General features: G+C 45.2%; 6 protein-coding genes across 12 annotated transcripts in view; 4 read left to right on the forward strand and 2 right to left on the reverse strand.

Annotated features, from left to right (window-relative positions):
* Window positions 1-3,243: 3,243 nt before the first annotated feature.
* Window positions 3,244-83,719, reverse strand: LOC125449062 (uncharacterized). Its single transcript, XM_059641834.1, is given in 27 exon segments — window positions 3,244-4,791; window positions 9,323-9,457; window positions 20,438-20,506; window positions 21,154-21,547; window positions 22,040-22,204; window positions 25,744-25,865; window positions 27,211-27,268; window positions 35,500-36,575; window positions 36,682-36,834; window positions 37,348-37,568; window positions 37,787-37,975; window positions 39,334-39,456; window positions 42,021-42,157; window positions 43,659-43,747; window positions 44,648-44,727; window positions 47,615-47,677; window positions 51,701-51,768; window positions 51,922-52,144; window positions 52,293-52,368; window positions 61,961-62,356; window positions 64,820-64,871; window positions 66,968-67,011; window positions 73,120-73,259; window positions 77,393-77,411; window positions 80,244-80,299; window positions 82,206-83,157; window positions 83,247-83,719. Coding segments are annotated over 26 exon segments (6,516 nt in total). The 5' UTR covers window positions 83,074-83,157; window positions 83,247-83,719; the 3' UTR covers window positions 3,244-3,291.
* Window positions 11,551-27,806, forward strand: LOC125449068 (gastrula zinc finger protein XlCGF7.1-like). Its single transcript, XM_059641792.1, has 3 exons — window positions 11,551-11,744; window positions 21,938-22,101; window positions 26,750-27,806. Exon 3 carries the CDS (start codon window positions 26,849-26,851, stop codon window positions 27,464-27,466), a length of 618 nt encoding a protein of 205 aa, XP_059497775.1. The 5' UTR covers window positions 11,551-11,744; window positions 21,938-22,101; window positions 26,750-26,848; the 3' UTR covers window positions 27,467-27,806.
* LOC125448873 (zinc finger protein OZF-like) lies at window positions 51,487-71,556 on the forward strand. The gene is made up of 3 exons (XM_059641800.1): window positions 51,487-52,409; window positions 56,955-58,136; window positions 62,659-71,556. The coding sequence occupies exons 2-3, from the start codon at window positions 57,262-57,264 to the stop codon at window positions 63,482-63,484; spliced, it is 1,701 nt and encodes a 566-aa protein (XP_059497783.1). The 5' UTR covers window positions 51,487-52,409; window positions 56,955-57,261; the 3' UTR covers window positions 63,485-71,556.
* A 20,809-nt stretch (window positions 83,720-104,528) lies between the features above and the next one.
* On the forward strand, window positions 104,529-110,677 carry LOC132206777 (gastrula zinc finger protein XlCGF8.2DB-like). 2 transcript variants are annotated; one of them, XM_059641760.1, is made up of 3 exons: window positions 104,529-104,617; window positions 105,679-105,790; window positions 109,515-110,677. In XM_059641760.1, exon 3 carries the CDS (start codon window positions 109,636-109,638, stop codon window positions 110,587-110,589), a length of 954 nt encoding a protein of 317 aa, XP_059497743.1. In that variant the 5' UTR covers window positions 104,529-104,617; window positions 105,679-105,790; window positions 109,515-109,635; the 3' UTR covers window positions 110,590-110,677. The 2 variants fall into 2 exon arrangements, with proteins under 2 accessions (XP_059497743.1, XP_059497744.1); XM_059641761.1 differs by having other exon boundaries at window positions 104,561-104,655.
* Window positions 110,678-119,666: 8,989 nt separating this feature from the next.
* On the reverse strand, window positions 119,667-125,108 carry LOC125449067 (zinc finger protein 239-like). Of its 4 annotated transcripts, none has more exons than XM_048524678.1 (3): window positions 125,046-125,105; window positions 124,026-124,139; window positions 119,667-122,394 (listed from the first exon to the last, which is right to left on the reverse strand). In XM_048524678.1, the coding sequence occupies exon 3, from the start codon at window positions 122,286-122,288 to the stop codon at window positions 121,251-121,253; it is 1,038 nt and encodes a 345-aa protein (XP_048380635.1). In that variant the 5' UTR covers window positions 122,289-122,394; window positions 124,026-124,139; window positions 125,046-125,105; the 3' UTR covers window positions 119,667-121,250. The 4 variants fall into 4 exon arrangements, with proteins under 4 accessions (XP_048380635.1, XP_048380636.1, XP_048380638.1 ...); XM_048524679.2 differs by lacking the exon at window positions 125,046-125,105 and adding an exon at window positions 124,253-124,751; XM_048524681.2 differs by lacking the exon at window positions 125,046-125,105 and adding an exon at window positions 124,657-124,720.
* An 11,071-nt stretch (window positions 125,109-136,179) lies between these two features.
* The window catches only part of LOC125449078 (gastrula zinc finger protein XlCGF8.2DB-like), a 26,941-nt gene continuing 19,234 nt past the window's right edge, over window positions 136,180-143,886 (forward strand). Inside the window, exons 1-3 of one of the 3 annotated variants that reach the window (XR_007246810.2) lie at window positions 136,180-136,230; window positions 137,247-137,343; window positions 139,329-143,103. Coding sequence is in view for 1 of the 3 variants with exons in the window: in XM_048524698.1 (XP_048380655.1) it covers window positions 138,435-139,097 (663 nt within the window). In the remaining 2 variants the exon portion in view is untranslated. Of the gene's footprint in view, window positions 136,231-137,246; window positions 137,344-138,344; window positions 139,295-139,328; window positions 143,104-143,886 lie in introns of those variants that run through there. The other 2 variants (XM_048524698.1, XR_007246809.2) reach the window with 2 other exon arrangements.

Here is a 143,886-nt window from a genome sequence, read left to right on the forward strand (position 1 = left end):
GTTAGGACTTTATTAATCAGAGTTCAGAAAGAAGAGGGGCGGCACGGTGGCTCAGTGGTTAGCACTGCAGCCTCACAGCACCAGAGACCCAGGTTCGATTCCAGCCTCAGGCAACTGTCTCTGTGGAGTTTGCACATTCTCCCAATGTTTGCGTGGGTTTCCTCTGGGTGCTCCGGTTTCCTCCCACAGTCCAAAGATGTGCAGGTTAGGTGGATCGGCCATGCTAAATTGCCCGTAGTGTTTAGGGGTGTGTGGGTTATAGGGTGATGGGTCTGGGTGGGATGTTTCAAGGGGCGGTGTGGACTTGTTGGGCCGAAGGGCCTGTTTCCACACTGTAAGTAATCTAATCTAATCTCACAGAAATCTCTAAAATTCCAACAGGACTAGACAGGGTAAAATGCAGGCAGAATGTTCTGGATGCCTGGAGATTCAGAACCAGGAATCACAATCTAAGGATGTGGGGTAAGCCATTTAGGACTGAGATAAACAGAAATTTCTTCAACCAGAGAGGGGATGAACATGTGAAATTCTCTGCCATCGAAATCGGTTGAGGCCAAAATATTGCATGTTTTCAAGAAGGAGTTGGAATTAGTTCTGAGGGCTAAAGGAATCAAAGGATACAGGGAGAAAGTCAGAACAGCGTACAGAGTTGGATGATCAGCCATGATCATACTGAATGGCAGAGGAGGCTCACAGGACCAGATGGCCTATTCCTGCTGCTATTTTCTAAGTTTCAATGCAATATGGTTCAGTTATGGATGTGATCACCAGCAAAATCCAAACTCTGTGATGATTCATGAACTCGCTGGTGTTTCAGCAGAGCAGATGAACATGTGAAAGCCTTCTCACACTCGAAGCAGGTAAATAGTCCCACCCTTGTGTGAACGAACTGGTGTATTAGCAGAGTGGATGACTAAGTGAATCCATTTCCACACACGGAGCAGACAAACGGCTTCTCCCCGGCGTGAGCCCGCGGGGGTGGCTGCAGGTGGGATAACTGAATTCATCCCTTTCCACATTCAGAGCAGGTGAACGGCCTCTCCCCAGGGTAAGCCCGCTGGTGTTTACTGAGACCAGACAACTGTCTGAACCCAGTTCCACAGTGAGAGCACCTGAATCATTTCTCTTCGATGTGAACATGTTAATTGGACATCAGTTCCTTTCAACTCTTGAAGCACTTCACACAGTCTGGACATTTGAAAGGTCTGTCATTAGTGTGAACTCGCTGGTGCCCCAACTGGTGGGATGACTGAGTGAATCCCTTCCCACACTTGTAGCAGGTGAACTGCTTCTCTCTCGAGTAAATGCATTGGTGTAGCAGCAGACTGGACGACTGAGTGAATCCCTTTCCACATTTGGAGCAGATGACTGGCCTCTCCCCAGTGTGACTGCCCCGATGAGCTTCCAGCTCAGATGGAGCTCAGTATCGCTTCCCACATTCCCCATATTTCCATAGCTTCATCCCTCTATTGCTACATTTATGTTGCAACAGGCCAGATGATCGGCAAAAAACCTTGCTCACTCTCATTCACATTTTCTCTCCACTGTGAATGGTGTTTCTCCTTCCATTTTCAAAATCTGAAGATACACTGGGGAGACTGTCTGAGCCTTATAAGATACTTGGTTCAGGTTTCCTTTTCTAATATGCTGTAAACAGCAAACCAACCTCAAACATTCCGTAAAAGAAATTTACAAAAAAGAATCATCACTGTCATTCCAGGATTGAAATTCAGCAGAGACAAACTTTTCTCTTGGTTTGAGTTTCCTGTGCATAAATCCTCCCCTTCTAGCCCCTGTCAAAGTAGTTTTCAAAATTTATCACCGTCTATCCAGGACAAATGTTCATAGCATCCCCTTCTCCCACTGCAGATTGACCATTCATGCTACCTCCAGCATACTGCTCACAAGAACCTGAAACACTGCTCCTTTATGGGTCAGGAGTCCCTCGATTCCAGGATATCTCCTCGCAGTCACTGGATATTTGGGGCAGGGCATCTCATGGGTAACTGGCATCCGGACAGCAGGATGTGCCTCATTTTCTTTGCGCGCCGCTGCTCTGCCTCATCAATATGACACTGAGTGTGAAAAGCTCATGCAGCTCGATGGACAAGTTGTCTCCATTGTCATGGCAAACGTTGCCCCTCAAAAAGATGTCGGATGCACATGCGCCCTGCAGGTCAGTGCCCCCAATAGAAATGCCGTCCACCTGCTGGAACCATGCCAATGCGAGGGGCCGTCTTCCCGTTTGGTGGCAACGGGAATAGGAGTTGCCTACTCCGGAACCGCACCGCTCACCCATTGCAGGTTTCCTCCTTCCGATCCGTGCATCTAGCAAACAGAAGACTCACCATCGACAGACTGGAGAAAGATGTCCACTCTGCACGTACTTTACAGAACTACGCCGCAGAAGTGCAGCGCGCACACTCCAGCTTTAGCGGCCAGGTAGATTGACAGCAGCTCCTGACCAATAGGAAGAAAGGGCAAATCTGGGGATGGCGACTCGTCCTCCAACCAATAGGAGCTAACGGGGGCGGGACTGGCGGACCACCTGTGAAGGGGGAGGAACTGACCCGAGAGGTCTATCATTGTCTGACAGTCTGCCTGATAACTCGAAAAACCAGAGACTTGCGAATGCTGGAAACTGCTGCAAGAAAAAAAAACCCCTCAGGCCTGGCAGCATCTGTGGAGCCAAAGCGGAGTTAAAGGTTTAAGGCTTCTGCTTTGTCTCCACAGATACTGCCAGACCCGTTCGGTTTTTAATCAGGAATTTCTGTTTTTGTTTGTCACCTGATCTGTGTCAAACTCAGAAGAAACTGCTCCTCTCTGTTTGAGGCTTTAAACAGAGGAAACCCCGTGGGCTGGAGCAAACATGTGTCACTGAATTAATTCAGGGCAGACAGCAGGGATTATATGAAGAAACCACACACTGTACTGAGAACTTTGGGAGCTGGGGCCAGTTGAGAATCAGCAGTTTAGATCTGGGAGGACAGGAGGTGATATGTGGGAAAGTCAAGAAAGATAGAGGTTTGGGGTCTTGGACAAGGAGGGGCTTTAAGACATGGTTTGGCCCAGTGACTTTGCATAAGGGAGGGAAGTAGCAGAGGCAGATGATCACGACTTCCGTGACAACATAGCTCCACAAGCTCCTTGCATGTGTTGAAAATGAAGACGGGTGAGGCAAGTTGGAGGGTGAGCATTTGAAAAGGGACCAACTTAACTCAACGATATTAAAAAGACTTAACATTCTATGAATTTAAAACAAAGTTACTTTATTTGACTGTAATCACAATATCAATCCCTATAATATACAGTGTAGTTAATAAACATCAGCAGAAAATGTATCCAAGTGAACATGACACAGGCCTGGACGTGATTAACAGCAGAATCTAATGACTCAGTTTACTTATGAATTTTCTGATGTTTCAGCAGGGCAGATGACCGAGTGAATCCCTTCCCACAATCTGAGCAGGTAAATGGCCTCTCCCCAGTGTGAACCCGCTGGTGTCTCAAGAGACTGCATAACTGAGTGAATGTCTTCCCACAGCTGAAGCAGATGAAAGGCTTTTCCCCAGTGTGAACTCGCCAGTGAGTCACCAGAGTAGATGACCGACTGAATCCCTTCCCGCACTGGAAGCAGGTGAATGGCCTCTCCTCACTGTGAGTACTCCGATGTTTCAGCAGGCTGGCTAACTCAGTGAATCTCTTCCCACACTCAGAACACATGAATGGTCTCTCCCCGGTGTGAATTCGCTGGTGTATCAGCAAGGTGGACGAGGAAGTGAATCCCTTCCCACACTGTGAACAGGTGAACGGCCTCTCCCCGGTGTGAATTCGCTGGTGTACAGTGAGGTCAGACGATCGCTTGAACCCAATCCCACAATGAGAGCACCTGAACGGTCTCTCGTCTGTATGAACACGTTGATGGGACATAAGTTCCCCGGAACTTTTGTAGCACTTTCCACAGTCTGGGCACTGAAAAGGTCTCTCATCAGTGTGAAGCCGCTGGTGTATCAACAGCTTGGATGACTGAGTGAATCCCTTCCCACACTCGGAGCAGGTGAACGGCCTCTCGCCTGTGTGAAGCTTCTGGTGTGTCAGCAGGGTAGATGACTGACTGAATCCCTTCCCACACTCGGAGCAGGTAAAAGGTCTTTCTCCGGTGTGAATGCGTTGGTGTCTCACTAAGTGGGATGACTGAGCGAATGCCTCCCCACACTGGGAACAGGCGAACGGTTTCTCGCCAGTGTGTACGTGCCGATGTTTCACAAGGGTCGAAGACTGTGCGAATCCTTTCCCACACTCCGAGCAGACGAACGGCCTCTCTCCGGTGTGAACTGGTTGGTGTGCGAGGAGGTCAGATGATGTTTTGAAGGCAGCCCCACAGTGAGAGCACCTGAACGGTCTCTTGTCAGTGTGAACACATCGGTGAAAAATCAGGTCCCAAGAACTTGTGAAGCATTTGGTGCAATCTGAGCATTTGAAAGGTCCCTCATCAGTGCGTCCCCAGTGTTGCGTCAGGAGGGTGGAAGAGGAAGTGAATCCCTTCCCACTGTCAGAGAAGGCGAATGGCCCCTCCCTGGCCTGACTGCACCACTGTGTTTCCAGTTTAGACAAGGATTCACCCTCATAGCCCATACATTTCCATAGCTTCTCCCCACCACAACTACATTTATGTCCTAACTGGTCAGCTGATTGGCCAAAGCCTTGTCCACACACAAACTGTGTGTACAGTGGCTCCTCACTGCGCATGGTGCCTCCTCCTTCCATGTCCAAACTCCGATGATGTCCGGGTTACGGTAAAGCGAGCGACCTCACCAGATCCTGATGGGACATCTGGTTTGGGTTTCCTGATTACAGCCTGTGAAATCGGTTTAAAACAGGTAACAGGGAGGGCAGGGCCACACAGGGAATCGCAAACTCGTGAAAGTGAAGGGAATGCATTTAGGGGGGCTGACACTAGGAAGAAGTGACCGTGAAAGCTGCCGGAATTGTCCCAAAAATCCAACAGGCTCACCTTCAAAAGACTGTAGCCTCCGTGACTGGGAAGACAGTAGATGGGAGAGGCAGGCAGTGGAAGAGTGTGATTTCAGTTTTACAACCCAACTACAAGATTGACTGAATCTCCTGATCCCTCAATTCCCACCTCTTGGAAAGCACCAGGGTTGCAGGTGTATGTGAATACTATCATCTCCAAGTTCCCTCCAAAGTCACACACAATCCTAGAAAATAAAGTGTGAAGCTGGATGAACACAGCAGGCCAAGCAGCATCTCAGGAGCACAAAAGCTGACGTTTTGGGCCTCGACCCTTCATCAGATGAAGGGTCGAGGCCCGAAACGTCAGCTTTTGTGCTCCTGAGATGCTGCTTGGCCTGCTGTGTTCATCCAGCTTCACACTTTATTATCTTGGATTCTCCAGCATCTGCAGTTCCCATTATCTCTCACACACAATCCTGACGTGTTTGCCATCCACTTCTTGATCAGTGAACATTTCTTCCACTTAAATATTGGGAAGACTGAATCCATTGACTTCAGTCCCTGCTACAAACTTCACTAATTGCAACCCTATTACTGTTAACGAGATGACGCTGAACCAGACTGTTCACAGCCCTGGAGAAATATTTCCCACCAGGAGGAGATCCAAATAACATATCCCCATCATCACCAAAACCGCCTATTTCCACCTCAGTAACAGAGTCACAGAGTCATACAGCACAGAAACAGATGCTTCTGTCCAACCAGTCCATGCCGAACTTAATCCCAAACTAATCCAGTCCCACCTGCCCACTCCTGGCCCATATCCCTCCAAGCCTCTCTTTTCATGAACTTATCCAAATGTCTTTTAAATGTTGTAACTGTACCCACATCCACCACTTCCTCAGGACGTTCATTCCACACACAAACCACCCTCTGTATAAAACATTTGCCCCGCATATCCTTTTTAAATCTCTCTCCTCTCACCTTAAAAATATGCCCCCTGGTTTTGAATTCCCCCATCCCAGGGAAAAGACACCTATCGTTAACCCTATCTGCATGCCTCATGATTTTATAAACCTCTATCAGGTCACCGCTCACCTTGCTACACGCCAGAGAAACAAGTCCCAGCCCATCCAGCCTTTCTTTATAACCCAAACCTTCCAAACCTGGCAACATCCTGGTAAATCTCTTCTGAACCCTCTCTAGTTTAATAATATCCTTCCTACAAGAGGGCAACCAGAACTGGACACAGTACACCAGAAGAGGCCTCACCAATGTCCCACCAGACTCCTCTCTCGTCTCAGCTCATCTGGTGCTGATACTGCTATCCATTCACTTGTTACCTTTAGATCTAACAATCCTAACACACTCCCAGTTGGCCTCCCACATTTAACCTCCTTTCAATCTTGAGGTCATCTGGAGGCCTGTGCATTTACCTGCCCCTCCTGTACACGCTGGTCTTCAAGATTCTGGATTAAGTAGCACCAACATTTTAAAATTCTGAACTGATGTTTCAAAATTCCTGTCTGCCTCTGTAATTCATACCAGCCTTACAACCCTCCCCATCTTTGTAACGTCCTTCAGTCTCATGACACCCTCCCACCCCCCTCCATATCCGTAACCTCCTCCAGCCTTTGAGATGTCTCAATTCCTCTTGTTCTGTCTTCCTGAACGTTCCCAATTTTAATCTCATTGTTACTGGTCTTCAGTTACCAAAGCCACGAGCTCTGGAATCATCCCTAAACCTTTACCTCATCTTCCTAATTTAAAATAATCTTTAAAATTTCCATCTGTGTTCCAGATTTTGGTCACCTGACCCATGATCACCATGGGGCCCTTTGTCAACTGTTGCTTTTTGAAACTTCTGTGAACAGCCTTGGCATATTCTATTATGCGAAAGGTTCTATATAAATTCAAGGTGCTGTTCTTTGTATGTACATCACTGTTCCTGCATTCTCACTTTTTATACAACAGCATTGTGGGAAAACCTTCACCCCCATACACACTGCAGTTGTTCAGGAAGCTCAAACATCACCTTCTACACTGGGATATTGAATATCTGCTGAAACCTATGGAGATCGAAATACAGTCAACATTTCAGGATGTTCAGAATGAATTAAAATGGTGCAGAATTTGATGTTCAATATAAGCCCTGAAATGGACTGTAGTACAGGAAAAATAATTCATTTCTGTGAAAGATTCCACGAGAAGACAAAGCCGGTAGGATTGCAGCACACAATCGGGGATGGCCAGCAGAACAGTCTCATTTAGTCACAGTCGGTGAACGTTACACTAAAATACCAACGCTGACTGAAACCATTATTTACTGTCACAGCAATGATAGAGTTCCTCAGGGAGGACAGGGGTGAAACACAGCAATGAATGGACATGGATTTAGATCCACAATAAATGAGGCCCAGAGCCATAGAACCTCTCAAAAAAATAACACAGGACAACTGGAAAGCTCAAGATTATAGATGAACAGTCAAAAATACTCACCTCTGAAGTTTTACAATGTCCTCGTGGAGCTTGCAGCCAGAAGGGTGGCAGAAACACTTATAATCCCAGCCGATGTTCCTACGGGGCAGGCCAGATCCCAAAATGTAACCTGACTTGACAGATCAAATTTATTTATTTTAACTCATCATCATTCGTAGTAACATCGACGCACAGGCTGTAGGTTTACTTTAACAATAAAATCAGCGTTGCTACACAAAGGGAGAAAATAAAAACAAAATATAGAATGCAATTTTAAAGATATTAAAAGATTTCACAAAACAAGGTCTCATCTGCTAGCCAACACCATGACTTTTACAGAGCCTCATATCCTGAGAAATTCTCCTTCCATGTCAAATATTTAGTTTTGACAAACTGCTTCCCCCCTGTCCTGTGAACTGTGCAGCCTTCTCACATGAATACTCAATAAATCTGGAGTTCCACAGAAGAGGTCACCAGACCTGGAACTCTGCTTTCTCTTCAAAGATGCTGCCAGACCTGCTGAGCTTTCCCAGTAACTTCTGTTTTTGCTTCTCACATGGATACTGTAAGAACTGAAAACTTAAGACTTACTCAGGACTCAGCCTGAATACTCCGCAGATCTCTAACCAAACACGTCCAGACTGCAAGTTTCTCCATCTAAATTTAAAACAATGTCACTGCTTTCCCTGAACTGTCTAATACTCATTTTGAGGAGAGAATTATATTTACTTATGAACAGTCAGGTTTTCACCAGAAACTGCACTTAGAACTTTTACTCTCTGGGTTTTCCAAGCTAAAGTCAAACCTAGATTATTCTAATGCAAAAGCAAGCTAATTACTGCACTGTTTACCCTCTCTGCCATTAATCCATAGTCACAGCAAAGATTCATTTACGCTCTAGAAAGTTGATAGTTACCTGTGTCTGTGACTTGGCTTTCTGAAACTTTTCTCAAAGTAACCAACACCTATATGCCACTAGTTCAAAATCCAAACGCTACAAATGATATTTATCCAAATCACAAGCTCTTCATCCAAAACTGGGATCATTGAAAAATCTCTCGGTTGAGGCCACACACAGAGAGTGGAATAAAAGAATGCAGAGTATCTGGGTGTGTGCAAACCAGTAATAACCACATATTACAATGAATATGGCACTCAGAGAATGTAGAGGTGATTCATAAAAATGGTTCAAGGAACGAGTAACTTCAGCAGCAAGATTAGGGTTTTGTTATTATGCATTCATGGAATGTGAACATCGCTGGCAAGATCAGTATTTAATCTTCATCCATAACATCCCTTAAATTCAGGCATCACACAATACCAGATCATGACGTAACAAGTTTATTTGAAAACACAAAATTAGTCCTAACACCTGAAGAAGAGCTGAGGCTCTGAAAGTTTGTGTTTTCAAATAAACTTGTAACTTGGTATCGTGCAATTTCTGACCTTGCCCATCCCAGTCCAACACCAGCAGCTCAATGGCCTTCACTTAAAAGTGTTGGAGAGCAGCCTTCTCGAATTGTTGCATCCATTGTGCTGTGGGGAAATGAGTTCCAGGATTGACTCAATGCAACAGTGAAGGAACAGCACTGGTACAGCTGCAATTCAGGACGGTGTATGCCTTGGAGAAATCTGCTGGTGCTCTAGTGCTATCTTTGTCATTCTCAGTGGTAGGGGTCATGGGTTTGGGGCCCAAATGAATTACTGCAGTGCACCTTGTGGGTGGTACACCTTGCTGCCAACGTGCATTGATGGTGAAGGGAATGGATATTGATGATGGTACCAATCAAGTGGACCGGTTGATCCTGAATGGTGTCAAGTCTGTTGAGTATTGTTGGGAGCTGTACCAATTCAGTCAAGCAGACAGTACTTTGTCATCCTCCTGATCCCAGTGTGGGGCCCTGGTTGACAGCAGCAGCTGAAGTCTTGCGAGTGGCAGCTTGGCCTGGCATATCCGATGGAGGTCAGCTGGGGTGGTGAGGGTGGTTAGTGAGCCCAGGCGAGTCTTAGCCCAGCACGAGAAAGCTTACGCAGTGCAGGGGAGAATGAACCCTTTTGTGGGAAGCTCAACTTGGGAGGGTCTGCAGGCCTGTGGTTTAAGAAAGGACTGTAATGTTTGACTTCTCAAACTTTATTTTTCCACTTCTGTACTAAGACTGCAGTGCTGAACTTCTGAAACTTTTTTTCTAGATCTGTAACCAAGATTTTGAACCTAAGATGGCGCAGTTTGTGGCCACACTGTACATTTTTCACGATAATCTTGTACCCTGCAGTTGAGTACAAGTTAAATCCAAGTCTAATTTGTGCCTTGTAGATGCAGGGCAGGCACTGGGGAAATCTGAGTTGGAGACATTGAGGCTGTTCTTACAGAAAAGGATTTGGGGAGATTTGGTAGGAGTGCTACTGATAAAGCTAGATAAAACTTGTCCTTACCAGCTGATCGAGAAAGGATTACGAGACAAGATCTTCTGGCAGGAGTGTCAACATTCAAACAAGAAATTTCTTGCTGTGAATGGTAATTACCTGAAACTAGACACTTACACTAAAAAACTGCTAATGCCCTAGTCCATCTGAACCAAGTGATTCTGTCGGATTTTGACGTGATGTTCGGTTTGCGCAGCTCCTCTGCAAATCTCTTTAAACCATCCTGTAAAAGAAATTTACAAAAGTAATCACTGTCAATCCTGGATAGAGATTCATATAAGCTAAACATCTTACTCTGTGTGAGTTCATTGTGTGGGAGGTACTCCCTATTTTAAACCCTGTTAAAAGGAGTTTCCACAATCTATTCCTTTCAATCCAGAATAAAATTCACAATATTCCATCTTTCTGGCCAAAGATGACCTCACACGCTGCCTGTGCCACACTACCCCTCGTGATTGTCAGTCCGTTGATTCAAGAATCACACTTTCTCGGCGTTATGGGTTTCTTTCCTGGGTTTTCATGTGACTGAAATGTGCCACACACCTTTGGACACCTAAGGCGGAAATGTCCTGTGAGGTAAAAGCAGAAATTGCTGGAGGAACTCAGCCGAGCAGGTAGCATCGTGAGTTCTGAAGAAGGGCCGCTGCACTCGAAACGTTAACTCTTGCTTTCTCTCCCCAGTTGCTGCCAGACCTGCGGAGTTCCTCCAGCAATTACTGTTTTTGTTTCGGATTTCCAGCATCCGTAATTTTAATGTCCCATGAAGTAGCAGAACCAGGGAGCAATATTTATTACATTGGGTGTGAGAGGGCCATACAGTATCATGGACCAAGTTTTGTCTCCCCTCTGAACAATGGACTAGACGCTCCTCCCAGTCGTTCCAAACATTGCCCCCTACAAATATGGCGGACGCACCGTCCCGTACCCCCACCTAAGATGGGGGCAAAACGCCGGGGCCTGACCTTGGGACGAAGCCTGGTGCCATTTTCCGTTTGTTGCAAACGGGGGACAGGAAGATTGTCGTTCAGCGTTTGAACTGACCCAAGACGTCTGCGGAACCTCCCCGCGCAGCCACAGCCCCATCTATCACTCCCTCCTGTCCGCCTGCTACTCATTGTTTGTAAACCAGACAAAGGGGAGACTAACCATCGGAGGCTTGGTGGGGGGGGGGTGAAAAACATGCCGACTGCACATGCGTTCTTCAGATCATTGCAGCCAGCCTCAACAGTGCCTCTTCGACAGCACTTTTGGGGGTGGGGGGAAGCGGCTGAGTGACGGCGGTTATAGGCCAATAGGAGAAGGGGGCGTGGCAGATGCCTCTGCACACCGGTCCAGACTCTCAGCCAATCAGAGTGAATGAAGGGCGGGCCTAGCGGCAAAGACAGTTTCCAGCGTCTGGACGCTGAAGGGCGATGATAAAAATGGGTAAAAGAGCACATATTGGGAGTGAAATGGAGGTAGTGCGGGCTGAAAGGTCTCGTGAATATCTGGCGCTTACCTCCAGACAGATACGACAGGCTACGGGCGACCTGTATACAGCAACCAGGCATGGGCCTCGGGCTATGATGGGCTCAGGTCTCCGCCGCCGCCACCACAATTAAGAGCAATGATCCGTGTACGCATGAGCAGCAACCATCTTTATGTAGGAAATGTCCAACAGCGTGCATGCGCAGTTTTCCTTTCAAAGTGGGTCACCAGGAGAACATTGGTCTACTGCAAGCTCAAGAGAAATCTATATATTTTCTGGGACTTACCCCCCCCGCTTTGTCTTTTTTTTCAGGCATTTGAAGAGGGAACGATTTGACAGTGTTATTTGTTTCACCACAGCCTAAATATCATCAAGCCCGTGTGGAAGGAAAAGATTTCAGGTATGTGTTGGGGCTTGAAGTGCTCCCAGATATTTACAATCCTGGTTCGACTAATCCTGTGGATTACGTGATAATAGGAACTGCAGATGCTGGAGAATCCAAGATAATGAAATGTGAGGCTGGATGAACACAGCAGGCCCAGCAGCATCTCAGGAGCACAAAAGCTGACGTTTCAGGCCTAGACCCTTCATCAGAGAGGGGGATGGGGTGAGGTTTCTGGAATAAATAGGGAGAGAGGGGGAGGCGGACCGAAGATGGAGAGAAAAGAAGATAGGTGGAGAGGAGAGTATAGGTAGGGAGGGGATAGGTCAGTCCAGGGAAGGCGGACAGGTCAAGGAGGTGGGATGAGGTTAGTAGGTAGGAGATGGATGTAAGGGATGGGTGAGAGGAAGAACAGGTTAGAGAGGCAGAGACAGGTTGGACTGGTAGCGAGTTTTGAGAAGATTTGTAGCTCCGGTTGAGGTTCTCGATGTGAGTTTGCTCGCTGAGCTGGAAGGTTAGTTTTCAGACGTTTCGTCACCATTCTAGGTAACATCATCAGTGAGCCTCCGACGAAGCGCTGGTGTTATGTCCCGCTTTCTATTTATCTGGTTAGGTTTCCTTGGGTTGGTAATGTCATTTCCTGTTCTTTTTCTCAGGGGATGGTAGATTGGCTCCAAGTCAATGTGTTTGTTGATGGAGTTCCGGTTGGAATGCCATGCTTCTAGGAATTCTCGTGCATGTCTCTTGTTTGGCTTGTCCTAGGATGGATGTGTTGTTTGGCTTGTCCTAGGATGGATGTGTTGTCCCAATCAAAGTGGTGTCCTTCCTCATCTGTATGTAAGGATACGAGTGATAGTGGGTCATGTCGTTTTGTGGCTAGTTGATGTTCATGTATCCTGGTGGCTAGCTTCCTGCTAGTTTGTCCAATGTAGTGTTTGTCACAGTTCTTGCAAGGTATTTTGTAGATGACGTTCGTTTTTTTTGTTGTCTGTATAGAGTTATTGTTCCTGCAACCCCGAAGGTTGCAGAACAGCAACTCATATTCCGCTTGGGAACCCTGCAACCCAATGGTATCAATGTGGACTTCACCAGCTTCAAAATCTCCCCTTCCCCCACTGCATCCCAAAACCAGCCCAGTTCGTCCCTTCCCCCCACTGCACCACACAACCAGCCCAGCTCTTCCCCCCCTACCCCCCCACCCACTGCATCCCAAAATCAGTCCAACCTGTCTCTGCCTCCCTAACCTGTTCTTCCTCTCACCCATCCCTTACATCCATCTCCTACCTATTAACCTCATCCCACCTCCTTGACCTGTCCGTCTTCCCTGGACTGACCTATCCCCTCCCTACCTCCCCACCTATACTCTCCTCTCCACCTATCTTCTTTTCTCTCCATCTTCGGTCCGCCTCCCCCTCTCTCCCTATTTATTCCAGAACCCTCACCCCATCCCCCTCTCTGATGAAGGGTCTAGGCCCGAAACGTCAGCTTTTGTGCTCCTGAGATGCTGCTGGGCCTGCTGTGTTCATCCAGCCTCACATTTCGTTACCTGTGGATTACATGTTCACTTCCAGGCAGCCTACCTGAGGAGGGACAAATGGTCTCCGGGAGCATGAAACAGATTTACCCGAATGACTCTTTGCCTCCTGGGGTTAAATTAATTAGCAAAGCTCAAACAAGTACAAAAGAGATAAATTGTGGCCCGAGCTTTCAGGAGTGAATGAGGAAACACTTGCTGGTCAGTTTTTAAATTTGACATTGATAGGTGTTTCTAAGTATATTAAGGATTGAGCAAAAGCTCACAGATCAGCCATGTTGGAAATAGTAAGCAGGTCGAGCAGCTTCTGTGGAAGCAGAAACTGGGTTAACTTTTCAGATCTGTGAACTAAAAAGATCGATATCACTCCAAGATGCCTCCTATATGTCTCATTCCTTGCTCTGTTCCCAAAGTCTTGCAAGTTTATATCCTATGTCAACCATTGATCATTTCCATTTCTATCATCATCATAGGCAGTGCCTTCTGCATATTACCAGTCACACTGTTAACAAAAATACTTTCCTATCTACCTCATTCCCAAAAACTTTAAGTCTGCGTTGTCTAATACTTGTGCTATCATTGTTTGGATGTAGCTTTTTCTTTGTCTACCTTATCTCAATTATGATCTTTTGGGCAATCAAAATTCCACTTCTCCAAATCATACTTGTAACTATGATTCATTTGTCTAAGATTGGTGGAGTAGCAGATAGTGAAGGGGACTGTTGGAGAATGCAGCAGAATATAGATAGATTGGAGAGTTGGGCGGAGAAATGGCAGATGGAGTTCAATCCAGGCAAATGCGAGGTGATGCATTTTGGAAGATCCAATTCAAGAGCAAACTGTACAGTAAATGGAAAAGCCCTGGGGAAAATTTGATGCACAGAGGTCTGGGTGTTCAGGTCCATTGTATGCTGAAGGTGGCAACGCAGGTCGATGGAGTGGTCAAGAAGGCATACGGCATGCTTTCATTCATCAGACTGGGTATTGAGTACAAGAGTTGGCAGGTCATGTTATAGTTGTATGGGACTTTGGTTCGACCACATTTGGAATCCTGCATTCGGTTCTGGTTCACACATTACCAAAAGGATATGGGTGCTTTGGAGACGGTGCAGAGGAGGCTCACTAGGATGTTGCCTGGTTTGGAGGGCACTAGCTTTGAAGAGAGGTTGAGTAGATTAGTGTCCTATACATTAGAAAGACAGAGGTTGAGGGAGGACCTGATTGAGGTCTACAAAATCATGAGAGGTATAGACAGGGTGGATAGCAGGAAGCTTTTTTCACCCAGAGTGGGGACTCAATTACTAGGGGTCACGATTTCACGGTGCAAAGGGAAAAGTTTAAGGGAGATATGTGTGGGAAGTTCTTTACGCAGATGGTGGTGGGTGCCTGGAAAGCGTTGCCAGCAGAGGTGGTAGGGCAGGATGATAACATCATTTAAGATGTATCTAGACAGATGCATGAGTGGGCAGGGAACAGAGGAATACAGATCCTTGGAAAATAGGTGACAAGTTTAGATATAGGATCTGGATCGGTGCAGGCTTGGAGGGCCAAAGGGCCTATTCCTGTGCTGTCATTTTCTTTGTTCTTTATTCTTGTTCTCATGAACCACTGGTAAATCACGTCTGTATCCTGTGAACAACCCTTTGTATCCTTGCTGAAAAAGCATAACCAGAACTGACTTGTAACCAGAGCTTTGTAAAGGTCAGAATTTTTTCCGTGAGTTTGTTCTTGTTGTCTCTGTTTTATGTTGCATAAATTTTCTAAGTGCTCTTTGAACATGTTCTGTCATTATTAAAGAATAGTGTCAATTAACCTCCAGGTCTCTCTGTCCCTGTGCACTCTTTAAGTCGTCTTTTTGATACACTTGTGGGACATGAACGTGGCTGGCCTTGCCAGCATTTTATTGCTTGTTCCTAGCTGCCTGTGAGGCGGTGACGAGCTGTTGTTTTGAACCATTACTGTCCCCATGCTGTAGGTTGACACACAATGTCCACGGGGAGGGAACCCCTCAAATCTTGACCCAGCAACATTGAAGGAATGATGATTACATTTCCGTGCCAGGATGTTGAATGGCTTAGAGGGGAACTCGCAGGCGATGGTGTTCCCATGTATCGGTTGCCCTCGTCCTTCCAGATGGAAGCGGTGATGGGTTTGGAAAATGTTATGTAAGGATCTTTGGTGAACGTCTGCATTACATCTCGTGGGTAGTAATATGAGTAAGTAGTGAGCGTTGGTGGTGGAGGAAGTGGATGTGGTGCCTTTCAGACAAATTGCTTTGTCCTGAATGGTGTCAAGCTTCTTTTGTTGGAGGTGCCTCCATCCAGGCAAGTGAGAATTATTCCATCACACTCGTGCCTTGTAGATGGTGGGTAGTCTTTGGGAGTCACTTATTCACCACAGTATTCCTAGTCTCTGACCTGCTGTCGTAGCCACTGTGTTTGTGTGAGTCCATCTGAGTTTCCATTCTATGGTAACCCCACGGCTGTTGATAGTTGGGAAAATTCAGTGATGGCAACACCATTGACTGTCGGGGACAGTGATTAGATTGCTTGCCTGTCTGGCTGACTGTTAATGGAGATGGTCATTGCCTGGCATTTGTGTGGCGTGAATGTTACTTGCTGCTTGTCAGCCCAAGCCTAGACATTGTCCAGATCTTGTCGCATTTGACTGTGGACTGCTTCAGTATCTGAGGTGTCGCGAATGGTGCTGAACATTGTGCAGTCATCAGTGAACATCCCCACTTCTGACCTTATGACGCAGCTGAAGATGGTTGGTCCCAGGACACTACCCCAAGGAGCTCCTGCAGAGATGTTCTGGAGCTAATGTGACTGACCCCCAACAATCACAACCTGGATGAGGGCGTAGAAGGATGGGTTAGTAAATTTGCAGATGACACTAAGGTCGGTGGAGTTGTGGATAGTGACAAAGGATGTTGTAGGTTACAGAGGGACATAGATAAGCTGCAGAGCTGCGCTGAAAGGTGGCAAATGGAGTTTAATGCAGACAAGTGTGAGGTGATGCACTTTGGTAGGAGTAACCGGAAGGCAAAGTACAGGGCTAATGGTAAGATTCTTGGTAGTGTAGATGAGCAGAGAGATCTCGATGTCCATGTACACAGATCCTTGAAAGTTGCCACCCAGGTTGACAGGGCTGTTAAGAAGGCATACAGTGTTTTAGCTTTTATTAATAGAGGGATTGAGTTCCAGACCAAGAGGTTATGCTGCAGCTGTACAAAACTCTGCGGCCACACTTGGAGCATTGTGTACAGTTCTGGTCACCACATTATTAAGGAGGATGTGGAAGCTTTGGAAAGGGTGCAGAGGAGATGTACTAGGATGTTGCCTGGTATGGAGGGAAGGTCTTACAAGGAAAGGCTGAGGGACTTGAGGCTGTTTTGTTAGAGAGAAGAAGGTTGAGAGGTGACTTAATTGAGACATATAAAATAATCAGAGGGTTAGATAGGGTGGATAGGGAGAGCCTTTTTCCTAGGATTGTGACGGCGAGCATGAGGGGGCATAGCTTTAAATTGAGGGGTGAAAGATATAGGACAGATGTCAGAGGTAGTTTTTTTACTCAGAGAGTAGTAAGGGAATGGAACACTTTGCCTGCAACGGTAGTAGATTTGCCAACTTTAGGTACATTTAAGTCATCATTGAACAAGCATATGGACGTACATGGAATAGTGTAGGTTAGATGGGCTTCACATTGGTATGGCAGGTCAGCACAACATTGAGGGCCGAAGGGCCTGTACTGTGCTGTAATGTTCTATGTAATCACAACCATATTCTGATATAAGGATGAGTTTATCAATTCTACAGTTGCAGCTGCATCTGTCCACGACAGTGTGGGTATGAGTGACCACCGCATAGTCGTTGTAGAGTCAAAGAGAATATCCTGCGCAGTGCCAAGTGGGACAGACTTTGAACAGATCTAGCAACTTGAGACAGGAGGTGCGGTGGTCCGTCAACAGCAGCAGACCTGTACTCCAGCACAATCTGTAACCTCATGGCCTGGCATATTCCCCCATTAAACCATTACCAACAAGCCAGGGGGGGTCACGTCTGGCTGAATAGGGGGCAGGAGGACAAAGGCAGGAGCAGCACCAGGCATAATTGAAGATGCGATGTCAAAAGGGTGAAGCGACCAAACGGGACTACTTGCACATCAAACTGCAGAAGTAATAAACACAGCCAAGTGATCCCACAACCGATGGATCAGGTGTAAGCACTACATTCCTGCCACATGCAGTCATGAATGGTGGTGGAATGCAGTGTACAGTCTTTCTCCCCCTTCCTTCTCTCAAAACACATTCCCTTGCTGTGTGTTCCGAAGATGAGAAATATTCAACTCAAAAAGCTAACTCTGTCTCCCTTCACAAAGTCTGCCACTTGAGCACTTCGTTTTTTTTGAATGGAAGCTTTCCTGGAATTTGAACAAATTACTCGCATTCATTTAAAGATATCAGTTAGGAACTGGTAGAGCCAATAGAGAGGGACTATTTCCATTGTTTAAAGAATCCAGATCAGAAGGACAGTCTTTAAAATCGAGAGGCAGAGGTGTGAATCAGGAGTGAATGAGGAAACACTTCTTCTTAAGACAGAATTGGTAAAAAATAAGAAATTCTTTTCCTCTGGTGGTTTCTGTGAGCTCTGTTAAACTTAAATTTAAACCTGTTAACGGACCACGTGCGAGGATCACAGATTAGTGTTGCTGGAGACACTCGGAAGGTTGGGCAGCTTCTGTGGAAAGGGTTACCTCCTTGTATCTACTGTTCCAACAGCATCCACACCCAGAAGATCATCATCTGCCATTTCCGCCACCTCCAGTGAGATGCCACCATCAGACGCATGCTCCCCTCTCCTCCCTTGTCTGCCTTGGTCGGGAACTGTTCCCTCAGGGACATCCTGGTCCACAGCCCTGTGGCACCTTCTGCTGTAACTGGCAAAGGTGTGACACCTGCCCATTTACCTCCTCCCTCCCCAGTGTCCAATGGCTCAAATACACCTCCCAGGTGAAGCAGACTTCACCTGCACTTCCCACAATCTAGTCTGCTGTGTTTACTGCTCACAACGTGGTCTCCTCTATGTTGGTGAAACAAAGCATAGACTGGGTGACTGCTTCGCAGAACGACTGTTCTGCTGGCAAAAAAGACCCTGAACTACCTGTTGCCACTTTAACACACCACCCTGTTCCCTGGCCAACATCTCTGTATCTGGCTTGTTGCAGTGTTCCAGCAAAGCTCATCATAAGCTGGAAGAACACCAGCACATTTTCCACTTGGGGACCCTGCAGTCCTCCGGACTGAATATAGAGTTCAATAATTGTGTGGCCTAAACTCTCCCACGTGCTAGCTCCCTACCCCACACACCAGGCCTTGTTATCACATAGCCTGCCCATTGTTAGTCACTAACAATCCCCATTAACAGCTATTCTCCCTCCCAGCCAGATCATTATCAATGTGTCTGTCTCTGTCTGTCTCCCGTTTTTGTTCACTGGGCTAAAGTGCCAGACCTCTGAACGAATGAACGTGGGAGAATGAGGAAAGGGAATGTAGGGTGGACAGTGCAAGAGATTAACTGATAAGAGGTTTCACATTGTGAGATGAAAGAGGATGATAAATGGGATGTGTAAATACTCAGATGTGCCAGGGTGAAATGTGAAGGGGAGAGGAGCAACTGTGAAGTTCAAGTATAGAAAATCATGCAGAAAAGAGACCCTCCCTAGACTGACCTGTCTCCAACCTACCTCCCCACCTACACTCACCTTTACTGGCTCCATCCCTGCCTCTTTGACCTGTTTGTCTCCTCACCACCTATCTTCTCCTCTATCCATGTTCTATCCACCTCCCCCTCTCTCCCTATTTATTTCAGCACCCTCCCCCATTTCTGAAGAAGGGTCTGGGCCCAAAACGTCAGCTTTCCTGCTCCTATGATGCTGCTTGGCCTGCTGTGTTCATCCAGCTCTACACCTTGTTATCCCAGAAAACCAAGGCACAGGGAAATGAGGAACATCATGGGGCGGAGGTCATATTACACAATTCAATGTTGATTCCTTAAGACTGTAAGGCAGCACGGTGGCTCAGTGGTTATCACTGCTGCCTCGGCGCCAAGGACCTGGATTTGATCCCACCCTCGGACGACTATCTGTATGGAGTTTGCACGTTCTCCCCGTGTCTGCATGGGTTTCCTCTGGGTGCTCCGGCTTCCTCCCACAGTCCAAAGATGTGCAGGCTAGGTGGATTGGCCATGCTAAATTGCCCGTAGTGTTCAGGGATATGGACTGAATGTGATACACCAGGATACACGAACATCAACTATCCACAAAAAGACATGATCCACTATCACTAGTATCCTCACATACAGATGAGGAAGGACACCACTTTGATTGGGACAACATATCCATCCTAGGACAAGCCAAACAGAGACACGCATGAGAATTCCTAGAAGCATGGCATTTCAACCGGAACTCCATCAACAAACACATTGATTTGGAGCCAATCTACCATCCCCTGAGAAAAAAAATAGGAAATGACATCACCAACCCAAGGAATCCTAAATGGATAAATAGAAAGCAGAACATAACACCAGCGCTTCACTGGAGGCTCACTGATGATGTACCTAGAATGGTGATGAAACGTCTGAAAATGAACCTTCCAGCTCAGCGAGGAAACTCACATCCAGAACCTCAACCTGAGCTACAAATCTTGTCAAAACTCGCTGTTCAGGGATGTGTAGATTAGGTGGGTTATGTGGAGATGGGTCTGGGTGGGATGCTCTGAGGGTCGGTGTGGACCTGTTGGGTCGAAGGGCCTGTTTCTGCGCCGTAGGGATTCTATGATCTATGATCTATGACCTTTGTACGTTTTCCCAGGGTCTGCGTGGGTTTCCTCCAGTTACTCAGGTTTCCTACCACAGTACAAAGATGAGCAGGTTAGGGTGGTGGATTGGCCATGCTAAATTGTTCCATAGAGTCCAGGGATGAGTAGGCTATGTGGGGTTATATGGTAGGGGGTTGAGTCTGGCTGGGAGACTCTGTTCGGAGGGTCGGTGTGGACTCGAATGGCCCATTTCCATGCTGTGGCGGGTCCTGTGATTGAAGAAAGTGCCTTTTTCGCTTGGGGTGGGAAAAGCGATTGCGGTTCTGTTTTGGTTCAGCCAAAAGGCCACTGACCTGTTACCTGTGCTGTCTGCTCAGTTGCTAGCTTGACTTCCTTCGTGTTTCCAGTGCCTTCAGATGGGATTGCAGACTGTGGAAGTTAGTTTTCAAAAACAAGACAGTAAGGCTACAAGAGACAGTAGTAGAGGTAGGCCATTCAGTCCATCAAGTTCTAAATTATTGTACGTGCAGGGACAGAGACTTAGCGGTGGGCCGGGTGGGAGGGGTGTTCATGCACGCTCATCTTTGAAAATGACAGAGCATGCGGGAAGAGCAGTTGGCAAAATAATATAGCAGGAGTGAATGCCATAGTGGTTTTATGACGGGACCATTAATTCAGAAACCCACGTAATGTTCCAGGGACCTGGATTTGAACCCCATAAATGGCAGATGAATAAAAGTGAAGAGTATACTGGTGACCATGGAATGGTTATTGATTGTCAGAAAAGCCCATCCTTTTAGGGAAGAAAACTGGCCTTCTTATCCAGCCTGATCCATGTGTGACTCCAAGCTCAGACCAATGTGGTTGACTCCTTATGCCCTCTGGGTAATTGAGGATGGACAAGAAACACAGGCCAAGCCAGTGACACCATCATCCAGAAAATCCAGATGTCCTGACCACGTGGCACTCAGGCATCACTTTTTATAGTTCAGTCGCTGGGGTAGCGTTCAGAAAGGGGTCTGTGAGGATCCAAGACACAGTCACTCCACCAGATTAGGGGAGTGGGGAGAAATTACCTGTTTAACTGGGGAGACAGAGATCTGCGGAAGATGGGAATCGCTGCAGAGGGAGCAGTGCGATAAAGGCACATGATTGTATAAGAGAATGAGTACAGCACAGCAAAGCTCCTTGAGGTACTCTCCTTGGAACATCCCACTCCTGGGCAGGACTCCGTTCGGGGTCAGGAAGCTGTGAGCTGGAGGTGAGGTGGTCAGTGCTGGTGTTGGTGTGGTGTGAGTGACTGGTCGGGATATCTCAGTCTCAGCTCTGCCTTTTCCTCTTGGACATTTCATGGTTGTCGGATCACAGTATTTGTTTGTAAACTCTTGTCTTCCTGTGTTTAGCTGGGTTTTCCACATTCTTGCCTGTACCCAGCTGAATACAAGCGGCTCTGACCTCCGTTCGAGTTGACTTCAGTGTATGAATGTGATTTGGAGCAGCTACGACTGTTTTTCTTTCCATTTTTGGAAAAGGAAGCTTGGTAACGGGGTCACACGGCTCAGCAATTTAGCGCCAATGTCTCTCAGTGCTGGGGACCTGAGTTTGATTCCTTTTGTGTGTGTCCGTCTGTCTTCTGGCTGTTCCAGTTTCCTCCCACATTCCAAAGATATGTAGGTTAGGTGGATTAGCCATGGGAATTGCAAGGTTAGAGGGATAGGTCTAGATGGGATGCTGTTCAGAAGGCCAGTGTGGGCTCGATGGGCCGAATAGTCTGCTTCCACACTGTAAGAATTCTGTGATTCTACTAAAGGCTCTGATGAAGAATCACTGGACTCAACATTGACTGCTTTATTCCCACAGACGCTGCCAGACCTGCTCTATATTGCCAGCTGTTTCTGTTTCCACACTGTGTTGGAGTTGTGTGAGCAGTTTTTCAGGTTATGAGAGACAAACTGTTCCTACCCAAATGGATGGTGAATCGCGAGGCACAGATTCCAAGTGTTTTGCCGAAGAATAAACATGAGGTGAAGAAAGCCTTTTTCACGAAGCAATGGTTTGGCTTCAAACACATTGTTTCCAGTTAAATAATCCTCAATTGAACCTGCCTCCACCACCCTTCCAAACAATCTGCAGGGTTACAGGAGACAGCGTAGACGATTGGCATTCAGATCAAATGCTCTGGGGGCTGGTGCAGGCATGATGGGCTAGATGGACTTTCTCTGCACCATAACATTGATTCAGTCAAGTAGCAAATGACAGATGAGGAACTGAGCAATTGTTTGGGCACAGAGAGTGGAAATTGTCCACCAGGCAGCCCAGCGGCTCAGATCAGCATTGGGGACAAGGTTCTGATTCGAGCCTTGGGTGACTGCGTGGAGTTTGCGTGCTCTGCCCGTGTCTGCGTGGGTTTCCTTTGGGTGCTCCGGTTTCCTCCCGCAGTCCAAAGATGTGCAAGTTTGGTGGCTTGGCATTGGTCTTCTTATGGGCTTTCTTTTTTTATAAAAGAAGGGACATATATGTTAACTGGGTCAGTCATGGTTTAACAATTCCATTTGGGCTTAGAAGGCTGGCATGATGGGGTGGTTCTGGGTTGGAATCTGTTTGGAGGGCTAGTGCAGACTGTATGGGCTGAATGGCCTGTTTCTGCTGTATAGGGATTATTTAGTATCCGTTTTCCTTTAAAAGAAAACCTCTGAAACAAAAACAAAGTGCTGGAAAATTCAGCTTCAGCGGATAGTAAGTTCTGATAAAGGGTCACTGGACTTAAAGTTAACTCTTTCCCTCTCATAGATGCTCCCATACCTGCTGAGTTTCTTCAGCACCTTCTGTTTCAGTTTTTACCAAGCAGCTGTTCCCCAGAGTTTTATTACAGTCTGACGGCAGGTCAGTGACCTGAGCCCTTAACTGCAGTTCTTGTTCAATGAGTATAGCAGAGCCTAATGAATGAATGTTTCCAGTGTTTTATCCTTCTTGTTTTGTTTCTTCTGCCCCTGATAAGTTTTATTGTTTTATTTTGTTTGTTACAACTGAATCTGGGCCTATGGGCAGATTCATTAGGAGGTGGTTTGAATCTGCTGCAAGTTTGCACATTCTCCCCCTGTCTGCGAGGGTTTCCTGCAGGCGCTCTGGTTTCCTCCCACAGTCCAGGGATGTGCAGGCTAGGTGGATTAGCCATGGGAACTGGATGGCTACAGGATGGGTCTGAGTGGGATGCTCTTTAGGAGTGTCAGTGTGGACTAGATGGGCCGCATGGCCTGCTTCCGCACTTAGGGATCCTACAATCTATGAACAGACACAGAAGTTTTCAGTCTATTGTACGTGGATGGATTATCAGCCTTCGCTCCTGGCATTTGTATTGGGCTAACAATACAAACAGTTCTATTGTCAATGCCCAGTTCCCCATTGAGAAGGTGAGAGAGGGCCACTATCTGAATCACCGCGCACTCTCTCTGCTGTAAGAGCATCCACAGTTCTATTGGATGAAGCACTGATGAAGGAATAGTGGTCTTTTCAAATCAGCAACAATAAGTTTTGTTTTTCAACTGTCCTAAATGTAATACAAGGTTCGGAGGCATTTCATGGGCACAGTGTTTTTAATTTGCAGATTTTGGGCATCTCTGGCCAGGCCAGCATTTCTTGTCTGTCCCTAATACCCCCGAGGGCAGTTGAGTCAAACGGATTTGCCACACATCTAATAAGTAGAAAATAAGAACAGTATAGCACAGTCCAGGCCCTTCGGCCCACGATGTTGTGCCGAACTTTTACCCCAAACCTAAAGTCTATCTAATCTCCACTGCTGCCTTACACTATCATCCATATGCCTATCTAATAGCCACTTAAGTGCCCCTAATGATGCCGACTCCACTACCCTCTCTGGCAATGCGTTCCACGCCCCCTACACCCTCTGAGTAAAGAACCTACCTCTGACGTCTCCCCTGTATCTACCTCCTTTCATTTCAGAACTATGTTCCCTCGTAAAAGCTACCTCCACCCTAGGAAAAGGTCTCTGGGTGTCTACTTTATCTACACCGCTGATCATTTTGTACACCTCAATCAAGTCACCTCTCGTCCTCCGTTGTTCTCAAGAGAGAAGCCAGAGGTCTCTCAACCTTTCCTCGTAAGACCTTCCCTCTATTCCAGGCAACATCCTGGTAAATCTCCTCTGCACCTTTTCCAACGCTCCCACATCTTTCCTGTCATGAGGTGACCAAAACGGGACACAATACTCCAGATATGGCCGAACCAGGCTGTTGTACAGCTGGAGCATAACTTCATGGCTCTTGAACTCAATCCTTCTATTAATGGAGGCTAGCACACCATACACCTTCTTAACAACTCCATCCACCTGGGTGGCAGCTTTCAGGGAACTGTGAACATGAATCCCTAGATCCCTCTGCTCCTCCACACTGCCATGAATCTTTCCGTTAATCCTGTATTCTGCTTTCAAGTTTGTCCTTCCAAAATGAATCACCTCTCACTTTTCAGCGTTAAACTCAATCTGCCACTTCTCAGCCCAGCTCTGCATCCTATCAATGTCCCTTTGTAACCTAGAACAGCCCTCTGCACTATCACAATGTGATCCACCTTTGTTTCATCTGCAAACTTGCTAATCCTCCCTTCCACTCCTTCATCCAAATTGTTTACAAAAATCGCAAATAGAAGAGGGCCCAGAACAGATCCTTGTGGTACACCACGCGTAACTGAGCACCATGTTGAATATTTTCTGTCCACGACCACCCTTTGTCTTCTAAGGATCAGCCAATTCTGAATCTAATCTTCCACATTTCCCCCTATCCCATGCCTCCTTCCCTTCTGCATGAGCCTACCATGGGGAACCTTATCAAACGCCTCACTTAAATCCATGTATAACACATCCACTGCTCCACCTTCATCCAGGTGTTTGGTCACCTCTTCAAAGAATTCAGTAAGGTTTGTGAGGCATGATCCACCCCTCACAAATCCATGCTGACTATCACAAATAAAACTGTGCCTTTCCAAGTGATCATAAATCTGTCAGAGCCCTTTCTGATAATTTGCCCACCACTGATGTAAGACTAACTGGTCTGTAGTTTCCAGGGTTATCCCTGTTCCCTTTTTTGAACAAGCGAATGACGTTTGCCTCTTTCCAATTTTCCAGTACTATACCCGTGGACAGTGAGGGCGAAAAGATCATTAACAAAGACCCTGCAGTTTCGTCCCTTGCTTCCCTTAGAATCCTTGGATAAATTCCATCAGGCCTGGTGGACTTACCTATCTTCAACTTCCTCACAGTTCCTAGCACATCTTTACTAACATCAACCTCCTCTAGCCCACCAGCCTGTTTCACAATGTCCTCCTATACAACTAGGTCCCTCTCAGTTGTGAGTACTGAAGAAAAGTATTAATTAAGGACCTCTCCTATCTCTTTAGGCTCCGTGCACAAATCCCTTTACAATCCTTTATTGGCCCTACTCTTTCTCTGGTCATTCTCTTGTTCTGCACATATGTGTAAAACGTCTTGGAGTTTTCTTTGATCCTCAGTAAAGCAGTTTCCTTCCTTTTAAATGATCAGGTTCAGGTGGATGTTCTCCCCCACCCCACCCTGACAATCATCCCTGGTTTCACGTTATTTTATCCTCCTAATTCCAGACTTTTTAAAAATTCCCTATTAAATTAAGTTTCCCCACCTGCCCTGGTGAGGTTGAAACCTAGGTCCCTGGAACAGTACCTGGATTTCTGGATTCTGGGCTTGGTGATTCATAGCATCAAGGCCACTGCCTTGCCATAAATTATGTAATTTCACATTGAGCTGGTGGATCAACACTTACAGTCAAAAGAGTTGAATTTTAAAGGAGAGTTGCAGAGTTTGTAGATGTGGCAGGGTCAAAGTTAGTGGGACAATTTAAAAATGTTGGGGAACTCTGTGTGCCAGGAGAGCCACATGTAGGCCTCCAGGAGCTGAGGGTTAAGGGTATTGAAGGTTTTGGAAATGTGGATGAGCATTTTTTAAGCTGAGGTGCTGTTTACCTGGGAATGTATGTAACTTGGAGAGCAATGTGGTTTTTGGTGAGCAAGTACACATCACTCAATGAGTAGAGTGGTGTTGCATTTAATCACAGAATTCCTACAGTATGGAAACAGGTCCACACTCACCCTCAGAGCATCCCACTCAGACCCGTCTCCCTAATCTACACATCCCTGAACACTAAAGGGCAACTTAGCATGGGAGGAAACCGGAGCACCCGGAGGAAACTCACGCAGACACGGGGAGGATGTGCAAACTCCATCCAGACAGTCGCCCGAGGCTGGAATCGAACCCTGATCCCAGGGGGCGGAGAGGCAGCAGTGCTAACCACAGAGCCACTGTGCAACGTGAGCACAGTGGTAGTCTGTGAATGCTCGGATCACACACGCAAAGTTTTGTCATGTTAAATTCTTCTTCACTCTATGCTTCTCCCACCTCTGTCTCCTTATGGAGTTTTGCACTAACTCTGTCTGGTTCCCTTCCCAGACGGAGATCAGTAAGCCTACTGGGATTTTGTGATGAGAGCTTTAATGGCCAGTTTGTTTTTTTTTCCTGCCCAAGTGTCAGCTCCAGGCAGCACTTCTCTTACACAACCTATCTCTGCTTTTCTGAGTTCTCTCTTCCCCCCTCCCCACGCCCCCACCTTGTGTTTTAAATCATTTTTACAGAAAGGGAGGATTTGCAGTCAGGAAGCTCCAAACCAAGCATCCCTTACAGATCGGGCAGATCTGCTTGATTTCTCATAGCCTACTGAAAGGATTTTGAACATGGAAGTAGGATGTACAGCTTGCATTCGGGAGAAATTCTGCGTTTGTTCTGCGTGTGGACAAGTCTTCCATCGTTCATCTGACTTGGCAAAGCACTGGTGCAGCCACACGGCGAGGAAACCGTGGAAGTGTGGGGAATGTGGGAAGGGATTCAATTACCCGTCCAAACTGGAAATTCACTTACGCTGTCACACCGGGGAGAGGCCGTTCACCTGCTCCGAGTGCGGAAAGGGTTTCGCTCATTATTCCAACCTGCTGTCGCACCAGCGGGTTCACACCGGCCAGAAGCCCTTCACCTGCCCCCAGTGCGGGAAGGGCTTCACTCGGTCATCTAACTTGCTGACCCACCAGCGAATTCACACCGGCGAGAGGCCGTTCGCCTGCTCGCAGTGCGGGAAGGGCTTCACCCGGTCATCCCACCTGCAGAGGCACCAGCGAGTCAACACCGGGGAGAGGCCGTTCACCTGCTCCGAGTGCGGGAAGGCGTTCACTCAGTCGTCCGACCTCCTGACCCACCAGCGGGTCCACACCGGGGAGAGGCCGTTCTCCTGCTCCGAGTGCGGGAAGGGCTTCACTCAGTCGTCCCACCTGCTGAGGCACCAGCGGGTTCACAAGTAACGACAGTCCAGGGATTTTGCAGAATCGCGCCCACGGACCGTGGTCACCAGGCTCTGCTCGTGCTGGTTGTGAATAAACGCAGCCCTCCCTTGTAGAGGTTAGCATTGTCAATTAAAATTCTAACAGTTGTGGATCTGCAGGATGAAGTTGAGGAAATGATCCCAACTAGCTGTACATCGACATTCTGAGTTGGTAGAGACTGCAGAGTGTGGGCTGGTGAAACATCAACCCGTGGCTAACTGGTTGGATTTTGATGCAGTTGACATGCCAGCTTTCTACCGTGTTTTCTGTTTCTGGTGATGTTTATAAACACCAGTTTGGTTATACGTTTGGGGGAAAATCAAATAAATAGGCTTTCTGTTAAATGTTTCGATTCTTTCATATCTCTCAGACAGGTTAGTTTCTTATGAGGACCCCCCTCTCTCTCTCTCGCTCCTAACCAGTCTCCTCCATGATCGACTCATGCTCTCAATTAGCAGGAGAACTCCAATTGAAAGACTGCTATTTCTGTGTTTCCCGACTATTAACTCCCAAGTCTCATTCACCAAAGAGTCACCATTCACTTTTAGCTGCGCTCTTTGCTTTTATATATTTCATAGAAGCTTTTGCTATCTTTTTTAATGCTAGTTTTCATTCATAATCCATCTCTGCTTTTTTTAAAAGTAACCCTTTGTTGATCTCTCGAAGTTTCCTAGCTTGGCACTTGCCTTTGCCATATTGTACACCTTAGTTGCTTCTTTCATATTTTGTTTGACTTTCTTGCTTAGCTATTGAATTTTTCCCTCCCTGTCTCAATCTTTCATCCTTTCTGAAATATAATTTTAGTTGTGAGCAGTTGAGTAACTCCCTAAATAGCTACCGCTGCTCCTTGACCATCCTGTAGGAGGGACATAAGTGCAAGAGGTGATTTAACCAGGATGTCACCCGGGCTGGAGAGTTTCAGTTGTGAAGAGGTATTGGACAGACTGAGTTTGTACTCCTTTTGGAGCAGCGGTGGGGGGCATTATCAAGATGCACAAAGTTGAGGGAAACATAAGGTAGAAAAGAAGAAATATTTGCCTTTAGAGGGATCAGTGACCATGGGTCATACCTGAAGGTGACCAGCAGAAGATGTGAGGAAGAGGTTTTTCTAGAAGGTGTTGGGAATCTCGAACTCACTGTATAAGTGTGTCGGAAACCTTCATAACGTTTTAAAAAGCATCTTGAAGTGAACTTGTGACACCAAGGAAAACCGTTGCTGTGGGCTAAGTGCCAGAAAATGAGATTAGAATAGTTAGCTGGGGCTTTTTGACTGGTGCTGGCAAGTTGGGATAAAAGGCCTTTTTCGATGCTGTAAAGCAGTATGAATCCTCCAACTCAGTTCACTGGAGAAAGTCTGTTAGGTGACACCTTGAGTGGATGAAGCAGAGGAAGAGCCCGTTGTAAGAAACTTTCAAATCATTCCCAACCCTGACAAGTTCCCATGATCAGTCTCCATTTCATTGTGGTCAATGGAAGGTGAGAGTGCGCAATTCTAGACCTTTGGAAAAGACTAGTGAGATCACATCTAAAGGAGTGAGTACAGTTCCAGCCACCCACTTCATTACAGGAGGCGAGGGTCCATAGGAGTTCTATATGGACGTTGTCAAAACTGCAGCAAGTTAACTTTCTATGAGGCAAATTTGCATAGACTGAGGGGGGGATGTAAATGAGGTGTGTAAAATTTATGAGGGACCTGGAGAGAGCAGATAGCTATTGATGTCTCTGCTCATTAAAATACATCCTTGCTAAGGAACAAAAATTGCTGGAAGAGCTCAGCAAATCTGGGAGCATCTGAGACAGAAATCAGAGTTAATGTTTCTGATCAAAAGATCCTCCCCCATTTCTGAAGACGGGTCCAGGCCTGAAACATCAGCCTTCTTACTCCTCTGATGCTGTTTGGCCTGCTATGTTCATCCAACTCCTCACCTTGTTATCTCAGATTCTACAGCATCTGCAGTTCCTACTATCTCCCTCAGAAGAGAATTGGTTTAGATTTATATTACAAACTAGCTAAGGAGCAGGAACACTTTTTTTAAAAAAGATTGACAAGGTATGAGATCCCAGTTCCTTACTAAGAGAATAAACCCAGAAGATTCCACGTTTTGAATCACTGATTGGAAATTTTACTATAGAATGTTTGAACAGTAACACAACTTACTGTGTGTGCAACTCAAGTGCTAATATCCTGAACGAACAAAATTATCTGCTTTTTTCATTTATGGGATGGGGGTGCCACCATTTATTGCCAGTTCCTAATTCCCCATCGGGGAGTTAACAGTTAAACCTGTTGTTGTGGGTCTAGAGTCATATTTAGGTCACACCAGGTTAGGATGGCTTATTTCCTCTCTCGAAGATATTTGAACCAAATTTGGTTTGGTTTCACTGGACCGTCAGAGACTGAGGGGGTGACCTGATAAAAGTTTACAAATTATGACAGGTATGGATAGGAGGGATAGTCTGAGTCATTTCCTCAGGATAGAACACCTGAGACATTGGTTTAAGGTAAAAAGGGGTAAGTTTTTGAAGGAGATGTGAGAGGCAAGTTTCTTTAGAGAAGGGGTAAGTTCCTGGAATGCTCTGCCAGAGGAAGTGGCAGAAGCATATACAACAGCAACTTTTTTGAGAGGCATCTTGACTGGTGCACGAATAGAGCTGCATAGCCTACAGAGGCAAAAGGTCTTCAGTTTACGGAGGTGTTGTATGTGCACAGCCTTAGTGGGGTGAAAAGACTTGTTCCTGTGTTGTACTGTTCTTTGTTCAGATGAGTTTTTACAACAATCGACGGGTTACACAATTGCCTTATTCCACTTGTTTAATTCTGTGAACTAAAATTGCATCATTTGCTAGCCAGAGATTCAACCATATGTTGCCAGCATTAGCCTGTGATTCTGAATTACTGATCCATCAACATTCCCATAATACCACCTTTACCTATGAGTAACAAACTGAGATAAAGCATCCCAGAGAACATATCAGAGGACAAATGGAATCTTATCAAATTCCCCCGTTGTCTGTGACACAATGAATGATCAAATGTCATTAAACCAGATAAGTTGACCTCGAGCCGCAAACTACAATGACAAACACTCCTGTGAATCCCCGCCAAGCCAGACCAACCACACCCCCAAGCACTGCGAGTTTTCATGAAGACACTCACCATCACCTTCGCAAGGGAGATTGGTTATGGGCAATAAATGCTGGTCTAGATGGTGATATCCACATCTCGCGGATGAATAAAGAAAAGCAAGTGACCAGACACTGTGGCAAAGGGGAGGTTTTGAGGGAGCCTCTGAAGGGAGAGGTGGAGATGGTGAGGGAGGACACCCAGAGCTTAGCATCCAGGCAGTGCTGGTGGAGTGAGGAATGTCAGGCGCCTGCATGAGTCTGAAAGTGGAGCAGAAACATCCCAGGTAGATGTTGAACTGGATGTTGCTACAGAAATAGGGAGCAGAAAGACTATGGAAGAATTTGAAAACTATATCTTTGCCAGACCCAGGACCCGTGTAGGCCTGTGAATACAGGTGTAATAATGAATAGTATTAGCTGTGAGTAGATGGTAGGCACCAGTGCCCTGGATTTGAAGTGAGTAATATTGATATATTTATTGTCACACGTACTGAAATAAGTGAAAAGTTTTGTTTACAAGCGGTACAGGCAGATCATAGTAAACAAAAGATCAAAAGGACTTGGACAGAGGCATATAGGTTACATTGCACAGGGTGCGCACTAGACGAGATCAACATTAGCAAGATCAGCGTTATTTGAGGCCAGTGTTACCTGTCAGGGAAGGCATGAGCGCGCTGCTGGCATTCTGCTCAAACTGAGCATAGAAAGCATCGAGCGTGTCAGGGAGGGATGTGCCTTTTAATACGAAGGGGAGCAAGGAGAGTGTTTGAATAGTCGGATCTAGAGGGAGAAAAAGAATGAATGACATTTCAATGACAAAGAGGCTGCTGGGAGATGTAAGCAGCATTGGTGACAGAGCAGTTATGGGTCGGAAAAGCGAGCTGAGTCAATCGACATTAAAGTGAGGTAACAGTTTGGATTTCTGAAGAAAGGTCTAGGCCCAAAATGTCAGCTGTCCTGCTCCTCTGATGCTGCTTGGCCTGCATCTATCTAATGAACTGCTTCCTGTGATAGAGAATTGCACAGGTTCACAACTCTCTTGGTGAAGAAGTTCTTCTTCATGGCAATTTAGGAAAAGGTGAGGTGCAATGAGACCTGGGTATCATGGTGGAACAGTCACTGAAGGTTGGCATGCAGTGTGGAAAGCTAATGGCATGCTGACCTTCATAGCAAGAGGATTTGAGTTTCATCATTGCCTGCCACTCTGAAAAGGGTCTAGGCCCGAAACGTTACCCTTCCTGCTCCTCTGATGCTGCTTGGCCTGCTGTGTTCATCCAGCTCCACACCTTGTTATCCCATTTATTCCACCTCCCTGCTTCCTGTCTGCCAACTGATATTTCTATCCAGTCAATACATTATTTATTTTACCATGAACTTTAACTTTGCTTACTAATTTCATGTGTGGGACCTTGTCAATCGCCTTTTGTCCAGATACACAACATCTACAGATTCACCCTTATCCATTCCACTGGTCACATCCTCAAAAAATTCTAGATTTGCCAAGCGTGATTTCCCTTTAGTGAATCTATACTGACTTGAACTGATCCTGTAACCTCTTTTCAAATCCTTAATAATTTTCTCTAGCATTCTCCCCACCACCTGTCTGGTTAACTCGCCTTTAATTCCCCATTTCCTCTCTCTCTCCTTTTCTTTAAACACAGGGTTATATTAGCTAACCTACAGTCCATCGGAATCCTTCCAGAGTCTATAGAATGCTGGAAAATTATCAGCAATGCACCCACTATTAGTAAGGTCACTTCCATAAGTACTCTAGAATGCAGACCGTCAGGCACTAGGGACTTTCCAGATTTTAATCCCATCAATTTCCCCAATACCATTTCCTGACTGATAAGGATTTCCTTCAGTTCCTCCTTCATGTTTGACCCTCTGTCCCCTGCCATTTCTGCAAGATTATTTGTGTCCTCCTTGGTAAAGACAGATCCAAAGTATTTGTTCAATTGCTCTGCCATCTCTCTGTTGTCCATTATTAATTCACCTGATTCTGACTATAATGGATCTATATTTGTCTTCACCAGTCTTTTTGTTTTCACATATCTATAGAAGCTTCTGCAGTCAATTTCTATGTTTTCTGTGAGTTTACTCTTGTATTCTATTTTCCCCTTCCAGATTAAACCCTTTGTTCTCCTCTGTTGAATTTTAAATTTCTTCCCCGTTCTCAGTTTTTCTGCTTTTTCCGGCCAATTTATCTACCTCCTCTTTGGCTTCAGCACCATCTGGGATTTCCCTCATTAGCCATGGTTGATCCACCTTCCCTGTTGTACTTTTACACCAGACAGACACATATAATTATTGAAGTTCAGCCATGTGTTCTTTAAATGTCTGCCATTGCCTATCCACTATCAATCTCTTAAGTATACTTAACCAGCTTATCTCAATCAAAACGTACCTCATAACATCAAAGTTAGCTTTCTTTAAGTTCGGGGCCCTAGTCTCAGATTTAACTGTGTCTATTCTATCTTAATGAAAAATTCTACCATATTATGGTCACTCTTCCCCAAAGGATCTCACACCACCAGGTTGCTCATTAATCCTCTTTCATTATACAACACCCAGTCTAGGATGGCCAGCTCTGTAGTTAGTTCCTCAACATGTTGGTTGAGGAAACTATCCCTCATATATTATAGGAAATCCTCCTCCATCGCATTGCTATCAGTTTGATTAGTCCAATCAACGTGCAAGTTGAAGTCACCCGTAATAACTGCTGTACCCTTACTGCATGTATCTCTAATTTCCTCTTTGATGCCATCCCCAACCTCTCAACTACTGCTTCGTGATCTGTGCAGGACTCCCACTAACTTTTTTTCCCCCCATTGGCGTTCTGCAGCTCCACCCATACAGATTCCACATGGCCTACGCCAACGTCCTCCCTTACTATTGTGGTAATCTCCTCCTGAACCAGCAATGCTAGCCCACGTCCCTTTCCTTTCTGTCTATCTTTACTGAAAATTAAATGCCTCTGGATGTTCAGTTCCCATCCTTGGTCACCTTGGAACCAGGTCTCCGTGATCCCAATTACATCACATCCATTAATAACTGTCTATGCAGTTAATTCATCCACTTTATTATAAATGCTCCTCTCATTGAGACACAGAGCCTTCAGGCTCATTTTTTTTTTACATTTGTTGCTCTTTTTGAATTATGCTGTAATATGGCCCTTTTTTGATTTTTGTTTTGGGTTTCCTGGCCTTCCACTTTTCCCTTCACTGCCTTTTGTTTCTGTACCCACTTTACTTCACTCCAAATTCCTGCATTGGTCCCTATCTTCCCTGCTGTATCAGTTTAAACCCTCCCCAAAAGCACTAGCAAACACTTCCTCCAGAATACTGGTTCTGGTGAATGCTTTCTGTCCAGCGAGTGCTCCGCTAGTTTACCAACCTTTAGCGTATCTAAAACCCTCCACACAGTGAGAACAATGAAACGGTCTCTTATGATTTGAACATTATGTGCAGTGAGGCTGGATACACAAATGAATTTAGTCCGACATTTGGAATGGCATCTCCTCGATGTGAACTGCAGTTTGTAGAGACTGAATTTCTTGCTGAGAACAGGGTCTGAGATTTGCAATATCATACAATTACGAAGCGGCTTTATTAAGAGAGAGCCAGAGGAAACTTTTAGACTAAAGGTCAAATTCAGGCAGTGAATTACAGAACAATACCTGGTGTAAACATCCAGTGTTAGATCAGGACAGCAGGGTGAAATTGTTTCCTTGTACGTTTAATTTAGTTTCCAGCATTCTTGCTTTTTATTTTCCTTTTTCCTTTGTCTTCCTTCCCTTGTTATTTTCCCCACTGCACCAAACATTTTGAGACGACTGTTTTAGAACTGACCACGCACACCTCACGATACATTTAGGCAGCTGTTGTCCAATCACAGGTCTGTTTAACCTAAATAGCATTCAACTGTTCATTAGCGGACATATATTCCTCGGTGATTACAAATACCATCTGCACATCCACTGCTTCACTGTTCTGAACAAGTGCAAAGTGATTCACAGCATGGCATCACCTCCAGATTCTAGCCTCTAGATCAACTCTCAAACAAGTAACGATCACAGTTCCAACAAACTATACTAACACACGAAAACATTGTTCTTACAAACTGTAGATACAGTCACCATAGCTCCAAAGGACCATAGGGCTACTCTCTTATTAGAGAGAGACATAACGGTTGGTGGTTAAGCTTAGAGTCACCTCAGGGGAAGACGATTCTTTTGTGGTGACCTCAACCAGGATGGGAATTGAAAGTGACCATATTCACAGACTGGGAGAACTGAATAAATCAGATTTCACACATAGAACAGATTTTACGCCTTCTCTTCACTTTGAATATATTGTCAGTGCATAGTGTGTGTTATCAGACAGGTTTTGCTCTTCGCTTCAATGACAGACATCACTTCTGCTGAGCAGATCAAGTCTTTATTCTGCTTTTACTTCACCAAATGTTGCTGCTGCTGTGTCATGAATTATTGAACTCAGCAACTTCCAAACTTCATGCATGTCAATGTTGATTGATGAAGCTTTTTAGTGTTCTGTCTGTAAAATAGTTTCATTTTTCCCTCAATAATTTTATTTCACAAAGAAAGTGCCAGTGTAAGAACGTAACAAACCAGCAAAGATTAAACACCATTCTCACACTGGAGGTAGTCATTAGTGGAATCTATCAGCGTATGAATCGCAGAAAGTGCAAAGGTCAAAATAGGAGAGAAGTAAAAGTTCATCATTTTATTGTAATTGAGTTTCTGCTAAGAGTTATTGAATAAAAAGGAAAGATCACACATATCACTTTGACGAAGAGACACTGCAGTCCCAAAAATCAGCATCGTACCCAGAAAAATGAAACGCCAGCCATTTTATGTATTCTGCTCTGTGTGAATCCTGTGGTGTGACTGGAGGCCGAATAACCGAGCAAATCCCTTCCCACACACGGGGCAAGTGAATGGTCTATCCCCTGTGTGAACCCGCTGGTGTCTCACCAGGTCAAAGGACTGACTGAACCTCTTCGCACAGACGGAGCAAACAAACGGCTTCTCGCCAGTGTGAATTCTCCGGTGTGCTGAGAGGGTGGAAGAACTGTTGAACCTTTTCTCACAGTAAGCGCAATGGAAGGGTTTCTCCCCCGTATGGATTCGCTGGTGTACTGAGAGAGTGGAAGAATGCTTGAACTGCTTTCCACAAGACGTGCAGCTGAACGGGCACTCCTTGGTATGATTTCGCTGGTGTGACAGGAGGTGAGAGGACTGGGTGAATGTCTTCCCACACACAGAGCAGGTGAAAGGCCTCTCCCCCGTGTGAATTCGTTGGTGCATCAGTAAGTACCGTGACTGAGCGAAACCCTTCCCACACACGGTGCAGGTGTATGGCCTCTCCCCAGTGTGAGTGCGTCGGTGTGCACTGAGTGTTGAGGAATGCTTGAACCTCTTTCCACAGGAAGTGCAGCCGAAGAGCTTCTCCTCAGACCCGTGAACCCGGTGATGTGACTGGAGGCTGCACAGCCGAGCGAATCCCTTCCCACATATGGAGCAGGTGAATGGACGCTCCCCGGTGTGAACTCTCTGGTGCCTCACCAAAATGAATGACTGGGTGAACCCCTTCCCACACACTGAGCAGGTGAACGGTCTCTCGCCTGTGTGGATGCGCTGGTGGGCAGTGAGGGTGGAAGAATACTTGAACCTCTTCTCACAGTGAGTGCAGCAGTAGGGCCTCTCCTCAGTGTGAATTCGCTGGTGTGACATCAGGGACACTGTCTGAGTAAATCCCTTTCCACACATGGAACAGATGTAGGGCTTCTCCCCAGTGTGACTACGACGATGGTTTTCCAGTCGGCATGAATAATTGAATCCTTTACCACAATCCTCACATTTCCACTGTTTTCTCATGGTGTCAATATCCTTGTGACTATCCAGCTTGTACAACCAGTTAAAGATTCTTCCGCACATACAATGTTAAAGATGCAACATGCTTCCTCGTTCCAGTCAGTTCAATGAAACACTTTCAGTCTGTGTAACTGGTGAAAGCTCTTCTAAGTCAAGTTTGTTTCAATGTTGCCACAGTTCTCTCGAAGATAGCGTAGTCAAATAATTCTCTAACTACAGGCAAAGTCTGATGACGTTCAGATCCTAAGAATTGAGTGACTTTGTCAAGCCTCGTCATGACGTTGGGTTTCAGCTTCCGATCTGTAAATTCTCTCCTTCTAATATCCTGGAAAAGGAGTTCACAAGAATCTTATCAATGATAACATCACAATAAGGCAGGCCAGACAATTCTGAACAATTTTCCTCTCTTGTTCCCCAGAGTTTTAAATCCACAAGCCAAACCCTCCCTCACTCCTCTGCTGAAATGTAAACCCTTTGTAGCTGGAGGATCCGTGGTAACAAGGTGTAGAGCTGGATGAACACAGTAGGCCAAACCTACCCCAGTTGACAGCCTCCCGCTCCCAGACCTGCAAAGGACCTCTCCTGTATTTTTTTCATTCTTCGTAGGATCCACAACCTGCCATTTCTGAAGGGCCTAGGCTCGAAACGTCAGCCTTCCTGCTCCTATGATGCTGCTTGGCCTGCTGTGTTCTTTCACTTGTTACCTTTGTAGCATGTCCCAGTTCCGATTTTTCTCCCTCCCAGTGCTCTGGCTGGTTTTAGTTCTCCATGCCTTGCGCACAGAACGTCATTCAATCGTTGTGTCTTGGCTCAGGAACTTTTTGGGTGTCCTGCCGACCCAGGATCGTGGGGCGTTACCCCGAGCCTCCACGGTGCAAGAAGTCTCGGGTGTATCCGCCGTCTGGAATCCCATACCGTTTGGGGGTCTACGGAGGGTTGTTATGAAACCTCCCCGCCCAACCCAGCTTCCGGCTCCATCCCTTTCCTCCCTCTTGGTGAGATCTCCCTTGCTCCTCGCGGCCGCTTTCCTCCGGGTCCAGCGCCCGCTGCAAGTCACAACTAGGGACCCGCGTGATTGACGGCGGCTCCCAACCAACAGGAGGGAGTGGGCGGGCCTGGAGGGCCAGTCGGTAGCTAGTCCTCCAGCCAATAGAAATGAAGATGGGTGGGACTAGGGTCTTGCCGCCCTGACTGATGTGTGGCCGAATGAAAGGAGAAAAGTAAAAGGGGAGGGTTACAGCCGATAGCGGGAGTGGAATTAAGCCACGTGCACAAACTGTTGGCCTCCAGGCCAGAATTAGAAACTCCTGGTCCTGCCTTTGCAGCAAACGGGAGAACAGCTGTGGGCTTCAGGCGACAAAGGGCCTGGGTTCCCGCCGCCATGTTTATTGGGGGCAATATTACATGGACGCAGACGTAGCCGCCATCTTTATTCGGAGCAAGATGCGGCAGGGCGCGTGCGCAATCTTTGGCAGTGGGTTCGTAGAGTAAGATCAAACCAAGAGAAATGTTGTAGAATTTTATCTCGGATGACTGAAAGATTTTTTCTTTGGTAAACCTTTTTTTCTAGGAAATGGGAAGGATTGGTCGACGAGAAACTCAAACGAAACACATCATGCGTTTAGCTCTGGGCAATGCACCCAAGGATGAAAATCACTGTGTTGGCCTCAGACAGAGCACAGAGAGATTTAACCAAATAACACTTCAAATGCACTGCTGAAGTTTGAGGTTAGACTGCAAAAAAAATAGTCATTACAGCACAGACTAGGCTAACTGGTACATCAAGTCTCATCATTGTCCTTCTCTGAATGACATGAGTGAACCAGTTGGGTTTTTATGGCAAGTCAACAGCTTTCATGGTCACTTTTCGCTAGTGCTGGCCCCACAAATTACCAGATTCATCCAATTCGATTTCACAACCAGCATTCGTGTTTCACGCATTTTCTCTCACTGCCTGTTTTTTTAGTTTTAAATCAGTTTCACAGGGTAGTAGAAAGGGAGGGTTTAAAGTTGTGAAGCTGATTCCAAACATCACTTTAGGATTTGATGGAATTGACCGACATAATATAACTTGAATGTCATCAGATTTGAACATGGCAGGAAAAAGCACGGTTGGTAAACTCTGGAAATGTGGAGACTGCGGGGAGGGATTCAATTAGCCGTTTCAGGTGGAAATTCATCGACGCAGTCACAGTGGGGAAAGACCGTTCGGGCGCACCGAGTGTGGGAGAGGTAGCCCATATGCTGAAACATCAGCTGATTCACTCTGGCGAAAGACATCTTTCAAATGTTTTAGATAACAAAGTGTGTAGCTGGATGAACACAGCAGGCCAAGCAGCATCTCAGGAGCACAAAAGCTGACGTTTCTGGCCTGGACCCTTCATCAGAGAGGGGGATGGGGAGAGGGTTCTGGAATAAATAGGGAGAGAGGGGGAGGCGGACCGAAGATGGAGAGCAGGGCTGAAGAGATTACAAGAGAGTTGCAGCGGGAGAGAGATTCCCTGAGGTTGGTCCGGAGGGAGGAGGGTAACTTCTTCAGGTTAGGCATCCCTGGAAGAGGCTTCGCAGTGAGGTTAAAATTGTATCAGTGATAATGGGAACTGCAGATTTTGGAGAATCCAAGATAACAAAGTGTGAAGCTGGATGAACACAGCAGGCCAAGCAGCATCTCAGGAGCGCAAAAGCTCATGTTTCGGGCCTAGACCTTTGGGAATTGCTGTAAAAGCTCTGAAAAACTAATGTCCCATCAGCGAGTACACTCTGGTGAGAGACCATTCAAATATTCTGACTGTGGGTCTGGGTTCAAGCGATCGTCTCAACTCACTGAGCACCAGCGAGTTCACAGTGGGGAGAAGCCGTTCACCTGCTGTGAGTCTGGGAGCGAATTCACTTAGTCGTCCAGCCTGCTGAAACACCAGCGAGTTTACACTGGGGAAATTCTCTTCACCTGTTCCGAGTGTGGCAAAGGATTCACTAATTCATCCAACTTTTAACACACCAGCGGGCTCACACTGATGAGAGACCATTTAAATGCCCAGACTGTGGGAGGTGCTGTAAAAGTTCCAGGGAATTGATGTCCCAGCAACGTATTGACACTGATGAGAGACCGTTCAGGTGCTCGAACTGTGGGACTGGGTTCAGGCGATCATCTCAAATCACTGAACACCAGCGAGTTCACACTGGACAAAAGGTGTGGTCACTCGCTCAGTGTGTGGGAAGGGATTTTGTCAGTCATCCAGGCTGCTGAGACACTTCCAAGTTCATGAGGAATTACAGCGATGGATTTTCGTCTTTGTGTTATCCAGGATTGAACCATGTTCATTTGAGTCTGTGATAATAAAATGTGAAGCTGGATGAACACAGCAGGCCAAGCAGCATCTCAGGAGCACAAAAGCTGACGTTTCGGGCCTAGACCCTTCATCAGAGAGGGGGATGGGGTGAGGGTTCTGGAATAAATGGGGAGAGAGGGGGAGGCGGACCGAAGATGGAGAGCAGGGCTGAAGAGATTACAAGAGAGTTGCAGCGGGAGAGAGATTCCCTGAGGTTGGTCCGGAGGGAGGAGGGTAACTTCTTCAGGTTAGGCATCCCTGGAAGAGGCTTCGCAGTGAGGTTAAAATTGTATCAGTGATAATGGGAGCTGCAGATTCTGGAGAATCCAAGATAACAAAGTGTGACGCTGGATGAACACAGCAGGCCAAGCAGCATCACAGGAGCACAAAAGCTGACGTTTCGGGCCTAGACCCTTCATCAGAGAGGGGGATGGGGGGAGGGAACTGGAATAAATATGGAGAGAGGGGGAGGCGGACCGAAGATGGAGAGTAAAGAAGATAGGTGGAGAGAGTGTAGGTGGGGAGGTAGGGAGGGGATCATTTGAGTCTGTTTCGCCTTACTGTTAACCTCCAGCCCAATTATAGGAGTAAATATCTGAAATAAAAGTCAAATAACTCCATTTTTGTTAAATACAGGATTTCCTCTTTGTAATACATCCAACGCATTCACTTTGAAGGTGGTCATCTCTCTCCCTGTCTCCTCTATCAGCAACAACAAGTGGAGCTTCTCTATCACTAAGATCGAGACAATCTGATCAGCTGCCCCTGTTGCCTGTCTCCCTACCATTAGCCCGCCAGAATTCTCTCGAGTTCTTACTTGTCAGCTGCCTGAAGTTGTGGCTTTCTGCATCCAGTCCCTATACACGCTAGTCAGTTGATACTGGAGGGAGAGGTTTCAAATGACTGTTACAAGGACCGTCGTAGCCGCATTCGCTGACTGTGCAGCAGTGCGCTCGCCTCAGATTGCGCTCAGTTCATCTGGCCTCGCAGTTGTCCAACCTACAGTTACCAGCAGGGAACAGGTCGTTCACCTGCTGCACATGTAGCAAGGCATTCGCTGGTTTAACTGATCTGTTGACACACCCACTGCATCCCTAAACCAGCCCAGTTCGTCCCCCCACTGCATCCCCAAACCAGCCCAGTTCGTCCCCTCCCCCCACTGCACCACACAACCAGCCCAGCTCTTCCCCCCGACCCACTGCATCCCAAAACCAGTCCAACCTGTCTCTGCCTCCCTAACCGGTTCTTCCTCTCACCCATCCCTTCCTCCCACCCCAAGCCGCACCCCCATCTACCTATTAACCTCATCCCACCTCCTTGACCTGTCCGTCTTCCCTGGACTGACCTATCCCCTCCCTACCTCCCCACCTACACTCTCTCCACCTATCTTCTTTACTCTCCATCTTCGGTCCGCCTCCCCCTCTCTCCCTATTTATTCCAGTTCCGTCTCCCCATCCCCCTCTCTGATGAAAGGTCTAGGCCCGAGACGTCAGCTTCTGTGCTCCTGAGATGCTGCTTGGCCTGCTGTGTTCATCCAGCCTCACATTTTATTATGTTGACACACCCAGTGCTTTTATGCTGATGGAAGACCTTTTTAAATGTCTGGAGTTCTGCAAGTTTTTGTAAAATGTCGCGTGGGTCTTTTGCTCAACACTGAAGAGAGATGTGCTCTCTCCGTGGTGCTGCGTTCGAGTCGTTATCTGAATTCGCCCACGGGGAGAGGCCGTTCATCCGCTTCAAGTGCGGGAGGAAATTCACCCTGTTACTCCCACCTCAATGAACAGCAATGTATCCACAATGGTAGGAATCCGTTTCAAAGTCCCTGCTTGGAAAAAAAATGGATCTGCTTCAACAAACACACCCGTGCTAGTGAGAGGATATTCACCTTTTGCGGGAAGAGATTCACTTACTCATCTCAGCTGCAGCTGAGACACCAGCATGTTCATGCCTCCAATGTGCAAATAATCACACCTAGGACTGTGATAGCAAAGTGTGAAGCTGGATCTGAACACCCAGGACTGAGATAGTAGAACCGCAGTTGCTGGAGAATCTGAGATAAGAAGGTGTAGAGCTGGTTAAACACAGCAGGCCCGGGTCTAGACCCGAAATGTCAGCCTCCCTGCTCCTCTGATGCTGCTTGGCCTGCTGTGTTCATCCAGCTCTACCCCTTGTTATCTCACACCTAGGACTGAAGCGTGTTCATTCTGACAGTTGGTTTTTCTTTCTGTCTTTCCTTCCTGACAGTCTGGCCTCATGTGATAGTAGATTACCGGGGCGGCCGATTCCATGGCACGGACAGAAATCAACCTGAACACGTTTCTTCAGGGTCACACCGAAAGAGACGAACAGCGTGTCGGTTTTTGTTTAGAATCAGGAAGTACAACAGGGAATACTGGAAACATGCTGCCGAATACCGAGATTGGCGTCGAACAGGAAACTCAGTCCACCCACCTGATGGTATACCAGCGGGTCAACAGCAGGGAGAAACCAATTAAATGTCCAGACTGTTGGAAGTGCTTTTAAAAGTTCCTGGGAACTGATCTCCCGTCAAAGTATTTGCACTGATGAGAGACCATTCGGGTGATCATCTCACCTCACAGCGAATTCATATGAGGAGAGGCCCTTTACCTGCTTTGAATGTGGTAAAGGATTCACTCAGTCATTCAATTTGCTACAAAATCAGCGAGTTCACAGAAGTAACTAATGTGATGGGATTTTGAACTGATCTCATCCAGAACTGAACTTGTGTTCATTAGAATCTATTTCTGCTGATGTTAATATTAAAACTTTTCTTTAACTCTTCCTTCTTTTGTAGCCATTATTTATTGCCCAGAAGAGTGGCTTATTCGGCTATTTTAACTATTTCAAAGAGCAGTTGGGAGTTAACCTTGTAACTGTGAATCTGAAGTCAGTTGTCGTGCCGACCGGGTAAGGATGATAGATCACCTTCTCTCAAGGTCATGGCTGAACCAGACCTGTTGTTCCAACAATCAATGGTAGTTTCATGGAGACTAGCTTTCAATTCCAAACTTTATTCAAATGCTGTGGTCAGTTTCACACAGTGTTCCTTGAGCACTAATATCTGGATTATTAGTCCACTATGCAGCGAACTCATTCTAAACCCCAGCTCAGTGATAGGGGTTAATATTCTGGACAATCAGCTTTGTGGAAAAAGAAAGTGTTGAGTCTTCCTAATGTCCTCACAGTTTGGTCCATTTTGAAGAGCTGTCTCCTCCTGCCTCTTTCCTCCATCTTCACCTCTAGCAGCAAGTACAAGGAGCTGACAGAGCTTCTTTGTCACTAAGCTGAAGCAGACTCTGAGACAGTTCATGTCCAAATGCAGAGAGACGTGCACAGTATCCATGCAGGGGGTTAAAAAGTGACAAGTAATTTTCACACCGAACAGAGGCTAGGCAATGACCATATCTGACTAGGAAGAATCTAATCATTGCACCTCACCAGTTAATGGCATCACCTTTTCTGGAACCCTTCACTGTCAACATCCTGAGCATTACTGTTGACCTGAAAATGAACTGGACTGTGCATATGCATGCTCTGGCTACAAGACCAGGTCAGAGGCCAGGAATCCTGCAACCAATAACTCAACTCCTGACTCCCCACTGTAAATGTCCACCATTTACAAGGCACAAGTCAGGAGCGTCATGGAATACTCTCCACTTGCCTGGATGAGTGCAGCTCTGACAACACTCGAGACACTCAACACATTCAAAATTCTAAAACTCTGTACTAATTTATATTTCTCCTCAACTATTTGAATTCACGAGCTGAACAATGTTGCCTTCCCTTTGGTTAAGCTTACCTGAGACTTAAAAATAATTTCCAGTTCAACTGAATGAATCCCACTCCACGTCTCAGGCAACAGAACTGCTTCTCTCCAGTTTGAACATCCTGGTATACAATGAGGTCAGATGAACATGCAACAAACCTGTGTTAGACATACTAAACACACATGAGTCACTGTGTATCTGACATAAATCCAGTCAATTTGAGTTTTACTCAGAATGTTAACACATCTAGCTGGGCTGGAGTTAATCAGCATTAATCAAAAGATACCCCAATGAACTTGATTCGATCCTGGAAGAGATCTATAACAGAATCTAATCATTGTCATTCATTGTAAACTCTCAGCAGGTTGACAGAGTGACAAAGCAGCCCGCTTGATTGACACCAGGTCCACAATCCATCACTCCATCCACCACAGAAATTCTGCATGACTTCTTAGGGAGCTCCTTCTAAATCCGGGATCACTAGAAGGACAAGTGCAGCAGATACATGGGAAAACTACCCCCTCCCCCCGGCAAGTTTCTCTCGAAGCCAATCATCAACTTGGGAATACATCACAGTTCCTTCAGTGTTCATGGGTCAAAATTCAAGAACTCCTTCCCTGCCAGCATTAACTACCGATGCACAGCGCATGGATTGCAACGGTTCAAGAAAGCAGCTCACCACCACCCTCTCATAGGGCAACTGGCATAGGCAATAAATGCTGACCCATCTAGAGACAGCAACATGAATAAGCAAGCGGAAACTGCAGTGATTGTATTGTCTCACTCTGTCAACCTGCTGAGAATTTACAATGAATGACAATGATTAGATTCTGTTATAGATCTCTTCCAGGATTGAATCAAGTTCATTGGGGTATCTTTTGACTAATGCTGATAAACTCCAGGCCAGCTCGATGTGTTAACATTCTGAGTAAAACTCAAATAGACTGGATTTATGTCAGATACACAGTGACTCATGTGTGTTTAGTATGTCTAACACAGGTTTGTTGCATGTTCATCTGACCTCATTGTATGCCAGCATGTTCACGCTGGAGAGAAGCAGTTCAGTTGCCTCAGATGTGGAGTGGGATTCATTCAGTTGAACTGGAAATTATTTTTAAAGTCTCAGGTAAGCTTAACCAAAGGGAAGGCAACATTGTCCAGCTCGTGAATTCAAATAGTTGAGGAGAAACAAAGAAACCTACAGCACAGGAACAGGCCCTTCAGCCCTCCAAGCCTGCGCCGATCAAGATCCTCTGTCTAAGAGGAATATAAATTAGTACAGAGTTTTAGAATTTTGAAGCTATGAAGCAAAGTTAGTAAAGCCCAAATGTTTAATCATCATATATCCACACAATCAAACTGTAATTTCAGAATGTTGCTGGAAAAATACACACTTTGTCAAAACTTTTCATGTTACTCTCATCAGGGTGATTCACAAGAATACCGATTCAAAGGGAAAAGCAACATTTATAGATCATGGGAGGAGAATGCTGATTGGTTGTCGAGTGGACTCCAATTGTTAGAGGTGTTGCCATGCAGTATATTGTGCTGCTGAATGACAGATGAAAAGCCTTTTTTAAGCAAAACTCAGTTCTGCATGACCAAATGACCACTTCTTAGTATCTATCTGAAGTTAAAATAATTTGCTCTTCCTTTTGTGCACTAGGTTAATTTTAACATGATAACCCTAAAAGCAGTCGTGAGCATACTCATCGTATCTGACAAAAGATTGATCGGATCCAGGAATGCACATTCCTTTTGGATAATTCTGGCTCACAGGGTCGGTAGAGATGGGATTTTTAATGCCAATGTTCAAGAGCCTCCCTCACATTGTACTATTGAGTAATTTGATTGTTTGTCACATTCTTTAATTTTGTTTAATGATTCTTACCTTTGTGCATAATTGACCCCAATAACAGAGCAATGAACTGTTCAATATGTTCCCTTAATCTGATTCTTCATATCATTTGGAAATGTTTTTCTTTCTAACTTTTATTCCAATCTTATTTAAACACATTATTTGCAGACATTTCATGTCTGCAGATTCTAACTTTGGATTTAAACAGACTGTTCTTTGATTAATCTCTTAACATAAAATCACTTTGCAACAACATCTCATTCAGAATGAGAGGTCATCATTTTCGACTAAGGGGTGGCAAATTTAAAATAGGGAACAGGATGAATTACTTCTCTCAAGGGTCATGAATTTGTGGAATTCAGTACCCCAGGGTGCTGCAGATGCCAGTATACTGGATAAATTTAAGGAGGAGAGAGAGATATTTTTAATTTATAATGGGTTGAAGGGTTATTGGGAGCAGGCAGGAAAGTAGGGTTGAGGCTGAGATGAGATCAGTCACGATTGTATTAAATGGCAGAACGGGCTTAAGAAGCTGAATTTGCCTGCTCCTGCTCCTAATTCTTACAGAGCATGGAAACAGACCCCTCAGCCCAACTAGTTCATGCCAACCATGTTCCCAAACTAAACTGGTCCCACTTGCCTGCATTTCGCCCATATCCCTCCAAACCTTCCCTGTTTATTTATTTATCCAAAATGGCTTTTGAATGTTGTAACTGTACCTGCGTCCACCACTTCCTCTGGCAGTTCATTCCACACACAAATCGCTCTCTGTGTCAAAAAGTTGCCCCACATGTCTTTTTTAAAACTTTCTCCTCTCATCTCAAAAATATGCCCTGGTTTTGAACTCCCTGACCCGAGGGAAAATACCCTTGCTGTTCAATCTATGCCCCTTGTGATTTTATAAACCTCTATAACGTCACCCCTCAACCTCCTAGGCTCCAATGAAAAAAGTCCCAGTCTATCCAGCCTCTCCTTATAACTCAAACCGTCCACTGTGCAGTATTGCAGAAAAGGCCTCACCAACGTCCTGTACAACCTCAACATGATGCTCCCGACTCCTGTACTCAGAGGTCTGAATGGTGAAATATTTCACATTGTCAGAATTGCTCACCATTTTGCTGATGAAAAGCAATTCACTGCATTTCGTAGAATAGAATGTTTCCATCGATATGTACAAGGTCTACCTGCCATCATTTAGTTTTGCTTCATTTTCATCCATTACCTAATATTGCTTGGGAATTTGCATGCATCTTTTCATCAGTGGTTTGTGGATTTATTGTGTTCTATTTTACTTTTCTCTGCCCAGTACACTTGTGTGTGTTACTATTCATCCACATTTGGATGAACCAATCTGAGAAAAGTAAGATTAAATTGTTGCCATAGAATTCAATGTAAAAAGATTGCCAATATAAACATGTTCCTACAAATGTGTTTCAGAGATAATGGGAACTGCAGATGCTGGAAAATCTGAGATAATAAGGTGTGGAGCTGGATGAATGCAGCAGGCCAAGCAGCATCAGAGGAGCAGAAAAGCTGATGTTTCGGGCCTATATCCTTCTTCAGAAAAGACTTCTGAAGAAGGGTCTCGGCCTGAAACGTCAGCCTTCCTGCTCCTCTGATGCTGCTTGGCCTGCTGTGTTCATCTAGCTCTGCACCTTGTTATCTCTTCCTGCAAATATGTGTAATTTTTCTGCATATGAGTTCATCATTAACTGTCTAATTTTAAACTGGGATTCCTACATTTATATGCATTCAAGGCAGTCAAAACTGCTGAGACCTTTCTTTAGAATTGTAGGATGAGAACAGGTAGTGGTGGTTGTGGTTGGGAAATGAAGAAAGTACTTGCTTCTTTACTAATATTCAAGAGAATTAACATCGTACTTTGTAAACCACAAAGTTTCAAAAGTATAAAGTATTTTGTCGGTACCTGGTACTGGAACAAACAGATTTCTTTGGCACGTTTTATATCGTGGGTCTGTGTCAAGCAAAACCACTCTGCCATTCTGTTTCAATACATCAAAATATTTTAATATTAATCATAGCCATACAATGTTTGTACTGTGCCTTTTCCTGCTCAACTGAACATGGAAGTAGTCAGCGTGTCCCGCATCGAATACAGATGCTGCTCACCTGCGCGCATACATCGCTTCTCTTCATAGTCTTTGCTCAACAAGATACAGTGCCATTCTATTCCTGTCATTAGTATCATAAGCTGGTTAGTAATAGGTACACAGGTATGACTATGATATGGTTTTGAATATTTCCTCTGTGTCAAGTAAAATGCAATTAATTTCCAGAAAACTCGTTCTGCTAGGCAATCCTAGAAGTTCTGTAGTTGAAAGCTGCAAAGCTTTCAATCCTTCCCATCGTGGTCCAAAATAACTGACCTCTTGTCCCAAGGTATGATTTTTCATCTCGAATGCTGCAGGCAGAGGAAACAGCCCCTCAGTACAGTACCAGAACAAACACTTTTAAGAGATAACCCAGTTATTAGCTTGTGACTCCTTTCAGAGTAATGTAAAGTAACAAAACTCAGAAATCCCATTTGATCTTTCCCCACTTGTCTTCATAAAGCTCCTAATTAACAAAAGGTGCAAATCAAGTATAAACATATACATACACACACGGTGGCTCAGTGGTTAGCACTGCAGCCTCACAGCGCCAGGGACACGGGTTAGATTCCAGCCTCGGATAACTGTCTGTGTGGAGTTTGCACATTCTCCCCACGTCTGCGTGGGTTTCCTCCGGGTGCTCCGGTTTCCTCCCACAGTCCAAAGATGTGCAGGTTAGGTGGATTGGCCATGCTAAATTGCCCATAGTGTTCAGGGGTGGTGGGCTATAGGGGGATGGGTCTGGGTGGGATGTTTCACGGGGTGGTGTGGACTTGTTGCGCCAAAGGGCCTGTTTCCACACTGTAGGAAATCTAATCTTTGGGTAGATGCTGAACTTATATCAATAATCGATTTCGAAAACTGGAGTCCATTGAGCAGATAAGTTAATACTTATCAATAATGCACAGTAACCAACTTGACGAGTTGAGTGTTCCAGAAACAGGATTAATCCCTGATTCTGAGCCATTGCTGACCTGTTTAAGGGGTCAAATGCTAAATCTTGCAGCTGGTTTACTACTGCTGGAGTAGGTTCCCCAGTCATTGTGTCACCATCCACTATGTCATATGTTTTAATCAATTTTCTCAAGAATTCCTATTTTAGTAACGTCTGTATCAGCGTAAACCTCAGTGAATTTAAAGCTTCATTTCCACAATGTACAAAGTTGAGACATGCTGACTGCTATTGTTCTGCCTACAAAATATCCCAGAGTTTCCCACATTTTCCGCTTGGGAACTCTGCAGCCTTCTAGACTTAATATCAATGATTTTCGGGCTTGAGCAACTTCCCCCATCGCTTTTCCCCACATACCGGGCATTTGTCATCACATGGGCTCCTATCACACAAAATCTATTGTTTGCCACTATTGGACCCAATTAGCAGCTGTTCATTCTCCCAGGCTGATATTTACCTGGCCCTTTGTCTGTCCAACTGTTATTCTCTCACTTTGGACTCTATTTCCACCTATTGTTTACTCCTCTTGTCCCATCTTCTGAATAAATACCAACTTTTTCTCTGCTACCATCAATTGTGAAGGGACCCACAACATTAACTCTGCTTTCTCTCCACAGATGCTGCCAGGCCTTCTGAGTTCATAGAATCTCTATGGTGTGGAAGAAGGCCTTTTGGCCCATTGAATCCACACTCACCCTCCAAAGAGCATCCCACTCTGACTCCCATCCCATTATCCTATCCCTGTAACCCTGCATTTCCCATGGCTAATCCATCTTGGCTGCACATCCCTGGACACTGTGGGCAATTTAGCATGGCCGATCCACCTAACCTGCGCATCTTTCGATTGTGGGAGGAAAGCAGAGCATCTGGAGAAATCCCATGCAGCCACAGGAGAATGTACAACTCTACACAGACAATCACCCAAGTCCGGAATCGAATCCGGGTTTCTGGCACTGTGAGGCAACAGTACTAATCACTGAATCACTGTGCCGAGCTTTTCTGTTGTTGTGCCTGATTTCCAGTATCCGCAGTTCCTTTGGGTTTATTTTACTCATAGGTCAAAGGGCCTGTTCCTGTGCTGCACTGTTCTATGTTCTATATTTTAGGGATTAAGAATTTCAGTTGTGAGGATAAGTTTGACTCTTTTCATTGAAGAAGTGATGAATGTTCTGATTTTAGTATTCAAAATAAAGAGAGGTAAAACAGAGTAAATAGGGGAAACTGTTCCCATTCATGACAGGATTGAGATTTGTAGAGTTATACGGTACAGAAACAGACCATTCGGCCCAAAACAGGGTTCTTAAACTGAATTTTCCCTCTAAACCTTTCCTATTCATGTTACTATCCAAATAGCTTTTAATTATTGTAACTGGATTCGGCTGTACCATTTTCCTCTGGCAGCTTATTCCATATATACAACATATACACAACTACTGTGAAAAAGTTGCCCCACAGGTCCCTTTTCATTCTTTCCCCTCTCACCTTAAACCAATGCCATCTAGTTTTGGACTCCCCTACCCCGTGGAAAACACCATGTCCAACCACCTTATCTATGCCCCTCAAGATTTTATAAACCTCTACAAGATCATCCTTCAGGCTCTTATGCTCCAGAGGAAAAGGTCCCAGCCTATTCAGCCTCTCTGTATAACCCTGCAGACTTAGTAATGTCCTTGTAAGTCTTTTTTGTACCCTTTCGGTTTAATAACATCCTTCCTATAACAGGGCAATCAAAATTGTATGCCGTACTCCAAATGTGGCCTCACCAATGTCTTGTACAGCCATAACAAAACACCCCACCTCCTATACTCAATGCTCTAACCAACGAATGCAAGGGTGCCAACTCATTCATCATCATCCAGCCTACCACTTTTGAGGAACTATGTTCCTGCAACCTTAGGTCTCTGTGTTTGACAACACTCCCCCTGGCCCAACCATTCATGGTGTAAGTCCTGCCCTGATTTGTCTTATTAAAATGCAACACCTCGCATTTACCTGAATGAAACTCCATCGCCATTCCTCAGTCCAGTGGCCTACTTGATCACTCTTAAATAACCTTCCTCACTGTCCACTATCTTAACAATTTTGGTGCCAGTCACAAACTTACTAACCATGCCTCCCATATTCTCACCCAAATTGTTCATATAAATGGTAAACAGGGGGTCTAACACTGATCCTTGCGGTATACCGCCGGTCACAGGCCTCCAGTCTAAGCAACAACCCTCTGCCACCCAACCTCTCTGTCTCCTACTGTCAAACCAATTGTGTATCCAATTGCCTAGCTCTCCCTGGATCCTATATGATCCAAACTTACTAACCAGTCTACCATGCTGAACCTTGTCAAAGGCCTTGCTAAAGCCCATCTTGTCAACTTCCCCAGCTCGGCCATCATCTATCTTCTTGGTCACCTCTTCAAAAACCTCAATTAAACGTGAGTGAAAGCACACAGATTTATAGTTGTTTGTAGAAGAAACAAGAGTAATCAGCAATTTTCACTCAGCAAGCGGTTAGTACCTTGAATGTCCAGGTTAAGGGGTGGAGGCAGGTAAAATTGAGGCATTCAAAAATGGATTAGATAGTTATTTGAAAGAGAAACAAGTGTTTAGAACTCCGGAGGGAAGTAGAAGAACAGCACGAATTGCTCGTGTCGAGAACCGTCATAAACTGGAAGGGCTGAAGAGGACTCTGCACTGTAAAGATTTTCAAAATTCTCAGCACAGGAGAGGTGCTACCTAATTGCACCAGACTCTGTCTCAAATAGTTATCAGTACAATTTGTCCTACAATAGTATTATTTGGGTCTCTCTCTCCATAGCAACAAAGAACAAATCCCAATGCAATGAGTAGGACAGTCAGCGGTAATCTTCCGGCACAACATTCCGAGTGACGTAACCCACCCATGGCCCAAAAACTGGAGAGCAGTGCGCAGGCGCAGACATCGTTGTGAATGGAGCATGCGTGGAGTGCGCAATGGTTGCGGAGTGAATTTCGTTTCTTGGCTCCGAAAACAAAATTAAATGAGGCGCGGAAGAGAGTGGTGATAGATACGGCGGATGGACGGACAGGATTCTTAAAGATCTTATGTGAGCTACAAACACCGAATAAGAATCTCCCGATCCCCCGTTTGCTCCAACTGGGACAACGTTTCCAGGCTTACTCCCGGTGACAGGCCCCGGCCTGACGGCCGCCATCATTATTGGGGGCACTGGCAGCTGGGCCGCCGTCCTTGTAGGGGGCATTGTTTGCACAGACGAGGTCAAAATTGTTGCCCATTGTTCAGAATGGACACAACTTGTCCACCAAGCTGCATTAGCCTTTCACACCCAATGTCTCATTGAGGAGACAGAGCGGTGGCACATAGAGAGAAAAAAATCTTGCTTCTGGATTCCATCAGATGTCTTGCCCAAAGATCCTTGGCTGTGTTCAGTCATATGAAGACCCAGGACAGAAACTCGACCTGTGTCGATGTCAGCCTTGACTCGAAAGACTGCTGACCACATCGTGTGCAGCATGGACCACGTGGTCACCCTTGGCAAGGAGGAGGGGATGTTGTGAATTTGACTCCTATATTGACTGGGATAGAGTTTTGAAATCCCTTTTCCTGGGCGTTAGAAGAGGAGGATTTACACAGTTTAAACCCAGACCAAGTGAAATGCTTGCCTCTTCTGAATGTCGATCTCTGACTCACTGCTTGATTTTGTAAACTTCTTGCAGGACATTTGAAGAGAATGTGCAGTAACATCACCTACTCCTTGAGTAATTCCTGAACTCTGAGATTTTATTTTTCTCTGACTTCACTTCTTCTGATAGCTTTCTAGCTGCAGGCTCCAATAGGGGATTTTCAAAACAAGAGAACAGTTTCAAAGGTGAGTATTTGTGACCATTCATTGACAACTTAGAGCTTTTAATGCTGTGCTTTTATGTGTGAGAGGTCTCATGGCTCTGCAGCCGGTGTCACCCCTCTGTTTCACTGATGTTTGATTAACTGCATGGATAGTTTGAAGCGGCAGTTACAGGCAATGAAGAATGTACAGGAACCAGGGAGTGTCATAACTGGCAGTTTCAGATGGTAGAAAAACCGCAGATACAGTCAGGTAGATGGGTTACATCAAGGAAAGGTAGGAGGAATAGGCAAGTCATGCAGCAGTCTCCTATGGCTATCCCCATCTCAAACAAGTGTGCTGTTTTGGAAAATGTAGGGGGTGATGGACTCTCAGGGGAATGTAGCATTGACAGCCAGGTTTCTGAGATTGGCTTGAATGTAACAAGGGGAACGTTCCAAGTGATTTGTTTTGACAGGAGACTCTCTAGTCAGAGGTACAGACAGAGAGTTCTGTGGCTGGAAATGGGATCTCAGAATAGTGTGTTGCCTCCCAGGTGCCATGGTCAAGGATGTCTCGGAGAGGGTGCAGAATATTTTCAAAGGGGAGAAGGGCCAGCAGGAGGTTATTGTACACGTGGGGACCAATGGCGTGGGAAGAGAAAGGGCAAGGTTCTGAGGACAGAATATACGAAGTTAGGCAGGGTATTAAAAAGTAGGCCCTCGACTGTAGTAATGTCTGGATTACGCCCGGTGCCACGTGCTAGTGAGGGTAGGAACAGGAGGGTAGAGCAGATGGATACATGGCTGAGGAGCTGATGCAGGGGAGAAGGATATATAGTTTTTGGATCATTGGAATTTCTTCTGGGGTAGAAGTGACCTGTATAAGAAGGATAGGTCGCACCTGAATTGGAAGGGGACTAATATTGTGGTGGGGAGCTTTGCTCGAGCTGCTTGGGAAGATTTAAACGAGTTGGGTGGCGGGGGGGGGGGGGGGGGGTTTCAGAGAGATAGTGAGAAAAGAGATCAGTCTGAGGCTGGTGCAGTTGAGAAAAGGAGTAAGTCAAACAGTTAGAGCAGGCAGGAACAAAGTAGAGAATGAGAAAGGATTGATAAATTGAAGTGCATATATCGATGCAAAAGGCCTAACAGGTAAGCCTGTTAGGTCAGGATGTGGCTGAGAACATGGGACTGGGATATCATAATGTGTTACAGAGACATGGATAGGGCTAGCAGCTTTATGTTCCAGGGTATAGATGCTACAGAAAAGATAGAAGGGGGGGGCCCTTCTTGATTACATTGTGGCTGTACTCAGGGATGACATTGCAGAGAAGTTATTTGGGTGGAACTGAAAAATAAGAAAGGGATGTTCTCTTCATTGGGATTGTACAATAGAACCACCGCCCCCCCCTCCCAATTGTCAGCCCGAAATTGAGAAGCAAATTTGTCAGGAGATCTCAGTTATCTGTGAGAATAATAGGGTGGCTATGGTAGGGGATTTTAACTTTCCAAACACAGACTGGGTTTGAGTGGAGAGGAATTTGTTAAGTTGTACAAGATGATTTTCAAATTCAGTATGTGGATATACCTACCAGAGAAAGAGCAAAACTTGACCAACTCGTGGGAAATAAGGCAGGACAAGTGACTGAGGTGTCAGTGCGGGAGCACTTTGGGGCCACTGGTCATAATTCTATTATTTTTAAATGGTTATGGAAAAGAATAGATCTGATGTAAAAGTCATAATTCTAATTTGGAGGAAGGCCAATTTTGACCATATTCAACAAGAACTTTCAAATGTTGATTGGGGGTGGATATTCTCAGCTAAAGGGATGGCTGGAAAATGGGAAGCCTTCAGAGTGGAGATAACAAGAGCCCAGAGACAGTATGTCCCTGTTAGGATGACGGGCAAGGCTGGTAGATGTAGGGAATGTTGGATGACTAGAGAAATTAAGATTTTGGTCAAGAAAAAGAAGGAAGCATATGTCAGGTATAGACAACAGGGACCAAGTGAATCCCTAGAGGAGTATAAAGGCAGTAGGAGTATACTTAAGAGGGAAATCAGGGGCAAAAAGGGCTAAGGAGAACCCAAAGAGTTTCTACAAACACATTAAGGAAAAAAAGAGTAACTGGGGAGAGAATAGGGCCCCCTTAAAATCAGCAAGGCTGCGTATGTGTGGAACCGCAGGAGATGTGGCAGATACTAAATGAGTATTTTGCATCAATGTTTACTGTGGAGAACAGTATGGAAGATAGAAAACTTGGGAAAATAAACAGCAACATCTTGAAAAATGTCCATTTTATAAACGAGCAGGTGCTGGACGTCTTCAAGCATGTAGAGGTGAATAAATCGCTGGGATCTGATCAGATGTACCCTAAATTCTGTGGGAAGCAAGGGAGGTAATTGCTGGGCCCCTCGCTGAGATACCTGTATCATCGATAACCACAGGTGAGGTGCTGGAAGATGGGGTTTGGCTGACATGGTGCCATTATTTAAGAAAAATGGATAGGAAAATCCAGGGAACTATAGACCAGTGAGCCTGATATCAGTGGTGGGAAAGTGGTTGGAGGGCATTCTGAGGGACAGGATTTACATGGATTTGGACAGGCAAGGACTGATTAGGGATAGTCAATTTGGCCTTGTGCATGGGAAATAGTGTCTCACTAACCTGATAAAGTTTTTTGAAGAAGTGACGAAGAGGACTGATGAAGGCAGAGCAGTGGACATTCTCTGTGTGGACTTCAGTCAGGCATTCGATAAGATTCCGCATGGTAGACTGGGTAACAAGATGACAGCACATGGAATACAGGGAGAACTAGCCATTTGGTGACAAAACTGGCTGGAAGGTAGAGACAGAGGGTGGTGGTGGAGCAATGCTTTTTGGACTGGACACCTGTGACAAGTGGTACGCCGCAGGGATACTAGTGCTGAGTGGACTGCTTTTTGACTTCTATATAAATGAGTTAGATGTGAATGTAGTAGGTATACTCAGTAAATTTGCAGATGACACCAAAATTACTGGTAGACCATACAACAAAGAAGATTGCCTCAGAGTACAGCGGAACTTGATCAGATGGGCTGAGGACTGGCAGATGGACGTTAATCAAGATAAATATGAGGTGCTACATTTTGGTAGGGCAAATCAAAGCAGGACTTATACACTCAATGGTAAGGTCCTGAGGAATGTTGCTGAACAAAGGGACCTTGGAGTGCAGGTTCATTGTTTCCTAAAAAGGGAGTCGCAGTAGGGTAGCGAAGAAGGCATTTGGTGCGCTTGCCTTTATTGGTCAGTGCACTGAGTGTCGGAGTTGCAAGGTCATGTTGCGGCTGGACAGGACATTGGTTAGACCACTTTTGGAATACTGCGATCAATTCTGGTCTCCCTGTTATAAGAAGAATGTTGTGAAATGTAAAATGTTTAAGGCAAGATTTTTAAGTAAATCACTAGGGTTGGAGTGTCTGAGCTATAGGGAGAGGTTGAATAGGCTGGTGCTAATTTCCATGGAGTGTTGGAGGCTGAGGCCTGACCTTATGGAGGTTTATAAAGTCATGAGGGGCGCGGAGAGGGTGAATAGTTAAGGTATTTTCCCCAGGGTAGGAGAGCGCAGAAGTAGAGGGGACAGGTTTAAGGTGCGAGGGGAAAGATTTAAAAGGACCTAGGGGATAACTTTTTCACACATAGGGTGGTGTGTGTATGGAACAAGCTGCCAGAGGAAATGGTGGAGGCTGATACAATTACAACATTTAAAAGGCACCTGGATGGATGCATGAATAGCGAGGATTTGGAGGGTTATGGGCCAAATGCTGGCAAATGGGACTAGATTAATTTAGGATATCTGGTTGGCATGGACACATTGGTATGTGGGGTCTGTTTCCATGCTGCACATCTTTGTGACTCGACGACTAAAATGTTGGTGCTCGTTAAACATGAACCTTAGTATATAATTGAACACGGGGTGACGGATAAAAAAGACTTGGTGCAAGTTGACACATGGCCAGCCATATTTTGGATGACCTCAAGATTATAGGGAGGTTGAATGTAGAAGCCTGGCTGGGAGTATGTTAGAATAGTTGAGTCTCAGTGTAAACAAAAGTTTCATCAGATAAGCTGAGACGAGGATGGAAGTAATTACCCATACAGAGGCTAGCAGGGGCTGGAAGCGGTTATAGAGATAGGGAGGGGAGCCGTGTTACGTGTGATTTGGTGTTGATGAGATATATGGTTGGAAGCTCACCTTAAAGTGAAACATTTCGTCCTGGTCGTCTACAGTCTGGTTCAGCCTGAGAAAGTTACTGAGGCCAGGGTTGGAGTTGGTGCCGAGGGAGAGAAGTTTGTAGTGGAAACTGAGACAATGGCGTCAGTCTTCCCAATATTGAAACAACAGAGGAACTTCCCACTCACAAAAACCGGATGTCAGACAAATCAGGATGGGCGTATGTCTTGGAGCTGATGGTGTTCACATACACGTGCAGCCCTAGTCCTTCTAGATCATGGAGGCTGGGGAAGTGGGAGATTCTGTCAAAGTTTGGTCAAGTTGCAAATATATATAATCCCTCTGCCATTCCCACATCTGTCTTCCTGTTCTCCCACAGGGGGCAAGAGTCTGGTTTAAGTCCCAACCGGGCTGCAGATTCCCTTTTGTGAAGGACACTGATGAACCCGTTTGGTTTTTCTGACAATCAATAGCCTTCATGGTCACAGGTTCTGGTCATTCAGAGGAGTTTCACAACCAGCGCTTGTGTTTTCGTGGATTTTCTGTCACTCTCAGCTTCTGTTTCAAAACAGCTTCACAGGACATTGAAGAGAGGACTTGAGGTGAGAAAAGTCAGACCCAAATCATATAAGGGCCTGATGAAGTCACCCAATTTGTTGCAACCTTAAGACCATTGGATTTTGAACATGGAAGGAAACAGCTCCGTTCAGTGCAGGGAGGAACCAGATTCGTGTTATGTGTGGGGCCCAGGTTTCAGCCAATTGCCTGGTCTGTCCGAACATGACTGCGACCTCAGCGGGGGTAAACCATGGAAATGTGGAGACTGCGGGAAGGGATTCAAATCGCCGTCTGAGCTGGACACTCATCAGCGCAGTCACACAGGGGAGAGGCCTTTCACCTGCTCCGAGTGTGGAAAAGGTTTCTCTCAATTATCCACCCTGAAGACACACCAACGAGTTCACACCGGGGAGAGACCGTTCAGGTGTTCTGACTGTGGGAAGGGTTTCACCCAGTCCTCCGCCCTGCAGACACACCAGCGAGTTCACACCGGGGAGAGACCGTTCATCTGCTCTGACTGTGGGAAGTCGTGCTCTCAGTTAACAAATCTCCTCGCACATCAGCGCGTTCACACTAACGAGAGACCTTTTAAGTGCCCAGACTGTGGGAAATGCTTTAAAAGTTCTGGGGAACTGATGCGCCACCAGCGACTCCACACAGACGAGAGACCGTTCAGGTGCTCTCATTGTGGGACTGGCTTCAAGCGATCGTCTCAACTCACTGTCCACCAGCGAATTCACACTGAGGAGAGGCCATTTACATGCGCCGAGTGTGGGACAGGATTCACTCGGTCATCCCACCTGCTGACCCACCAGCGAGTTCACTCCGGAGCGAGACTGTTCACCTGCTTGGAGTGTGGCAAGGGATTCACTCGTTCATCCATCCTGGTGATACATCGGCGCACTCACACTGGGGAAAGGCCGTTCACATGCTCTGAGTGTGGGAAGGGATTCATTAATTCGTCCAACCTGCTGCGACACCAGCGAGTTCACAAGCAACCACAGTGACTGAATTTTGCTGTTGTTCACATCCGGTACTGAACCATGTTCGTTTCTGCTGATATGAATAAATTCCAGTCTAGTTTTCGAGGTTACTATCAGCATGAAGCTCAAATAAATCAACTTTGTGTCCAACACAGTATGTGCGGAGTCTTTTTAATTTACCCCACCTCCACCCTCCCTTTCCTCCTCAAAGACCTTGTACTCGGTGTCCCCCAAAGATCTGTCCTTGGTCCCTCTCATTTCTCATCTACATGCCGCTACTAGGTGACAGCATCCAAAAGCACTGGGCTAGTTTTCACATGTACGTTGATAATGCCCATCTCTACCTCATCAGCATTCCTCCACTACACTATTTGATGTACAGTACTTGGATGACCAGAAATGTATTCCAGCTGTAAGCCAAGAAGATTAACTGTGCTGCCTGTGTACTTTCTCACACCAAGCCCCATTTTCCCATCACCCTAATACTCAGAGAAACATAGAAGATAGGAGGAGGTCATTCGCCTCTTTGAGCCTGCTTTGCCATTCATCATGATTATGGCCAATTGTCCAACTCAATAGCCTCATCGTGCTTTCTCCCCTTAACCTTTGATCCCATTCGCCCTACTGCCTCTTGAATACATTGAATGTTTTGGCATCAACTGCTTTCTGTGGTAAGGAATTCTGTAGGCTCACCACTGTTTGGGTGAAAAATGTCTCCTTATCTGTGTCCTAAATGTTCTACCCCGAATCCTCAGACTGTGACCCCCTGGTTCTTGACACACCCACCATTGAGAACATCCTCTCTGCATCAACCACGTCTAATACTGTTAGAATTTTATAAGTCTCTTTGAGATCCACCCCATCCCAAGTCATTCATCTGAACTTAAGCAAAAACAATCCTAACCCAGCCAATCTCTCCCCATATGTCAGTCCTGCCAATCCCAGAATCAACCTGGTAAACCTTTGCTGCATTTCCTCAAGAGCAAGGGCATCCTTCCTCAGAAAAGGAGACCGAAACTGCACACAATATTCCAGGTGTGGTCTCACGAAGGCCCTGTCAAACTGCAAGAACACAACTCTGCTCCTGCACTTGAAACCTCTCGCAATGAAGGCCAACATACCATTTGTCTTCTTTACTGCCTATTGCATCTGCATGCTTACCTTCAGTGACTGTTGCACAACGATACCCAGGTCCCTGAACACTCCCCTCTCCCAATTTATAGCCATTCAGGTAGTAATCTGACACCTTGTTTTTGCTTCTGAAGTGAATAACCTCACATTTATCCAAATTATACTGCATCTGTCATTGATACACCCACTTAACCAACCTGTCCCAGATCTTGCTGAAGGATCTCTGCATCCTCATCACAGTTCACCCTTGCATCCAATTTTGTATCATCTGCAAACTTTGGGATGTTACATTTTATTCCTTCATCCAAATCATTAATATATATTGTGACTAGCTGGGGTCCCAGCTCCGATCCCTGTGGCGCCCCACTAGTTACTGCCTGCCAATTTGAAAATGACCCATCTACCAGCCCAGCTAGTCCCCACCTCCCTAACCATTCCTCCCACCTCAAGACCCCCTGACCTGTCCGTCCTCCCTGGACTGACCTATCCCCTCCCTAACGCCCCACCTACATTCACCTTCACTGGCTCTAACCCCACCTCTTTGACCTTGCTGTCTCCTCTCACCCTATCTTCTCCTTTATCCATCTTCTATCTGCCTCCCTGTTTCCCTATTTATTTCAAAATCCCCTTCCCCTCCCCCATTTCTGAAGAAGGGTCCCGACGCGAAACGTCAAGCTTTCCTGCTCCTCTGATGCTGCTTGGCCTGCTGTGTTCATCCAGCTTCAAACAGTGTTATCCCATTAATTCCTACTCTTTTTTTCCTCTCTGCCAACTGGTTTTCTATCCATCTCAATACACTTTCCCCAATCTTATGTGCTTTAATCTTGCAGAATAATCTCTTTCACGGGACTTGTCAAACACTTTCTGAAAGTCCAAACATACCACATCAACTGGCTCCTCTTCGTCAACTCTACGAGTTACATTTTCATACAATTCCAACAGATTTGTCAAGCATGATCTCCCCCTCATAAAATCCATGCTGACTGCCTGATCCTGCCATTGCTTTCTAAATGCTCTGCTTTAAAGTCCTTGATAATGGGTTTGAGAATTTCCCCCATTCTCAACGTTAGGCTTACTGGTATATAATTCCCAGTTTTCCCTCTGCCTCCCTTTTTGAACATTGGAGAGACATTAGCTACCCTCCAATCTGCAGCGACTGTTCCAGAGTCTATAGAATCCTGGAAGATGACCACCAATGCATCCACTATTTCCACAGCCATTTCATTAAGTACTCTGGGATGTAGATTATCAGGTCCTGGGCTCCAGATCTTAAATAGTTTCTGTTCAAACCGTGTCTTAAGATTGCTTTGTTGTTCAAATTTTGTCCAGGGCGTGCAATTTCCATATTCCGTCCCCCACCCCTGCCATGAACTTTGTCACTCTCTATATCTGTAATCACCTGTTTTCCACTGCCACCACAACGTGTGTCACTAACCATGTATTCTCAATTTGCAAAGTCATCTGATATATCTATTATTTGTCTGCTGGTCTCTTAATTTTGTGTGCACTGTGAGCATCCCAAAATGATTCACAGTCAAGGATGGCTTTTGGAAGAATGAATGAAATGAGTCAGAATAAACTTAGTGATATAAATTTTAGGCAGTGACCAGAAAGTGTGTGGACATAAATCTAAAAATATGGTTGGCAATAAAGCGTTTCATAAAAAGCTTTCTTCACTGAGGTATGAAGTATGGAAGCAAGAGAGTTATCTGGAATCTTTCTAACTTCCTCAGCTTCAGCGGAAACACTGTGTTCAATTCTGACTCTCACACTTTGGGAAAGGTGACAAAGTGTTTGAGATGGTGCAGAAAATATTTGCCAGGATATATGCAACACTCAATACCATTTCAAACCTCTCTGATGAAGGGTCTAGGCCCGAAACATCAGCTTTTGTGCTCCTGAGATGCTGCTTGGCCTGCTGTGTTCATCCAACTTCACACTTTATTATCTTGGATTCTCCAGCATCTGCAATTCCCATTATCACTCACCATTTCAAAGCAGCATGTTTGACTGACATCCCATGCACCAGCTTCAACATTGTCTTTTAACCACCAAAAAGCAAAAAGTACCTTCGACAAGATGCAGTAACTCACCAAATCTCCTTCAACAGCATCTTTCAAACCCACAAGCTCTACCACCAGGGTGGACAGAAGCAACTGAATAAAGGCAACACTACCACCTACTACAGATGGGCAATGAATATTGGTCAGTGAAGAACAAAGAGAGGGGTTTCTGTTGCGTGGTGAGATAGTGGAACTTCAGACAAATTCTTTCCAGAGCTGAGAAAGACAAACAGTGATTTACTGGAAGTGTTCATTAATTTCTAGAAGATTTCATGTGGAGAGACAGAGAGTAAAAATAAGTAGAATCATCGGCAGAATGCTGAAAATCACAACGCAGCTTTCAAATAATTGGCAAATAATCCAGGGTGAATGATGTGGAGATAATTTTACAAAGCGAGTCTGGAACAAATTCAGCAGTCATTCTCAAAGGCGGTTTGGAAATTAAGTCAATAAGGAACGATTTGGAGGGCTTGAGGCAAAGAAGAAGGGAAGTGGGCCAGATTTGCAGTATTTCCAGGGAGATAGACGGCAGCCACAATGGGGTGAATGGCAAGCAGTCCCGCCGCCCCATTCTCTATGATACTACATCATTCACTTGAAACGATTCAACCCACCCCAGGACAACAGACAAGGATACTCCCGTCACTCACCTCACACGACTGCGTAAATGCCAGTTGATCGACAGCAGTTAGGGCCAATAGCAGGAGGAGAAGAGAAGGAACCAATCGAAGTGAATGACAGGCGGGACCACAATGCTGCCTGGAGCTCCTGCGCAGGCATTTTGACACTGCGGCGACAGTCCGCTCGAGGCGACAAGTGTGCGGGACGATAAAGGGGGAGACACACCAGCGAACGGGAGACAAAAAGGAGCTACTACGGACTGGAGACTTTTTAAAAAAAAATAAACACCTGGTGTAGGCTTCCGGATCCGAATTAGAAACTCTTGACCCCGCGTTTGCATCAAGCAGAAAGACGGCTGCAGGCGGTGATCGGCCCGGGTTACCGTCGCCACCATTATTGGGGGCAGTGTTCCTCGACCTGCGCGTCTGCCATGTTTATGGGGGGCAATGTGCAGCAGGGCGCAAATTCAGACCAAGAGAAATGTTTGTCTCCTCTGTATTTGTCATGAACTTACGGTGAGGAATTTTGTTTTTGTCAATAAGGGATATCAAGTCAGAACAATTTGCAGACGGGGAAATCAAAACACACCTCACATCTGACGGATTCTACCACAACCTGAATAGCTTTCTCCTTTGAACATGGAAGGAGAAGGGGAGAAACTGTGGAAATGTGAGGATTGCGGGAAGGGATTCAGATCCCCATCTGCGTTGGAAACCCATCGGCGCAGTCACACTGGGGAGAGGCCCTTCATGTGTCCTAATTGTGGTAAGGGATTCACTTGCTCAACAACCCTGCGGACACACCAGCGTGTTCACACTGGAGAGAGACCATTCATTTGTTCCATGTGTGGGAAGGGATTCACCCGATCATCCCACCTAGTGACACACAAGCGGGTTCACACTGGGGAGCGACCTTTTAAATGCCCAGATTGTGAGAAGTGCTTTAAAAGGTCCGACGAACTGGTGTACCACCAACGGGTTCACGCTGATGAGAGACCATTCAGGTGCCCTCATTGTGGGACTGGCTTCAGGCGATCATCTGACCTTGCTATACACCAGCGAATCCACACTGGGGAGAGGCCATTCTCCTGCTCTGAGTGTGGGAAGGGATTCACTCGGTCAACCCACTTGCTGACACATCAGCGTGTTCACACTGGGGAGAGACCTTTTGTATGTCCAGACTGTGAGAAATGCTTTAAAAGTTCTGCAGAACTGATTTACCATCAACGTGTTCACACTGATGAAAGACCGTTCAGGTGCTCTCACTGCGGGTCTGGGTTCAGGGGATCATCTCAACTCACTGAACACCAGCGAATTCATACCGGGGAGAAGCCATTCACTTGCTCCGAGTGTGGAAAGAGATTCACACACTCATCCAACCTGGTGTTACACAAGCGAGTTCACACTGGCGAGAGACCATTCACTTGCCCCGAGTGTGGGAGGGGATTCACTCGATCATCCCACCTGCTGAGACACCAGCAGGTTCACAACATGGAGAGTGACCTGGTAAATGTTAACACTGTGGGCAGCGCTTTAACGGGTCAATTGAACTAATGCCCTGTCAGTATGTTCACTGATGAGAAAGTGTTTGGTCCTCTCGCTATGGAGCTGGGTGTAGGCAATCACCAAACACTAGCTGACTTCTCCTGCAGAATGATCATTTACATAGGATTCTCTTGTTTATCAACAAGTTCACCAGTGACAGTAGAGATTGGATTGTTAATCACATCAAAGACTGAACTGTGTTCATTCTGACAGTGAGGGTTGGTTTCTGATCTCATTAGCTAATGGTGCCCCACAACATCTCTTATTTGCGTGTGAATAGACTATTATGTCTTCAAACATCATTTTGACATTTAAGTTCTCCACGATAAATAATGAACTGTCAGTGAATAATAATCAGACCACAGTCCAGTCCTGTAGCTCTGTACTGACAGGAGAGAATCTGTTCTGTAATTTGAGGATGAAGCTGGTGTAACCTCTGAATGCTGGCAATTTGATAAGACAGGCTGTGCAAAACTGTTAACCTGTCAGATTTTGATGGAATCCTCTTAAAGTCTAATTAATTGTAACTCACTGATTAGCCTGCAGCACCTTTGTTCCTTGTTTTGTGAAGTTACTCTCCCCTTTATTGCTGAACTGTGATTCCATTTACACGTTGGGGAGAGGCCATTTATCTGCTTGTGTGTAGGAAGGGATTTAGTCAAGCATCCAACCTGCTGAGACACCAGCTAGTTCACTAGTAACAGCAAAGTTTGGATTCTGTTGTTATTGCTGCTCTGTGAACTGAACTATTTTCATTCTGACAGTGGGGCTTTATTTCTGATGCCAGTTGCCCCTTTTAGAATTAGCATGACCCCACAACATCTCTCATTCATATGTCATCAGAGCATTCTCTCTCCAAATCTCATTTTTAGATTTAAATTCAGAGCTGTATTGAACTGAAGATGAACAATGGACCAATCACAGTCTAGATTTGCAGCTGTATGTTAACAGGAGTGACTCCATTCTGCATCTGTAGGATGAAGGTGTGAAAGCTCTGTATGTTGCTATCGTAAGCTATTTGAAAGAAGGGCTGTTCAAAGCTGATAACGTCAGATAGTGTCTTCATCCAATTATTTAAGCTGTTTTACAAATGACCTTTCCTGCATTGCAAGGTTCAAGGGATGGATGTTCACTAATAGTTGGACAGCATTGTGATGGTTCAGCAGTATTTGCGACTCCTCAGAAACTGAAGCAGCCTGTGTCCAAATGTAGCAAGACTTAGGCAACACCCAGGTTTGAATGGGTATGTGGGAAGTAACGTTTTCACCACACAAATGTCAAGCTATGGCTACCTCCAACAAAAAATGAACACAATCGTTGTTTTTCTACATTCAGTTGCATTACCGTTGCTGAATCCCTCACTATGAACATCCTGGTGCTTATTATTGACCAGAAACTGAATGGACCAGACATAAAAATACAGTGATTACAAAAGCACATCAGAGGGTAGGAATCCAGTGTGATTAACTCAGCTCCTGACTCCCCAGATCCTGTGCGCCATCTATGAGGCACAAGTCAGGAATGTGGTGGAATATATTACACTTGTCTGGGAGAGTGTAGTTCCAACAACATTCAAGAAGCTTGACAAATATCAGGGCAAAGCAGCCTGCCATTTCATCTAATATGTTCAACATTCACAAACTCACCACCATTGCAGTAGCATAAATAAATGACATTTACAAAATGCACTGCAACATTTCACTCTGACTTGTTTAACAGCACCTTCTAAACCTACAGCCTTGACCACCTCAAAGGAGAAGGGCAGCAGAAACAAGGGAACACCACAACCTGCAAGTTCATGTTCCAGGCCACATACCTCCTTGACTTGGAACTGTATTTGCCATTTCGTCACCATTGCTAAGACTAAATTCTAGATCTACTTTCTTAACAGCATTATGGGTGTCCGTATACTGCATGGACAGCAACAGTTATGGAAGGCAACTCACCTCCATCTTCTCACAGGGCAATTATGATGGGTAATATTGCTAGCCCAGTCAGTGATACTCACATTCCATGAATAAATAATAATACTATATTATAGGAACACTTACTCATTAAAAACCCACTAATTGATCACCTCAAACCATTCTCCACACTGTGATGAATACTTAGCATCTTACAGTGAATGAGTTTATGAGTTAATTCTCCTTATTAGAGCTGAGCTGTTGAATAACTCTCATTATCTTTACATCTCTCCACAAAAAAAGTCTGCCCACCTATCACTGTAATTTTTTTAACAATAATCAATATTTGTGGCATGATTTTGTAGCGTGGGATCTTGGTGATTTCACAGGAAAGATTGAACTTGCCCTCTCGGCAGTTTGACAGAGCCAGACTGAGATTTCATGATCATAAGAAGCAAGATCAAGCATTGTCCATTAAGTCCTTTGAGCCTGCTTTGTCATTAACTGTGATCATGGCTGAACTCACAGCTCAGCTGCCCCCTCCACATGTCCCTTCATTCTATTTGGACCCAAGTATCTATTGACATCGGCCTCAAATCTATCAATCACTGAGTAGTTACAGCACTGTGGAAGAGATAATCCACAGGTTGACAACCCTTAGGGTGAAGAAATCACTTCTCACCTCAGTCTCTAATTGTCAAACGCTTATTCTGATATGCAAGTTCCCGTGCAGGACAGGACGGGGTCATTCACGCCATGGAGTCAGTTTCACTATTCAGTAAGATTATTGCTTATTTTCGACTGATCACCACTTCCCTGCACTATCTTCATATCCATTCATGTTTGTGGTCTCCAGAAATCTGTCATGTTCTGTCCTGTATGTGCCTAATGATTGAGCTTTGAGCCCTCTTGCGTGGAGTATTCCAAAGGTTTAATGAAAGAAATTCTTCTGCATTTCAGGCTTCTAAATTTTGTGAAATGGGCCTGTTTTACTCAATGTCTCTTTATCACTCAACAGCCCTATCCCAGGAATCCATCCCTTGAACCTATCCTGTACTTCCCATGTCAGTCCCTCCGTTGATGAGAAGTGTAAACTTTCATACAGCACCTCAGATTTGGTCTCCCTATAATCACAGGAAGCCATCTTCAATCTTATAGAATCCCTACAGTGTGAAAGCAGGCCATTCAGCCCATTGAATCCACAACTGTAAAGCGAGATCCACCCCATTCCTGTTACCCTGCATCTACCATAGCAAATCCACCTAACCCGCACATCACTGGGCACCATGGGCAATTTAGCATAGTCAGTGCACCTAACCTGCACATCTTTGGATTGTGGGAGGAACCTGGAGCACCCAGAGGAAACCCACCTAGGCACAGGGAGATTGTGCAAACATCACACAGATGGTTGCCTGAGGCAGGAATTGAACTCATGCTGAGGAAGCAGTGCTAACCATTGTGCTGCCCAGTACTTTGTAATAAAAACTAAGCTGCCAATTGTCTTGCCAGTGGTTGGTTAGCTCAGTTGGCTTGATCATTGGTGTGTAGTTCAATTCTTCCTCTCATTCTGTGGAGTACTGGGATTCACCTCCTGGGCTCTGAGAGTGGAGTAGCAACCTTAATGGATGAAAACTACGAGGAAAAAACACAGGATGAACATTAGCAGACAATGAGCCAAGAACCTGTGTTAGGCCAGAGCATTAATGGGATGGAAACTGTATCTTAATCTTCCATTATTTTGTACAAGGATACCCAGGTCCCAATCAGGGCAGAACATTCTGCTGTTGATCTATATAAACAAAGTGAATAACTCAGTATTTCACCTCATTGTATTCCATCTGCCTTGTATTTACCCATTTACCTGACCTGTTTACATCCTTCAACAGCTTTTTGGAGTCCTCATCTCCACTCATTATCCCACCAAATTTTGTATCACCAGGATGAAGGTAGGCAAGCCCAGAGGATTTGTCACCACTTAATCCCATTGACTTTTCAAATGCTGCTTTTTTAAGTTCCTCCTTCTCACTGGATATTCATTACACCAGTATTTCTAGAGTGCATTTTATATGTCCCACTGTGAAGACAGCTAGAATTGTTTTTTTTAAATGTCACTGTCATTTCCTTTTTTATGCTCAATAGTTACATATGTCTCTGCCTCTCATGAGCCCAGGTTTAGAGTCCATTAATAAGGATCTTGAGACATTGAATAAAATGGACCTACTCAGAAACCTGAGATGTGCAGGAATTTCTTCAATGAGAGGGTGGTGAATCTGTGGGATTCTCTACCCAAGGGCTCAAAGTTCAGGCATACTATTTACAAACCTATAAAAATGTTTACAATCTTTTTTCAATGTTTTTTGTTAGTTGTTGTCATTTTCGTTGTTCTCCTTTCTTACTAATTTCTTGATATTATTTTTGAAAGTCTATGACATTTTATTGTACAATCATGCAGCTGTTGTCCAATGACAGGTGACTTCATGTGCCACTACATGAGGGTGCAGGCTGTGATTAACAGATTTTCCAAACTCCCATTATCTCACTATTCTAACTAGTACAAATTGGTTTAAAGCGTCACAAATTCTACTTGCACACATGCAGAGAAAGGAAGAGCATCACTACAATTTCAGCTGATGCTAAGATTTGTCAAGTCAGATCCTGGAGTGATTTGGCTTGATAGACCATAAGTTTTAATGTTGCAATTTAGTTACCATGTGGCCAGTCACAGAAAAGTAAATCACATGGATAAGCCAAAATACTTCCAATAACATAACATCAAATTGTGTTTAATTTTTATTTAAAGCAGCAAGAAGCTTAAAACAGTGCAAAGGAAGAATTCAACAATTTTTCCACAGTATCCTTTACAGATACTCGACTCCAGTGAAGTGACTCCAATCATAATTCTCTAATTTGCTTAAATGAAGTTTCAGACAGTTTCTTTCAGATTTGCTGTACACTTTTCAGATGTAATTCTCTCAGTCTCTTCAAAAAAATCAAAAATACAAGTGAACCTACAGACTTTCCTTGTTGAATCTTAAGGGAAACTCTGTCCTCCAGCTTTTCTTCTTCAACAGAAAAAAAAACTTCTTTCCAGTGTGAAGCTTCCACAAACCAAACCTCTTTTTTTCTGGATTAGCTGTTTCTTCTGACCTCAGCTTGAAAGAGGCTCCTGATCATGTTTCCCTGTAGGCCATTAAAAGCAAACTTAGTAAACATTGCACCAAAGTAGCTTGCTGGTCATTTAAGATAGGCCACATGTTTTCTTGGAAATAAATTTGAACTTACCATTAAAAAAATGTTTTCTAACCTTTAAAAAAAGTCCCTTTTGCAACTGTAACAAAACCTACCTCCTTTTACCTTCAAATGCAAATTCCCAAATTACACCAATATATTAGAAATCTTTATCACAACTCTGACTTACTCTATTAACGCAGAGATGACATCATTCTTACAGACAGTAACTAGAGACTGGACGACTGTTTGAATCTCTTCTCGTTTGCACAGCAAATCTTACAGTTCTGACAAACGGTCACTGAACCTGAAACGTCATCTCTGCTTTCCACAAATGCTGTCAGAACTGCTGAGCTTCTCTGACAATGCTGTTCTCTGTTGCAATGCTTAACGTATCTCTTCACTCTGAATGTGTTGCTGTTTCTGGAATGCGGACAATTTGGCAAATTCCTTACCACAGTGTGGCTACACCGAGGATAAATTTCCAGCTGGGGTGAAGTATTGAATTCCTCACATTTCCACTGGTCCTCCCTATTGTGGGCGTCCTTAGGCTCTCCAGGTTGTATGTTAGAGCTGAAGCGTTACATTGACCTACACAGGATATTCTCAGAAACAGAGTATGCAACTCAGCTAATCCATTCTGGCCTCTGTGTTCCACTTTAGGCTCTGTCATTTTTCGACACAAGTTCTACCCTTGTATTCTCATACTCCCCTCTCCCTCGTATATTTGCCTAGCCTCCTTATAAATGGATCAGCACTATTCATTTCAACCACTCCTTGAGGCAGTGAGTTCTACATCCCCGTATTGTTGCAGTGAAGCAGTTTTTTTCTGAATTCCCTACCAGTTTTCTTGGTGAGCATCTTGTATTGATGGTCTCTTCCCTTCAGGAGGGAACTTTCTCTCTGTATCCCTCTATCAAACCTGTCATAAAGTTAAAGAATTCTATTAGGTCACTCCCTTGGCCAGGGAAATGTGATCCAGCCTGTTAACCTTTTCAAGATCTGTATCCCACACATTTCTGTGATCATCATTACAAATCTTTTGTGCTCCCTCTCCACTGCCTCAGTATGATTTTTTCATAAAATATGAGCAGAAATATTGGCTATAAGGTAGGAGAAAGCACAATGGGACCTTGATTAAATGGGCCGAGAAGTAGCAGATGAAGTTTAATTTAGACAAATAAGAGGTGTTGCATTTTGGTTAGGCAAATCACAGCAGGACTTGTACAGTCAGTGATTCGGTCGTGGGGAGTGTTGCCAAACAACGAGATTTTGGAATGCAGATTCATAGATGCTTGAAAGTAGAGTTGCAGGTAGGAAGGTTACTGAAGAAGACATTTGGTACGCTTGCCTTTATTTGTCAGTGCATTGAGTACAGGAGTTGGGAGGTCATGTTATCACTGTACAGGACATTGGCTACGCTATGTTTAGAATACAGCATTCAGTTCTGGTCTCCCTGCTATGAGAAAAATGTTGCTAAACTTGAGTGGGTTCAGAGCAGATTTACAAGATATTGCTGGGTTTGGAGGATTGAGCTGTTAGAGAAGCTGAATAGGCTGGGGGATTTTCCCTGGATTGTCAGAGGCTGAGGTGAGACCTTATTGAGATTTATAAAATCTTGAGAGGCACGGATAGGGTGAATAGCCAAGGTCTTTTTCCCGGGGTAGAGGAGTCCAAAACGAGAGGACATAGTTTTAAGGTGAAAGATATAAAAGTGACCTAATGGGCAATATTTTCATGCAGAAGATGCTGCATATATGGAATGAGTTGCCAGAGGAAGTGGTGGAGGTGGGTCAAGTTACAATATCTAAAAAGCATCTGCATGGGTACATGAAGAGAAAGACTTTAGAGGAATTGGGCCCCAATGCTGGCAAATTAATTTAGGATATCTGGTGGCGTGGACGAGTTGGGCTGAAGGGTCTGTTTCCATCCTGTACAACTCTATGACTTTATAGGTGCGCACAGTGGCTGGTGAAATTTCTGATGCTAGATTGTCAGAGTATACAAAATGGGGGTTGAGATAATATATAATCTTAAAGTAGTTAATTCAGGAACAAGAGTTAAAATTCAAAGCAAGAGCTAAACAGACAGGGAAATCATGTGGCTAGTGACAGACAGGAACGGTTTATTAAGCCCAGAAGACAGACTGAGAATTCTTGTGGTTTGTAACAGAGACCGAAGTGTCTTGTTTCAGCGCCTGTGTGAGTCACATGCCTATCTTATGCCTGTCAGCCATCAAACAGCTGTGGCAACTTTCTTTTGAGAGAGAAACAGAGCTATTTTGATTATATTTCAAGATATTTTCTCAGAGTTTACAAATTTATCGGACAATGATTTCTTACAGTCTTTGGTCGGATCTGTCTCCCTCCTGTGCTGAGGGCATTTCTATACCAGATGGGGAGGTAACGTTTGGAGAATCTCAATTCTCCCCTATTTCCATTCCCTTTCTTTCTGCAATAATGAAGGAGCCACTGGAATGCGCAATCAGTAAGACTTGTCAGCAAAAACTAATCTGCATGTCCTCACTGGAAAAGCTGATCAATGGATTCTTTGAAACATTGAACTGTCAAGATCATACCAAAGATCAATTTAGAATTGAAGTAAAAATTCATGGCACTGTGAAGAGAGCTCCTGAAATCAAAGGGAAAGGTCACAGACAGCAGTTCTCAAAGGGACACTGCATCTTTGGTAAGACAGTCAGCTCTTGATGCAGAATATTAAGCTCTAGTTCCAGTTACAGAGGTTATTAACAACAACAGGATCAAACCCCATGTAAGAAGGAACATGATTCATGTTGTATAATCAAGTTGATTTTAATTATGATGACACTTACAACAGGAAGCCATCAGTCTAGAATGAGCATGTAAAGAGGTAGATCCTTCTTTCAAAAGCTGTTTTTGATTACATCTGTTATTGTAGGCTAATAAAGGAGTGTTACAGTGGATATGGCAATACAAATCTTTACTTTGATAAGAAGCAGACAGCCTCAGGGATCCCCACAGCCTGGGATACTCCAGAACAGTGTCCCTCCATGCAAGGAGCAGGATTGAGATAATGCGGTTCCTTCTTGGATCGGATTAAGAACAATATCAGCGGAATCCAGTCCCTGTGGCCATTTGTGAACACACACTGGTGTGTCAGCAGGATGAATTACTGGGTGTATCTCTTCCCACGCATGAGGGCAGGTGAATGGCTGTTCCCAGATGTGAACTCACTGTCTTGGAATAAAGAGGTTTAACTGACTGAACGTCTCCCAGCACCTGGAGCAGGTAAACAGCCTCTCCCAATGTGAACTTGCTGCTGTATCATCAGGCAGAATAGCTGAGTGACTTCATTCCCACAGTCAGGGCAAGCGAACGGTCTCTTCCCAGCGTGACTGTGTTGATGACTTCCCAGCTTTCCCACAGTTTCCCAGCGGTGCCGGTGTCCTTGTGTCTCTACAGGTCAACCCTTGTCCAAAACACAACATGTGCAGTTCCTCCCCAAGTGCGAATGGTGTAATTTTTTGGGGAGAGCGCTGTCAACCTGGGAATTCAGGCGATGAGCAGTGGGAAAGGGGGCAACTGGAAAGGAGGAGGATTAGCTCCAACAGGGCATGAGGGGAGACGGGACAGAAATTGGAGAAGGATGCAGCTTTAGGTTCTGGGACAAAAAGAAGCAGAGAGTCTGATCCTGTGGAGTGGGCGGGAGGAAAGTTACAGAGGCAGCTGATCAGCTCGATTGAATCTTAGTGACAGGGAAGCTCCATGAAATGTTCACACTGTTATTGGAAGTGAGGATGGCGGAGACAGGGGTGAGGGAGCATCCTTTGGAAGCTTGTGCGTTAGCAATATTCAAAAGACAAAACACCTTATTTAACACAAAGCTGATTGATTTGATTTTTACCCTGAATATTAAAGTCAGGTCGGAACTTGTTTACATCAAGTGAAACAGAGTCCAATTAACCAGGCACTAACAGGATCTGACTGTAGAAAAAATATCAAATTACTTGTGAACTTGCTGGCGTCCCATCAGTTGGAAGGACTAAATGAATCCCTTCCCACATTCTTTGCGGTGAACAACCTCTCCCCAGTGCGGACTCGCTAGATGAGATAGTGAATGCCTTCCCCCACACACGGAGCAGGAGTATGAACTCTCTGGAGTCACTGCAGGTCAGATGCTTGGGTCAGGCACCGCGGGGAAGCGAGGGTCAGGCAGCATCAGAGGAGCTGGAGAGTTGACGTTTCGGGTCGGGATCCCCCTCTCCCGAAATCGTTCCTATGCAGGGGCGCCTTGCCCTTTAATTATCCAACAAAACAATAAATGCTACATTCACCCCGAAGTGGCCTTGGAGCCCTCCCCCCACCGCTGTTGCTGCCCTGAGTGGGCAGTGCACCGCGCCCCGGAGAAGGGGCTTGCCCGCGGGTGGGACCTTTCTTGCCTGTCTGCCCTCCAGAGATGGTTGCTCAGGGCGGTGGGGTCTGGGTTGTCATTTTGCCGAACGTCCCATCTGAGCTACCCCACCCCACCAACCCGCATCCAGCTCGGGCAGGCGTGGCACTGGGTAGCGCACTTTGGCGACTGAGTGCGAGGGTGCTGCCAAGCCATGTGTTTTGCCCGGAGGAACTGCCCTGCGGGCACCGCTGCCCCGTCCTCATGCTGCCCCTCGGATCCTGTAGGAGAGAGCTACCTTGGGTATGGACGCCAGTGGGGGTGAGGAGTGTCCGCAGGAAGATTAAGTATTTTTTTATGGGGGGGGGGGGTGGTAGTGGGATGGTGGTGAGCCTCCCAGGAGGATTCCCCAGGCGACCTTCAGTGTGGAAACAGGCCCCTCCACCCAGCAAGTCCACACCGACCCTCACAGCATCCCCACCCAGACCCGTCCGCCTAATCTACACATCCCTGAACACTACAGGGCTACTTAGCACGGCCGGTCCACCCTAACCTGCACATCTTTGGACTGTGGGAGGAAACCGGAGCACCCGGAGGAACCCCACAGCAGGCAAGGCAGAGGGGAGAATGTGCAAACTCCACACACACACACACACACACAGACAGACAGTCGCCCGAGGGTGGAATCGAACTCGGGTCCCTGGCGCCGTGAGGCAGCACTGACAACCACTGTGCCGCCCTAGTTTCCTCCCAGCGGCCCCGAAACCCGTGAGGGGGACAGGAAAGAGGGAGGACAGTTGAGTGGGAGCAGAGAAATGGAGGTGTCCCTTGCTCCCCAACCAGGAGAAGGGACCACGCCTTGGGGTCAGAGGGGGAAAGAGTCTGGTACTATTGCCCAGGGATGAGTAAGTAGCGTCTGCCGGAGACCCCTCTCCCTCCTGGCTAGATTAGGGGAAGATGAAACACCTTGCCCCCACGGTCCACTGCAACTGGGCCTGGCACCTTGGAGGCTGAGGTGGGGTGAAGCCACTGAGTTTTTGCCCACGCTACAAGAGCCGGAAGGAATCCAGGTGGCACCTGTGCTGACCGGGCACTGCAAGTAAGGACAGTGAGGTCGAGGACACCCCGGATGGTGGCAGTAAAGGAGCTCCCTCCCTGACCGTTCTGTCAGGCACCCAACCCTCACTGTGCTGATCCATTCCCAGAAATAGAGGGTGACGCGGGGAGTGGAGCAGGTTTGCGAACCGCTGGCACACAGTGGGCCCAATGTTCTGCTGGAGCCTGGTACACTCCAAGACCCTGGAGGTCCTCTGCAAAGGATACTCCAGCTGCTGACGGAGGATGTTCGATGCAAGGGTGTGTCCAACCAGTGACCCCCCCTCCCCCAGACCACCCCCGCCCCAGTGTGGGAGAAGGGGTTAGGGGTAAGTGCCTGCCATGTCATTACTTGGATACTTCGGTCCCTTCCTCCCCCCTCGGCTTTGCCCCCGCTATCCAGACAAAGCTTGCTGAGAGATAATGGGAACTGCAGATGCTGGAGAATCCAAGATAATAAAATGTGAGGCTGGATGAACACAGCAGGCCAAGCAGCATCTCAGGAGCACAAAAGCTGATGTTTCGTGCCTAGGCCCTTCATCAGAGACGGTGATGGGGTGAGGCTTCTGGAATAAATAGGGAGAGAGGGGGAGGTGGACCGAAGATGGAGAGAAAAGAAGATAGGTGGAGAGGAGAGTATAGGTGGGGAGGTAGGGAGGGGATAGGTCAGTCCAGGGAAGACGCACAGGTCAAGGAGGTGGGATGAGGTTAGTAGGTCGGAAATGGAGGTGAGGCTTGGGGTGGGAGGAAGGGATGGATGAGAGGAAGAACAGGTTGGGGAGGCAGAGACAGGCTGGGCTGGTTTTGGGATGCAGTGGGGGAAGGGGATGAGCTGGGCTGGTTGTATGATGCAGTGGGGGTAGGGGACGAACTGGGCTGGTTTTGGGATGTGGTGGGGGAAGGGGAGATTTTGAAGCTGGTGAAGTCCACATTGATACCATTGGGCTGCAGGGTTCCCAAGCAGAATATGAGTTGCTGTTCCTGCAACCTTCGGGTGGCATCATTGTGGCACTGCAGGAGGCCCATGATGGACATGTCATCTCAAGAATGGGAGGGGGAGTTGAAATGGTTCACGACTGGGAGGTGCAGTTGTTCATTGCGAACCGAGCTGAGGTGTTCTGCAAAGCGGTCCCCAAGCCTGCGCTTGATTTTCCCAATGTAGAGGAAGCCACACTGGGTACAATGGATACAGTGTACCACATTGGCAGATATGCAGGTGAACCTCTGCTTAATATGGAAAGCCTTCTTGGGGCCTGGGATAGGGGTGAGGGAGGAGGTGTGGGGGCAAGAGTAGCATTTCCTGCGGTTGCAGGGGAAGGTGCCAGGTGTGATGGGGTTGGAGGGCAGTGTGGAGCAAACAAGGGAGTCACGGAGAGAGTGGTCTCTCCGGAAAGCAGACAAGGGCAAGGATGGAAAAATGTCTTGGGTGGTGGGGTCGGATTGTAGATGGCGGAAGTGTCAGAGGATGATGCGTTGTATCCAGAGGTTGGTGGGGTGGTGTGTGAGGACGAGGGGTATCCTCTTTGGGTGGTTGTGGCGGGGCGGGGTGTGAGGGATGTGTTGCGGGAAATGCGGGAGATGCGGTCACGGGTGTTCTCGACCACTGTGGGGGGAAAGTTGCGGTCTTTGAAGAACTTGGACACCTGGGATGTGCGAGAGTGGAATGCCTCATTGTGGGAGCAGATGCAGCAGAGGCGGAGGAATTGGGAATAGGGGATGGAATTTTTGCAGGAGGGTGAGTGGGAAGAGGTGTATTCTAGGTAGCTGTGGGAGTCAGTGGGCTTGAAATGGACATCAGTTACAAGCTGGTTGCCTGAGATGGAGACTGAGAGGTCCAGGAAGGTGAGGGATATGTTGGAGATGGCCCAGGTGAACTTGAGGTTGGGGTGGAAGGTGTTGGTGAAGTTAGCTGAGTTTTTCCAGAACAAGGGGCAGCCACTGGGGTTGCTGCTGCCGTTCTGAGTGTCTCGAGAAGGTTGGGTCAGGCAATGGTGTGTCTTCGCACCAAAGTCGGGTGGGGGAGTGGGGACAGTGACTTTGCATCCTCAGCGATACCTTTCCCATGTCTAACCCATCTCACCTGCACTAAGTTTATACATGACACCAAAACTGATGGCGTTGTGGACAGTGAAGAAGGTTGCTTTAGCTTTAGATTAGGTTCCCTACAGTGTAGAAACAGGCCCTTCGGCCCAACAAGTCCACACCACCCCTTGGACCATCCCACCCAGACCCATCCCCCTATAACTCACACACCTCTGAACACTACGGGCAATTTACCATGGCCAGTCCACCTAGCCTGCTCATCTTTGGACTGTGGGAGGCAACTGGAGAACCCTTGGGAAACCCACGCTGACACGGGGAGAATGTGCAAACTCCACACAGACAGTTGCCCGAGGCAGGAATCGAACCTGGGTCCCTGGTGCTGTGAGGCTGTAGTGCTATACACTGAACCACAGTGCCACCCCAAAGTTATCTCAAAGTACAACAGAACCTTGATTAGGTGGGCCGAGGAGCTGGAACTCAAATAAAATGTGAAGTATTGCATTTTGTTGAGGCAAATCGGGGCACGATGTACACACTTAGCGGTAGGGTCCTGAGGAGTATTGCTGAACAAACTGATGTTGGGATATATGTTCATTGTTCCTCAAAAGTGGAGTGGCAGGTACATAGGGTAGTGAGGAAAGCATTCATTATGCTTGCCTTTATTGGTCAGTGCAGTACAGGAGTTGGGAAGTCATGTTGCGGCTGTACAAGACATTGGTTAGGCCACTTTTGGAATATTGCATTTAGTTCTGGTCTCCCTGCTTTAGGAAAGATTTGTTTAACTTGATAGTGTGCAGAAAAAAGACTTGCAAAGATATTGCCAAGGTTAGAAGGTTCAAGCTATAGGGAGCTGCTGTATAGGCTGGGGCTATTTTCCCTGGAGCATTGGAGGTGGAGGGATGACCTTATAGAGATTTACAAAACCATGAGGGTGAATAGTCGAGGTTCCTTTCCCATGATAGGGGAGTCTAAAACTAGAGGTGCGCTGGTTTGAGGTTAGAGAGGAAAGATTTAAAAGTGACCTGACAGATATAAACAGGAGTTTTACAGGCTCTGTCCGCTCTGAGAGCTGGCTGTGAGGAACCTGGATTAGTGTTAAGTACTATGCATGTGTAAATTAGGGGTGACAGGGTACAGGCCTCTGTGGAGTTATTTCATTGGTGAAAAGAGGGAAAAAAATTCTCCTGAAGAAATTTGCTCACAATCGTTGTCTTTGGATTGGGCTAAGCACTTCCGAACATTGTTCCATAATTTGGAAAGCTTGACTTGGTCAAACCTGCCGTTGAAGACTGGTCCTAGTAAATGGAAATTGGGGCAAATGAAAAGCAATGCATAATTCACCTGATAGCTTGTGGATCCACAGTCCTTTCGGTTATTAGGAGCCTATCTTTTCCTGAGGCACCAGATGCTAAACCGTTGATGAGTTGACAGATTTGGTTAAGGAGTGCTGTGATCTTGAGCCTTGTCTAATTCTGAGGTGCTTTCAGTTTTACTCAGCAGTTCAAGGAACAGGGGAAATCGGCATTGGCATTTTTTGGCAAGGTTAAGAAACAGGGGGATCTGCGTTGGCATTTTTTGGCAAGGTTAAGATAACTGGCAGAGGCATGTGACTTTGATTTGCATTGAAATGAGATGCTGAGAGAGACCGTTTGGCATATGTGATTAATGATGTAACCATGCAAAAGCACCTACTAGCTGAAGACTAACAGGACATCGAACAGGCATTACAACTGGTTTTGTCATTAGAAAGTGCAGCAAGTGGAGCATATGCATTGCAGGGTATGCCAATGGAAGCGGGCACCCTTATCAGGCTGACTGAGCCTGGGGGAACACCGCCCGAGTGAAAACAATTGCATAGCCTCATTCAGGACACAGCCTGAACAGAGGGACTGTAGGTCGGCCCACAGCCAAACCCCAAAACAAAGCTAAGTCTCTGCCAAACAGTTAACACAAGATCCGGGCCAGCAAACCACTGTGGTCACAGCTCCAATGTGGACTTGAGACAGCAAGAGACCCACCAGGCCTTAATTGAGTAAGAGAACTCGTAGGCCAGTCTCCAGGAGATTACACACTCTGCAAAGTTCACCTTTATCTGATTTCGAACAGTTAAATTGCTTAGCAACATCCAAGTCAGAATCAATCAAAATGGTCATCTGGTTCTAATGGACGTTGGTGTGGTGAGCCGGGGTCGCAGAACCAGTCTTTAACAAAATTCGATTTACACCCCAACCTTTAAGTTTGTGCAAGATCTTGGTTCGGCTAAGAGTCTATACTGAGAGAGTTCTAAAGATTAGGGGTACAACTTTTTGGTTCTGGTCTCATCTGAGAAGCAGTTGACTCAGTTACCACTGAATGTAGTAGAATTATTGGGTCCAAGCCTGAGGGGCAAAATTGGTTGAGAAAGGTTCACCTTGATCGGCTCAACATTTTTCAATTAGATAATGACTGCCTGAGTGAAGCCCTAATTAAATGTCCAGAAGATTTTCAGGAAAGTGTAGGGACCATCAGAGGAGCCAAAACCACCTTGTGTGTTGAGCAGGAAACAACTCTACAATTCTGCAAGGCCCACCTGGTGCTATTTGCCTTCGGCGCAAAAGTAGAGGCAGAAATCAGGAGACTGGAAAGCGAAGGAATCATCAAACCAGGCTAGTTTGTGGGCTGGGCAGCACTGGCCATGCCGATTGCGAAGTCTGATGCCTTTGGTTCACCTTTGTGGAGATTTTAAACAACTGGTGAAACATTTCTTGCAGTTGGATAAAAACACAATCCCTCACATAGAGGAAGTATATGCAAAGCTGGCATTGGGAGATATGGGGGCGGCCAGGGTGGTGTGGAGCACTGTCCTTCGTCAAGCTGGACTTGAATCACGTGTAGCTGCTATTGCAGTCACATGAGGCATCCCATCAGGGTTTGTACCAATATACGAGACTGGTATTTAGGGTATCATTGGCCTGTACCATATTCAGCGGATAATGGAGAACATTTTGCAAGGTCTACCCAGGTCATCATTTATTTGGATGACATGTTAATAGCAGGAAAGACCGGTAAAGAGCACAGAGAGGTAACACAGTGTGGAGCTGGAGGAACACAGCAGGCCAGGCAGCATCAGAAGAGCAGGAAAGCTGATGTTTCAGGTTGGGACCCTTCTTCAGAAATTCTTCTGAACTCCAGCATCAGTGGTCCTTACTATGTCTGAGTGAGTTATAAGCCCACTGTGAAGCCTTTTCTAGGGATGACCCCATTTCTGAAGAAGGGTCCCGACCCAAAACACCAGCTTTCCTGCTCCTCTGATGCTGCCTGGCCTGCTATGTTCCTCCAGCTCCACACCGTGTTCTCCCTGACTCCAGCATCTGCTGTTCTTATTATCTCCAAGAACACATAGAGAACTTGGACATAATCCTTTGACATTTCTCCAAGGTGTGTGTATGCCTTAGAAGGGAAAAATGTATGCTCCAGGTGTAAGTTAAAATTGTTTCAGTGGTCTGCAGTGTTCATCCAGCTTGACACCTTGTTATCTCACATTCTCCAGCATCTGCAGTTCCAACTATCTCTGAAACAATTTTAACCCCGCTGCGAAGCCTCTTGTAAGGATGCCTACCCTGAAGAAGTTACCCTCCTCTCTCCGGAAAAACCTCAGTGGATCGGTCTGTCTCCTCTCCACCTATCCTCTCCTCTTTCCATCTTCTATCCGCCTCCCCATATCTCCCTATTTATTTCAGAACCCCCCTCCCCATTTCTGAAGGAGGGTCTAGGCCTGCAACATCAGCTTTCCTGCCCCTATGATGCTGCTTGGCCTACAGTGTTCATCCAGCTCTACACCTTGTTATCCCATATTTTTGAACGGATTGCAGGTTTTGAAACTCTCTCTCCATGTTTTAAACGGCTTGTCTATAAGCAAAACGTTAGTTTACTACTTTACCCAGTTCTTAAGCAGAAGTGACATATTTTACCTCTTCCTCTGCTGTAACAACACTATTGTAAAGTTAAACTCGATGTAGGGTTTATTTGACACTGTCTTAGATGTATAGTGTGGCTTATTACTCACAACAAAGGCACATTTCATAAACAAGCAATGAGAAATACAAATCAAAAAGAATAAAAACATTTGTCAGTTAGCAACAAGTTACATGTGAAAACATGAGGAACAGCAGTTTATCAATGTTTGTGCTTTTATGATAAGAGTCTAAAAGCGTAAAGCCGGAGTTAGCAGTCTGCAGTTCCTATGTGGGAGTGGTTAACTGGCCAGCCTGCAGTTCAGGAACCATAGTCAGTTTCTTCCCATTAAAATTCCTTCATATGTCGTCATCTGACAAAGATTGCTGAAGTGTAAATTTTATTTCACCTTTGTGGTGAAAGGAGTTGGTTACATGGTTCTGACTTGCAGGGAGCTCAAATACAGATCTCTGGTCGCTTTTTACATGCAAAAGACCTTTATTGCTTGGACTTAGAGATCTTGATATCAAGTGCTGACATTTTAAAATAATGTTTATTGGCAGCAGTTTCAAAATTGTAGGAGGTAGTTAAGTTCCACACTTTGGGAGTCATGTGAGCATGTCTCTTCTTTTCAGAAGGATGGCTGCAGGTGGGAGGGGAACACTTTGAGACAACAACCTTCATTGCAAATAGTTAAAAAAGCATCTGTGGCACATTCTCCGTGTTTAGTGGAGCCATTAAAATCTTCTTACGACAGAGGACTGAGTTGCCGTTCTTTTGAGTTGATGGTTTCCTTTGTAGACAAGCTGTCTCTGTGACAATTTATAACAGTTTAACATTCCGATCCCGTCAGGAGGTACTTGACTTCAAGTTCTGAAGAAATTTCTGGAAGGTTATTGTGAGGGTTTATCATGTGATTTCGGCAGCCAATACTGTTTTTAAAGCTCAGTGAATGGCCCAACAATCACTAAATATTTGTTTATGCATTAAAGTCATTTTCTAATCCAATTGTGACAACATATATGTAGAAAAGGAACTGCACACACTGACCCCTAAAGAACTCTATGACAAACATTCCTCCAGCTTCTAAAACATCCAAGAAACACTGATTTGTTTCCTGTCGCTCAGTTACTTCTGTCTCCTCTTTGCTGATGCCTCTTTTATTGCACAAGCTCCGACTTTGTGCCCAAGCCTGTTGTGTGGCAATGTATCAAATGCCCTTTAAGTCTATATATCATATCAACACCTTCAGACTTTTGCCTTACGTAATCAATAACTCTCCCGAATTATCCTGTAATTGTCCATACTGTTATTAATAACATCCCAACTTATTGTTTCTAGAAGTTTCTCAACTAACAAAATGAACCTGACTGGGCTGTAGCTGCAAGGTTTATCTTTGCACAATTATTTTTACAACAAAGGCATAACATTTACAATTCTTCAGTCCTCTGGCACCACCCTTTGAGGTGTTCCCTTTCAGGAGATTCCTACCCACTTGATACAAATGCAATACGCCGACTTCTGTGAACAGCCACAGTTTATTTAGGCAAGTACAAGCTTTTGGAGGATCACTTAACAATCTGCGCGGGGCTTGCGCAGCCGTGTCAAATGATGCTCGCTAGTAAGGGAACCGTCCTCACTTTATATAGGATTTCACATCACTGTCAGTTATGTATGCAAGATACAATTTTTACTCCCCCACAGTCACATGCAACAGTGATAGTACGTAACTTAATCACCGAACAGTAGGGACAAAGGTCAGCCGCCCAAAAATAATGCGTACGACTAGGCAGTTCCTCATCTTTTTAGCCTTAGTTCAACATTTACAGAGAGCAGAGTACAATTAGATTACCACATTTTGTCTGCGAGACAGAGGTGCCCACGGTGCTGCTTAGCATCTAATTTCTTACATGTCAGCAGAACAAATATTAACCCTTTAACATCTTACCTTGAATGTGAGGAAGACTGAAAAATTATGACCATATCCTGCATAATTCCAATTTTCACTCCCCTCTGCGTCCTTGATATATCTCATTCAGTCCTAGTGTTCTTTAAACTTAAGTACAGATTACCTACCCAATAGCTCCTACATATTTATGATGCAAAATTAAAAATAATAGTTTCTGAATTAAATACACTGTCCAACCAATGTGGTTACTTGTGAACTTGCTGGTGTCTAAGCAGGTGGGATGAACAAGGAAATCCCTTCCCACACTTGGAGCAGGTGAATGGTCTCTCTCCAGTGTGAAGCCGCTGGTGTGTCAGTAGGTAGGATGACCGAGTAAATCCCTTCCCACACATGGAGCAGGTGTATGGCCGCTCCCCGGTATGAACTCTCTGGTGTACAGTGAGGTTAGATGAGTGCTTGAAGCCAGTTCCACAGTGAGAGCACTTGAACGGAGTCTCCTCAGTATGAACACGCTGGTGCACCATCAGGGTGGATGACGCAGTGAATCCCTTCCCACATTCAGAGCAGGTGAATGGCCTCTCGCCAGAGTGACCTCGCTGGTGTCTTAGCAGGTGGGATAACTGAATGAATCCTTTCCCACACTCAGAGCAACTGAATGGTCTCTCTCCAGTGTGAACTCGCTGGTGTCTTTGCAGCAGGGATAACTGAGTGAATCCCTTCCCACATACAAAGCAAGTGAATGGCCTCTCCCCAGTGTGAACTCGCTGATGTGTTAGCAAATGGGATGACTGAGTGAATCCTTTTCCACACTCGGAACAAGTGAATGGCCTCTCTCCAGTGTGCACTCGTTGGTGTGTCAGCAGGTGGGATAACTGAGTGAATCCCTCCCCACAATCGGAGCAGGTGAATGGCCTCTCCCCAGTGTGAATGCGTCGATGTGTTTCAAGATTTGAAGGGGAGCTGAATCCCTTCCCACAGTCCCCACACTTCCATGGTTTCTCCTTGTTGTTCCTACATTTATGTTCCGACAGACCAAATAATTGGCGGAAGGCTCGTCCACAGGCAGAACACCTATGTGGTTTCTCCCCACTGTGAGTAGTGCTTTTTCCTTCCATTTTCAAAATCCAACGTTATTCTGTTGATGTTAAATTGAGCGACTCTGTCAGTTTCCAGACTGTAAATCCACCACTTCTCCTTACCTGTAAAGTTAAGTAAAATAGAACAGAAGGGAATCAGAGAGAACCAACAGAAACACAATAGCAGATTGTGAAACTGAACTGAAATGAACCTTGTAATTTGTAAAGCCGGCACTGATGGGGAAAAAAATGACGATGAAAACTACTGGACTGTAATAAAAGTCCAACTAGTATCTTTCAGGTAAGGGAACATGCTACAAGGTCTGAACCTACACAAGGCACCGACCTCACTAGAAGAGAGAGGAACACTCAAACTGAGACTGCTGGACATACACCCTACAAATATAGCAGTTGCGCATGCGTGGTCGTGTCGTGTGCCCCCAATAAAGATGGTGGCCACGTCCTCGGGCCTGTTACTGGGAGGAAGCCTGGAGCCTTTGTCCGGTTCGGCGCAGACGGGGTAGCAGGACGTTCACATTCAGGGATTGCGGTTCACGCAAAATGTTCGTGAAACTTCTGCATCCAACTGCCTGGTCTATCGCTCCCTCCACCGCGCCTCATTCTCACCGACTTCGTACTGAAGGCAGAAAACAGCCACCGACCACCATTGGCAAGTCCGCGCATGCTCCGTACACAGGCCGGGAACACGCCTGCGCACTGCTCTCCGGTTTGTGGATAGGGGGGCTTTCACCGCGGGGAATGTTGGGGTTCAGTTCAGGTTGGCCGACGGAGCACAGTTCAGACTGTAAAACAATAACAATAGTGTGCAGGTAACAAGGTGTAGAGCTGGATGTACACAGCAGGCCAAGCAGCATCGGAGGAGCAGGAAGGTTAACGTTTCGGGTCTGGACCCTTCCTCAGAATTTTCATCCAGCTCTACACCTTGTTATCTCAGATTCTGCAGCATCGGCAGTTCCTACTATCTCTAACAATAGCCTGCATTCGTATAACACCTTAAACATCGTAAAAAGTTCCTGCGACAGTTCGCATCACCGTTAACATTCCCCACTTTAAAATAGTCTCTCCTTGTGTCTCCAACTTGATCTGACAGAGTTGCCCAATTTACATAAAATTTAAAAAATGCCCCAGCCTCAACTCATTCTCCAGGATATCGATGGTAGCATTGATGCTGCTTCTCTCTCTCATCTGGAATTGGAAATGTTTGTCAATTTCGCTTCCATTTTCCACCTCACTCTCACCTTCATCTGGTCCATCGCTGACTCATAGAATCCCTACAGTGTGGAAAGAGCCCATTCGGCCCATTGAGTCAGCAGCAACCCTCTGAAAAGCATGCCACCCAAACCCAGATCCCCCAAACTATTCCCACAGCTCCACATTTACCATCTCTAACCCACTTAACCTGCACACCACTGGACACTACAGGCAATTTGTCGTGTCCCATCCACCTAACATGCACATCTTTGGACTGTGGGAGGAAACTGGAGTGCCCAGAGGAAACCCACGTAGACACTAGGAGGACATGCAAACTTCAGACAGACAGTCACCCAAGGCTGGAATTGAACCTGGGCCCCAGATGATTGCTAACCACTTCTCCTCCCCTTCCTCAACAACTTCGAGAGTAACTAAGAGGATGGATGAGGGTTGGGCAGTGAATGTTGTCTATATAGACTTTAGTAAAGCCTTTGACAAGATCCCGCCTGGCGGACTAGTCATGAAAGTTAGGTCGCATGGGATCCAGAGAGAGCTAGCTAATTGGATTCAAAATTGGCTTGATGGTAGGAAGCAGAAGGTGATAGTTGAAGGCTATTTCAGGGATGGTGGCCTATAACTTGCGGTGTGCCAGAGGGACCCATGCTGGGACCTTTGTTATTTGATATTTACATAAATGATCTGGATGTGAATGTACAAGGCGTGATTAATAATTTTGTGCAAGATACAAAAACTACAGAGGGATGTTGATCAGATAGGGAAGTGGGCTGAGGATTTTCCAATACAATTCATACAGATATGTGTGAGGTGTTGCACTTTGGAAAGTCAAACCAAGGTAGGATGTATACAGTAAATGGTAAGGTCCTGAGGTGTGTAGTGGAACAGGAGGACCTGGGAGCACAAGTACATACATCGTTGAAAGCGGTGTCATAGGTGGCCAGGGTGGTAAAGAAGGTACTGCGCATGCTGGCCTTCACCACTTGAGGCATTGAGTACAGGAGTGGGGAGGTAAGTTACAGTTGTATAAGATGTTGTTGGAGTATTGTATACACTTTTTGTCACCTTGTTATAAGAAAGACATAGTTTTAAAAAAGAGTGTGCAAATAAGATTTGTGGGGATGTTGCCAGGACTCGTAGGCCTGAGTTATAGGGAGAGGTTGGCCAGGACTTTATTCCTTGGAATGTAGGAGAATGAGGGGTGACCTTATTGAAAAGGGGTGACCTTATTGAGGTGTATAAAATCATGAGGGGCGTAGATAGGATGGAGTCTTTTTCCCAGGGATGAGAGATTGAAAACTAGAGGGCATAGGTTTAAAGTGAGAGGGGAAAGATTTAAGAAGGACCTGAGGGGCAACTTCTTCATACAGAGAGTAGTGCACATATGGAATGGGATGCCAGAGAAAGTGGCTGAGCCAACATTTAAAAGGATAGGTACATGGATGGGAAGGGTTTAGAGGGATATTGACTAAATGTGGGGAGTTGGAACTAGCTGAGTGAGCACCATGGTCAGCATGGACCAGCTTGGGTGAAAGGGCCTGTTTCCATGCTGTATTACTGTATGACACTATCTTTGTTTCCATTTCTGGGGATCAGCTGGCCCTTAATAGCCTCTACAAGCCAACCAACTCGCACAATTACCTCACTCCCTGCATCCTCTAAAAAAACTATTCCATTCTCATAGCTCCTCTGTCCTGATGCTGCCAATTTTGACAACGGGGTGCCTGAAATGTCAACCTTTTCCCTCAACCGAGGATTCCCCAGCACCGTAGTTGACAGCTGGGTCCAATGCATCTCCCATGTATCGGCCCTAACCCTCTCACATCCCTCCCACAACAGCGATATCGCCCCCCTTATCCTCACCTAGCATCCAACCAGCATCCACATCCAAAGGCTCATCAGCATTCAGCTCTGCCACCTCCAGCAGGATGTCATCACCAGGTACATATTCCCCTCCGCTCCCTTGTCAGCCTTCCACAAGGACCGTTCCCTTCTGGACATCTTGGTCCATTCCTCATTTACTCCTGATCCACACCCCCCAACCCATCCCAACAGCCCGACTGCACCTTACCCTGCAACCACGGAAGCTGTAACATCTACCTGCTTATTTCCTCCCTCCTCACTGTCAAAGGGGTCGATACGCGTCTTCCCGCTCTTAACCTGCACTTCACTCATTCGAATCTACTGCATTCGCTGATCACAATGTGGTCTCTTTTACATTGGGGAAATGAATCCTGGACTGAGTGACACCTTTGTGGAATACCTACATTCTGTCTGCAGAAAAGACCCTGGGCCTCCAGTTGCTTGCAGCTTCAACATTTTACCTTGTCCCCTGGCCAATTCCTCTGTCTCACACTTGCTGCAGTACTCCAGCGAAGCTCAGCACAAGCAGGAAGAACAACATCTCATTTTCTACTTGGGAACTCTACAGCTTTCTGGACTATATATCGAGTTCAACAATTTTTGGGCTTGAGGCACCTTTGCCCATGTCTTCACCCCAACCTCCACACACCAGATCTTGTGAACACATGGTCTGCTATTAGGTTAGATTCCCTACAGTGTGGAAACAGGCCCTTCGATCCAACAGGTCCACACCGCCCCTTGAAGCATCCCACCCAGACCCATCCCCCAAAACCCTCACGCCCCTGAACACTGCAGGCAATTTATCATGGCCAATCCACCTAGCCTGCACGTCTTTGGAGTGTGGGAGGAAACTGGAGCACCTGAAGAAAATCCATGCAGATACAGGGAGAATGTGCAAACTCCATGCAGACAGTTACCCAAGGCTGTAATTGAACCCGGGTCCCTGGCGCTGTGAGGCTGCAGTGCTAACTACTGAGCCACCGTGCCACCCTTACATGCTATCCATTGTTAGCCGCTAATAGCCCCCATTAACGACCATTCATTCTCCTGGCTTAACCTTTATCCACTCCATTGTCTGTCTAACTGTTCTCTCTCTTTGGCCTCTATCTCCACCTATTGTTTACTCCTTACACCTCCCACACCATATCTTCTACATAAAAAGTAACTTTCTCCCAGCTACCATCAGTTCTGAAGAAGGGTCACTGGACCTGAAACGTTAAATCTGATTTCTCTCCATAGACGCTTAGACTTTCCAGCAATTTCTATTTTTGTTGCTGATTTCTAACATCTGCAGTTCTGTCAGTTTTTTAAAATTAAAAATGTTGAATGCATTCATTTTACCAACAGAACTTGGAGTGTGTTCAATGCTTCATTACACAGCATGACTCTCTACTGATACACCTGCTCAGTGTGCCTTTATAGATCAACTCTGAATTAACAGGAAGGACATTTTCTGTGGAGATTGTGGTCGTTACATGACACCCATTTATCTTAGACAAATATCTTGAAGCTGATTGTCTCCCAGATTTATTCTAATAATTTTAATAACCAGTGTTCTTTGTTTTCTGTTTCAGTTTCCATTAATTTTGCATTCACCAATCCCATTATTATTTTCTGCTTTCATTTTAGCTCATTATTTAATTTGCTTTTTCATCGTCCGTTTCTCATCTGCAATCATTTAGATGTTATGGTCAAAGTTGGTACCAATGTAATGTCACAGAATCCCTACAGTGTGGAAACAGGCCCTTCAGCCTAAGTCCACACTGCCCCTCTGAGCATCCCACCCAGACACGTCTGCCTACCCTTTCCCTGTGACCCACCTAGTGTACATATTCCTGAAGACAATGGGCAATTTCAGTGTGGTCAATCCACTAGCCTGCACATCTTTGGGCTGTGGGAGGAAACCAGAGCACTTGGAGGAAATCCACGCAGACGTGGGGAGAATGTGCAAACTCCAGACAGACAGTCACCTGAGGCTGGAATTGAACCCAGGTCACTGGTGCTGTGAGGCTGCAGTGCTAACCACTGAGCCACCATGTTGCGCCTGTCAAGATTGGTCAAGGAACATGATATTAATACTGTCTTTGGTTCTGGGTGTGGATTATTGAGCTTGATCCATGCAAGAGGCATTCCTTGTAAAAGAGTGCCATCTGAAATGATGAACATTGTATTCCGTTGATACAAGGAAGTTTTTTTTCTGTCTGAGACCAGGCAAGCCCACAACTTTCCCACAGTTCAGGTCTGGCCAATGTGCGTGGGTAACAAAACATCTGGCAGAAATATTTGTATCATCAACAGCCACAGGTGAGGTGCCAGAAGACTGGACAGCGGCTAATGTAAGAAAGGCTGCAAGGAAAAGCCAGGGAACTATAGACCATTGAGTCTGATGCCAGTGGTGGGTAAGTTGTTGGAAGGGATTCTGAGGGACAGTATTTACATGCATTTGGAAAGGCAAGACTGATTAGCAGGGCTGCCCTGCTTTCGGAAGGATTTCACTAAATTAGAAAGGGTGCAGAAAAGATATTACCAAGACTGGAGTGATTGAGTTATAAGCAGAGGCTGGTTGGCTGGGATTTCTTTTCCTGAGGCTGAGCCGTGACCTTCTAGATATTTATAAAATCGTGAGAGACATAGATTAGGTGAATAACCAAGGTATTTTCCCCAGGTTAGGAGAGTCCAAAACGAGAGGGTTTAAGGTGAGGGGGTAACATTTAAAAGAGACCTGAGGGGCAGCCTTTTCACACAGAAGGTGGCGCATAATAGGGATCAAACTGCCAGAAGAAGTGGTAGAGATGAGAACAATTACAACATTTAAAAGACAGTTGATAAGGTTTAGAGAGATAAGCACCAAACACAGGCATTTCGGTCCATTTCACTTTAGGAAGCCTGGTTGGCATGGACTGATTTGACCAAAGGGTCTATTTCCATGCTTTATGACACTACGACCCTATTCTGTCTGTTCCTCATCTCATCACAGCTTCTGACCTCTCTTTACTCTGTTGTTCTCCACACAACTTTGCTGCTTCCCTCAAGCCATTGGTACTCTGTCAGTTGATTACACACAGCTTCACACTTACGTGCAGGAATTCCCTTCCAGAGTGTACAGCAGCAGACAGTCACTTAAAATACACAAAGGGATTAATCACTTACGGTGGAAACGTGGAAGCAGCAGGAGTTAGGAGGTGGGTGACCACAGGAGCTGCCAACGTTAATTAGAGGGAGGTGAGGCAGAAGAGTGCTAATATGAAAGTGGATCCTTAGAATCCCTACAGGGTGGAAACAGGCCCAAGAAGTCCACATCAACCCACCCCTAGACCCATCCCCACCCCCCCCACCCAATCCCTGTAACACCCCTGCATTTCCCATGGCTAATCCACCTAATTTACACATCCCTGAACACTGTGGGCAATTTTAGCACAGCCAGTCCACCTAACCTGCACATCTTTGGACCGTGGGAGCACCTGGAGGAAACCTGTGCAGAAATGGGGAGAATGTGCAAACTTGTCACAGAGGCAGCAGTGCTAACCGCTGAGCCACTAGATGGAAGAGAAAGAAATGCAGTTACTCTGTCCCCTCTTCATAGTGTTACCCCTTGATTCGGAAACAGCTGCACATTCAGCCTGCTTTGAAACACCAGCACATGATACAGCGGGAGAACACAAAGGTAATTTTGAGAATGTTGATTCCTCCGGGGTTCAATAAGCTGCTGCCCCCATCTCTGTTGTTGAATCCCTGTCAGCATTCAGAAGGGAGCGTTCACTGCACAGGATGGCACAGGGGTCTGCACTGTTGCCTCACAGCACCAGGGACCCGGGCTCAATTCCACCCTTGGGTGATTGTCTTGAGTGGAGTTTACATGGTCTCCCCAGGACTGCATGGGTCCCCTCTGGGTGTTTTGGTTGTCTCCCACAGTCCAAGGATGTGCAGGTCAGGTGGATTAGCCATCCTACACCACCCATAGTGTGGATTAGGAGGATTTGCCACGGGAAATGTGGGGTTACGGGGATAAGGAGGTGGGTCCGGGTAGGATGCTTGTTGGAATGTGGACTTGAGGGCTGAATGGCCTGCTTCCATGAAGCAGGGATTCTATGACACCTTGGCCTATTCTTCAATCGCCCCAATATCTCATTTCCCCCTGACCGCACATTCCCATGATGGAATGATCAGGAGGAACAGGGTGTTCGTGATGGGAGATTTTAATTTTCCCAACATTGGTTGAGGTTCACTTAGTGTTAGGGGTTTAGATGGAGCAGAATTTGTCAGGAGCATTCAGGAGGGTTTTATGGAGCAGAATGTAAATAGTCCAACTCAGGAAAGGGCCAAACTGGACCTGGTGTTGGGAAATGAGCCCGGTCAGGTGGTTGAAGTTTCAGTAGGGGATTACTTTGGGAATAGTGATCACAATTCCATAAGTTTTCGAATTCTGCTCAAAGATAAGAGTGGTCCTAAACGAAGAGTGCTAAGTTGGGGGAAGGCCAACTACAGCAAGATTCGACAAGAGCTGGGGAATGTGGATTGGGAGCAACTGTTTAAGGGTAAATCCATGCTTGATATGTGGGACGCTTTTAAAGAGAGGTTGATTAGAGCGCAGGACAGACATTTCCCTGTGAAATTGAGGGATAGAAAGGGCAAGATTAGGGAACGATGGATGACAGATGAAATTGTGAGACTAGCAAAGAGGAAAAAGGAAACATACATAAGGTCTAGGTGACTGAAAACAGACGAAGCTTTGGAAGAATATCAGGAAAGTAGGACCAATCTGAAATGAGGAATTAAGAGGGCTAAAAGGAGTCATGAAATATCTTTAGCAAACAGAGTTAAGGAAAATCCCAAAGCCTTTTGTTTGTACATAAGAAGCAAGAGGGTAACTAGAGAAAGGGTTGGTCCACTCAAGGACAAAGGAGGGAAGCCATGCGAGGAGTCAGAGAAAATGAGTGAAATTCTTAATGAGTACTTTACATCTGCATTCACCGAGGAGAGGGACAAGACCGATGTTGAGGTTAGGGATAGATGTTTGATTACTGTAGGTCAAGTCAGCATAAGGAGGGGGGAAGTGTTGGGTATTCTAAAAGGCATTAGGGTGGACAAGCCCCAGGTCTGGATGGGATCTCTCCCAGATTACTGAGAGAAGCAAGAGAGCAAATAGCTGGGGCCTTAACAGCTATCTTTGCAGCATCCTTGAGCACGGGTGAGGTCCCAGAGGACTGGGGAACTGCTAATGTTGCCCCCTTGTTTAAGAAGGGTAGCAAGGATAATCCAGGTAATTATACACCCGTGAGCCTGACGTCAGTGGTGGGGAAGCTGCTGAGGAAGATACTGAGGGATAGGATCTATTTACGTTTGGAAGAAAATGGGTTTTTAGTGATAGACAGCATGGTTTTGTACCTGGAAGGTCATGTCTTACCAACTTGATAGAATTCTTTGAGGAAGTGACAAAGTTGATAGATGAGGGAAGGGCTGAGGATGTCATATATGTGGACTTCAGTGAGGCGTTTGATAAGGTTCCCCATGGTAGGCTGATGGAGGAAGTAAAGTTGCATGAGGTCCAGGGTGTACTAGCTAAATGGATAGAGACATGGCTGGGCAATGGGAGACAGAGAGTTGTAGTGGAAGGGAGTTTCTCAAAATGGAGAAGTGTGACCAGTAGTGTTCCTCAGGGATCCGTGTTGGGGCCACTGTTGTTTGTGATATACATAAATGATTTGGAGGAAGGTATAGATGGTCTGATTAGCAAGTTTGCAGATGGCACTAAGATTGGTGGAGTAGCAGATAGTGAAGGGGTCTGCTGGAGAATGTTTGGAGAGTTGGGTGGAGAAATGGCAGATTGAGTTCAATTCAGGCAAATGTGAGGTGAGACATTTTGGAAGATCCAGTTCAAGAGCGAACTATACAGTAAATGGAAAAGCCCTGGGGAAAGTTGATGCACAGAGAGATCTGGGTGTTCAGGTCCATTGTACCCTGAAGATGGCAACGCAGATTGATAGAGTGGCCAAGAAAGCATACGACATGCTTTCATTCATTGGACGGGGTATTGAGTACAGGTCATGTTAAAGTTGTATAGGACTTTGGTTTGACCACATTTGGAATACTGCATACAGTTCTGGTCGCCACATTGCCAAAAGGATATGGATGCTTTGCAAATGGTGCAGAGGAGGTTCACCAGGCTATTGCCTGGTCTGTAGGGCACTAGCTATGAAGAGAGGTTGAGGAGATTAGGATTATTTACATTAGAAAGACAGAGGTTGAGGGGGGACACCTGTTTGAGGTTTTCAAAATCATGAGAGATATAGACAGGGTGGATGGCAAGCAGTTTTTTCCTAGAATGGGGGACTCAGTTACTAGGGGTCACAATTTCAAGGTGAGAGGGGAAAAGTTTAAGGGAGATAAGTGTGGGAAGTTCTTTACGTGGTGTGTGCCTGGAAGGCGTTGCCAGTGGAGGTAGTAGAGGCAGGCACGAAAGCGTCATTTAAGATGCTAGACAGATACATGAATGGGCAGGGAGCAGAGGGATATAGATCCTTGGAAAATTGGTGACAGGTTTAGATCAAGGAGCTGGCTTGGAGGACTGAAGGGCCTGTTCCTATGCTGTAATTTTCTTTGTTCTTTGTTATCACTGGCTGGGCCAGCATTTATTGACTATCCATATTTGTCGCAAGGACAGTTCAGGGTTAACCACGTTGCTTTGGGTCCGGAGTCACTTGTAGGCCAGACCAGGTAAGGATGACAGATTTCCTCCCCAAAAGGGCATGAGTGAATCAGATCATTTTCTCCCACAATCGACTAAGGTTTCATGGTCATAATGATACTCCTAATTCCAGATATTTGTTGAATTCAAATTCTCCCATGTACCATGGTGATATTTGGACCTGGGGCCCCAAGAAGAGGAACAGGGATGCCTTACTGCAATTGTACAGGGCTTTGGTGTGATCACAGCAGAATACTGTGTGCAGTTTTCATCTCCTCATCTGAGAAGTTCTGGTCATTGAGGGAGTACAACAAAGTTTGATTGGACTGATTCCTGGAATGGAAAGTCTGATGCATGAAGAGATACTGCATTGGTTAGGACAGCATTTGCTTGTGTCCAGAGAAATGAGGAGGGCTCTTATAGAAACAAACAGAGTTCCAACAGGGTAAGCACCAGCAGGATGATCCCAATGATTGGGGAATCCAGAAGTAGGGGTCACAGTCTGAGGATAGGTGGTAGGACTGAGTTGAAGAATAGTCTTCACTCAGACGGAATTTGAAGAATTTGCAGCTAAGTCATCGTTATTGCCTTGTCCTGTGGAACCCCCAGTGTCATTGTTTTCCTACACAGGGAAAATGTTATTGAGTACGATGCCCTGTGGGTCTTTACTGGCTGTGTGCTTGGCACCTTTTCTCTGCCTGGTGGTCACTCATTCCCTCTCTGCCTCCAGTTCCTTCATCTGTTGGGTGACCGTCTCAGAAAGTGAGCCTTCCACACAGCCTTCAGCCTCATCTCTGTGTCTGCAACTGATGCTTAAGTTCCAAGAGTTTGCATTTTGTGTTCTACTTCCTCAAGTTAGGCAGGCATAGATGAGGAGGCCACCAACTTAAAAGTGACATTGGGACGGTGAGAAGATGTTATGCATGGGTTATTCGATCTGCCGGCGTCCAGCATCGGTCCCTGGCCTCTGGTGATGACTCCCAGCCCTCTGGTGACGATACCTAGCCTCCGGTGATGATTCCTGACCCTCCCCCCATCATCCTGCAATGATTCAAGGTGCCTGGTGACAATCCCTGGCCTCCAGTGAGTGACAACGCTCAGCTTCTGGTGACGACTCCCGGCCTGGTGCGGCCCACCGTAGCAGCCTGCTGGCATGGTGCATTACCGGCGTGGCCTTGAGCTGTGCGCAGTGTTGACTGGAAACTAAGTGCCAGTGTGGTCTGTTGTACTGTACTTTTGATTCCGTAATGTTGGACATTTTATTTCTCCAGCATCTAACATCTTGTAACTAAAGAAGCAGTGCCTATGTGCTTTCTGTATCTAAGTCAGCATTGTAATTGGCGATGTATAAACGTTTCACTATACTCTCTGAATATATGTGACAATATAGGCTATTCTATTCTATTCTACTCCAGTTATGCACACTGGCAACACTTCCTACAGATGTGGTCAGCCAAATTGCCTAAAGCATCAATAAACCCCCACATGCTAAAGAAAGTTGAACGTATTAGTTTGGGCTATCTTGTCATGTTCAGTTAAATTTAAAGAACTTTGCATTGAAAACTTATGGAAAGAAAACTGAACTCAACTCTAAATGCAAAAAGCTAGATGCGGTACCACGAGCACTGAGCGAGCAGAAAGTTGGTTCATGTTGGGGTCAGGCCGTTAGCAGCAGAAATGGCTGCTGGACTGGCTGGGAGCTACAATCAAGCATTCTGGGAATTTTTGTCAAGTTGGTTTACTCCAACCTCAGTTAAAACTGCGACCTTCCTCAGTTCTGAGGAAGGGGTTCCAGACCCGAAACATTAACTCTGATTTTTCTTTCCTTCACAGATGCTGACAGGCCTGCTGAGCTTTACCAGCAACTTCTGTTTTTGTTGTTGTTTTTGTTAAAACTGCAGCTAGGATTTGTTGTGACCTGCGTTTCCTGTGTTGACCAAATAAGGCAAGTATCATGAATTGTATTGTCACCATAAGACTTTACATGGAGAACGGAATGTGGCTGTTTAATACTTGGGAGGTTTTTTTCACCAGTAAAGAGTCCATTGGCTGGGATCAAACACTGTGATCAGGCTTTGATCCATTCATCGACTGAGTGCCAGATGTCTTTCTGGAAAGGAACACATTTAAGTTCTGAGGGTCGCAGGTCTCAACATGTTAACTGTGATTTTTCTACTTCACAGATGCTGCCAGACCTGCTGAGCTTTTCCAGCAAGGAATTCTGTTTTAGTTCCCTTTTTACAGCGTCCGCAGTTCTTTCGGTTTTGACATTTTCAGGCAGAACAAAGGAACTTTCTCAGGAGAAGCCTTTCAGACCATATTTGAGAAGTATGTGCCCCAAAGTAATCTTCAGAGAACAAAGATCTATGAGGTGAGACTTACACCGAGAACACAGTTGGCCACTTCACACTTCGCTGTCCAGAGAAATTCATCAACATCCTCCATCACCTCCTCAACAAGATGTCAGCAATGGCCCTCCCAGAGAATAATATGATTGGATCCTTTGAGGTCAAAGACAGGGGTCAAGCAGGGATATGTCATTGCACAGCACCACCCCCAACACATGTTTATATCCATATTCATCATCGCTCTTCTTAATCTTGTCAAGAACAAGTTTCCTAGAGGTGTGAATGTGCCTACAGGATGGATGGAAAACTTTTCAACATCAACTGAATGAAATTTGAGAAGTAAGCAACATTGACATCACTTGTGGAATTTCAGCATGCTGATAACAATGTTGTCTTTGCTCACTCAGAAGAGAATCTTTAATCTTTGCTTAGTGTATTTGTGGATGCTGTACTGCAAGGCTAAATATGCTATCTCTGAACCAGACTTTTAAGGGCTAGTTCTTATGGATTATTTGGACATGACAATGAGAATTTGAGGCAAAGTGGACAAACCCATGTAAGTAGGCCATGTGTTTTAAAAGAAAGCCAGTTTTGGCTTGGGAGGCAACTTCAAAACCTTGATTTTCTGTGGGAACCACTCTTTTCTGTAGTTAACCCTGGAGATGTTTTCAACTTTTTTGTCTGCACAGTGGAGTATCTGGAAAAGTACTGAAAGTACTACGAAATGGTGTTACAGCACTTAACCAGAATAGTATTAATGTCAGGGACTTTGTCCCACTTGTTTGACATTTCTCATCAGACTGGGGTTCCGAGGTAGAGTTCCAACTGCCAGCCGTCCGATGTTCCTGGTGTGAAGACAAGGCAATGAGGCTCATTAGTTTGCATATGTGTAAAGTAGTTGAAGTTGATAGATTCACCCATTAGTTCGTGTGTGTCTTGAGATACAAATATGCTAATAAATCAGCTGTATATTGAAATGTATGCATCTTCATGTAATCATTTTGATTGGACTTCAAAGAACCTACTTTCACCCTAACAATACAGAAACATACTGAAGAACTGGCCTCAGCTTCATTGTTAAAAAGGCTTGTGTCCTTTACCAACCCATCCCTGTTAATGTTCTGGTTCATCCCTTCTTTAAGATCAACAGATAAATCCTCCCAAACATCCGACATTTCCCCTTTCTGGGGAGCCACCTCTCACCTGAGGCTGATATGGATGTAGAGATCTAACATTGTTCTAATCTGTAAGTGCTGTCTTCAGATAAGCTTAAGGATGAGACTCATTGATGACCATGACAGGTGCGCTGATATCAGGATCCTTGTGCATTCTTCTGACTCTCCTGTACGGCTCTGAACCCAGAATACATATAGATGCCAGCTAAATGTGCTTGAGAAGTACCATCAATGCTGTTTGAGACAGACTGCCACATCGGCTGGAATAACAGGCATACCAACATGAACATTCTGAAGGAGTCAGTAGTACCAGCATTGAGGCAGATCCATCTACTGCTCAAATAAAATTATAAGGGTAGATACAAAAATGCCGGTGGCCATGTGACCCAGTGTATCAGTGTTGGCCTGCAGTAGCAACTCGGTCAGTAAAACTGCACTGCTTATTCCCACCCACCGTCCTGCAGTGTTATGTCTGTGGAATTTTTTTGTCTCAGAAAGTATTGAGGCTAAAAAATTGTATGTTTTCAAGAAGGAATTAGATATAGATAAGGCCAAAGGGATCAACGTGTATGGGGAGAAAGCAGGAACACTGGGCTGAATTAGATGATCAGTCATGGTCATATTGAATAGTGGAGCAGGCTTGAAGGGCTGAAGAGTGTGTTCCTGCTGCTATTTTCTTTGCTTCTTGCTCTCAGAAACGAACATTATACAGTTCACTGGATTTAATTCCAGCTGCTGACACCCCCAGTGGAAGATCTTTTGAATGCTCGAACTGTTGTTCATCTACCAGTGCATTCTCGCTGAAGCGCAAGTGTCCAGATGTCTTCCATGACCAAAAGGTTTGTCCGATGGAAAAAAATAGGACAAAAGCAACTGGAATTGTGTGGGTTTTGAGCCAGGCCAGAGGCTGGAAACTGAATCCATTACGGGCAGGGAGATTGTGAAGTGATCAGCCTTTAACTGCAGCTCACAGCATTGGAATGGTGGTATCTGTATCTTCCTGTAAATCATCAGTCATATGAGCCAAGTTCACACAGGTTGGGACTCTGCTCACTGGAGTTTATTTGATTTGATATATTTATTATTGTCACATGTGCCTGAGTACAGTGAAAAATTTCCTTCTGCGAGCATTTCAGGCAGATAATAATGCCCAAAGATCATGGAGTAGCTGAACAGAGCGAGGAATACAGTGTTAACGGCTGCAGTGAAGGTGCACAGAAAGCAAGACAAACATTACATTTGAAATTCTAGAGGTCAATTCTGAAGTCTAATAGCAGCAGGGAAGATTTAAGGGAACATTGTTCGTTATTTTTACAGATTTAGAATTGAGCTGTGAAAGTGCAGAATAATTGTAAGAAATGTGAGAATAAAATCTGTAGAGAGCTCACAAAGTGTTGATGCCATCTTGAATCCAAAGCTTAGAGGAATGTGAAGTGATCTCATTGAAACACATAGGATACAGATGATCTCACTGAAACGTATAGGATTCTTCTTAAAGGGCTTGAAAGGATAAATACTGAAGGGATGCTTCCCCTCATGGGAGACTCTCTGACCAGAGGGCACAGTCTCAGAATAACGGAGTGCCAATTTAAAACTGAGATGAGGAGGAATTTCTCCTCTTTAAAGGTTTGCGAGAATTTGAAACGCCCTTTCACAGAGAGCTGTGGGGATAGAGTCATTGCGCATACTGAGGGTTGAGGTGGATGAATTTTTGATCAATTGGGACATAAGGAACGCTAGATCCACCATCATCATGTTGAATGATGGAGCAGGTTCAATAGGGTGAATGGCTTACCCTTGTTCCTATTTTTCGAATGGTCCTAAAGGGTGAAGCGAGGAAAAATGTTTTCATGCAGTGTGCAGTTAGTGTCTGGAATGCATTGCTTGAAAATGCAGCGGAGGCGGGTTCATTTTGAGATGTTGGAGGATTATTAGGAAAGGAGAGGTGTACAGGGATACTGGGAAAAGGCAGGACACAGGCAGGAGGCAGCGATGCTCGTTTGAAGAGCTGGTGCTGGGACAAATAGCCTCCTTCCACACAGGGGTAGATCTGTGTTCGTGCGAAGTCGGTGGGAAAATGAGAATGACAGTGTGGTGATCGATTGGGAAATGTTGACGTACAAGGGGGACCTAGGTTCCCTTGTACACCAGTCACTGAAAGCAAGCAGTTAGGAAGGCAAATAGTCTGTTAGCCTTCGTTGCAAGAGGATTTGAGAAGCTAGGAAATCTGACTGAAGCTTAGTGAGACCACACCTGGAGAACTGTGCAGATTTTAGACCCTTTATCGAAGATATACTCGCCTTAGAGGTAGTGCAATGACAGACTGATTCCTGGGTGGGCAGGAATTAGAATTAGACTATCCCTTATTATTATGTGTACTCAAGCACAGAAGTAGAGTGAAACGTTTACAGTTTCGATCCACAAGGCACCATGCTAGTTAGAAAGTGCCGAGGTACAGACACAAGATAGAGGAATAAAGATCTAAAAAGGGGGGAGAAACAGTTTCGTTGTTTACAGATATTCATAGTACAAGTTAGAAAAAGAGATAAAGTTAAAAGCATAAGCATTACAGTCTTCCTATAAAGGATCAGCACAATGGGCTCACAAGCCGCTGAGCGTCCGCAATGGTCCCCAGGCCAACAACCGCCCCGCTCGATCTCCTATCCCCGCTCCGCTCGGGGCTCCAGCCCGCTGTCCGTCCCCGCTCCGCTCGGGGCTCCAGCCCGCTGTCCGTCCCCGCTGCGCTCGGGGCTCCAGCCCGCTGTCCGTCCCCGCTGCTCTCGGGGCTCCAGCCACTGTCCGTCCCCGCTGCCCCCGGGGCTCCAGACCGTAGTCCATGCCCGCTCCGCTTCACGCCTCCAGGCTCCTCCACGTCTGGGAGAAGCACCACAAAGGGGAGAGGGTTGGGGGGGAGGCGGGGTGGGGGGGGGGGTGGGTGGGTGGCGGTGGAAACAAGGAGAAGAAAACGGGAAATAACAAGGAGGAAGTGGAGGAGCTCTGCGCCAAAGCCCTGACCGGTCGTGAAACGATCTGACTGCGAGTAGAAAATAACTCAACTGGGCCTGTGTCCACTGGAGTTTAGAAAAATGAGAGGGAGTTTCATTGCAACGTATAAAATTCTGACAAAGCTGGACAGACTGGCCATAAGGAGGATGTTTCCCCTGGCTGGGGAGTTTTTATTTTCTCTCCATTTGTGGAACGTGGGCTTTGCTCGCTGGTCCAGCATTTCTCGCCCGTCCCTCGTTGCCCTTGAGAAGGTGGTGAGCTGCCTTCTCGAACCGCTGCAGTCCACCTGCAGTGGGTTGACTCACGAGTCTAGAATCTGAGGATCAGTGGTGTCAGGATATGGTGGGGGTCGCCCATTTCAAACTAAGCTGAGGAGAAATGCTTTCACTCAGAGGGTGATGGACCGATGAAATTCTCTACCACAGAAGGCTGTGGAAGGCAGTCCATTAAAGGAAATGGATTACTTGTGGCTGAAGGTGTCCAGGGGACAGGGTCGAGGCCCTAAACGTCGGCTTTCCTGCTCCTCTGAGGCTGCTTGGCCTGCTGTGTTCATCCAGCTCCACACCTTGTTATCCAAGATTCTCCAGCATCTGCAGTTCCTGCTTTCTCTGACAGAAGGAAAGTATTGGGCTGAGAGTGAGGATCAGCCGTGATCATGCTGAATGGAGGAGCGGCATTGATGGGCTGAATGGCCTACTCCTGCTGGTGTTTGCTGCAGTTCTACTTTTCACCTGGAGGCAGGGCCATGATTTTACATTAACTGCTGTGGCAGAATTATAGCATCCATACATTCCAAGCTGATTTAACCTCTGCGGTATGAATATTAAGATATTTTTCAGCACAGGCATTGAGAATACTCAGTGATGAGGGTGAGGGATGGGCACCTTCTGGAGTATGTGTAAATTTTAAGAGCCGAACTTCAAATATTTTATGTCTGTACTATTGATAGCAGATGAAGCACGAGCTAAATTTCTGAGTGGTTCATTGTAAGTTTAACTAATTTGAAAATCTATCGCCTGGAAACAAAAACAAAAATCAGTTTTATCGGATTGACGGAACTTTAGAAGCAGACACACAGTAGAGAGAGAGGCCAAGCTTTTATTTAGAAAACAGCACGCTAACTGCCTCTGGAATGATGTCGTCTATCAGTGTGAATCTGAATCTCCTTCATACCAGTGATACTCCCAGGATGCCGGGAAAGCTGGGTGGAATACTGAAACCTATTACAAGGATTATCGAAGTCCGAGCGCATTGGCAACAAACCGATATATCTCTCCCAGCTGCAGCGTTATCTGTTCTTTTCTGTAGGAACTACAGTGTTGCTACTGGAAGGTTGAAAGTTGCTGATCTTTTGCTGGGACAGAGGCCAAGCTTGTCAAGCAGGAACAGCAACTCACATTCCGCTTGGGAACCCTGCAGCGCAATGGTATCGATGTGGATTTCACAAGCCTCAAAATCTCCCCCTCCCCATACCGCATCCCAAAACCAGCCCAGCGCGTCCCCGCCTCCCTATCCTGTTCTTCCTCTCACCTATCCCCTCCTCCCAGCTCAAGCCGCACCTCCATTCCCTTCCTACTAACTTCATCCCGCCCCCTTGACCTGTCCGTCCTCCCTGGACTGACCTATCTCTTCCTTACCTCGCCACCTACACTCACCTTTACTGGCTCCATCTTTGACTTGTCCGTCTCTTCTCCACCTATCTTCTCCTCTATCCATCTTCTATCCGCCTCCCCCTCCCTACTTTTTTAAGAACCCCCTCCCCCTCCCACATTTCTGATGAAGGGTCTAGGCCCAAAACGACAGCCTTCCTGCTCCTCCGATGCTGCTTGGCCTGCTGTGTTCATCCAGCTCCACACCTTGTTATCTCGCATTCTCCAGCATCTGCAGTTCCTGCTATCCCTTGTCAAGTTGTAACTTGTGTCGCAATTTTATTTTTGTAAATTCCTTTCGCGTGCTTAAGAGGTGAGTTGACGAACCTACTTGATAGTTTTTGAGTGGGTATAAATGAGTCTAATTCAGGCTGTAAATTGAATGCTGGTCTTTTCACCATTGCGCAGTCAGTGCCTCGATACAAGAACTGAGTGGATTCTAACCTGAAGCGCGACAACTCCTGCGTCTCTTTGTCCGACTGATTCGCCAGTGAGTTCAGTCCACTGCACATTCACTTCTTTTGGTTCCCAGACTGACAAAGGAGCTGCGACTGACTGCTTCCACATGGGAGATTGCCTGTGTTAAATGTAAACCCCATATTTTTATTTTACTGTGGAGCTGGGAGGTGATTGGCGGTCCGTCTGCCCTTCATCTGGCTCCACAATAAATCCAACCCTCTGGCCTCCTTCCAATCACCCTCCTGCCCTGCTCCCCCTCTACCAAAAGGGTCTAGGCCCGAAACGTCAGCTTTTGCGCTCCTAAGATGCTGCTTGGCGATCCAACTCCACGCTTTGTTATCTGCCTACCCTTTCTCTCCGTTTTCCTCCACCTTTTTAACTGCGCATCACTTCCCGCCCCTTCCCTTTCCCCTCTTCCTCCTTTCTCCTCATTCTGTCGCTATTTCCTGCTCCTGCACACGACACTTGAAGGATTTGTCTGCCTGCACCCCTAAAACCCTTTGCATTTCCACTGTCCCCAGCTTCTCATTGTCAAGAATAATACCCAGTTCCATCCTTTCTCTGTCTAAAGTGTATAACATCACACTGAAATCCATTTGTCATTATTTGGTCCATGCACCTAGTGGAGTGATCACTCCAATTCCCGAAACAACCGCCAGCCATTGGTGTCTCTCGCTGCAGTCCAGCCCTTTTGGGGTTGGCGTGAATGATCCGTTTGTACTTATTTGGTACTATTGTACTCTGTTGGACTGTTTGCTGCGACATGTTTTCCATCTTTAAAACGGAAGTATATTATCTGCAGTGTCACGTACATCCCATTATATTCCCGCTGTCCTGAATTCCATCAGCTTTATAGGGTCCCTGACTTATTAATTTCAATTTACAACCGCCTGCACTGAAGGCAATATCATAGAGTTGTAATTAAAAGCATCCAAACTACAAACGTTTCCTAGTCCTTATGAACGGCTGCTTTATATTATCCCGCACTGTGTTCTGATTTGCACACGAATCGACTTGCGAATGGACTCAAGAACAGAACCCGTTTGCAACCCCGGAACTGCCTAGGCTATGAGTTCTGAGCTCTACTTTCGAAGCTCGAAATTTTGCATTGACATTGTTCTAACGATTTCTTCAACAAAACGTGAAAAGCAGATGCTCAGAAGTTGACTCCAACTTGTGCTGTGATGATCTGGACAGCATCATCTTTGTTCTGGTGATATCTTTCTGCTGCCAGGCTGTGGGTGTGTGTGTGTGTGATTGCTGCCACCAAATGGTGAATTCGCAACAATCACTTACACTGTCAGTGTCCCTCTCTAATGTAATACTTTAGTCTACAGTTTCTTGAAATGTCAGCTATACTGTACCATAAACAAACTTAGAAACGTGACTTTCCCCCCTAATATCTAATCCTATACGAGACATTGGTCAGAACACTTTTAGAACACGAGAACACATACAATTTTAGTCACCTTGTTAAAGCAAGTATGTTGTTAAACTGGAAAGAGTGCAGAAAACGTTTACAAGGATGTTGCTGGGACTGGAAGGTTTGAGTTATGACGAGAAGCTGGATAGGCTGGGGCTTTTCCCCCTGGAACGTCGGAGGCTGCGGGATGACCTTATAGAGGCTCTTTCAGTTACTGGAGGCCAGGTGCCTGCGTGGACTGGAATGGAAGGACTGTTACTCTGAAGTTTTTATTTTTCTGACCTATTCCTAAGATCTGTAATGCTGGACTTTTTATTTATTTGCTTTTCTATTTTTTTTCTGACGAATTTGTTCTTAAGAATCTGTACTTCCGTGTCTTTGTACCTAAGGTGAGGCTGTATTGCAGTGAATTGTCAATTTTTCACTGTACTCATTAAAGTACATTGGACAATCAAGCTAATTGAATTCAATTCAAAATCGTGAGGGACACAGATAAGGGGAATAGCCAAAACCTTTTCCCCAGGCTAGGGGAGTCCCAACTAGAGGGCATAGGTTTAAGGTGAGAGGGGCAAGTTTTAAATGGGGCCTGAGGGGCAACTTTTTTCACAGCGCATCGTGCGCATATGGCATGAGCTGCTGGGGGAAGTAGTAGACGTAGATCGAGTGACGACATTTGGATGCGTACATGAGTAGGAAGGTTTCAGAGCAATGTAGGCTAAGCGCAGGCAAATGGGACCGGCTCAGTTTAGGGTATCTCGGCGGCACGATTGAGTTTGACCGAAGGGTCTGTTTCCGTGCTGTACGACTCTATGGCTCTATCTGCTGAATGAATGCAATCCACTGCAGATGGTGGAAATCTGGAATTAAAGAAGGAAATGCTGTAAAAGATCAGCAGGTCAGTCAGCGTCTGTGAAGTGAGATGGAGAGGTCAGGGTTGAGCTTGCTCAGTGGCATTGGTCTGCAAGCAGTCTGTGTTTGGTCTCCTCAGTATAGATGAGAGTACATTTCAAGCAGTGAATAAAGTAGACTAGATTGAAAGAAGCAGAAGGTGCATCGCTGCCTCATTTGGAAGGTAAGATAAAGAAGATAAAAGGACAAGTCTTACACCTGCAATTACATGGGAGCATGCTTTCGAAGGAAGTTGAATGGTGGGAAGGCAGAGGAATGGAGTGGAGTATCTTGGAGGGAAGCTGACCCCTTCAGAACATTGAAATGGGAAAAATCAAAGCTTCAGCAGCAGCGTAATAAATCCTGTGGAATTACCATTCTCAGGTTTACGTTTGTGTTCACATGTTGATGTATCAAAACTGCCCATATGTGCAAGCTATGGTAACACTACCTTCCTTTCTCCAGCGTCCACACATACCAAGCCATTGAACAGATCTTGAGTTAATGTTGATACAATGAAGACATTCCCATTTTTCATTGTGTGTAAACCTAGAGCAGTGTGTTCAAGGCCCAGTTTCATGCGTGTGTCCAGACTGTGGGGAGTGTTAACGCTCATGTCAATTGCCGCAGGAAACGTTTTACGATGTTAAAGGTATTAATTAAAAGCACATTGCTGTTATTGGTATCTGTGAGCACTGGTCCATTTGCCAATTTGAACTGAAGCCCAGTATTCCGCTCGGCGAATGTCCCCTGTCGACAAAGTGGAGAGCACTGCGCAGGCGCAGTCCTGGAGGCACGGAGTCCGCGCGAATGTGTTGTTGCCAGTCGACAGATGTTTTTTCGTCTTCGGTCCGAAAACGGTGAGAAAAAGGCGGGGTGGAGGGAGCGAATGGATACGGTGGGTGTATGGGGAGGCTTTGTGAAAGTCTTGTGTGAACCGCAAGCCTGAAAATGAAGTTATCGGCGGCATATTTACAGGGAGTGAGGGCGAGTCGTTAATTACGGGCTCTTCGCCGTGGATAGGCCCCCGGGTCACTGGCCGCCATTTTTATTGGGGGCACTGGGCGGCAGGTGAATGGATGGCCACCATCTTTGTTAGGGGCCAATGCTTGTAATGATAAGTGGGCTTGGAGCCCATTGTTCAGGATGGAGACTAGGAACAAAAACAGAATTCCTTGCTGGAAAAGCTCAGCAGGTCTGGCAGCGTCTGTGCAGGAGAAAACAGAGTTAACGTTTTGGGCCCGGTGACCCTTCCTCAGAACTGATGGTGGCAGGGAAAACGTCAGTTTCTATGCAGAAAATGGGGAGTAAACGATAAGACAGAGTCCAACGAGAGAGAAAGACAGTTGGACAGGCAAAGGAGTTGCTAACGATTAGGCTGGGAGGGTAAGTAGTTGTTAATGGGGACTGTTAGTGACTAACAAGGCCTGGTGTGTGGGGTGGGGGAGCTGGGACATGGGAGAGTTTAGGCCTGAAAATTATTGAACTCAATATTGAGTCTGGAGGGCTGTAGGGTCCCCAAGCGGAAAATGAGGTGTGTTCCTCCAGCTTGCGTTGGGCTTCACTGGAACACTAGCTAGCCAGAGACAGAGATGTTGGCCAGAGAGCAGGGTGGTGCATTTAAGTAGCATGCGACAGGTAGTTCCGGGACTTTATTTGTGAGCAGAACGTAGATATTCTGCGAAGCAGTAGCCAAGTTTACGCAGACCGCCACTTCAATGCGGATCTGTGGATCTGTTCAGTCACGTGAAGCCCCTACTCATGATCCACATAGACATCACTTGAATCTACTCCTGACCGTTAGATGTTGCACTGTGCAGAAGGGTGAGTGTGTGGCCTTCCTTGACCAGGAGGAGGGGATGTTGTGATTATCTATCCCGGACTGATGGGTATGTATTTTGTGAATGTTTGTTTCTTACAGGACATTACAAGTGGATTTGCAGATGGGAATCTCCAAATAAATGTACTTGCACCATCAAACTCTGACAGAATTACTCAATTCATCAGGACCTGGATAATAGCAACCTTTGTCTGTGAGTATTGAGTTCCAGCTCATTCCCAATTGCTGCCTAAAATTTCTGCCTTAAATCTCTGCATTCTCTCTGTAGAATTTCCCAAACTTTTAAATCTTAAACATGAAAGTAGGTTTTAATCTCCTATTGTAAGTCTATTATAAACATCTCCATGAAATCTCCTCTCAATTTCCTTTGCTACAAGGAGACTAATCTCAATTTCTCCCAACACCTGATTCCCCAATGTCTGCTTACTATTTATAAGGTTTAAGTCAGAATTGTGTTGGGACACTCTCCACTTGCTTTCATCAGTGCAGCCCCTAACGATATTTAAGAAAGTGAACTTCCTCTAGGATAAAGCAGTGTGTGTAAATGGTGTCCCATTCACCAACTACAACATTCATTCTCTCAACCATGACGCACAGTGCCATCACTGTGGAAAAGGTAAAGTCACCATTTTCCTACCAGACCAGACAGTTGCTCTCTTATCCAAGAGAGATGACTGGTGGTGGTTTAACCTGAAGACCACCATGGTTCAGGAGAGGGGGAGAGGTTGAGAAGGAGAATCTATCTCTCGTAGATAGATATTCTTGATGTGCACCATCTGTTGTGCTGCAGTAACTCACCCAATCTCCTTCAACAGCACTTGGCAAACTTGGACCTCTACCCGCTAAAACGACAAGGGCAACGGGTCTGTGAGAATACCACCACCTGTAACTCTCACTCCAAGTCATATATCGTCATGAATCTGTATCACTGCACCTTCACTTCTGGGTTACAATCATGGAGCAGCCTTCCTAACAGCACTGTGGATGTAGTTCAAATACCGCAGCAGTTAAAAAAGATAGCTCACCACCATCTTCTGAAGAACTATTTGAAATGGGTAGTAAATGTTTGCAAAGCCAGCAAACACCCATATTACATGAATGAATAACGTAAAAATAACCCTAACCATGCAACTAAAGTCCGTCATCCCTTGAACCATTCTGGTAAAACTGTTTTGTTGCATCACTCTTGGGGGACCCTCCCATTGTTCACAATGTCGGGGGATCTCTGGTTTGCACAGACTGAGTTCCTTGTGTGTGATGTCATCATGTACTGACAATCGCACTAGAACTCACTTCCTGTAAGGGTGGTAGAGAGAGAAACCCTTTATAACATTTAAGAAGTATTTAGATGTATATTTGCAATGACAAGATATACAAATCTATGGGCCAAGTGTTGGAAAATGGGATTAGAATAATTAGGTGGTTGTTTTTAGGTGCAGACTTTTTCTGTTATGTATACCTCTGTAACCCTGAGACAGAATATCACAAGCAACCTTTGATACCAGGTCAGACATGGATATATTAGAATTGATTACACATGATTTTCAATGTTTTAGGAAATATCTTCAGAAAGAAGTGAAATAGAGAGGCAGAGCAGATTAGGTGGGAATTTTGGAGCTCAGGGCCCAGGAATTTTAAAGTGCCACCACCATGTGGAGAAGTAAACGTTGGGTATGCTCATTGGCTGGAATTAGAAGAGAGCACATATCTTGGAGATTTGTGAAACTCTAGGAGATTATAGCGGGAGAGAGGGTTGTCAATGCTGGAGGAGGTTACAGAAATAGGGAGGGCTGAGAGACTGGAGGATATATAGAGATAGGAAGAACTCTCATAGAACAATTTGAACAGAAAGATGAGAAATTTACAAGTTGTGTTTTTAACCTGGAGTCTATCTCAGTCAGTGGGCGGAGGGTGATGGTTGAACGTCACGTGGTATGGGTAAGCACACTGGCAGCAGAGTTTTGGATGTGATTTGAAACTTACCTTGGGGTAAAATATTTCACCGTGGTTGTGAACAGTCCAGTTCAGTGTCAAGGCAGTTGCCAGAAATAGGAATGATGTCAGTGGAGAGGGAGTTTAGTTTTTTTACTGGGGACAGCTTAATTCTTGTTAGTATTTATACAGAAGAAATTTCTGCTCGTTCAGTACTGTACATTAGACAAATCAGAATGGTGTGTGACTGGGAGGGATGGTGATGCTACCATAGTCCTTGTAAATGGTGAAAGGTAAAAATAGAAACATAAGAAATAGGTGTAGGTCATTTGGCCCCTCAAGCTTGCCCTGCCATTCTGTAGGATTGTGTTTGATGTGTTGTAGGTCTCAAACTTTGCTTTGCAGAATTCCTTCAGGAGGGAAGCAAGCCATCAAGTCCCCCTAGACCCACCTCCCTACTCTATCCCTGCATTCTCATGGCGTATCCAAGTAGCCTGCACATCCCTGGACTGAGAGGAAACCCACACAGACCAGGGCAGAATGTACAAACTCCACACAGATAATCACCCAAGGATGGAATCAAGCCCCAGGTCCATGGTGCTGTGAGGCAGCAGTGCTAACCGCTGAGCCACCGTGCCATCCCCACATCTCGGCATAGCCTTCAACTCTTGTCTGTTTCAAAAATCTATCTACCTTCTCTTTAAATAATTAGTGATCCATGCTCCATAGCTCTCTGGGTTAGAGCATACCAATCAAAATGATGGTACGGTGGTATTATTGCTGAATGATTAATCCAGAGATCCCCATAACGTTCTGGAGCCTGGGTTCGAATCCCACCTTGGCAGATAGTGGAGTTTGAATTCAGTACTAATTAAGAGTCCAGTGAAGGCCTCAAATTCATTACTGATTGTGAAAAAACCCATCTGATTCACTAGTGCCCTTCAGGGATGGAAACTACCATCCTTACCTGATCTGGCCTACGTGTGACTCTTAACAGTTCCCTAGATAAGTAATAAATGCCGGCTGAGCCAGCAGTGCCGTCATTCCATGAACAAATTTAAAAAAAAATCCCTGCTCCTGGAGAAGAAATTCTTTTGCATGTCTGTTTTAAATGAGTGTCACCTTATTCTATAACTATGTTCTGAGTTCAAGATTCCCTCACTGGTGGAAACATTGTCTCAACATTGACCCTGTCAAACCCCCTCACAATCTTCTATAACTCAATAAGATCACCCCTCGTTCTTCTAAATTCAAATTAATAAAGGCTGAACCTGCTGAGCTGTACTTGTTCGTCTCAGGAATAGTCACCCTTAAAATCCAGGGACCCAAAACATATACTCGTTTCAATATGTAGCCTCACCAACACCCTATTCTGTTGTTATCAGGTCTTCTGGATTTTGAACTCTTCTTTTTTTTTTCTTTTCCCCCACCCCCAACCACAGCAATAATGACCAAAATTCCCAAAATTACTTGCTGTACCTGTATGCTACCTCAGTGTTTCAGACATGAGAAGAAACGTATTTTTGGAAGCTCCCTCAATTTAAGTAATTCTTTATTTTTTGCCTTTTTCCTACGCAAACCTATACTTTTGTAGATTAATATCCATCCATGTCCGCTCATAACCCATCAATATCCCCATGCAGATTCTTTGTATCCTCATCACAAAGGTGAGAGTTTTCATTAGGCTGCAGATACCTAAAATCCCACACTATTCCCTCTTTTTTTCCACTCACTTCTCCATTTCTCTTTCCCTTCTTCCTCATCTTCAGTTGAGGCCAGAGTCACGTGCAGGTCCAAAGCATGGCAGCTTCCCTTTCCTGAAGGATATTTGTCAATCAGTTGGATTTTTATGACAGTTCAGCAGATTTCTTGGTCATGTTGTCCGAGAGATGGCCCCACAAATGACCAGATTAATTCAACTCAATTTCACAACCTGCCTTTGTGTTGTTGTGGGTTCTTTCTCACTCTTCTGTTCTTTTTTAAAGTCAATTATATAGGGCAGTACAAGGGGACAATTTGCAGTCAGGAAAGTGAAATGAAACATCACTTCAGGATTTGATGGAGTTGCCCAATTTTCCTTAACCTGAATATCACTGGATTTTGAACATGGAAGGAAACAGCACTGTCCAGAGTGGGGAGAAACTGTACATGTGTTCTGTGTGTGGACAAGACTTCGGCCAATCTTCCGGCCTGTCAAGACACAAATGCAGACACACTGGTGAGAAACCATGGAAATGTGAGGATTGTGGGAAGGGATTCAGATCCCCTTCAGAGCTGGAAACCCATCAACGCTGTCACACCGGGGAGAGGCCATTCACCTGCTCCAAGTGTCAGAAGGGATTCACTCGGTTATCCACCCTGCTGTCACATCAGCGAGTTCACACCGGGGAGAGGCCATTCATCTGCTCAGAGTGTGGGAAGGGCTTCTCTCGGTTATACCACCTCCTGACACACCAGCGGATTCACACTGGAGAGAGACCATTCACCTGCTCAGTGTGTGCAAAGGGATTCACTCAGTTCTCCAGCCTGCTGATACACCAGCGGGTTCACACTGGAGAGAGGCCATTCACCTGCTCTGAGTGTGGAAAAGGTTTCACTAATTCATCCAACTTGTTGGAGCACCAGCGAATTCACACTGATGAGAGACCTTTTAAATGCACAGAGTGTGGGAAATGCTACAAAAGTTCAGGGGAATTAATATCCCACCAGCACGTTCACACAGATGAGAGACCATTCACGTGTTCTCACTGTGGTACTGCATTCAAGACAGCGTCTGGCCTCACTAAACACCAGCGAGCTCACAGCGGGGAGAAACCGTTCACTTGCTCTGAGTGCGGGAAGGGATTCACTCAGTCATCCAACCTGTGGAAACACCAGCGAGTTCACACTGGGGAGAAGCCATTTACCTGCTCTGAATGTGGGAAGGGATTCGCTGAATCATTCACCCTGTTGAGACACCAGCAAATTCACACCGGCGAGAGGCCGTATACCTGTCCCCAGTGTGGGAAGGGATTCAAGCACTCATCCAACTTGCTGACACACCAGCGGGTTCACAAGTAACTACAATATTTGGATTTGGCTGTTAATCTCATCAAATGTTCATTGTGGTGTGTTTCTGTTGATGTTAATAAACTAAACCCCATTTCAAGTGTTTAGTATTCTGAAAAAAATAGGGTAAAAATGATCGGTATAATATAGAGAGAGGAGCTTAGTTCTGGAGATCAAGATGTAGAATCTGTTTGGGTTGGGATTAGAAACCATAAGTCACCTGTGGAAGACTTCTATAGGTCCTCAAACAGCAAGTGGACGGTATGATATAGTTATCAGCAAGAGGCAATGGTAGTTTGAGAGAAAACCGTGATGATTAGCATGGGAGTTTTAATCTACATATAGATTGGAAGCATCAGCTTGGTAAAGGCGATGTGGAAGATGGAATGATTTGGGGTTTGTTTCTTTGAGCAGCATGTTCTGGAAATAAAAAAGCAGAGGGCAGGCTACACCAGAGCTAGTATCGTGCAATGAAACGCTGTTAGTTTGTGATTGTGCCTCTGGACAGCAGTGATTGTAATATGATTTGAATCACACATTAATTTGAGGGAGAGAAGTGTGGATCTAAGTCTGGTATATTAAACCTAAACAAGGCAAATTATGAGGGCATGATGTCACAGATGGCTAAAATTAATTGGCAAATTAGGATAAGCTATAGCTTAATAGAGATGCAATGGCAGTCCTTTACAGGGATATTTCAGAATAAGATCACATGGGGTTAGTGATAATACGTTAGTTTAAATTTAAGACTGGCTATCTGGAAAGCAGATAGTCAGGATACATGAGATAATGGGAACTGCAGATGCTGGAGAATTCCAAGATAATAAAATGTGAGGCTGGATGAACACAGCAGGCCAAGCAGCATCTCAGGAGCACAAAAGCTGACGTTTCGGGCCTAGACCCTTCATCAGAGAGGGGGATGGGGAGAGGGAGCTGGAATAAATAGGGAGAGAGGGGGAGGTCCATCTTCGGTCCGCCTCCCCCTCTCTCCCTATTTATTCCAGCTCCCTCTCCCCATCCCCCTCTCTGATGAAGGGTCTAGGCCCGAAACGTCAGCTTTTGTGCTCCTGAGATGCTGCTTGGCCTGCTGTGTTCATCCAGCCTCACATTTTATTATCTTAGTCAGGATACATGGTCTTTTTCTGGTTGGTAAGCTGCAACTTGTAATGGGTCACAGGATTTGTTTCTTTTTAAAATCCATATTAATGACTTAAATGCAGGAATAGAATGCACTATAGCTAAATTTGCAGTTGATACAAAAACAGATGGGAACATATAAGTGCAATAAAGAAGAAGGAAATTTACAAATGGACTTAGGTAGGTTGGGCAAAAGGGCTAAATTATGGCTGATGGATTAAACTTGGATAAATGTGAGGCTATCCATTTTGGTCAGGAATAAAAAGGGAACTTTGGGGCAGAACAGTGGCTTGGTGGTTAGCAATGCTGTCTCATAGTGCCAGGACTGGGTTTGATCCCAGCTTTGGGTGACTCTCTGTGGAGCTTGCTAATTCTGTGTTTGCATGGCTTTCCACCGGGTGCTCTGGTTTACACCCACAGTCCGAAAACTTACAGGTTAGGTGAATTGGCTGTGCTAAATTTCTCTGTAGCATGCTGGCTTGGTGTGTTAGCTAAGGTAAATGTAGATTTTCGGGGATGGGCCGTGTTTGGGATGGGATGCTCTTTGGAACGGTGATGTGGACTCAATGGGCCGAATGGCCTCTTTCCACGCTAGGGATTCCATGATTATCTAAATGGAGAGAACTTGGAACTCCTTCAATGTAGAATGCTCTGGGCATCCTTGTTCATGAATTGCAGAATGATGGTGTGCAGGATACAGGGAAAGTGAGCAGAAGTTTGGCATTTATTGCTAAAGGAATGGAGTATAAAAGTAGGGAAGTGTTGTTACAATTGTTCCAGGCATTCAAGAGTACAGTTCTTTCCTCGATTGAGGAATGTTACAGTTGCGTTGGATGCAGATCAGAGAAGGTTAATTTCAGCAAAATGGCTTGTTCTATGAGGTCGAGTGCTTTGAGGCTGTACTCAGGAGAGTTCGGAGGACTGACAGGAGTTCTGATTGTGGTATATAAGATACGAAAGGGGGCTGACAAAGATGATTTCCCACCCTTTGTTGAGTCATAATTTTAGGCTGAGGGGGTGGCAGATTTAAAATACATGGGGAAGAATTATCTCTCTCAAGGGGTTGTGAACCACTGAAATTCCATACACCACTGAATGGTGGATGCCAGGACACTGAATAACTTTAAGGAACAGATTGACTGACAGATTTTTAAATAGGTATAATTTGAAGGGTGATGGGTAGTGGGTAGGAAAATGGAGTTGAGGCCAAAATGAGGTCAGTCACGGTCGTATGAAATGGGAGAGCAATGTTGAGAGGGTGAACTTCCTCCTCCTGGTTCTTATGTTCTAATGCTCAGATAAAGGACATTATAGTGATAAACAATTGAAGCAAAGGATGTGGTATCGATGGCTAACGACAGGGAGTTTAAACTAGCTTCAGGTCAAAAACAAAACAAGGTATAATTCTGCGAGTATGAGCAGCAGATCAGAGGATTGACACAATTACTTAGCTAACAGGAAAATGAAAGTAGGCAAAAGTGAGTCATATTCCAGTGGTGAGAAGTGATGAGTAGAGTGCTGGGATCTCAATTTTTCACTGTTTATTTCAATGACGTGGAATGAATGGACAAAAGATACGGTTGCTGTGTTTGCTGGTGACACAAAGATGGAGAGACAAATAGGCTGTGAAGAGGACGTAAGGAATATATGTGAAGACGTGTCAACAGGTTAACTGGGCCAAACAAAATGGAGAGTGTGTGTAAAACGTGACCCTTCCTTCTTTGGCAACAAGAATTGAAAAACAGCATATTATTTAACTGGTGAGAGGTTACAGAAGGTCGCGGTACAGAGGAATCTGGATGTGTACGTGAATTACAAAACGTTCGCAGGCAGGTACAGCAAATCATTGAGAAGGCAAATGAAGTGTGATTGTTTACTACAAAGGAGTGGAATGGAAAAGTAGGGAATTAAAACATAGCTTTGCTGGAGAAACTCAGCAAGTCTGGCAGTGTCTGTGGGGGGGAGGTGGGGAAGAGAGAGAGAGAAAGAAACAGTTAACATTTTGAGTCCTGTACCTTTAATTATATAAAAGTAGAAAATTTCACTCCAGTTGTGCAGGGTATTCATCAAAGCATATTCAGTGCACTGTATAGAATTCTGTCTCCTTGCTCAAGGAGGGAAATGCATTTCAAAGAAGGTTCACCCAAATGACTCCTGTTATGACTGTTCAATGACAAAGACAAGTTGGGCCTATATTGAATGCAGTTTAGAAGAAGGAGAAAGTGATCTTATTGAAACATACAAGATCCTGAAGGAGCCAACAGGTGGATACTGAATGGATGTTTCCTCTTTATGGGAGGGACTGGGACTACAGGATCCATTCTTAAGAGTTGAGGAGAATTCTTTCTCCAAGTGTTATGAATCTCTGGAATTCTCAGCTCCAGGGAGTGGTGGACAGAAGATCCTTTCAATATTCTTAAGACATTAGATAAATTTTTTACAAACAAGCAGGTCAAGAGGTACCTGGGGCAGACAGTAATGAGGAATGGAGACCAAATTGGTTCAGCAATGAATTTACTGAATGGGAGAACAGGTTGAAAGGGCAAAATAACCTATTGCAGCATTTATGTGCTGTTCTGTATGTCATCTAACAGTCAAACAAATCAGGTTTGTGTTAAGCACATGGAGACATTAAAAGCATCCAATACTTTAACAAATTAGTTCACTTTGAAAGGCTGTCTCTTTCCCCTGTCTCCTCCATCCAGTCATAGAGCATGGAAACCGGCCCTTTGGTCCAACCAGTCCATGCCAACCACGATCCCAAACTAAACTAGTCCCACCTGCCTGCGCTTGGCCCATTTCCCATCAAATATTTCCTATCCACGTACTTATCTTTTAAATGTTGTAACGGTATCTGCATCCACCACTACCTCTGGAAGTTCATTTCACATAGGAACCACTCTCTTTGTTTAAAAAAAAATTCCCCCATCATCTTTAAATCTTTCTGCTCTCACCTTAAAAATATGCCCCCTAATCTTAATCCTCCACCCCAGGGAAAACAAAACACCTGCCATTCACTTTATGTATATTCCCTCATGATTTTATAAACGTCATATAAAAGATCACCCCTCAACCTCCTTCGCTTCAGTGGAAAAAAAAGTCCCAGCCTTTCCATATAACTCCAACCCTCATTCCCAATAAGTGTGAGGAACTCTTTTGTCACTAACTTTTCTCTTTGACAAGAGGAAGATAATTGATGTTCTGTTACTGTTTGTTCAGTTTCATCGTAATTCTGTTCTGTCTTACTCCAAGTTGTTTCTGTTCTCAAAACTTCAGTTAGAGTTCCATGCCAACCACAATTCAAAACCAAATGTGGTATTGAATGCCAGTTTCCACCTGGCTGTCACCTTCACCTGATCCCTCTCTGACTGCTTCCTTACCTTTGTTTCTGGAAATAGGCTGGCCACTGACATTCAGTACAAACCTACCAACATCCATGGTGACCTGGACTATACATCATCAAATTATGTTTCCTGTAAGGACTCCAACCCACTTCTTCCAGTTTCTCTGCCTCCATTAGTTCTGATGATGCCACTGCTGCAGGAGGGTGTCAGAAAAGTCCACCATTTTCCTCAACTGGGTTTCCCTGCTATTGTGGTTGACAGAGCCCTTGGTCGTGCCCAACCCATCTCCCTAGCCCCTTCGCTACCCTCCCACACAATGTTAAGGTCTGCCAGTCCTCACTTACCACGCCACCAACCTCCACGTCTAAAGGATCATAAGCTGTCGATTCCGTCGCCTTCATTGGGATGCCATTTCCCTCCCTTCCTTTTGTCAGCCTTTTGCAGGGATGGTTCCCTTCAGGAATCCTGGTCTACTCTTCCTCCATTCCCGACACCTCCTCGCACCCCCATTTCATCACAAGGCTTAACACCAGCCATTTACCTTTTCCCTCCTCACTATCCAAGGCCCCAGACATACCCTCCAGCTGAAACAGCAATTTACCTGCATTTCATATGATCTAATTTTCTGTATTCACTGTTCTGAGGAAGGGTCAGCGGACCTGAAACATTAACTCTGATTTCTCTTCACAGATGCTGCCAGGCCTGCTGAGCTTTTCCAGAAACTTGTGTTTTTCTTCTTATTTACAGCATCCACAAAAAGTTTAGCTTTTATTCTATAGTGACTGTTCACACTGTAGTCTCCTCTACACTGGGGAGACAAAACACAGACTGAGTGACTGCTTTGCAGAAGATGTTTGTTCTGTCTCCAAAAATGACCCTGAACTTCCAGTTGCCTGTCACTTCAACATACCACTGTGTTTCCACACCAACATAGGGGAGGTGATGGCATAGTGGTATTATTGCTGGACTGTTAATCCAGGATAATGTTCTGAGGACGTGGGTTCGAATCCTGCCATGGTAGATGGTGGAATTTCCATTCAATAACTATCTGGAATTAACAGTCTAATAGTGACCGTCAATCCATTGTTGATTGTCAGGAAAAAACCCATATCATTCACTAATATCCTTTAGGGCAATGCCTGGTGGGCAATAAATGCTGCCATCCTGTGAACGAATAAAGGATATCTGTCACTGGCCTGCAGTAGTATTCCGGTGAGCCTCAGCGCAAACTTGAAGAACAGTATCTCATTTTCTGGTGGGGCACTGTGCAGCCTCTAGGACTGGGCATTGAGCTCAATAACTTTAGGGCGTGAATCCTGGTCCTTCCGTCCAGGTATTTCTTTTAAACTGATGCACACCTGGTTCTGTCAGTAACATGGATTACTTTTAGCACAACCTGTCCACTTTCTCTGCCACTCTTTGGTATATTATCACATTACATGGGTAGCTTTCACCGCAGCCTACTTATTCTCTCCTACTATCAACCCTCATTATCACTTGCTCACTTTCTCTCTGTGCTGGCCTATTGTGCCTTATTCCTTTTGCTAGCTGACCGGTTTCACATTTCTTTAGGCTGCCTCCACCGAACTGCTCACCTCATTCCTCCACAACCATGTCTTCAGTATAAATGCCACTTTTACCTAGCTGCTGTTAATTCTGATGAGTCACCGGACTAGAAATATTAACACTGCTTTCTTCCCTCACGAATGCTGCCAGACTTGCTCAGTTTCTACAGCAGTTTGTGTTATTGATTGTGATTTCCGCCTAACTTCCTTTGATATCAATGAGGTAGGGTTTCAGCCAATGAGGAAGCTCCAGCCTCAGTCCCGCCCTCTATTCTTTCCTATTGGTCCTCCATCTACACCCAGTCTCCTCCTGTTGGTCCGGAGCTTCAGTCAATCAACCAACCCTACCCCCCCCCCCCCCGCCAACCCGAACCCAAACGCAGGGTTTCCTGTTTCTTTCCCCTGTAATAGCATCCACGAGCGATAGTGAGGGATCATTCTGACTAACAGAGTTATAGCAAGAGACAAGTTGTCCATGCCGACCAGATATCCTAAATTAACCTAGTCTCATATGCCAGCATTTGGCCCATATCCTTCTAAACCCTGTGATAATAAGAACTGCAGATGCTGGAGAATCCAAGATAACAAAGTGTGGAGCTGGATGAACACAGCAGGCCAAGCAGCATCTCAGGGGCACAAAAGCTGACGTTTCAGGCCTAGACCCTTCATCAGAGAGGACCCTCTCTGATGAAGGGTATAGGCCCGAAACGTCAGTTATTGTGCTCCTGAGATGCTGCTTGGCCTGCTGTGTTCATCCAGCTCCACACTTTGTTATCCTTCTAAACCCTTCCTATTCATGTACCCACTGCAAATGCCTTTTAAATGTTGTAATTGTACCAGCCTCTACCCCTTCCTGTGGTAGCTCATTCTACCACCTTCTGCATCAATAAGTTACCTGTTAGGTCCCTTTTATATCTCTCATCGTAAACCAATAATTTTGGACTCCTGTACCCTGGGAAAAAGACCTTGGCTATGCAGCCCTCATGATTTTCTAAACCTCTATAAAGTCGCCCCTCAGCCTCTGGCGCACCAGGGAAAACAGCTGCAGCCTATTCAGCCTCTCCCTATAGCACAATCCCATGAAACTAACAATATCCTTGTAAATCTTTTCTGTACCCCTTCAAGTTTAGCAAATAGCAGGGAGACCAGAACTGAACACAGTATTTGAAAACTGACCTTATCAATGTCCTGTGTATCCACAACATGGGATTCCAACTCCCATACTCAGTGCACTCGACTAATAAAGGCAAGTGTACCAAAAGCATATCAAAAGGGTTTTGAGCAGTTTGTCTCTACCTCTGCTGAAACCTACAGAATGCACCATATAAAAGCAACAGGAAGCATCTGAACTGCAAACTAACTGTCCCAAGTGTATACAGCAGAGCAGGGAGGAGTGTGTCAAAAATATTGAATTGCCTTTTTAAATAGACACAAAACGTAACTACATCTGTTGTCCATTCTCACATCTCAAGGGCAATTTCACCCTTTTACTGGTTTCTGCTGTATATAATTTTATTACATCACCAACAAGATATCTTTTAACATTTGATTATTAGAAGACAATATCGAATGTCATTAGAATCCTGCCTTTGCAATATGGTAGATAAACAAAATTTAGATAGTAGGATGCAGCAACAGGAAATACACAATGTTAGAGATCATGAGACTTTAAGTCCAGTTTAAAAAAGCTTCTTTCAGCTGAAAGCTAAAAATAGCTCTTAAAGATGCTTTGTCAGCGAATACCAAGATGTCAGTGAAATAAATGACAACAGATGTAACAATGAATATCAGAACATCGCGGGGTAAAGTGCATTGTTCTTATGACTGTGGTTGGGCAGAGTGAGGGGTTAATTGGATAAGAACAAGAATAAAAGACTGTGCAATGAAGAAGAAACAGAATCAGAAGGTGGAGACCCAAAAGAATGAAAAAAGTACTTGAAGAGGAAAGACCGAGGCTGTAAAACTACGAGAAGTCCCTTTTAGTGCGCTGCTGTCTAGTTGTTAACATGAGCAGCGTAAACTGCATTTAACAGTAAACTGCTTTTTGAATTTATCACTGTAGTTTGCCTGACAGTAGATAAACCTCTCCTGACTTTATCGCAATAAAGATGATAGTTGATAAACAAGTTTGCTCTACTTCCAAGTCTGTTCCTGACTTTAAAAAAAGGGGTGCAGACCCAACCATCTGTCCCAAAATCAGACAATGTTTAATCTCAGTCCAGGCTGGGAACTGGTCAAAGGAATGTTTAAGGCACAGGGAGGGGGTGGAGAGAGTTGGTGCTAGTGGTGGGAAATGTTCTTTCTGGAGAGGTTCCACCTGAAACTGTGACCATTAACTTACCACTTTCACATGATGAGTGGCCCGCTAAGAATTTCCCCATTTTTGTTTGTTTGTCTCCACTCAAACTGCAGGGCTTTGTCGAGTCTTCAGATAGTGATAAATTTGTAAAAGACATGGCCTCAGCTGGCGTAATATCTCCAGTTCGGTGGCTGCGTTTCAGGAAGGAATTGAAGCATTAGAGACAGTGCAGGATTTTAAAAACTCATTGATTGCCCTGAAGAGAGTGACAGTGAGGTCCTTTTTGAAACTGCTTTAGTCTTTGGGTGTAGACAAACCGATGAGGCAGTTCCAAGATTTTGAGCCAGCGATCCTGAAGGAATGGTGATGTAGTTTCAAGTCATAATACTGCCTGACTTGGTGGGGAAAACACAGAGGGAGGTATTCCTCTGTATCTGCTGGTTGTTTCCTTCATAAGAACTAGGAGCAGGAATAGGCAAGTTCAGCCCTCAAGCCAGCTTTACCGTTTGGAATGATTACAGCTGATTCGTGGTTTTCAGGCATCATCGTTTTGGAAGGTGCCTGGTAGGTTGTTGCCATGCATTTTGTAGTTGGCACACTTTCTAAAACTAATTGCTGTCTATACATTTCCCTACCTGTTTGTAAATAGAATGTTGCTTAACTTTTGCTCTTTACTCAACAGTGGTCTGTCACAGCCTCTGCTTGTGACCTCTTGCTTTGCAAGAAACTGCAACAACACTGCTGTAACAGTAGAGGTAGAGTTTAATTCAGACAAGCTCAGACCCAGTTGTAGTAGGGAGGGTAAAGAAGAGGTACTTTGCTACACTGGCAAGCTTACAAGCATGCAGAGAGAGATCTGATCAAAAAAGATCGAGATTATCAAATTAATAACACTTTAGGTACAAAAGCAACCATGGTCTACCCCCCACTTTATCAATGTCTTGCCATTAAGAGAGAGTTTAAAAAGTCCAGAGCTGGAGTCAGAAGTCTTCAGTTCCTTTCTACGTAGTGGGGTGGCTAGTCAAAAGTTCAGGAGTTGTAAGCAGTTTTTTCTCTTTAAATAAAAAATCCTTCAAAGAGCATCTGGGGGTTATTCCTGAAATGTAATTTCTAATTTGATGTTTTCACAAAAGAACATTAATTTTTGCAGAGAACACAAATACAGATTTCTGCCTAATTTTACACAGGCCAGAGGCTTGACCTTTGCAGCCCAGACTTGGTGGTGCAGGGGAGGGTTGAGGTCACCAGTAAACAAATTATGAAACATCATTCATCCCTTAACCGACTACAGTTTCAAAACTGAATAATTAAAAAGCAGTTGGTTTCGTCACTGGATGCATATTGTGACCAAGCCTTCTCGGCAAAGTAAACAGAGACAAAGGGAATTGAGACAAAGGCTTGTACAATTGATTAAACAAGGGTTGATGATCCATCTTACAGGTTAAGTGGAGTGATCGACAGTTCTCCTTAAAGGACAGACGTAACTGCAATTGTTCTGTCCTGGGGTTTTTGTTGGACACAACGAGCTTTTTTTTTGACCATTTATGACACAAGGAGGTACATTTGCTGTTGATTGTCTGGGTAACTTTGTAGAAGTCTGTTTAGAAGTCAAAGTTACTGCTTATTCCAGTTGCATGAGTAGAGCTTTTTCAGGCCATTTAATATGTTTTAAAAAGTCAGTAAATATAGATGGATACATAAAAGTTGGTTTAAAATGTACTGTGACAGTACATATGAGGAAAAGCAAAAGTCCCAACACTGACCATGACACATCCATTACAAACATTCCTCCAGTTGAACACATCTATTCTCTTTCCTGTCACTCAGCCCATTCTGTATCTATGTCACTGCTGCCCCTTTCATTCCACGACCTCTAACTTTGTTCACAGATATGTTGTGTGGCACCGTATCGGATACCTTTTGGAAGTCCGCATCAACTGTATTGCCCTGATCAGCATTGCTAGCTTTATGAAAAAAGTTTATTAGCATTAATTTTAAGGCAAAATTCTAGTTAACTCTGATTAATTAACCAGTAATTATTGATACGATTTTCAATTCACCCCTAATGAAAATTTCCAGAAGATTTTTACAACTGGGCTCAATGTTTACAATTCTTCTGATCTTTGGCACCTGCCTAAGGAAGATCAAAAAATTACAGCAGTGCCTCTGCAATTTCCACTCTCGCCTCCCTCAGTGTCCTGGGTTGCATCTCATCGGGTTTCAGTGCCTATTATGTTTAAGGTCAGAAAACCTATACAGTATGTCTTAATTGTCAATAATAAACCCCTTGAGGGCGTCTCAGTTCAGAACAAAATTCAATCACTGCAGTTATTTGTGAACTCGTTGATGTCTCAGTAGATGGGATGACTGAGTGAATCCCTTGCCACACTCACAGCAAGTGAATGGCCTCTCCCCAGTGTGAAGACGCTGGTGTACAGTGAGTTGCGATGAGTGTTTGAACCCTGTCCCACAGTAAGAGCACCTGAATGGCCTCTCGTCCGTGTGAACTCGCTGGTGTGCCTGCAGAATGGATGAGGCAGTGAATCCCTTGCCACACTCAGAGCAGGTGAATGGCTTTTCCCCAGTGTGAGATCTCTGGTGGGTCAGCAGGTGGGTTAGCTGAGTGAATCCCTTTCCGCACTCAGAGCAGGCGAATGGTCGCTCCCCAGTGTGAATTCGCTGGTGTGTCAGCAGATGAGTTAACTGAGTGAATCCCTTCCCACACGTGGCGCAAATGAACGGCCTATCTCCAGTGTGAACTCGCTGGTGTAGAGTGAGTTGAGATGATCGCTTGAAGCCAGCCCCACAGTGAGAGCACCTGAATGGCCTCTCGTTGGTGTGAACACGTTGATGGGACATTTGTTCCTCAGAACTTTTATAGCACTTCCCGCAATCCGGGCATTTAAAAGGTCTCTTGTCAGTGTGAACTCGCTGGTGTCTCAGCACATTGGACAACTGAGTGAATCCTTTTCCACAGTCAGAACAGGTGAATGGCTTCTCCCCACTGTGAACTCGCTGGTGTGTCAACAGGTGGGTGAACTGAGTGAAACCTTTCCCACAGTCAGAGCAGGTGAATGGCCTCTCCCCAGTGTGAATTCTCTGGTGTGTCAACAGATCAGATAACTGCGTGAACCCCTTCCTACACTTGGTGCAGGTGAACGGCCTCTCCCCAGTGTGAATGCGCCGGTGAATTTCCACCTTTGAGGGGGAAATAAATCCCTTACCACAGTCTCCACATTTCCATGGTTTTTCCCTACTGTGGCTGCATTTATGTTTTGACAGGCCAGACGATTGGGTGAATCCTTGTCCACACGTAGAACATGTGAATGGTTTCTCTCCAATGTGAACAGTGCCGTTTTCTTCCATGTTCAAAATCCAATGATATTCAGGTCAAGACAAATTGGGTGACTGTCAGATCCTGATAGGACACCTGGTTTAGTTGCTCGACTGCAAATCCTATCCTTGTGGTAGCCTGTGAAATTTGTTCAAAACAGGTTAAAAAAAACTGACAGAGAATCAGAAACTCAAAAGGCAAGTTGAGAGATTGAACTGAATAAATTTGGTAATTTGTGGGGCTGGCACGAGGAGAAAGTTTCATAAAAGCTGAGGGATTGTCATAAAAATTCAAATGTCTTTCAGGGAAGGGAACATGCCACTTTTGTACAGGACCAGACCAACTCTAACCTGTAACAGGGGGAGATGGGAGTATCGGTGGTTGGGGTCCTAGACAGAGAAAATGATTTTGGAGAGGCAGAGAGTTCAGGATTTACATTATCCATGACTTGGACATAACACCACACCTGGTCCAGATTTACGGAAGACTCTGTAGGAGAGTAGAAAGGGAGAGGCAGGTGGTGAAGGACAGGGATCTGATACATTTTTCAACATGATCAGAATTTTAACGGAAATTTCCCGAAACTTCAACTTTCACTATCCAGAATGTGAACACCATCACTTCCCCGTCACACACTGTCCTGACTTGACTGACATCCAGTACAGGATTAGCAGAAATATTTTCCATTTAAATATTGGAAGATTGAAGCTATTATCTTCATTCCCTTTTCAACTGCGATCCCTCACTGCCAACTCCCTGGCAAATGTCTGAGGCTGAGCCAGACTTCACAATCACGGTGAAATATTTCACCCCAACTACATATCCACATCCTCACAAAGACCATCTATTGCCACCTCAGTAACATCACATAACTCTACCCTCGTCAGTGTTCATCTGTTGCAGAAACTCTCATCCATTCTTTTGTCTTCAATAGAATTAGCTATCCAAATATACTCCTAAACAGATATTAACCACTCCGACATCAGTGGCTGTTCTGTTAGTTACCAATGCTACAATATCTGGAATATCCTCTCAAATTCCTTGTCTCTCTACCCCCCTTTCCTCCTTTAAGATGTTCTGTCATACCTTATTATTAGGCAAAATGTTTGGTCACCTGCTGTAACATCTTTATATGTACCAAGTGTCAAATGTGACATTGACATTTTTTTGTGAAAGAGTCATAGAGATGTACAGCACGGAAACAGGCCTTCTGGTCCAACTTGTCCATGCAAAACACATCCTAAATGAATCTAGTTCCATTTGCCAGCATTTGGCCTATATAACTCTAGATTATTCCTATTCATATAACATCCAGATGCCTTTTAAATGTTGTAATTGTACCAGCCTCCACCACTTCCGCTGGCAGCTCATTCCATACACAGACCACCCACTGAATGAAAAAGTTGCCCCTTAGATCCCTTCTAAATTTTTCTCTCTCACTCACCTTTAACCTATGCCCTCTAGTTTTGGACTTTCCTGCCCTGGGGAAAAGACCTTGACTTTTCACCTTATCCATTGTCCCTCATGAATTTACAAATGCCTATAAGATCACCATCAGCCTTCAATGATCCAAGAAAAATAGCTCCAGCCTATTTAGCTTCTCCCGGTATTTCAAACCCTCCAACCCTGGCAACATCCTTGTAAATCTTTTCTGAAACCTTTAAAGTTTCATTCCATCTTTCCTATGGCCGGGAGACCAGAACTGAATGCAGTATTCCAAAAGTGGTCTAGCCTATGTTCTGTACAAATGCCTTGGAATGTTGTATTACCTTGTAATCATGGTAAAATACAGGTTGTTATTGCTGGTTAGTACATGATACCATTACTTCATCATCATTGAGTGAATAACTTCTTATCTGTCAGCATTGTAGATCAGAACACATCTGAGAAAAAAATATTAAAAACCATGAGTGATCTGGGTGGAGTCATTAGGGAGAAACCGTTCCCACTTGTAAATGGATCAGCAACAAGACGGCCGAGATTTAAAGTGATTTACCAATGAACAGGTCTGATGCAAGATAAAACTGTATCACCTAATGGGTGATTTGTGACTGGAATAGACCACCTGAAAGTGCAGTAGAGGCAGGTTCAATTGAGGCATTCAGTAATGCATTAGGGTTACTCAAAGGTAAACGATGCGCAAAGATACAGGCAAAAAAAATCAAGCAGATGGCAGTAGGCCATAATGCTCATTGGAGAGACAGTGCAGGCAACATGGGCCCAGAGGCCTCCTTGGACATTATAAGGCTTCAGTGACGCTGCATCTACACCATCTGAACTGCATAAGTTCAAGAAGGTCAAACATCTACGTCTGAGCCGTGAAGATACTTTATTTCCGTCCCGCCGCTCTGCCTTATCAGTAGGCCACTGGTTGCGAAAGGCTAATGCAGCTCAACAGACAAGTTGTCTCCATTCAGGAATCATTTCTGAAGAAAGGTCCAGGCCCGAAACGTCAGCTTTCCTGCTCCCCTGATGGTGCTTGGCCTAATGTGTTCATCCAGTTCCACGCCTTCTTATTTCAGGAAGTTCCTCCCAGTCATTCCACACATTGCCCCCTAAAAACATGGCTACCACGCAGGCCATCTAACTGTCACTGCCCTTAATAAACATGGCGACCAACGCCCTGCGGCCTAACTTCGGCAAAAAGCCTCCAGTTGACAACTGACCCTCACTCTGTGCAAACAGAGCACTGATAACTTCTTTTTCGCGGTTTCAGGTTTACTCAAACTGTTCAGGAATCCTCCCCGCACCCGCCGTATGCATCGCTCCCTCCGCCCCGCCTCACTCACCGTTTTGGGACCGAGGACAAAAGAAATTCGTCGGCCATTATTAATAATTATGCGCATGCTCCGTACGCCGACAAGGACTGCGCCTGCGCACTGCTCCTGTTTGTATAAAGGACGTTCACCGCGGGGAATGCTGGGCTTCAGTTCAGCTTGGGAAAGGGAGCTCTGGTCATAGATTACAGCAATAACAACACTGTGCATTGATATAACACCTTTAACGTTATAAAAACTTACTGCGACAACTCCGTGAGCTTGCATAACTATGACATTTACCTTTGTTTTTTCATCGAAAGAACAGAACAGTTGGGCCATCCTTGCACCTTGCTTCCTGTAAAGACTCCATTCCATTCTCCAAGTTCCTCCATCTCTGACGCATATGTTCGGATGAGGCTCCCCTTCTAGCCCCACCTCCTCCCTTTCATTCTGTTTTCTGACCCTGCCCTCCAGCCATCAACTGGATTCATCCCTCCCATCGACCATCCAGTTTGTACCTGCTGGCGGTGTCCAACTGTCACCCCCATTCCGCCTCTACCTCTCCTCCCCTTTCTTTATCTGCAGCTCAGCCTACCCCCACATCCAGTCCTGAAGAAGGGGAATATGCGAAACGTTGACTTCTCCTTTTCGCTAGCAGTTGCCAGCCTGCAGTGTTCTCCCAGCCTCATGTTTGTCTACCTTGATTTCCAGCATCTGCAGGTTATTTTGTCTGTAGTCCTGTGAATGTATCTCAGTGCCCTGATCTTAAACATGAAAAAGCCAGGGAACCACTTCACCAGAGAGGGTTTAAAATGGCAGATGGACTGTGAAAGAGGCAGTTGTGGTGTTGGGAAACAGAACGTGATAGGAATTCATAGCAAGGAAAGAGGCCATTTGGCCTTAGCTAGCTGTTTTGAAGCAGCAATTACAATTGATTGTTGGAAGTATTTGCACTCGTCGAAACACTGGGCAGTGAGATCTGTCACACTACCACCCAGATTTCATCCTCTGCAACTATCACGATGTTCAGTGCTTCACAACATCTCACAGCCTTTCCCTTTCCTGTTTCCCTCCCACTCTGTGTTTGTTCTTGATCCATTGCTCCAGTGACATTTGCAGCTTTGCTGTGAAACGTTCTGCCCGAGCTGCTCTCCATGCAAAAACAGTCAGGAACTTGCATTATTTCCACTATTCACACCATGGCAGTTGAACCATCATTCCCTCACTCGGGACTGAACCTGAATTGCGGTGGTGAAAGCGCTGAATTCTAACCAGTAGACCAGCTGGGAAACAACTTCATAGCTTTGCAACTCATCCTATTTGCCATTGATTTTTGTATTCCAGCGATTTTCATGAGAGAGAAGTTTCTCCTTCAAATGATGTGTTAAAGCATGGTATGACATGGTGGCTCAGTAGTTAGCACTGCTGCCTCATAGCATGAAGAATCCAAGTTCGATTCCATCCTTGGAGTGGAATGTTTGCACATTCTCCCAGTGTCTGTGTGGCTTTCCTCACACAGTCCAAAGATGTGCAGGGGCTTGGTGGATTGGCTATGCTAAATTTTCTCTCGTGTTCTGGGATGTGTAGATTAGTTGGGTTATAGGGGTATGGGTCTAGGTGGGATGCACTGGACTTGTTGGGCCAAAGGGCCTGTTTCCACACTGTAGGGATTCTGTGAACAGAAATAACTCCCTTGGTCTGCACCAACAATTGTCGTTCATCTGATCATGCAATCCACATCTTAGAATCCCTACGGTGTGGAAACAGGCCCTTCGGCCCAGCAAGTCCACACTGAACCCCAGAGCATCCTACCCAATCCACACCTCCCTGAACACCATGGGCAATCCAGCACAGCCAACCCATCTAACCTGCAAGTCTTTGGACTATGGGAGGAAACTGGAGCACCTGGAGGGAACCCACGCAGGCATGGGGAGAACGTGCAAACTCCACACAGACAGTTGCCCGAGGCTGGAATCGAACCTGGGTCCCTTGCGCAGTGAGGCAGCAGTTTTAACCACTGTGTTGCCCATCCTCCTCTAGGATAGTTCCTGGAGCCCAAACTGTTTGGCCACGATTTTTCTCGACTTCCCTCAAGCGTGCCTCAGTGTCACACCGTGTTATATAATGTCCCTGGAAAACCATCTGGGGATGTTTCGTGAGGGTAAGGGCGAGAGATCATATGTTCTGAGGAAGAGTCATCAGACCTGAAACGTTAACTCTGATTTTTTTCTTCACAGGTGCTACCAGACCTGATGAGCTTTTGCAGCAACTTCTGTTTTTTTGTTCGTGAGAGATCATATGATTGGTCCGTGAAGGATATAAAATAAAATTCTCCTCTTGCATATTTACCTCCTGACACATTTTGACATGAAGCCACACAATGTATGTCATAAAGATTCAATAGATAGTTGAAAAAAGCATTGGATAATTATTTCAATAGAAACAATGTTACAGCAAACAGGCTGGAAATTGACAATAGTAAAAACACTCAGAGAGCCAGTGCAGTCATGATGGGCTGAATGATCTCTGTCTGCATCATAACAATTCTGATTCTGAAACTTCAGTTGTGAAGAAGGGTCACTCGACCTGAAATGTTCACTGATTTTTCTGCACAGGTGCTGCCAGACCTGTGGAGCTTTCCCAGCAATTTTTGATTCTGAAACCTCTGCTGGGAACTTGCAAGGAATCTCCCAATGAATCACTTTAACCCCTCAGACATGACACCAAGCTTGCATTTACACCAGTGTTGTTGGTATTTCAATCAGAGAATCATCTGAGCGGAGAAAAAGGACAATGGGTCAGTCCTGTCGGTGCCAGTTCCCTCTTTTCCCTGTCACAATGTATACCACACTGCTGCTTGAAGATCTAAAGAAGGCGCTGAGAGTGACAGGTTGGAATGAATAATAATTAGCTTTATTGTCACAGGTACTCAAATGAATACAATGAGAAGTCGCCATTTACAGCACTATCTTAGGTACCTAAGTACACATCCTTAAGTACAAATTCTTAGGAAAAATAAATTAGAAAAATAAAGAAATAAAGTTCAAAATAACAATCTTTCCAACCCAGTCCATGCCAGGACCGAGCCTCTCATCAATGCTGGGCATCACCTTGAGGCTCTTGAGGCCAGGACACCTTGCTGGAATCATCTCGAGGCTTCAAGTCAATGCTGAGGCCACACTGGGCCACATCCGTTTGAGGACTGCTACACCAGGCCACCGAGAGGCGGTCACATCAGGCTGGAAGACCGCCATACCAGGCTGAGAGACCACCATGCTGGGCTGAGAGGCCGTCACACTGAGCCGAGAGATTGCCATGCCCGGCAGAGAGATCACCATGGTGGGCCACTGAGAGACCGTCACCCCAGGCCGAGAGGCTGTCATGCTGAGCCAAGCGATCAGCACTCTAGTCTAAAATATTGCCTTCCTGCATCTGCGCTGAAGCTGAGAGTCCGAGTCCACGTTGAGAACTGGAGTCCAAGTCTGCACCAAGGCCTGGAGTTCAGGACATTGCTGAGAAGAAAGAAGGGGCAAAACAAAAACACAAAAGAGGAAAAAAAAGGAAAAGAAACCGACAGAGTTGAAGAGTTCTGACTGGAATCCTACTCTGCTGCCATCTTGGTTGAGTAACTGACCTGAGATGTTGACAGGAGTGGGACTTCAATCCATGTCTTCATAGAGACTGAAACACCAATGAACTTGCCTCAGGTCACTTAGGCAGGCTACTTCGTTTTATTTTACTCACTGCTTTGACTGGTATTGATACTGAATTAGAAGCACAATAAAGCTAGGATCAGCAAGTGAACACTTGACATGTCTAGCCTGTTTAAAATAAAACCATGGCTGGTGTGCCTCTGATACCGCTATTTATTTCAGATCCCAGGAACCTATGAGATGATTGCAGTGAATGATTCATGTAATTTGCCCAGACGCTAATTACTTGGGGTCAGTCAGTCATTCCTGTTTTGCCATCTAACCCAGACCTGTCCCTCTTGTTCTTGAGATGTGGATGTAACAATCAAAGAAACAGGAGATGGGAGAGCCATTCTGGACCAATCAGCTGTCTCTGCTCTGGGAATGTTTTCCTTCCTCATTCGACCAGATCACTTCTGCTGCACACTGAGAACTCACAATCCCATCCTCTCCATTGCAAGGGATAAACATTTCATTGATCAAACCCACACAGGCCATGTAGGAAAATAAATTATAATTGTGGATTAGTTAATATTCAGGGGGAGATCCATAACATTTGAGAAGTTTTAATTAGCTCCCCCTGAGCCTTCTAACTCCATCGAGTACAGACCAAGAATCCTCAAATTTTCCTCATATGACAAGCCCTTTCAACCTGGGATCATTCTTATGAACCTTTTCTCAACTGCTTCAACACAAGCACATCCTTCCTTAGATACAGGGCCCAAAATTGCTCCAAGTGTGGTCTGAATAGACCCTTATACAACCTCAACAGCACATCTCTGTTCTTGTTTTCTAGCCCTCTTGAAACTATTTGTGAATTCTCCTTCCAAGATGGCAATGGAGTGGCAGGGCTATGTGTGGGCTCTTACCTTGAGCTCAACTGCTCTCATCTGCTTTCTTTATTTTCACCCTTTTTACTTCTGTTCGTCATCTTTCATTTTTCTTTTGCTTTAGCGGGTTAGTCAGTGGCGGTGAGATTGGGCCTTGTGTGAAGTGGCAGCAACCTCCCATGGACTGGAGGCAGCAGCAAGGACATCCTCCTGTGGGGCTGGTGACTGTGGCAGTGGCGGCATAGCTCCTCCGGTGATCGGAGATGGTAGCAATGCCAAACTCTTCACGGTGGTGGTGCATCTCGGAACAGGGTGTGACTCTGGGCGCAGCAGCGGCCTGGCCTGGCAGCGGAGCCAGGCAATCTTGGTTGCTGTAGGCCTAACATGGGACCCCTGGAATTCGCCAGGCAGTGGCTGCAGCAGTATTTAAAGCTTTGGCAAAGATCTGTAGCTCGAGTTGTGGATGAGGTTGTTGACTTACTCGCTGAGCTGGCCTGTTTTCATTCAGATGTTTCATCACCATGCTAGGTGACATCATCAGTGGACCCTCTGATGAAGCGATATTGTTCTACTCTGCTTGGACTTTATACTGTTTGGTCCATTAGGGTGAGTAGTGTCATTTCTGGTTTGGATCTGTATGGGATGTATATGGGGTCCAATTCTATGTGTTGTTGATTGCATTACGGATGGAGAACTGTGCTTCTAGGAATTCCCATGCATGTCAATGTTGGGCTACTATAGTTACCTTGTCCCAGTTAAACCGATGACCTTCATTGTCTTGAATGTACTGATATGAAAGAGAGTTTGTCATGCCATTTTTCTGCTAGCTGATGTTCATGTATTCTGATGGCTAGTTTTCTTCCAGTCTGTCCAATGTAATGTTTGTGGTCATCATGGCATGGTATTTTGTAAACGACATTGGTTCTGCATATTGTGTGAATAGGGTTTTTAATCCTTTTCAGTGTTTGTCACAGAGTGGCTGTGGGTTTGTGGGCCACCATGATTCTTAGTGGTTTAAGGAGCCTTGTTGTCAGTTCTGATAGGTTCTTGATGTCGGGCAGTGTGGCCAGTGTGTTAGGTCATAGTGTGTCCTCTTGTTGTTGTCTGTTTAGTAGGCATCTGCGGACTCTCCTGGCATCGTCAAAGTGGCAGCAGAGCCAGGGACTCCTGGTTTTGGTCATAGTAGGTCCAGAGAGAGGACTCCTGGTTACTGGCCAGGTGGCTGAAACAGTGGAGCCGGGGACTCATCATTGTGAGTCAAGTGTGTGTTCAGCATGCGACTCTGCATCAGCAAGGTGGGCCCAGTAGTGAAGAGATGGTGCCTAAAAGCATGGCAACCCTCATGTTGGTGGGTCCAGCATAGGTCGCGGCAAGGCAATGCAGAATGGGTAGTGGTTTAGGTGTGGCTGGTGAGCTGGCTCAGGATGCATGGTGAAGATAGAGAAGGAAAGACAGATACTTTACCAGATAGATCTTTTAATTCTGTTTATTCGTAAACTGTTCAAAGTGGCACTGGACAAAGCGGCACCAGTTTAAGCTGTTCACTATATTTTACCGTAATATTCACTGTAAGCAGAAGTTGTCCATTTAGGACAGAGATGATTCTTTCCTCTTTGGGGGTGGTGAATCTGTATGACATAGGGTTATTGAGGCTGTGCTGTTAAGTATATTCAAGGCTGAGATAGATTGTTTCTTTTTAATATTTAAGGAAATTAAGGGTTAGAACATAGAATTGTGCAGCACAGGAATGGGCCCTTTGGCCCACAATGTCATGCTGAACACAATGCCAAATGAAACTTATCCCTTCTGCCTGCGCTTGGTCCATATCCATCCATTCATTGTATATTTATATGCTCATCTAAAACTCCCTTAAATACACATATCGTATCTGTCTCTATTACTCACACTAGCAGTGTGTTCCAGACTCATACTAACCCGTGTGTAAAAACTTGCCCTTCACATCTCCTTTGAATTGTCCTCCTCCACCCTTAAATGCATTCCACCCCACATCACCTCCCATTAGTATTAGACATCTGAAATCTGGGAGAAAGATTCTGAATGTCAACCTATCTATATATCTCATAATTTTATAGACTTCTATCAAGTCTTCCCTCAGCCTCCACTGCTCAAGAGAAAATAACCCAAGTTTTGTAACTTTTCCTTATAGCTCATACCCTCTAATCTAGACAGCATCCTGGCAAACCTCTTCTGCACTTTCTTCAAAGCCTCCATATTCTTCCTGTAATAAGGTGACCAAAATTGAATGTAATACTCTAAGTGAGGCCTAATCAACATTTTATACAGCTGCAACGTAACATTCTGGCTCTTGTACTCAATTCTCTGACCAATAAAGGCAAGCACGCCATACACAACCCTTACCATCTTATTTATTTGCATTTCTACTTTCAGGGAGCTATAGACTTGAACCCCAAGATCCCTCCGTACATCAATGCTGTTCAGAATCTGCCATTAACTGTATATTTTCCTTAACATTTGATCTCCCAAAAGTGCGCCACCTCACACTTACCTAGATTAAACTCCATCTGCTATTTCTTCACCCATATTTGGAACTGATCTATATCCCACTGTATCCTTTGATAACCTTCTGCATTATCCATAACTCCACCAATCTTTGTATTGTTTGCAAACTTACTAATCCACCCATCTACATTTTCACCCAAGTCATTGGTATATATATTATAACAGCAGGGGTCATATCATGGATCCCAGTGGAACTCTACTAGTCATGGACCCTTCCACCGCTACCCTCTGTCTTCTGTGGGTAAACCAGTTCTGAATCTATGCAGCCAGGTAATCATGGGGATTAGACAAGAAACTGCAGTTGAAGGCATCAGATCAGCCATGATCTCATGCAAGTGGAGAGCAGACTTAATGGGCTAAATGATCTATTTCTGTTCCTGCCTCATATGGTCTTATACAAAATCTGAATTTGGTGGAAAAACTCAGCATGTCTGACAGTATCAATGGAGAGAAAGCAGAGTTAACGATTCAGGTCCAGTGAACTGTCTTCAGAACTTATTCAAAATTTGTCTTACTATGTGTTGAACTTAACTTTCTACTTAGGTGTTTTTTCCATGGCGGTACTTGATAAAATTTAATCAGCTCTCTGATTCTTGTACAGCTTCTAGTTAGCCTCATATCAGGCTACCTCTGCCTGTGCTGATACTAGGCTGCTTGGTGTAAACACAGACTGATTGCAAATCTATCTACAAAGAAAAGACTGGGAATGTAAGGCATCCTAAAGTGACAAGTTTACTGATGGCAGTGTAAAGTACAGCGGGATCTGATCTTCCTCATTCTCATATATACTAGTTATACATGAATGCACAGTCCATATTACCCACTTCCAGTCTTACTAGCCTTGTGCACTTAAAAAATGTAGTAGTGCATATTTTAATCATTATTTTAACTGTGAAGATAGTGGAACTATGGTAATATTATGTTGTTCAGGAGATGTGCTCCAAGAAGATACATGACAGGCTTTAGCTAAAAGTTAAGTAGAAGTTCTGCTAGACTGGTTTCAAATTCAATGTTAGAAATGATAAGAAACCTCACTGAATTCTGAAACTGGTAGGACATAGACAATCATGGTTGTTAGTTTTTTATTCAGTTTGGGGAAATATTTGAAATGGACTTCTCCATGTGTTAGTCTTGGAAGTAATTCTAAAATGTGTGGATGAAACGATATTTAGAACTAAGCCATGATTAAAACGGTATAGAATTTCGAAGCAACTTAGACAAATTGGTGAGTGGGTGGAGTGGTGGATAGTAGAGGTTGAGATAATACATTTTTGTCGAATGAACATGCAAAGAAAACACCGAGTAAGGGGTTAAAATGTAAAGGAGGTGAGGAGCAGAGTGACTAAATTTAATGATTGAAACTGTGTAAGCAGTTAATCAAGCATGCAATGTCCTAAGATTTACTAATAGAGGTTATAGGGTATGAGCACAAGGAGGTTATGTTGAGACTAAAGGAGAAACCAATATGACCTGAGGTGGCGTATTTTGTGACTGAAATGCCACATTGTAAGAATGATCTGAAAGCATTAGAGAGAAGAAGTTTAAAAGAATAGTTCCAGTGATGAAGAATTTGAAATATAAAGATAGATGAGAGAAATTAGATCTGCTGTCCTGGAGGAGGAAGTCAAGAAGAGATCGGAGTGAAACATTCAAAATCCTGAGTCTGAATAGAATGAATAGGGAGAAATTATTCCTCCTTGTGAATGGGTCAGGAATTAGAATGCAACAACGAAAGTAATCAGTAAAAAAGGCCAAATACATATGAGGAAAAGAAACTTTTTTCAGGTAGCTCATGTTCAGGATATGAAAAGCATGGCCTGAGAGTTTGGTTCAGGCAGATTTAGTTGAGGCATTCAAAGAGAATCATGTATTTATTTGAACATGAAAAGTGAGCAACACCATGAAAAGAGAGTAGGAAAATGGGATCAAATGAGATGCCAATTTGGAGAGCCACATAGATGTGATGCGTGGCATGGAAGATTTCAATACTTGTAATGAATATGAGCTTATAATGGAAAAAGTCAATTTTTCAGAGGATGTGTTGGACGTCTTGAAACACATATAGGTGGATAAATCCCCGTGACCTGATCAGCTATATCCAGAACTTTGTGTGGGAACCTCAGGAAGTAATTGCTGGGCCTCTTGCTGAGATGTTTTCATAGCTATGGGTGAGGTGCCAGAAGACTGGACAATGTCTAATGCGGTGCCATTGTCTAAGAAAGGCAAAAGGGAAAAGCCAGGGGTCTATAGACTGATGAGCCTGACGTCATTGGTGAGAACATTGTGGGAGAAAATTCTGAGGGACAGGATCTATATGCATTTGGAAAGGCAAGGACTGATCAAGGATAGTGAACATGGTCTTGTGCTTGGGAAATCATTCCTTAAAAACTTGACTGAGTTATTTGAAGAAGTGACAAAGAAGGTTGATGAAGGCAGGGCAGTGACGTTGTCTGTATGGACTTCTAAAGGTGTTTGACAAGGCTTCACATGGTGGACTGGCTAGCAAGGTTAAACCTCATGGGATCCAGGGAGAGCTAGCCATTTGGATACAAATGGCTTGAGGGAAAGAGACAGAGGGTGATTGTTGAAGCCTGTGATCAGCAGTATACCACAAGGATTTTTTTTGTCATTTATAGAGTTATACTGCATGGAAACAGACCTTTTGGTCCAACTCGACTATGCTGACTAGATATCCAAAATTCATCTAGTCCCATTTACCAGCATTTAGCCCATATCCCTCTAAACCGTTCCTATTCATGTGCCCATCCAGATGCCTTTTAAATTATCTAATTTTATTCTCTTCACCACCTTCTCTGGGAGCGCATTCCATACATGCATAGCCATATGTATGACATTTTTTTCCCCACTCCATATCTCTTTAAAATCTTTCTCCTCTCACCTTAAGCCTACGTGCTCTAGTTTTGGACTTCCCTATCCTGGGGAAAAAAAAAACAACCTTGGCTAGTCACCCTATCCATTCCCTTCATGGTTTTTATAAAACTCGATAAAGTCACCCCTGAACCTCTGATACTCCAAGGAAACTAGCTCCAGCATATTCAACCTCTCCCTATTGCTCAAGCCCTGCAAACCCAGAAACACAATTGTAAATCTTTTCTCCACCCTTTAAAGTTTAAAAACATCTTTCCTATAGCAGGGAGGCCAGAACTGAATGCAGCATTCCAAAAGTGGCCAAACCAATGTCTGTACAGACGCAACATGACATCCCAACTTATGTACTCAATGCACTGACCAACAAAGGCAAATGTAGTCAAACTTCTTCACTATTCTGTCTACCTGCGACTACACCTTCAAGGAAAATTGAAGCTGCACCTCAAGGTCATTTGGTTGCCAACACTCCCCAGGACCCTCGCATGAAACGTATAAGTCCAGCCCTCATTTGCCTTCCCAAAATGCAATACCTCACTCACATTTATCTAATTTAAATTCCATCTGCCACTCTTTAGTCTAGCTGATCGAGGTCCAGTTGTACTCTGAGATAACAAAGTGCAGAGATGGATGAACACAGCAGGCCAAGCAGCATCAGAGGAGCAGGAAAGCTGAGGTTTCGGGCCTAGACCCTTCTTCAGAAATTTTCTGAAGAACAGCTCTGCACCTTGTTATCTCAGATTCTCCAGCATCTGCAGTTCCCACTATCTCTGTACCCTGAGATAGCCTTCTTTTCCGTCCACTACATTACTAAATTTGATGTCATCTGCAAATTTACTGACCTTTCCTCCTATATTCACATCCAAATTGTTTATATAAATGTGTAATTTCCGTGCTATATCAATCAATGACTCTAATCCATGATCCCTAACACATAAAAAGACGTTTTGTGTATTATTGCATCAATCCGCACCAAATGGTTATTACTGTAAACTATACGTCTGAGAATTTTGCTTGGTATCTAGAGCATTTAAAATTGAAAAGTTTGGAAACTTTAAATTAACTTAAGAAATTTAAAATTAAAATATTGTCAGGACCTAGATTGGAATGTTCAATGGCGGGTCATTGACCCAGCATTCCATGCGGTAGAGAATATAGCCAGTCACAAAACAAAGTGAGGCGCAGGCGTCGTCGTCCAAGTGTATAGAGCATGCGCGGAACGGGGTCACCAGCGTGGAGGCTGTATTTCCCTCGGTTCCACAAAGGGTGAGATTGAGACGGGGCGGAGGGAGCGATGGTTCCTGGGGATGGGTGGAGAGGCTTCGTAAATGTTTTCTGCAAACGATCAAACCGACAAAGTAACTTCCAGTCCGCCGTTTGCACGGAACGGGGTCCCAAGCTCCGAACTTCACACTCCGTGTTGCAGTCCGCCTTCTTTCCTGGGGAGAAGCTGGACAGTAGGGCGCATGTGCGCCCCCCCCCCCTCGCCCCGGACAACATTGGGCGGAGCTTGTTGCCCATTAGTCACAGTGGAGACAACTTCACAATAAAGCTGCATTAGCCCTTTGCACTCAATGTCTTGTTGACAAGGCAGAGCGGTTGAACAAAAGGAAGCAAATTCTGCTCTCCCACCACCTCGTGGGTCGTCCTGCCCCATGTGTCTGGCTTTATTGAGTTGCACGAAGGTCCTCCACAGAAATTCACAACACTGAGTAGACATCATTTCTGGAATTGAGGGGCTGCCAGCCACAAAGAGGAAATATACAACTGGGAGGATGTGGGACAATCATCCTGCATCAAGAGGAGGGATTGTTGTGATTTTTAAATCTGAATGCATTTGGAATATCCCTTTTACAGAGGTGAGATTGGGACGATTTGCACACAGCAAACTAAAACAAGAGAGGTGCTGCCTCACAGCACCAGGGACCTGGGTTGGATTCCAATCTTGGGTGACAGTCTGTGCGGAATTTGCATATTCTCTCCACGTCTGCATCAATCACCTCTGGGTGCTCTGGCTTCCTCCAACAGGCCAAAGATGTGCAGGTTAGGTGGATTGACCATGCTAAATTTCCCTGTATTGTCTGGGGGTGTGTAGTTTAGGTGACTTAGTCATAGTAAATGCAGGGTTATGGGGACTGGGTGGGGATGCTCTTCGGAGGGCTGGTTCAGACTCAGTGGGCCAAATGGCCTCTATCTGCACTGCAGGGGTTCTATGATTCAAGTGTCTGTTCACAATTCTTATCCTATACTGATAGTGGTAATTTTCTGAATTACTTTCACAGTATATTCAAAGAGGAGTGGCAGTCGGGGAAATTTCAACCAGGCATCGCTTCAAATGCAGTCAGTATCACTCAACCTGAGCCTTATCAGCTGCTGAACGTAAGCATTGAGTTCAAAGTCATTAGCAATCACTGCATAAAATTTCTTCCTCGCATCTTCTCTGTGGGTCTTACCCAAAACCATAAATCTCTGTTTTGTAATTTTCTCATGACCCGTGAGTGCAAAGAGCTCTCCTTTATCTGCCTTGACCCAGTCAAATATTTCTTGTAAATGCATTTTCTCTATTTTACATAGATATATCTTTACATTTTTTTTCTTGACGTGTGGACCACGAGCAAGAAAGGAAATATTTCCAATTCCCAGTTAGCTTTGGAGAAGTTGATGTTTGACTTTATTCAACTTTTTCAGTCTGTGTGGCTAAGGTGCTCCCGCAATACTGTGCGTTAAGGAGTTAAATGTTATTTTCTCAGTGATAATGAAGAATCATTGCTATATATCTAAGGCAGCAACAACAATTTGTTCTCTTCTCTTATAGCGTTTTTCAAATAATAACACAATCCAAGGAATTTTACACAAATGGTATATAGTAGAAAATACTGAGTCACATTAGGATATGTAAGGCCAAGTGACTAAAAACTTGGGTCAAAGAGATAACGTTAATAGATATCCTCAGTTAGAAAAATGAGTTAGCAGTGAAGAGGTTTAGAAAGGAAATTCCAGAGCTTTCCACCTTGGCAACTGAAAGAAAAGCCAGCAGGGAATGTTGAAATGACCTGAATTAGATGAGTACAGAGATATTGGAGGGTTGTGTAGAGATTTCAGAGATTGGATTATGACAATTATGACAGAAAGCAAGGATGGGTGTTTTTAAATTTGGGTGCTTATTAATCATATTTGTCGATCCGTGTACACAGGGTGGTTCGTAAACTTGATGTTAGTCCATGGGCAGCCAAGTTTTTGGATGACCTGAAGATCTTAAGACAGTTCAATGTGCTGGCCCCAGAAGTAACCACCTTCAATCAGTCAATTTTACAACCTGCCTCTGTGTTCTCGCGAGTTCTCTCTCAGTTCCTTCTTTACGCTTTAATTCAATTTCACAGGACATCCGAGGTGGAGGATTTACAATCCAAACATCACATCAGGGTCTGACAAAGTTGCTGAATTTATCATAGCCTGATAAGATTCTGAGTATGGAAGGAGAAAGCAGTGTTGATAAGCTCACTGGGGACAAACCATGGAAATGTGTGGACTGCAAGGCGGGATTCAGGTATCCATCTCAGCTGGAAACCCACCGACGTACTCACACTGGAGAGAAGCCATACCTTTGCTCTGTCTGTCAGAAGAGATTCACCCTGTCATCTAACCTGCTGAGACACCAACAGGTTCACACTGACGAGAGACCATTCAGGTGTTCTCACTGTGGGAGTCGTTTCAGGCGATTGTCCCATCTCGCTGCACACCAGCGAACTCACACTGGGGAAAGGTTCACCTGCTCCAAGTGTGGGAAAGAGTTCACTCGGTCATCCAGATTGCTGAAACACCAGAAAATTCACACTCAGCCGAAACAATTGACCTGCCCTGAATGTGGGACGGGATTCACTGAGTTGTTCTCCTTGCTGAGTCACCAGCGAGTTCACGCTGGGGAGAGACTGTTTATATGTTCCAAGTGTGGCAAGGAGTTTACTCATTCATCCAAGCTGCTGTCAGACCAGGAAGTTCAAACTGGGAAGGGGCCTTTCACCTGTCCTGAGTGTGGAAAAGAATTCACTCTGTTAGCCACTCTGCTGACTCATCAGTATGTTCACTCCCCACCATCAACCTGCCCCGAGTGTCTGGGGGACTTGCTCGGTTAGCCACTGTACAGACATCAGCATGATCAAATAGCACCAATAACCTGTTCTCAATGTGGAAAGGAATTCACTCCGTTGTCCCACCCCAATGAAGTGCAATAAGTTCACAAGTAAATACAGTGATTCAATTTTTCTGTTAATTGTGTCCAAGACTGACCTGATTTAACGTCTTCATAATAATGCAGCTTCTTAAACAGTCGTCACTGCAAGGTTGAATTTCCCATTCATTTTTAGGGAGAGAAGAGTCTGCCTAAGTCTAGACGTTGGAAGTCGAATAATGGCAAAGACAAGGCTCTGAAGACAGAGATGCCTGAACTGACCTGAGCAATGAAGTTTTTGGGTGATTGGACGAGACATAGTGTCAGACGTTTTAAGATGATATTTCTGTACCTTCTGCAAAGTTACTTTCCAGTGTGAAAGAAGGATTCTAGAAGGCTGCACATCTGTGGATAACTAAGAACATTAAAGGCGCATAAAATTGAAAGATGACAAAAATCAAAATTATGTGAAGATGACAAAGAATTTAACAATAGTATAGAGTTTTTAAAAGGTGGGAATAGGGGATAAACTCACCAGAAATATGAAAACAGAGGTTCTAAAATAAACATGTATTATTCTTCCACTGAGTTTGGGAATGAATATTAGATATTAAGGAATTGACAGAAATGTTGAACAGATATTTTTGGGGTGTGTGCATTGTATGTACGTAACAGCACCACAACTGGCTCTGATGTAGAGGAGGATCCATCTGAGCAATAGTGGTCGGAGACTCTGGTTAGGGGCACAGACAGGCGTTTCTGTGGCCACGATTGAGACTCCTGGATGATGTGTTGCATCCTTAGCGTCAGGGTCAAGGGTGTCTCTGAGTGGTTGCATGAAATTCTTAAGGGGCAGGGTAGCAGCCAGAGGTCTTTGTGCACATTGGTACCGATGATGTAGGTACGAAGAGGGATGAGATCCTGTGGAGTGAGTACAGGGAATTAGGAAAGAGGCTGAAGAGCAGTACCTCAAGGGTAGTAATCTCTGGATCACAACCAGTGATATGTGCTAATGAGGCAAGGAATAGAAAGATAGGACAAATGAATGTGTAGCCAAGGAGCTGCTGCAGAGGTCAGGGTTTCAGGTTCTTGGATCATTGGGACCTGTTCTGGAGTGGTGGTGGGACAGGCCTGGACAAGGGGGACAGGTTGCACCTAAACTGGAGTGGAACTATTATCTTTGCAGGAAGTTTCGCTAGTGCTACTTAGGAGGTTTTAAACTAGTGTGGCAGGGTTCTGGGAACCTGGGCAGCAGATCATCAAGTAGAGGGATTGAGGGCAAAGTAGATGCTTAGAGCAGTAAATCAGAATGTCACGTCTGCACTCAGAGGACCTGCTGGAGATCTCATCCACTGAGGCAACATGGCTAGAGCTCAAAAATAAAATGCATGCAATCAGTCTGATAGGATTATACTGTAGACCCCAACAGCCACTGAGAGTCTGAGGAACAAATATGTAAGCAGATTATGGAATGGTGCAACAAAAACAGAGTTGTCATAGTTGGGAGTGACTTTAATGTCCCTGGATTGACTGGGACTCGCTTAGAGCAAAAGGCTTAGAGGGGGCAGAATTTAAGTGCATCCAAGAGCGTTTTTTGAAACAGTATGTGGAGAGCCCAACTGGAGGACGGGCCATACTGGACCTTGTATTGGCTGATGAGCCTGGCCAGGTGACTGATCTTTCAGTGGGAGAGCATTTTGGAAACAGTGATCGCAACTCCTTAAGTATTAAGATAGCTATGAACAAGGAAAAGTCAGGACCTTGTGGGAAAGTACTAAGTGGGGGAGGGAAAATTTACGTCAGTATTCTCACAATAGTATTTATGTATATTTGGAAAAGCGTGGCCGAATTAGAGACAGTTAGCATAGTTTTGTGCAGGTCAGGTCATGTCTTACCAACTTGATTTAATTTTTTGAGGCGGTGACGACCAGGTCCCTCGTGGTAGGTTCGTCCAAAAGATTAAGATGTGTGGGATCCATGGTGACGTGGTCACATGGATTGATAATTGGTTTGCCTGTAAAAAACGGAGGGTAGTGGTGGAAGGTTGTGTTTCAGGCTGGAAGTTTGTGACTAGTGGTGTTCCGCAGGGATCCATACTGGGACCTTTGCTGTTTTGTGATATATGTGACTTGGATGAAAATGTACACAGGTTGGCTCATAAGTTTGCAGATGATATGAAGCTCGGTGGAGTTGTGAATAGTGTGAAAGATTGTCAAAGGATACAGAGATATATAGTTCAGTTCCCGAATATAGATTGAGAAATGGCAGATAGAGTTTAATCACGATAAGTATGAGGTAAATCACTTTGAGAGATCAAATGTTAAAGAATGGCATGGCCCTCACAGCACTGATGTACAGAAGCATCTTGGGGTTCAAGTCCATAGTTCCCTGAAAGTAGCCGTACAGTTAGATAGGGTGGTAAAGAAGGCGTATGGCATGCTTGCCTTTATGGTTGGGGAATTGAATACAAGAGTCAGGATGTCATGTTGCAACTTTACAAGACATTGGTTAGGCCACACTGAAGAGTATTGTGTTCAGTTCTGGTTGCCACATTACAGGAATGGTGTGGAGGCTTTGGAGAGGGTGCAGAAGCTGTTTACCAGGATGCTGCCTGGAATAGAGGGTATGAGCTATAAGGAGAAGCTAGAACAACTCTGGTTGATTCCTCTTGAGCAGGGGAGGCTTGAAAGAAGTGTGTAAAATTATGAGATACATAAATAGCGTTGCTGGTCAGACTCTTTCTCCCAGCGTTGAAATGTCTAAAACAAGGGGGCATGCATTTAAGGTTATGGGGGAAGGTTCAGAGAGGATGCGAGAGGTATGCTTTTACGCACAGAATGCTAGGAGTTTGGAATGTGCTGCTGGGATGATGGCTGAGGCACATACAGCAGGGGCATTTAAGAGACTTTTAGAGAAGCACATGATATGCAAAGATTGGAGGGATTTGGAGCAAGGGCAGGCATTTGGCGTCATGTTTGTCTCAATGTCATGGACCGAAGGGCCTGATCCTGTGCTGTGAAGTTCTGTAATCTATCAAAATTAAGGCATGGAAGGGAGACAGAAACTTGAAAGAATCACAGTCATCAAAGAAAGGATACAGAGACAGTGATTAGAACTGAAGATTGACAAGTATCCAGAATTTGATGGCCTGCATCTAGGAGTCTGAGAAGCAGTGGCTGTGGAAATACCGCATGCTCTAGTTCTACTTTTCCAAAATATTCACAATTCTGTAAAGATCCCTTCAAATTAAAAAATCACAAATATAATTCCACTGTTCAAGAAACAAAAGATACAGGAAGCAGGAATTAACAGGCTTCTGAGCCTGATTTTGATCACAGAGGTTGTTAGAATCTATTTGGGAGGTTATTAGAATGACACTTAGAAGAACGAAATGCAGTCTACAGAGTCAGTTGGGTCTGTGACGGAAAATAGCATTTGACAAGTTTATTACTGTTTTTTGGGGAATCAGTGTGGATAAAACGCACCCTGCAGACGTGTTCTGAGATTTCTAAGTGACATTTTAATAAGTGACGACACGAAAAGCTTCTGGTGAAGAGAATGATATGAATATGAATACCGGATTGGTTAGATAACAGGGAGCAGAGAGTGGAGATAGCTGGATGATTTGCGGGTCAGAGCTGTAATTAGTTAAGTGCCACAGGGATCAGTGTTGGGACTTCAATTTTCTTATGACTTCAGTGACGAGACTGACTATATCATCACTGTATTTGTTGATTTAAAAGTAGGTAGGAAATGAAGTTATAAAAAGGATAGGAGGCATTTGGGATAAGTGAGCAGGAAAGAAAATGACAGATGGAATAAAATGTAAGAAAATATGGACTTGTGCAATTTGTCAAGAAGACTAGAAATGAGACATGTTTCAGTTAGAGATAATAGGAACTGCAGACGCTGGAGAATCCGAGATAACAAAGTGTAGAGCTGGATGAACACTGCAGGCCAAGCAGCATCTTGGGAGCAGAAAAGCTGACGTTTCAGGCCTAGACCCTTCATCAGAAAATGATAATGTCACGGTCCTGAGACGTCAGCTTTTTTGCTCTGCAGATGTTGCTTGGCCTGCTGTTTTCATCCAGCTCTACACTTAGTTATGTTTGAGTTAGAGATTAGGGGTGGCATGGTGGCTCAGTGGTTAGCACTGCTGCCTCACAGTGCCTGGAGCCCCAGGTTTGATTCCACCTTTGGGTGACTGTTTGTGTGGAGTTTGCATGTTCTCCCTGTGTCTATGTGGGTTTCCTCCCACAGTCCAACAGTGTGCAGGCTAGGTGGATTGGCATTGCTAAATTGCCCATAGAGTTCAGGGAGTGTGTAGATTAGGAGGAATATGCAGATGGGTTGGTGTGGACTTGTTGGGCCGAAGGGCCTGTTCCTACACTATAGGGATTCTTAAAAAAAATTACAGAACGATGAGGCAGGGAGAGGCCTGGCTGTCCTGATTCATTCATCACAGCACACACAGCAAGTGAATAGGAAGGGAAATGGAATGTCATTGCTTCTCTAAACTGGTCCCTGTAAAGAGGGGACTGTCCTATGATTCCTGAGTGAACCAGGCCTGGGTTCTCTGAAATTTAGATGACTAAGATGCACAAAAATCGGGAGGCGTTTTGACAGTGTAGATTCCAAGCAATCTTGTTTCTGTCTGTCTTTGTATTCCCCAGTCACACAGCCATTTGGAATACTGCTCCTTTCTCATTCTGTTCTCCCTGATTTTAATTATTCCGCAATTGGTGTCATTGGCT

The sequence above is a fragment of the Stegostoma tigrinum genome, chromosome 43, assembly GCF_030684315.1.
Source record: "Stegostoma tigrinum isolate sSteTig4 chromosome 43, sSteTig4.hap1, whole genome shotgun sequence".
Taxonomy (NCBI): domain Eukaryota; kingdom Metazoa; phylum Chordata; class Chondrichthyes; order Orectolobiformes; family Stegostomatidae; genus Stegostoma; species Stegostoma tigrinum.

Bases quoted from the DNA above. Each gene is read 5' to 3' on its own strand.
- LOC125449068 (XM_059641792.1), top strand. From the start codon at position 26,849: ATGGAAGTAGGATGTACAGCTTGCATTCGGGAGAAATTCTGCGTTTGT.
- LOC125448873 (XM_059641800.1), top strand. From the start codon at position 57,262: ATGGAAGGAAACAGCTCCGTTCAGTGCAGGGAGGAACCAGATTCGTGT. The intron at 58,137-62,658 runs GTGACTGAATTT...CCATCGGCGCAG, and splicing joins CGAGTTCACAAGCAACCACA to TCACACTGGGGAGAGGCCCT.
- LOC132206777 (XM_059641760.1), top strand. From the start codon at position 109,636: ATGGAAGGAAACAGCACTGTCCAGAGTGGGGAGAAACTGTACATGTGT.
- LOC125449067 (XM_048524680.1), bottom strand. From the start codon at position 122,288: ATGGAAGAAAACGGCACTGTTCACATTGGAGAGAAACCATTCACATGT.